The 141,640-nt window shown below is 45.5% G+C and overlaps 3 protein-coding genes across 3 annotated transcripts; 2 read left to right on the forward strand and 1 right to left on the reverse strand.

Annotated features, from left to right (window-relative positions):
• The first annotated feature begins 3,369 nt into the window (after positions 1–3,369).
• Positions 3,370–76,814, forward strand: FARP2 (FERM, ARH/RhoGEF and pleckstrin domain protein 2). The gene is made up of 27 exons (XM_066194053.1): positions 3,370–3,452; positions 8,695–8,918; positions 23,188–23,292; positions 24,719–24,761; positions 28,182–28,260; positions 29,990–30,087; positions 32,085–32,199; positions 39,612–39,759; positions 40,517–40,606; positions 41,727–41,890; positions 42,034–42,102; positions 43,527–43,584; positions 44,230–44,470; positions 55,198–55,376; positions 59,919–60,008; positions 61,205–61,338; positions 62,204–62,285; positions 64,088–64,325; positions 65,135–65,265; positions 66,054–66,122; positions 66,515–66,604; positions 67,255–67,337; positions 69,409–69,527; positions 70,295–70,458; positions 73,026–73,133; positions 73,912–74,063; positions 75,189–76,814. The coding sequence occupies exons 2-27, from the start codon at positions 8,715–8,717 to the stop codon at positions 75,274–75,276; spliced, it is 3,141 nt and encodes a 1,046-aa protein (XP_066050150.1). The 5' UTR covers positions 3,370–3,452; positions 8,695–8,714; the 3' UTR covers positions 75,277–76,814.
• Positions 76,815–78,845: 2,031 nt separating this feature from the next.
• STK25 (serine/threonine kinase 25) lies at positions 78,846–100,690 on the reverse strand. Its single transcript, XM_066194054.1, has 12 exons — positions 100,566–100,690; positions 99,650–99,765; positions 93,286–93,516; positions 92,148–92,204; positions 91,000–91,108; positions 89,581–89,738; positions 89,147–89,332; positions 88,454–88,599; positions 87,473–87,587; positions 87,108–87,179; positions 83,604–83,740; positions 78,846–80,935 (listed from the first exon to the last, which is right to left on the reverse strand). The coding sequence occupies exons 2-12, from the start codon at positions 99,677–99,679 to the stop codon at positions 80,896–80,898; spliced, it is 1,281 nt and encodes a 426-aa protein (XP_066050151.1). The 5' UTR covers positions 99,680–99,765; positions 100,566–100,690; the 3' UTR covers positions 78,846–80,895.
• A 14,284-nt stretch (positions 100,691–114,974) lies between these two features.
• On the forward strand, positions 114,975–135,141 carry BOK (BCL2 family apoptosis regulator BOK). The gene is made up of 5 exons (XM_066194055.1): positions 114,975–115,255; positions 116,135–116,513; positions 120,342–120,470; positions 128,552–128,715; positions 133,985–135,141. Exons 2-5 carry the CDS (start codon positions 116,291–116,293, stop codon positions 134,108–134,110), a joined length of 642 nt encoding a protein of 213 aa, XP_066050152.1. The 5' UTR covers positions 114,975–115,255; positions 116,135–116,290; the 3' UTR covers positions 134,111–135,141.
• The last annotated feature ends 6,499 nt before the right edge of the window (positions 135,142–141,640 follow it).

The raw sequence follows: 141,640 nt of genomic DNA on the forward strand, positions 1-141,640 counted from the left end.
GCTGCAAAGTACTTGGCTGAACTTGTCAGGGCTGAAACCGTTCCAGATCAGAAACATGGCCAAGGTGGTCACTAATTGTCATGACATTTCATCTAACATGTGAACGCAGTCGTGGAAAAGCGAGTTTTTCCCCTACTGGACCTCTGAGGTGCTCTGCAGGTGGTGCAGTGTCACCAGGTCCTCAAGAGCGATGGAGGAAAGAGTGATCATCTTGTGGAGAAAGCTCTCAGCCCTTCCAGTTAGTCCTAAGGGGCACTGTGCTTAGGCTTAGGTTAATGATGCCTACAGCAAATTGTTGAATATCTCCAGGTAGAGTAACAGATGAAAGAATTGTCATACAATGCTCTGCCTTGAACCAAAGTAGGACAATGACAGTGAACTGTGGCAGTCCAAGGTCTGTGAACGGCCCCAAAAGGGATTCTGGTGCTTTCAGTGACCCACCTGCAACGAAACCCATACCAATCCATCTTCCTTTTTTCATCCTTGGCATGTCCATGTGTATTGTCACTGTGGAGTCCTAGTACAACACACTAGAGAAGTGAACTGGGCACGTGTGGTGTAGTTTGGTGTACACCCAAACCAGTTAGTTTGGTGTACACGGTATAAAATGCTGGCTTAAATGGTTGTAAATATTTTTGCTTTCAGCTATTTCTACTTGCTGTTGTAGACAGAAGGGAAGACTGTAAGCATTTGAAACTGCTTGCCTTGTTGTTATGAGATAGAGACCTCTGAGAGACAGAGCTTTGTAGTGTGTATTTGGAAAATATGTGCTGACAAAATCATCAATAGGTGTAATTTTTCAGTCTGCAGAGTTTCTCTTTGTCATGGTGAAGGATCTGAATAAAAAGAAGTTTTTCCAGCTGTTGTCTGGGTTGGATAAGAAGTCTGCTTTGAAGGACTTCCTCAACCCTCATCCAGAGAGTGATTAAAGATGATATTATAACGTAGTGAAAGGGTAATTCTAATTGTCCTTCTCAGGCCAAGAGGAGAACGTGGTGCTGATTATCTCTTATATTACTTGAGTGAGAGAGTTACACCTTGTTATCAGTTTTTATCTCAAAAGGAGAAAGTTGTACTTTGTCCTGACACTGCATCCTTCCAACAGTAACAGCTGGCTTTCATGTGTAATGACATTCTTCTTTTAGTTTTGGTCTCTAAACTTCCTCCTCCTCCTCTAAAGGCTTCAAACACTGCCTAGATGGCTGAAAAGTTTGATTTAATGGGTGTTACAGAAACTCAGAAGTCTTTGTGGATAGCTGTGAAGAGCATACTGCTGAGTCTGGTAGAGATAACATCCACTCCCTCTTTTAGTTTTCAAAATTGCCAAACACCACATCTCAAGCATGTTTTTTGTTATAGTTGCTGAGGGTTTATTAAATGATTGAGTGTATAGAACAAAGGTTCAACCTGATATGGCCCTTGCTAATTGTACCCTGTGGCTTCTCCATCCCTGGAAGTGTCCAAGGTCAGGCTGGATGGGGCTTGGAGCAACCTGGGATTTTGGAAGGTGGTCCCTGCCCAGGGCAGAGGAGTTGAACCTAGATGGTCTTTAAGGTCCTTTCCATACCAAACTGTTCTGGAATTCTGTGATATGATGGAAAAGATTTTTTTTTTGTTTGTGTGGGTAGACAGGTCAGAAACGAGCTGTGTGTGCTCGGGATGAGGACAGTTAAACACACGGGACCTTTGTGCCTTTTCCTTACTGCGTTGTTTCAGTTCAGTAAATTACTTATGTTTTGGGTAAGCAATAAAGTCAGGACTCTTGAGTGAAGCATAAAGAACAGCAGCAAGGTGTTGATGTTTCTAAAGACTCTGCCACATCTGTAATTTTGCCTCCTCTCCTGAGTGTGGTGGTATGTGGCTTTAAAGTGATCACATCAGATTTGTTCTCTGACTTAGTGGCAGCTGCTTGTTTGCACAAGAAAACTTTAGTGCTCTTTTCAGATGTTAAAGAAAGTCATTGAAATGAAGATGACTCTGAAGTGTCTGCACTTTGAAGGATGTGACACTGTATTAACACTTAATTTGCAGATAAAAAACCATGCAAATAGGATACTGAAACAGCCTGTCAGCAATGAAAGCACTTCACCTGAATGAAATCACAATTGATCTTATGACTGGAATTGTCTAAAATGTTGGGTGCGCTTTTGCAACTTTCCTATTTGTGGGGTTTTTTCTGTATCCATGAGATTCTTCAGCTCCACATCACTTTTTAAGGAGAAAAAATTATGGGACATGTTTTTTAAAACCTTGTGTCTTTTGTTCTTTTGAAGAGATGAGAATGCTGCTAGTCAGGAATTACTCATTAAATTTGCAAGTTGCCTTTTAGTGAGTGAGAGTTATGAAGCTGCTTCTGTTTGAAAGGGCTGTTCTGCATAATTTATGTGTTTTTTATTACCAAAAGTCATATGCTAGGCTAACATTTTGTTTTTCATATTGCCATGAAAAGGTCAAGCTCTCAGAAACAAGATGGCTCCTTGCTTTTCTCATGCTACCGGCCAACAATCCATATCTAGAGAAATGCAAGGATTTCTCTCATTCCTGTTGCTTCTTGTCTTGAAGAGCAGATTGTAGTGAGCTATGGGTGACTCAGGGGTTGTGAAAGGTGGCCCTTTTCAGGAAGAGCTCTTTTCCTGGCTATCCTGTTATCTGCCAGCCTTGGCCTCGGCTTTGAGGCTGATGAAATCCAGACGGTGCAAAGATCTGTTTGTCCTGTGCTGAATTTCCTCCAGTGTTTTGTTCTTGTCTGTGTCAGTGAGGGATGGGCTTGCTGGTTGGGGAGGGAGGAGGAGGAGGAGGATGCTGCTTTTGTGGTCTTCAGCTCCTTTGGCCAGCAACACGCCCCGATACCTCTGTGCAGCACCCACGTTTTCCTCTGTTCTGTAGCTCTTAGTCTGTTTCTATCCCCACTTAAAATTTATATGTGAAAAACTTAACTAAGTGAAGACCTAAAACGTTCACTGCTTGGCCGGGGGGCTGGTTACTCCCATGGTGTCGTTCCCCAGGGCAGTATTTCCCTGAGCAAATGAGATCTGTGGGGTGTTTGCGATGGATGTCTGGGGTGCGCATTGGGGGATTTCACGTGCCTCTTTTTGGGGTGCAGCAGCAGCCTGTGAGCTGGCTGCCCTTCGGCTTCGGACGGAAATATCCCTTTAAAGCCTTCCTCGTGCTGGAAAACCACACTTTGCGTTTCGCTTTGTTATAAAACAATCCTCTAAGCTCGGCGGGAGCGGCCGGGCGGTGGGGCGGCAGGAGGTACCGCTCCGTGTCTCCCCGCGGTACAGCTCCGTGCGCGGCGCCCCGCGGGCCTGCCCCGGGCCCCGTTACCCGCCCGCAGGGTGGGGCCGGCCCGGCCCGGCCCCGCTGCCCACAGGCGGGCGGGGCGGGGCGAGGCGGGGCCGGCTCGGGGCCGGTGTGAGCGCGGGCGGCGGCGGAGTGGGCCCGGCCTGGAGGTGAGCGCGGGGCGGTGGCTGCGGGCCGCGAACCGGGCCGGGGCCGAACCGGCGGCCGGAGCGCGGGGAGCGGGCGCGGGGCGGGAGCCGAGGGGGCTGGAGCGCAGGGGGCTGGAGCGCAGGGGGCTGGAGCGGCGCCCCAGGCCGGTGGCTCGGCCCGCCCCGCCTGCGCGGCCGCGCTTCCGCCGCTGCCGGGCGCTGCGGCCCCGGCCCGGGGCGCTCCTGTGGGAGCCGGGCCGGGCAAGCGAGCGGGGTCTGCGGCCCGCGCTCTGCCAGCCCCGGGACGAGGACTGCGGCTCGCCGAAGCGTCCCGGGGGCTGCCGGGGCCCGGGGAGCGGCTTCGTTGGGGACTGCCGCAGATCTGGCCCGGGCGGCTTCGCAGCTGCTCTCCCGGGCTGGGAGTGTGCGAGCAGCCGCGCCCCGGCACGCCCCGTCCCCTGCAGCCGCCTCCGTGCGGGGCCCGGGCTGGCGGGGGTCCTGCGGCGCTCCTGCAGCCCCGCTCACCTGGCGGGGACCGGCTGCGGACATTCCCCGCTATCCCCGCCCATCCAGCTCCTTCCGAGCCGGCGTGTGGCCGTGCCGCTGTGCGGGGGAGAGCCATGAAGCCCTTCGAGGCCGTGAGGAGGGACGGGGCCGTAGGGGAGTGTGAGGTCCGGGTCGCAGGGAGACACGTCGCTCCTCTCACACCTGGACACTGGGAATCTTCATCTCTCTTCGTTGCTGCTGCATCATTCGGTGTCAGCTCAGTGCAGCGATGCTAACGGGTGGCGGTGGCTTAGTGAGAAAGTTAAAAGAGGAAAGTTTGCTTTTTTGTACTTCCTTGCGGCTCCGTATGTAGCGATCCCTTCCCACGGAAGGCAGGGACCACCCTGCAAACACTCGGCAACTGGGAAACTGCCCTTAGTTCAGATCTGCCTTCTGCTTGGGTGAGGGATGGAACACGGATCCTGCCACTGTCCAAAGGACACCGTGCTCAGAGGAGTTCCTTTGAAAGCCGTTGGTATCATCCAAGTATGCAAAGCCAGATTGAATGGGGCTTGGAGTAAATTGGTCTAGTGGAAGGTGTCCCTGCCTATGGCAGGGAGTTGGAACAAAGTGGGGTTTAAGGCCCCTTCAAACCCAAACCATTCTATGTTTCTATGATCTTGCATATCCTCAGGTATAAGCTGCCTTTCCAGATTTGCTGGTAGCTGAAAACACTGTCTTGCTTCTGAAAAATAAGTTTATTCCGTCCAAGTAGAAGATGAAACTCATGGTGACTACAGAGCTATTTCAAAAAGTACCTGGTACAAAAAGTTAAAAAAAAAAATTTGTATACAACTACCTAAATTTTATAAATTTTGTTTTGTTTGCTCCTTCATTTAGGGCTGAGAGCAACACTCATTCAGTCACTGTGCTTCAGGGAGCAGATTAAGCTTTGGTGCCTGGACCCAGTTTGTAGGAAATTATCAGGATAAGCACTGGGTGCAAACAAGTTCAGGGAGAGGCAATGCAGGGAAGATTTTTTTTATCCCAGAACACCGATGTTGTGGTAATATTGCATTTTAGTTTTGCATTGTTGGGATCTTGTTGTGGCTTGCCCACAGCTGGAGACTCCTGGTGCTGTGGGATGCTCTGCCTGTAGAAATTTTATATTCTCTGAGCTTGCAGCCTGTCTCAGGCTTCACTAGTTCATTTTCCTCCTCCTTTACTGTAGTCAGCCCCTTGAACTGAAGTGTTTCCTGAACCATGGCACTATGGTTTTTGTCCAGAAATGTCAGATGTAGTTAGAGTACATAAAACATGATCTGTGACTCTGGTGGTGAAACTGGAAATAGTGCTCGGCTTGGTTTGCGCTCCTCACACATTGGGTGTAGAGGGCAGTGGGAGCAGGGCGGGCTGTTTGGGGGTTGTTAATAGTTGTGATGGCCTTACTGGGGTGCCTTGGGAGGGGACAGGATGTGGCATGGGGAAGATGCTCCCAGCTGGCACAGCAGGCCACTGCTCCTGAGAGCATCATGCTTGCTTCCGCACATCGTGTGTTCTGCCTAGTGCTTCTTTGGGCTTTAAAATCTGAATATTGGCTGGTGTAAAATCTGAATGTTGGCCGGTGTAAATATTTTTCGGAATATGTCATTAGGAGGACACGAGGTCAAGCCCCACTGAGTTCACTTTTCCTGTTACCACCTGTGGGGAAGGACTTTTGACACGTGCAATTTCTGTTTGATATGGCTTTGTTCTCTCCTGGCTGGTGCCCAAAGCTAGAGAGTACCCAGGAGCTCCTCCTGAGTCCGGCCTTGGGTGGCCTGCCTGCCTTGCCTTGGGGAAGCAGCTGGCTCCAGCTGGAGGGGAGGCTCTGAGGTCTCTGCTGCAGGGCTGTTCCTTGTGCTGCCCTGGCTGTTGCTGCTTGCATTTTTTTCCTTTTGAGTAACTGCAGTGTGTGTCTCTTCCAGGAGCTGTTTATTCAGAAGGGAATGAACGCTCCTGGAGCACTGATTTTCAGAGCGGGTGGCTAATAAAGAGCCTCGTGAGGAGTATGACCCACTCTGGGCAGCTCCTGAATGCCAATTGCAAAAATTTACCTGATAAGGGACACAATATCAAGGGCATATAGATGACCAGATCAAGCTCTGGTTTCTTTTCAGATTAGCAGTTAAAGGTGTAACCTGGGTGTCTCTTTCTGCTGAATTCTGTTGTTAGGGTGGTTTTAAAATTTATGACTTAAACGTTTTTCTCCTTGGCTGTGTGGTCACACAAACCAAGAAGTTGAGCCACAAAATACGCACCAAACACCCCAAGAAAGAAACTTTCTGATTATTTTTGTCACCCAAAGGTTGGGAGGTTGGGCATTGGGCAGTGTGTGTCCTCTTTGAAGGTTAAGTTCATCCTTCATCCTGGGTTTGGTTTTGGGTCCCTGGTGCATGTCCAGGGAAGGGTAGTGGAGCTGGGGAAGGGTCTGGAGAACAAGTCAGATGAGGCACAGCTTGGGGGGCTCAGCCTGGAGAACAGGAGGCTCAGGGGGAACCTTCTTCCTCTCTGTAACTCCCTGAGAGGAGGGTGCAGCCAAGTGGGGGTCAGGCTCTGTCCCCAGGGGACAAGGGGCAGGACAAGAGGAAATGACCTCAAGCTGTGTCAGAGGATATTTAGATTCGGTATCAGGGAAAAAATCCTTCACTGAAAGGTTTGTCAGGCATTGGAATAGGCTTCCTAGGGCAGTGGTGGAGTCCCCATCCCTGGAAGGGTTCAAACGTGTGGATGGGGCACTTGGGGACATGGTTTAGTGGTGGTGTTGGCAGTGCTGGGTTAGGGGTTGGACTTGATGATGTCAGAGACTTTTTCCAGTTGAAATGATTCTGTGATTGTCACACTTTCTTGTTGCATGTTGTCAGCTGGGAGCTGGCAGTGCCTCTGGGTGGTCTCAGCTGTGCTGCTTGGACAGGGCTCTGCAGGGGCTCAGAGGCCACACAAGTCTTGTGGTGGGTGTGGTTGGGTGGGGGGGCATGTCTGCCCTTCTGGGATAAGTTTATCTCTACAGGATCTACAAGAATAAAAATTAAACCCCCCAAAATGTTAAAATGCACTGGGCTGCAAGCCAGGAAGACATTTAACCAGTCTCGATGTGTGTGAGAATTGAAACGTAAACCACCCCCAACTAATTTGTAAGGACATGTAAGGCTGGCTTCATTCAAATCCGTGGAGCAGGCTGCCTACCTACTCTGAGCAGAGAGACAAAGGAGTGTTTCCACAGGCTGCCTCTCTTCTTTCCTGACAAAACACCTTTGTCACAAAAGAATAACCTATCACTCCTTTGGATGTGAAGCCATGTGAAGGCTGTCCCACCACATACTCTGGAGTGTTGAGACACAGGGTGGTGTTTGGGTAATTCACCCAAAAGGCCCAAGGAGCCTCCCTGTGTGTTTAAAAGAGTGATTTATTGCTCTTATCTTCTACAGTCTCATGGAAGGTGAGGATGTCTTCACATTATTTGTCAGAGGTCACAAGATCTCTAGCTACAATGCCTTTTAAAGATTTATTAGCCAATAAACTACTGCCACGAAGTTTGTTAGTGTCTTCACACCAGTTGCTAATTATTTTGTTTTACATGTTTTGCTGCAGTGTGGATTTTCTTAACCAATTGTATAGTGACACACAAACCTACAGTACAACACCTTAAAACTTTTTACTATCTTTGTAACAAATTCTCTGGTCAAACTTTCCTACTCTAAAGCTTTCTATTACCTAGCTTAACATGTTTCTGCTTAAACTACAAATACACATTCTTGCTTCTGGTCTCTAAATGTGGAAGCCTTTCCCAAGGTCCCAAATCGAGCCCTGTATTCATCTCTGTCTGGACCTGTATGCACAAGGTTTTGAGAGCTTTCTGTGCCTTGATTTCCCACACCTCACCTTCATGTAGACCCCACTGTGATTCCCCACTGCTCTGGTAGCACGGGAGAGCTGCGGAGAGCTGCATGGGACTCTCTCCCCATGTCAAATTAAACATTTGCTCTGCACAACTGCCCCCAAGCCGTGACAGCAAGGCTCATGCTGTAGGAGTCAGCCTGTGTTCACTAGTGCATGTCTCTGTAACAGATTTTTGCCCACCGATTTAATCTGGGCATAGCACAAACTTGCTAGTGAGGTGAAGAACTGTTACCTTGTCGCAGTGCCTGATGAAAGCTCTGAGCTGTCAGCAGTTAAGGGTTTGCATGAGTCCTTTTGGGGATGCAGGAAGTTAATAGTTCTCATTGTCTCGGTGTGCAGTCAATGGGATGGCTGTGTACCAGTGAGAGGTACCTGCCTTACCCTTCACTGTCCCCCAGTGCTCACTCTGCTGGTGGTTAGGGGGCTCATCAGCAGGAAAACTTGTCTGAAACTAAAATGTTCATGTTGGGAGGGCAGAAGGCACAGGTTTAGCTATCCCATTTCTTAACCTTGCTTCAGAATGGTTAGGGTTTTTTCCTACTTTTTCTTTCCAGCTGTTGGATTTTAGTCATTATAGAATGGTTTGGGTTGGAAGGGACCCTAAAGCTCATTGTGTTGCAACCTCTCCATGGGCAGGGACACCTTCCTCTAGACCAGGTTGCTCCAAGCTCTGTCCAGAGTTTCATTAACCTTATTACTGATTTTGCTAGTGGGGTAAAGAGTGTTAAATAAGAATTTTGTGGTAGTGCTTTAGTGGGTAGCATTTTCATACAGGATGTCAATGGAAAGTCCTTCAGGCTCTAACCCTGACCCTCTACTTTATTCCATGTTTCCACAGACTGTGCTTGCAGTTAGAAGATGGGAGAGATAGAAGGAACATACAGGATTCTGCAGACGCCGGGCTCTCGTTTGGGTGCCCAGAAGACCTCAGGAGTGAGTACCCTTGAGCCAGGGCAGAACCTCCTGACTGCCATGGCATCATCGCCGGCCAAAGCGCACGAGCGTGACCTCCCCGTCAAAATAAAGATGTTGGACAACACAGTGGAAGTACTTGACATTGAGGTAAGACATATTTAAACCTGATTTCAAGTACACTGAGCCTCTGATAAATTAAACTTCATGAGGATGTGCCTCTGTAGAGAGCTGGGACATTTTGAGGCAATATTTGAACAAAGACTCCTGTTGGGATTTTACCTGCTTACAAGTATTGATATCAGTTGCATGGCTTGTTTTTTAAAATCTTTCAAGTGTAACAGATGTTTTGTGTTTTTAATAGACTTTCAATACAAGCACATACTGTAAGGAGAGTCTTTATTTGTTGTTTGCTTTGGGGGAACACCAAACGTCTCCTGCCAAAATGTTCTTGCTTCCTGAGCCACATGCGACTTTGTCAATTTGGAAGCTGGGAGAGCAGAAGAGCTTTGCCTTAGTTACTGATTTATATTAATTATTGTAACGGTTTGTATCCTCTCCAAGTAAACTTGCTCCTATTTGAAAGTCATTGCTTGCCAGCACACTTTAGGAGGGATGTACCAAAAGCAGTGTCAGTTCAGTGTTTCTGGAAATGTTTATTTAAAAGTATGCTTGGGGAAATCTGCCATAAGACATAGAAGCCATGCACAAATTAGGGAGATTCTGCTTTTAAACAATTTTATTTTTTCTTCCAGTTCTTGTTATGTTTTCAGCATTAACCTCAGAGTTTAATTCTAGTTCACCTGAGATCTGTTGTTAGAAAACCACCGTGCTCTAGTGAAGATACTCAGCTATCAGATATTCTATATTAGTATCAAACTGTAATCAGTGATTTATAATTAGCACTTGGAGCCTTATTTTGTTGCATAGACTCAAAAAGGGTTTTTCAAATAGAGTGAAAAAGATGTCTGTGGGACTCTGAAGAAATAGTGGATTTGGGGATGTCTTCTACAGATTCTGTCCAGCTGTGCAAGTGTCAGACATGAAATCTGTTTGATTTTGGTTTTTTTTAAGAGTGAGGCTGTGCCTGTATCCTTCCACTTGAGCACACAGTGTCTGGTACTGCAAACCCACCCATCCCTCATGTACCACACAGAGCACAAAAGCCTCTTTTTTCCCTTTACATTATGTTAGAATATTTTTTAGAAAATCCGCTGACTTGGGTTCTTTTGAAGGATAATTTTATTTATTTTTTCCAAGTTGATGTAGATGGTGCTTTTGTGTTTTGATTCAAAAAAGGAAAAAAAACCCCAGCAACACCCTCAGCTCTGTAATTTTGAAAGTCAGTGCAAGGCCAGGTTTATGGGGCTTTCAGGTGGTTGTGTTGTATGTTTTTCCCATAATTAGGATCTATCTAAGTTTGGGTTTGTTTTTTTTTTAACCTGGAGACCTTTCTCTGATTATGGCACCCACAGAAACACCTGAATTCAGGCACTAGTGTGCTGAGGCCATAATTAATATTGTGCTGCTTTTCTTTATGAGAAAAGCATTTTTCTTATGCCCAGGGTTCCAACATGAGATCAGTTGGAACTGAAAAACTTAAAAGCCTCATGGCTGACGCTGTGAGTGATGAGGAAAAGGGGTCAGCCTTGGGTCAGCTTCAGAGCATTGAGCACAAAAACGCCCCGAGTCAGCAGCTGGGGCATTACAGTCCAGCTAACACTGCCTCCATTGCCTTTCAGTTTTGGCTAAATAAGGTAGCAAATGATAAAAACCAGGCAGGAGGTATTAAACTGTGTCCCTCTGTCTGATTTCTTTGGTGAGTTGTTGAGATAGCGGGAACTGCTCACTGCTGTTTGTCCTGGAAAATGGGAATTTTTCACTTGGGATTAAGGGCAGGAATTAGGAAAAGGCAGTGACGTTGCTGAATAGGTGGTGCATGCTAGCACAGATATTTTTCAAAAAGCAGTTAGAGAAACTAGTGGCCAAGCAGCTCTCCTAGAGGAGCAGAGGTTCAGATTGCCGTGCCACTTACCCATTCCTCTTTGCTTTTGTAATTTTTGTCACTAGATGCGAAAACAAGATGTGATGTTGTGGGGTTTGTGTTTGATTCAGGTCAGCAATAGTTTGTCAGTGCAGTGGGACACAGGCCTTTCCCCTGGGGTTTTGGCACTGCCTGCTTGGGGAGATGTAGGTGGTGGCAAAAGGTGGTTTGGGGGTTTTTTTCCCCCTATTCAAATTATTTTCTCTTCTGTCTGTAAGAACTATAGCAAGTGACTTTTTACTGGGAAAAATGGTGTGTCAATGGAAGGACAGACTGAGTATAGGATCAGCTCCTGGAGAGACCCTTCCCTGTGCAGTGTGGTGGGGAACCTGGTGCAGTAGCTCTGTTTATTGCCTCCCTGCCTAAAATGAGCCACAGAAGCATTCTTAACCATATGGATAAACAGAGTAGCCACAGTAACAACTTAATCCCTGCAACTTTACCTTGTCATCCCTTCCTTTCTCCAAGATGTGTTTAAAACAGTTGCTTCTCTCCTGGTAGGAGTTGGTGTTTGCCCTCCTTGGTACTTTTTAACTTGCCAAAGAGCAAGAGAAGAGACTGACAGAGTGATGCAACACTCAGATGGACAGATGGAGAGAGAACAAAATGGGAGAAAACAGTCTTTTCTTTGTGTTATCGGCGTACCTGGAACAGTTTGCTAGAAGTTCCACACAGCTACATTCTACCACCTTTTAAGTGCACTGTCTCTGTCCATTTCCCCCATCTGTTTCATAAGGTTTGATTTCTAAGCAGGAATTTTATTAATTACTATGGGGGAATTATTCTTTAAAGTATGTTGAGCAGAGCCTTTCTCCAGTGAATCTGATTTGAATGTCAGGGGGTGGAGAAATACTCAATGTTTTCTAGACTTTGAAAAAACTGAAAATGGGCTATTTATGGCTTCTCCTTTCCCTTCCAAAACAGAGGAGAGAATGAAACATATCCATTCAAAGCTAGTCTGCAATATTCATTATTTTCATGAGTTGGGTTTTTTTTTCCTTTTTACAGCCAGCTTGTTTAGTCAGCTCAAATCTTGCATGTACCATTTCATGGGGTACCTGGCCTTTCTCTCCAAAAGAAGTCTGTCCAAAGGGTGGTTTTGCAGACTACAAGATGAATGATTGGCAAATTCAATTTTGTTCAGACTGTGGGCACAGTTCAAAGTAGTCAGGGTTTTACAGTAGAAGTTCTGTCAGCTTTCCAGATTTTCTGAAGAGATTAAACTTGGAGGCTTTTGATCAGCACAAAAATGTGGCAGATTCTTTAAGTAGAAGGGTCTGGGCTGGGTTGAATTCATCAAAATGACATTTAATGGAATTTCTGCCATCACATGATGTTTAATATTTGGTCTGTGTGCTGTTCCTTATGTAGGAAATACGTGTCATTTGGGGAATTCTTTTACATGAATTATGCTCTATGCTATGAGGAAGTGCCCCAGAAAAAATAGTTTATATTATTACACTTCAAGCTTACTGAATTGTTTGAGGAGAACTTGGTGCTTCTTCAGTGGCATGTACTTCCTCTTCTCCTTCTGCTTGGAGGTCAGATGAAATTTGGGAGTCAAAAAATATTTATACATTTTATTATAGGCTCTGCCTGCCTGGTCCACTGTGAGGGAAAATTTAAACTGAGTTTTTTTCTTATGTGATAATCTTTGTTGGGCTGTTCTGAGAACAGAAGACTTTTCTTTTTATTTATTTATTTTTTTAAATATAATGAAGTAACGATGTTCTGCATCCCTGCCACGCTGTCTGAGGTGTTCCTCTCCCTCTGACACCAGTGGACCCCTAGCAGGGAGATGCTCCACTCCACTGTCATTCTTGAGATCAGGCTAGTTAGATAAGATTACACTGTAATTCCCCCCTTTATTTTCTTATTGATTAATGTCCTCTCACTGCTCTTGTCTGCTTTGGTGTTCATTGATGTACCCTGCAAAACTATTACTCTACCAGAAAACCAAAGTGGCTTATTCTATACTAAGCTGAAAATGTGTACTTGATTACTCTGATAGTGATACTGTCTTTGCTGGACACTTCCTTGGCTTACTGAAATTTATAAATTGCATTCATGAAAGTGCAGAGCTACTCTCCATCCTTATGTTTAGAATGGAATAGAATAACTCTGGTTATTCTGGTTTCTGTGCAGTTTGCAGTTATCTGTGATTGAGAAGGTGCCATGAAAGTGGCTTCCCCTTGGATGCCCATTGTTTTCAACCAGCCATTGGAGGCCCTGAAATCAGGAGCTGGGCTGGGGCTTCAGCAGGTTTTTGGGATGGCAGAGGAAGCAATCTGACTGCAATATCCTTCCTGTTGTTTGGAGAGAGTGTTTCCCACTCGTGCACAGGGCAAAATGCTGCTCTCAGTGGCAGCGTTTTGGTAGCATTAGTGCCCCCCAAAGACTTCCATGGGCATGATGTAGAAATGATGTAGCTTTTAAGTGCTGTCACTGAGCAGTTTTAACTGAGGAACATGTGTATGTTACAAACTGGGATAATGTTGTGGGCACTGAAAAGCTCTTGCTGTGTGCTGTGAGGAGCCCCAGGAGTGCTGCTGTGGGACAGGCAGAGCTCTGGGCTCTGGCACTGGTCTCCTCCTGCCTCTGCCTTGCTCTCCCTGTGCCTACTCAGACCTTCCTTTCATGAAAGCTTTTCCCCTCTCTGCTGTGAAAGTATTAACAGCTTAAATATGTGAGGAGTCAAGGGATAGTCTGCTGCTGAATCCTATTAAGTGCTGTGCTGGAGGAATCGAGGTGCTGTTGGTCAGCTCAGTGTTTTTCTTCCCTAGCCAGGAAGAAATAGTCAAAATTCCAGAAAGAATCATAGCCAGATGTTTGTCATTGCTTCGGTTTGAGTCTCCTAAATATGGCAAATAAGCTGCCTTACGACTTATTTTTATCTGACCTCAGAAGAGAAAGTTAGTAATTCACTATTTTAAATTTGCAATTATTATAGGGTGTAAAAAGAAGGTAACTAAAGCTTTGCATTTTGTGTACCGTTTGATTCCACTGTATATTTTTTAGGCCTGTTATTTTGTGTTTGGAAGCTTGACTTTTTTGATGCTATGTAGGAATGTGGTATTGGGTGGGGAAAGGTGAAACCACAGACATTTTATTGACAGACATTTAGAGTGTGTTTTGTTCGTTCGAGTGTTTTTTGGATTTGGGTTTTTTTGTTGTTTTTTTTTTTTTTAGGAAAAATGTGAACTCAAATTGTATAAGCCAAAATTATTATTTTACAATTCTCTTGACCTTAGATGTCATATGATATGTAAAGAAAATTGAGTTGTACTGCAGTAAAGAAAAAACAGTCTGAATATCCCTGTACAAAAAGTTGATTATGTGTACACGTCTTAATACACAGAAACCACTTAGGAAATTGGTGATCAAGTGTTATTACAGTCCTTGAAATATTGATGTAGTGGATTGAGTTCATAACAGTTTGTCTGGCTAGGCAGGTGTTCATTGCTGTTTTCATAGTCTAGTGATGTAGGACAGTGAAAATCAGCTGAAATCAGTCTTGTGTCATTTAACCAAAATGGCTGTAGGAAATGCTGTATTCCACAAAAAAAACCACCCCAAAATAAGAAGTCCACTGGAAACCTTTTAAACCTTTTTTAGGCGTGGGTGACATTCAAGGTTGGGCCCACAGATGGGTAATTCTATAAAATATATAGAGCCTGAAAGGGAAGAAAACCCAAAAGCAAACCAAGAATAACCCACGGGCAGCTAAAGACAGCTACAGAAGTTCGGTGTGCTAAGAGGCAGACCAGAGAAATTTTAGGTTTGTGCCTACTGAAAAAAGGGACTTGGAGCTGAGCAAGGATGGTGTGTCCTGGTGCTCTCAGGGTTTGGAGCAGCACAGACTTGGGGACGTGCATTTAGCTAAAGAGGGTTGCAAAAGCACACTGTGTGTCAGTCCTTTCTCCTTGCAACCAAATTCATGTTTGGAAAGGGCAGCACTGCCTACTTGGGTAAGAGAGATACCATATACACTGAATATTTAAAAAGCTGTGCTATGCTGGCAATGCCTAGTGTGAGAGATTTACTGTTCAAGGCTGGAGTGGTGGATATGGGAGGAGGGTAGGCCCCTCTCTCTGACAGAGCAGTCATTCATTAATAAAAACAAGAATTAGAAAAAGGAAAACCCCCAAAGCTTTGTAGAGACTCTATTAGAGCTGTCTGACATGTCTTCAACTGAAACAATGAAGGAAAAGTGCTGCTGTGCCCTCAGCCACTTCTCAGGCAGCCTGAAGCCAGTGGTGTAGGAAACCCCTGCTGGCAAGGGGGAAGTTAGAAAAGCTTGGCCTTATCTAATCTGGCTTGTAGGTATTTATTAACCCATCACCATGTTATCGAGCCTCTGCTCAAAGTACAGTGGAGAGTGATGTTAGAACAGCTGGTGCAATTTCAGTTTTGCACAAAACAAAACGGAGTTTTTGCCTTTTCTGTAAAAATACCCAATTTGTATTTTTCTTTTGTGCGAAGAGTCTGTCATAGCTGTCTTCTAGATGTTTTAAACTACTTCCTTTGGGCAAGTTTCCTCAAAGCAGTCTGTCAGCCTGGAGTAGCCTAACGCCTTGTAGGGAGGGGAAGTGCAGTACCTGGGTGCTGTAACACCTCTTCTAGGAGAGAAGGCTGGCAGAATTGGGATTGGGCAGTCTGAAGAAGGAAGATCTCTGGGGAGACCTTACTGAGGTCTTTGAGCATCTGAAGGTGCTCCAAGAGAGCTGGAGAAGCACTTGGGACAAAGTTCTGGAGGGACAGGACAAGGGGAAATGGCTGCACAATGCCAGAGGGCAGGGTTAGATGGGATATTGGGGAGAAATTCTTCCCTATGAGGGTGATGAGGTCCTGGCACAGGCTGCCCAGAGAAGCTATGGCTGCCCCATCCCTGGAAGGGTCCAAGGTGAGGCTGGACAGGGCTTGGAACAACCTGGGATAGTGGAAGGTGTCCCTGCCCAAGGCAGGAGTTGGAATGAGATGGGCTTTCCAGTCCGTTCCAACCTAAACCATTCTGTAATTCTGTGAAAGCCCAGATCACATCTGGTGAACGTGGACATGGATGCTGGTTTTAAGGCAAAAGCATAATTAATGGAGAAAGAATTGTAATTTTAGTGAGGTAGGGGTTTTTTTTGTTTTTGTTTTTTTTTCTTTTTTTTTAATGAGCAGAGGAAAACAAAGTATTTTCTGTGTTTAAAATGATTTTAAAATATAGAGTTTTATTTATATGCATATACCTGCATATGAAATGCAGCACCTACAGTCTGAGTGTGTGGAGTGGCCAGGCCTGTCCGAGGGAATGGCTGTAGAAAAGTCCAGGGATTTGTGCAGGTAACAAACTTCAAAGGGAAAAAGCTGAGATCAGTCTCCTGATTTCTGTTTCCTTCTCATTATTAGCTTGTGTGTACAAAGGGGGTGCTTAGACTTTCTGTTTTGAACCTGAGCTTGGGATCAGCTACCCCAAAGCAGCTCCTCTCTGTGATGCTGTCACTGTTGTCACCTGGATGTTCAATTATTAACAAGCAGGAACTCAGGTGCCAAATCATCCAGCAGTACCTGTGAAACTCTGTCCAAGGATGTGGCCCACAGAGTTAATTTATGGGACTTCCTTCTTCCCCAAGTAGTCTACAGCAGTTTTATTCCAAGTAGTCCAGGTTATTTCAGCACAGCACCATTTCTAAAAGCTTAGGACCATTTTTTGTCCCTACATGCTCTCTACCTAACTATACATTTTCCAGTCTCATTCACGTCATTCCCTCCCTTTTGGGAATGTTTTCCCATGTCAACCAATTGTTGTTTTTCTACTTTCAGGCATCCAGCAAGTCTAACCACTCTGGAAAAGCTTGTTTGTTGGGTAGAGCTGGTTCATTTGGCAGTGATGTGCTTTGACATTGCCTTAAATGATCCTTTAAATGATCATAATTTAAAGCTAGCCCTAATTAAATGAGCCAGAGGCTTCCATTTCTAGAATAATTTGTCTGGCTGTGGATTCTGCTTAAAAAAACCCCCATACAAACCCACATCAAAACCAACCACTGAAATCTTAGGACAAAAAAAAATCATGGGGAGGGAGTCTTAGAACTTTATTTTTTCTCTAAACAAAAAATGCCCAGTATGGAGTGTAATAATGGAACTTAAAATAGCTCTGAGATTTTATTTGGATTTACAGCTTCCATGGTTGAGTAAATAGTATTTCAATGCTATGTGGAAATACTGTAACACAATAATTCTTCTTTCTGTAACATAATAACTTATTCTTTTTAATAAAGAAGAACTTTCAAGATGAAAGTGCACTCTATCTCATTTTGTGATAATGAAACTGCATCCTGTGCTCTGTAAGCTGTTAAAATGCTCTGCAGACTATTCTTGGTGTGGTCTTAGTAAAGTGACCTGTCAGTCTAGAAGGGTAGATAAAAGAAATGTATTTAAAATACTGTTTTCTTCACAAAGAGCTAAAAGAAAAATTGAAAGAATTGAAGCTTAAAGTTATTGCTAAATGTTCAGGTGATCAAAATAAAATAGTATTTAAGCAATTTGGCTGAGCACATGAAAACAGTGTTTGACAGAGTTGTTACCTGTTGCTTGTTTTTGTGGGGAATCAGGAAAGATTTTCATTGGAGTTACTAGTTGCAATCAAAATGGAGAAAACTAAGAAAGCACTGAAAAAGAAGGCAGTTGTTTCTTGCTCTTGCAGTCTGCAGATTGAATAGTAGATATGGAGCTTTAAGGGTCATTTTGTTTCAGCCATGAAAGTACAAAGTTAATGACTGGTATTCCTTGCCATCTGAGATTATTTCCTTCTTTCTATTAAAGATCCCAATGTCCACCCTGGATTCAGAAATGCAGTTTTGTTTATACGTGGCATTAATGATGATTATTAACAGGGAGTTTTGAGAGTGTTTTTTCTGTCTCACGCTTCATTTGGACAGAGATCTAACAGATTACAGAAGGGTTGGAGATAAACAGAACTATAAACTCATCAAAATGTTTGGATATTTCTGATTAAGAAAGGAAATAACAAGTCTATGTTTAGTTGCAAATTGTCTATTTTTTTTTAATTTGCCAAAGGATGAAAAATCACTTTTTCATTAGGAAGACTTGTAAAGTGCCTGAAGAAGAAAAACCATTAAAAATCCACATTGAAGTGGCCTTTATTTAAATCAGTTTAGTTTGTCTTGGCCATTCACAGGGTGCTCCATGTTGGCTCTGTGTTGGCTGCTTGTGAGTGATGATGTCAAATCTAAACTTCTGCTTCTCATGCACATCCGCTGTTAACTGGAGGGTTTGGTCTCCTGGCGGATTCAGATTTCTGTGACACAAAAATCCAAGGTGTTTGCTGGTGCTTATTTGGTCCAGTGGCTCTGGCTACACAAGAGTTTCCATTCTGTACCTCAGCTTTATAACTCTTCTTTTTCCACACTATTGACTTTTGGGCTGATTTTCCCTTCCAGCTTGTCTGCTGCCAAAAGTGGATTTCTTTTTTGGAAAGTTGGCGCAAGGGCAGCTTGCCGATTTTGAAAGATGGGAATACTACTCCTTATGAAAATACTGGGGGTTTTGGTTTTTAAATTAAAATATGCGAAAGCAGAAAGTTAAGATGTTCTGGAAGACAAGTTTGGGAGGTAGAGAGGAAGCATTGATATTGATAATATTGAGCTGTAGTCTACTGAAAATCCTAAGCTATGAGTTTGTTTTTCTCTCTTCCTAAGCTCAGACATTATGACAGAGGGGGGATCTGCCACATAGGGAGTGATATTTGAGAAAATAGCAAATAACACTTGGCTTGATTCTCCTGCTCTGCTCTGCTCTGCTCTGCTCTGCTCTGCTCTGCTCCGGTGAGAGGGATCTGGTGGATCTGCTGGAGCGAGTCTGGAGGAGGCCATAGAGATGCCCCAAGGGCTGGAGCCCCTCTGCTCTGGAGCCAGGCTGGGAGAGCTGGGGGTGTTCACCAGGAGAAGAGAAAGCTCTGGTGAGACCTCAGAGCCCCTTTCAGGGCCTAAAGGAGCTCCAAGAGAGCTGGAGAGGGACTTGGGACAAGAGATGGAGCGACAGGACAAGGGGGAATGGCTGCACACTGCCAGAGGGCAGGGTCAGATGGGATTCTGGGAAGAAATTGTTCCCTGTGACGGAGTTGAGGCCCTGGGACATGTTGACCAGAGAAGCTGTGGCTGCCCCATCCGTGGAAGTGTTCCAGGCCAGGCTGGATGGGACTTGAAGCAACCTGGGATAGTGGAAGGTGTCCCTGCCCATGGCAGGAGTTGGAAGGAGATGAACTTTAAGGTCCCTTCCCACCCAACCCATCCTGTGATTATATGGTTCTATAAAACAAAAACACATGCTGTTATTACTTTTAAAAAAATTATTTCTTTTTTATTCCTCTGTCCTAAGCATTCCTAATATGAAATGTGTTTATTCTTCTGATAAAGGACAAAGTACAGAATGTCTCCTTGGGACAAGAAACTTCAGGTGGGAAAGGTTGTTCCTGTTTGTAGCTGTCTTAGCACGGAGCAGGGTCTGAAGGTGTAGCTTCTGTTGCCACACAGGGCTCTCTGTGCCATTACTGCCTGTCAGGGTACCCTGCAGCCACTTACACAGCTCTGAGGGAACTTTTCAAGCTTTATCTCACCACAGAAATCAATTTGAAACAAAAGTATTCTACTGAACAGTCTTCTAATGATGACTTGTTGAAATTATCTACAGTACAGTTAGAGCTGCATCACTGAGGAAAGCTGTTGTTAGCTGCCTGTTTAGTTTTTTTTTCCCCTGTTTCTTCTTCTTTCTTTCTTTTTATGTGAAATAATTCAGTAGTATCAGTAGTCATTGTCTTGACAGAAAATAAAGAGTAATTGAGAAGTTTGGAATGGAAAGTATGCCATGCTGTGAATTTGTATTGAAAGCAGGACCTTTATGAAATGCATTCATGCAGCTACTTGCCCGGATGTCAGAATTACAGTAATTAAGAAATTACTTCAAGTATTTTGCTTTGTGCTGCTTTTATGCAAATTAAACAATGACATGGAGCTGCCCACTATATTACTTTCATTTCTGCCTACTTCAAAATGTTCAGCTCTTTGGAAATGATGGTTATAAATGTAATAAACAACTGAGGAACCAAATAGTTCTAGGAGGAGTTTTCCAAAGAATTTGAGGCATAATAATCAAAGACTGTGTTCTGTCTCAAGCTTTTGAACCCCATTTTTATTTTAAAATAAAATTAATACTGTTCTTTCAAAATGTGACGTTTATCATTTGAAGGATGCAGAATGATACTGAGCTTAAATTGAGGTTTTTCTTAGCTTTTCATTGTAAATGACACCCAAAATTACAGCCCAAACAAAATTATTTTACACTTTTAACATTTGGATGGCACCTTTATAATTTAATCAGTTGTCAAGTGCTTCCAGCTCCAATCATCTAAATTTCTTCATCTCCAGTTTCTCTTGAAGGAGCATGGACTTGAGCATGGAAGGAGAGAAGTGCCAGGGATCTGTGCCATGCAGCCTCTTTTTTTTTGGGAGGGATGAAGGCAGTTAGATTGTCTTCAGGCACGGAACTTGATGGTGCCAAGAGACGTGGCTCAGTTTAAATGGAAGAAAGCTGTGTATTAGAATCCAGTTGGGATAATTTAATCCAGCCCTGCACACAGATTGGCTGTAAAACTTGTCTGATTGTTAACAGTCATCTTTCATGTGTTAGTCCAAGTGTATCAGTTCTAACAGAAGGTGGTTGGAACCAGAGTCGCATCTTGTTTCACAAATGTGAAATCAGGGATCTGGGTCACAGGATACGTCCTGTTCAGAGGCTTCAAAAGGTTTGTAGATCTGTCCATGAAAAGGCAAGGTGTATGTCCCATCTTCTGCACATGACATCGGTCAGGGTCTTGCTGCCTCCCCACAAACATTGCTGGCTGAAAAGTGTTCCCTTCTTGCATCTGTGAGGCCTGGGAAAAGGGGGTGTACAGTAACAGATGTGTGGGTATGGACCTTAGAAAACAAGGGTCCTACTATATTTGAGGATATTTTCTTCTGTTACTATTTGAAAATTTATGCACAAGTCCATAGCAAGAAATGTGTTTGAATTGGAATTAAAAAACTTAATTTCCAAAATGCATTTCTCCAGGCATATGTGTCTCCTGTGGAAGAGTCTGTAACCTGCATGGGAAACATGCAGGAGACAGCAGAGAGAATGTTATTTACTGGAAATGTGGCTTGCCATTACCTGTATAATTTCCTTATTTCATTGCCACCATTTAAAAACCAAAACCCATACACACAGAGTTTTCTGCAAGCACAGATTTTGGCTAAAACATTCGACTGTATTCTTACCAAGAAAATGCCTTTTTAGGCATCACAGAACTTGTTCAGAAAAAGAGATGAGTGCTCATGTTCATGTGCCATATCAGCACCCAGCCTGGCATCTCTGTACCATCTGCAGTCACTGAGAACTGGATCATTTCTCCTGACTTGCAGTTTTATTTGGGGACTTCAGCATCAGTGGCCTGAGCCAGTGTGATGCCAAGAAGCTTTTTGAATGACTTGTGTTTGCAGCAGATGAATTCACCTGACTGAAGCTGTGGTTGCTCTTGTAGGTACCATGGCTGGTGAAAGCCTGAGTGAGAGGTACAAACCCACCTTGTGTCATTCTCTGTCCTGCTTTTGTGCTTTTCTCTGAGGGTACAGGGTTGGATTCAGTCACTTTGCTCACACCACTGTGGAGACAAAGCTATTTCAGCTTGGCAGCACTGCAGGGCTGTCAGACTTTTTCTCTATGAAATTTTGGGGTTTTTTTAAAGTATTATAGAGGCATTTGCACAATTCTAAAAACATTGACAATTTATATGTTTTTCCTGTAAGAGGCAATTACTTTCGAAATTTTATGCACCTCTGTCATGTGAAACTATTTTCCCAATGTTCACTTTGTTTTTTATCTTTTAAGCCTAGAATAGCACATTCTTGCTCTCAGGTATTTTAATTTGCATTGTATTAAATTATTCTAATTCTATCACTAATTTGGCTTTAAAATGAAGAAGGGTAGATTTAGATTAAATGTTGGGAAGAAATTCTTCCCTCTGAGGCTGGTGAGGCTGCAGGCTGCCCAGAGAAGCTGTGGCTGCCCCTGGATCCCTGGAAGTGTTCAAGGTCAGGCTGGACAGGGCTTGGAGCAACCTGGGCTAGTGGAAGGTGTCCCTGCCCATGGCAGGGAGTGAAACAAGATGAGTTTTAAGGTCCCTTCCTACCCAGCCCATCCTGTGATTCTGTAATAATTTATTATAATGCCTAATACTTTTAAAGGAGGTACTATTCTGAGCGTGTAGAGTCGTCACAGAACTCTGTGCCTGCTTTGATGGGAAAGTCAGAGAGTCTTCCATCACTGGACTTTTCCAAGCAAACAAAGCCCTGGTGGCATCACTGCTGGCAGTGTGTTCTGCTGGGTAACCTGGCCTGCCACACCCTGTCACCACAGCCGTGGAGCTGCTTCATGGCCCAAGGTGGAGCTTGGTGGCCGTGCCACCTCCTGCTGCGCCCTGCTAGGTTTTGTGTGTTGCTGGAATGGGCTGTGGCAGCCTTTTGGATTCTTTCCTGAGTGCTGCAGATGCAGATGTGTGGGTTCATAAACGCTGGTTTTGTCCTGGCACCTGCTGCAGTCACACGGTGAGAGATGCTGAGAGGAAGCTGGGTGATTGAAGCAGCAGCCCCAGGTGTCGCTGGTTTGGGTGTGCTGTGGAAGTTTCCTCTTCTCTCCTGTGTTGCTGTAGCTGCTTTCTGCTGATGTCGGTGACTTTGCCCCTAACTTGGCTCTCAGAAAGGGTCAGTGAGTGAGTTTCTTGAGGGAGAGATTCATTGAAAGGATTCCCCAGCAAGCGTGGTGTGAGAGGGGGTTTGGTTGGGCTCCCGCTGTCCGCAGGCATTTCCAGCCTGGTTACTGCAAAGGCTGTGTGTGGCCCTGGGGTTCCTGGTGTGAGAAGGAGTGAGGGGTCTGTGTGGAGCAGGGATTTGGCAGCTCCTGCTCCATGTGCTGCAGCTGAGGCAGGCCACAGCACTCAGCTACACAAACAAACGTGTGGGTTTATCGAGGGAGCCGCAAATAGCCTGCAGCTGGTCTGCTCAGCTCTCTGCTGACCCTGCTGTGAGCAGGAGGCTGCGTGTAGGTGACCTCCAGTGGCCCCTTCCACTTCAGTTCCTCTGGTTCTGCGAAGGATTTTTGTATGGAGTTGTGCCTGTGTATTAGATGTTTGTGTGTTACTGTGGCAAGAACAATGTGAAAAACCTCTGTGATATTTTTCTCCAGTTTACAAATATGTCATTTGTTTTTGCTGTAAACTTATTCTTGTTTATTCTTCTTAGTCTCACTGTAACTTTTTCTTTATTCCTTCCTTAGTCAAAATGTTATGGCCAGACGCTCTTGACGGAAGTTTACAAGCATCTGAATTTGATTGAATCGGACTACTTTGGAATTGAGTTCCAGAATATCCAGTCATATTGGGTGCGTACAGTTCCCTGACAAATCTGGTACAATAAAAAGGTTTGGTGAATGTAGTTCCTTGAGTGACAAAAATTTCTCAGCCTGCTGTAGTTTCCTGTAGTCTCCTGTGGGATTATCTTTTGGATTCTTGTAAATCTGTTTCACTCACCAGAATGATGAGAGCTAGTTAAGCAGAGGGGAGGAATCAGATCCTGCTTCTTGTTAAATCTCAGAAATTGTGTAAAGCAGTTAAATAGCTGCTGTTGTTCCCACTTGCAGAGGGACAGAAATAAAATCATCCTTTCCTCTGAAAGGAGAAACATGAACTCAAAGTGTACTCTGCAGAGCACTTATAAAATCAAATTATGCTGTGTAATTTTAGTTGTGTTCATATTTATCCTCAGTTAATTCAGTCTTCAATTAATTTTCCTGAAGAGCCATTACAAACCTCTTTCTAATCAACACAAACCTCAGCAAGCACACAGACCTGCAAGCTTTTTAAATCATTGATCTTGATCAATGCTGACACCTTTAAGCCTCCTAGTCACTTATCCTGTACCTTGCAAAGAGGACACTGTGGTTTCTAAATTAGAAAATGTTACCCAAACTTTCCTTTCATTTTGTTTTGTTTTTTTCAACTTTTTTTAAAATTACTTTTTTAGTTTTAGGACCAACATGCAGAGAATATGACTGAGAGCACAGGGAATGCTAATGGCACTAATCCATGCTGCTCTCGAGCTGAGGAAATACACTAAAGCTTGTTTAGGTTCTGTTTCTTGTGCATGGTGTCCAAACTGTTTCTGCAGCTAATAAGGTTCTTAAAATCCTCAGCTGTCTCACAAACAGAGCAGGAACTAGTAAGGATAAACATAATTGTCTTGTAACAATTTTTTTGTTTGGAAGTGTGGGGAAAATAAAAGGTTGAGCTTCCAGAATATTTTGCATTACCTTGGTGGATGCTCGTTTTACTAGAACAATAGTCTTTCTTTTAAAATGTGTTTGATAAAAGAAGAAAAAATGGTGGAACAATAATATTGAGTAAAACCCCTTAACTAGGCAGGTAAGTGTGACAGAAATAGCATGGAAGGGAAAAAAACATTGGACCTTTTCATGTTCTGCAGACTTTCTGTAATTCTGCAGCTTGGCTCCTGTCAGACTGTGGGTTTTGGCATGACTCCTGCCCTCTTGGCACTGAGGCTCTACTTTTGCTGACCTGGCTCTTCTTCTGTCCAGATGAGCTTTAAGCACAGATCAGTGGCTTTTCTATTGATGCATGAGAAATGTCAGTTCAAATAGATAAGTACACTTTTTTCTGAAGCAAAGGACTTACTGCATTGAGGAAGAAATGCTACTCACAAATTACTGCTTAATTTGAATTTAGTTTTGATGTTTTTGTATTATATAAAATATGAGTGTAAGTTGTAATTTTTTTTCTCTTCCATTTCAGATTTGGCTGGAACCTATGAAACCTGTTATTAAACAAGTACGGAGTAAGTAGTTTTAAAAAAGGAAGTTTTCCTTAATTTGCATCTTCTTTATGTGGGTTGCTTTCACAATTACTACTTGATTTACTGGTTATGCTTCCCTGTAAAATACACATGGCAGGGGTGATGGTGGTTCCTGCTGGGGCATGCTAACCTGACATTTTAATAGGTAGTATGGGGTGAGTGGAATGGAAACTTCCTGTGGGTAGGGTTCTTTTTCTGATAAAAATCTGGGTAGGTTGGGTCAGCTGGTGTTCTATTGAAGTGAAATATAACACTTGCTGTGTTAGCTTTTGGAAGTTGTGTTGTCATACTGTGGGAAGAAAAAGGAACATTTTGGCTGATTCCCATGTCAGCTCTTTCCACACACTCGAGAGCAGCTTCCCTGGAGGAGCAGAGGTGGAGATCTCCCACCTGGCTGCTGACTCAGTGAAGTATGGTTGTGCTGCCTGGCCAGGAGGATCCTGCAATAGTGAAGCTGTCTTGTCTTTATACCACCTAAAAAGCGTTAATGTGACAGACACTTTAAAGGTCCCAAATAGTTGAAGAATGCAGGATGCTGGTCGGTTCTTCAGATGTTGAAAGATTAGATCCAACTTTTTGTTTTTTTCTCTGTAGAACACAGTTAAGCAATTTGTTTGTTTTGTGGTTCTGATTGTAGAGGCTTTGTAGAAGAACCAGATCAGGAGGGTGTGGTGGATTCCTACTCCTTTCCAGATCTTAGTTGAAATATGTTGAAAAGGAATACTGGGAAGTAGCTTTTAGCTACTCTTCTGTCTAAAATTAATTGCCAGAAAATATGAAGTCATCAATTCTAGCTAATTTTCTAGCTTTAAGGTCATGATTCTTGACTTTTGTCTACATTGTTTTCTAAGCAGAAGAGCCAAATCATATATAAAATAAGGCTCCCTTAGGAGACTACAGAATATTTTCACTCTATTTTCACTGCCAAAAAGATGTTGGGAGTGCTGTCTTTTTATGTGCTCCTGGCTAGAAGGAATTATGTCCCAGTCAAAAGATCTGGTGGATCATAGGTCTGCAGTGCTGCTTGGTTACTCCTTCTGTATCCTCTCCTAAACTATATGAAGTGTGGAAACTTGACCTTAGACCACAGACAGTGTTCCCTGATGATACAAATATTGTTCTAAAATGGTCTAAAAATCATGGGGATGGACTAAGGTTTATGGCTGCTTTACAGTGTACCACCCCTGTTGCGTTGCCAGTGAAACTGAAAGATTTATTTAGTTTTTTTGTTAATATTAGTCTGTAAGAGATACCAGGCAGTTGTCTGGCAAATGTTCATGTTCTGAAATCAATTTTAAATTGACCGAAACATCCTATTTTCTATATATTGGGGGTTTTGTTTGGCTGGTTTTTTGGGGTTTTTTGGGGTTTTTTTTCCTCTGTAGAATGTAATGATTTTGAAGTTAAACTTCTTGGTTGATGTTGCTGGTGATTGCTGTGTACCTGCAGGCAGGCATTTCTGAGTGTTTGACATCCTCTCTAAAAACAAAAGCTCTTGGTTTATTCCCAGTTAGTTTTGGCTTTGTGATATCCATTGAACTTCATCTTGTGTGATAAGGTTTGGAGGTTTTTTATTAATTTCAAACGAATGCAATCAGTTTTACTACTGAACCACTCTAGATGAGAAAGAGTTTGGATCCAAATTTTCAGCCTCCTAACAGACACACAGTGTCAGGGTGACATTTGGATACCTTCCCTGAGGTGCTGCCACTTCATATAATACACTGTTGTATTCAACATTCCTGCCTGGGTAATTTTTCCTCACATCCTTTTTGTTTCTTGCTTTTGCCCAGACTTGGCTTCTTATAATAAATTCTGTGTCTTGGTTAAGATTGGGCAAGTGTTTCTTTTCCTGATTTGAGTGGAACTTATTCATAGAGGAAAGGCAAGACTGGCTAAACAAATAGAGGAGGGTTGTGCTACAGAAGCAAATATGCAGTATTATGTTTTAATTTTTTATAGTTATTATCATTTGATGTTAGTCATGTTTGAAAAACTTCCAAAATTGCTCCCACATTAATACTTCCACTTGAGTGGCATCAGTAATGTGCGGGACTGTTCTTAACCTTGTGAAAGTCTTGCAGAGGCTCACAGTATTTTCAGAAATTTGATGAAAGTTTTTGTCTTCTAACTGGAATCACTAAAACTATTTCTTTTCCCCACTTGGTCTGTCTCTAGGACTGTAGAATCCCTAGTCTCTGCCAAGTGTGGGCTTTCTGTGTCATTATAGGGTGTTGTTTCCAGCCTCCTTTCATTTCTAGATCCTACACTGTAATTAGGATGTGGATTTTAGGGTTTTTTTTTTGTTGTTCACCAAAGCTTTGGTAATTCTGGAATTGGAGACTGGGAGCTGCTCTTGTCACAGCTGTGATAGTCTGTGAGTTCTCCCAGCTACTTGTCAAAAACCAAAGTTCGTTATTCTCTCATCAGCTAACGAGAGGATGAGTGAAGGAATGTTTGGCCTGTGGGAATCAGGTATTCCAGACAGAAGGAATCAGTCTACTTTGGGGCTGATGGGGTTAAACTGGACTTTGTTAAGCTTTAAGAGATCTTGGTGCTTAAAATAAATTAAAGCAGGCTGCTTGTGCTCCGACAAGTTTGATTTATTTTTAATTTGGCTAAGTTTACTTTGAAACAGCAGTGGCAGGGGGAGTCCTGGAGGCACTGCCTGGCTCTGGTGCAGAGGGTGCCTGTGGACATCAGGTGGATGCTCAGCAGGCTCCTGTAAGCACAGCCTGGCCAGGGCTTTGCCTGCCTCTGGGATACTTGGCCTCCTTTGCTTTCAGGCAGGAAAAAAACAATGGGAAAAGAGTGGTGCCCAGTCCTGGCATGGTGAGAGACTCTTGTACCCTGTAGTAATTCCTTCAGCAATCCAGGTGAAACAAGGAATTGTGGTTCCACAGGCTGAGTTGTGATGCTGGAACTGTTCATTTAGAGCATTGTGGACTGTTCCAAATAGTGACCAAGGGTTCTCTTTAATTTTGAAAATTAAATTGGTTTTTTTGCCTGTTGTTGAGATGTATAAAAATAGTGTTGAAAATGGGAGGAAATGGGTATTGCCAGGCATGCTGGGAGCAGGCTGTAAAAACACCCTTTTATCTCCATGGGGAGCCAGCCACATCTGCTGGCATCAGTCCTTATGGTGGACGTGGGTGTTGGGAGCCTGTGGGATGTGTGTCCCTTCTGCTCCCCTTCCCTGGCTCACCTCTGATGGTTTTTTATGCAGCCAAGTAGCTGCTTTGGGGTGTTACAGATTTCGTGTTGCGTGAAACTCTTTTCCAGCATTCAGCCTGCAGACTCACCTTGTCAGTGGTATCCAAGTTCCTCTGCACAACAGCTGCTTTATCTCACTTGACATGAACAACCTACATTTTTTCGTGAAATGACCAACTTTTCTTCTAGGACCAAAGACTACAATGCTACGTCTGGCTGTAAAGTTTTTCCCTCCAGACCCGGGTCAGCTGCAAGAGGAATATACTAGGTAAAGTCTTTTTAGAACTATTGGACTTGCTTTATGTACTGAATTGATAGGTTAGGAAGGCAGCACAGCTGCTTCCCAGCAAAACTGAGGTGGAAGGTGAGTGAAAGAGCACTTACAGTGAATGTTACAGTTTCAGCAGACATGTGTTGGCAGATGAATGTTATCAGAAAAAAATACTTTTCAAAACAGAAAACAGCACAGGTTGGAGCTTTCCAGCATCATGGTGTTGAGGGAGTCAGAGTATGCAGAAAATACTAATGTTTGTAAACAGCGTCTATAAAAAATAAATATAAAATAATCAGTACATATTTTAATAAGCGATTTAAACTTCCAAACACACTTTGCTCTTGCAAACGCACTTTACTGTTCACGATTTTAACCATGCTCACCATGGGTTATTTTTGCAGGTTGCTAATTGATCTGTGGTCACTTAAGAAGCCCTATCCACCTGTTATCACCTGGGGACCTAGTTTGAAGTCTGTGCCTCTAACAAGGACATTACCCAGATGGTGGTGTTTAAAGAGCTCATTTAGTGCTTTTTTCACTACTTTTAATTGGAATTCCTCTTTAAGAGGTTCCTTATTATCCTCCAGATACATTTAGGAGCAAACCAGCATGACAGTTGTTGTCATTGTCTCTTGTAAGGAGAAATACTATCTAAATATTTCCTTTGCACCAAGTTTTCTTGTATTAACTGCTGTTTCATATAGGAAATTCATTAGGAATGCAGCTTTTTAGAGCAGGAACTGTATTTTGCCTGTTTATTGGAGTATTTATGGTCTGCACTTAGAGCATCTGGGTAGTTAATGATGCTGTTAATGGTATTGTATTCTTTATTGTGAGTGTACTGAAGAAACTGAGCTCATCAGACATGCAGAAAGCAGAGCATACTTTTGGAGAAGCCTTTAATACACACTTGCAGTACTTAAAAATTAAAAAACCCTCTGTCATTCAAAATGTATAACTTTTAGTATCTTTTACTTCAGGAATAAAGTTTTAAAATAAATTCTTCTTTAAAAAAATCTTATTGCTATCTCTCAGAGTGTAATTCAGTAAAGAAAAAGGATCAGTGTGCCAGTTTGAAGGTTTAAGTGAGTTGTTGCCTGTTTACTGGAGTCCTTACTGTATCTTCTTCCAAGTAGAAGGAACAGCATACAAAACTGTTCAACAGAAATGATTCCTCTTTAACAACTGAATGGGAAATATTTTAGTTGAACTAATATAGCAGTATAAGAAAAGTAAATTGAACTTCTTACTGTCTTTGTGGGCTGCTAATACAGTTCTGGAAAATACAACTGCTGAGTAGATTAGTTGAGTGCTAACAGAAATGCTTATCAGTTTTCCTAACAAAATACTGGAATCAGTGCTGTTCTTCCATCTTTTTTTTCTAATAGATAAGATCACTTGAAGTGTTCTTTAAGTTTCTTTCCAGCTAAAAAGGATAAAAGGATGGCTGCTGTTATTGCACAGATGAAGCCTGCTTAAAACACAGTTTTCCATCTGCTTCCTTGTTCCTGTGAGTCTTTTTGTGCAGATAAATTGCACTGGAGCAGTCACAGGTTATTTTGGTTTGGTGTGACACCCCTTGGAAGCCAGGCTGTTGTGTTATTCTTTGGAGAGCAGGAGAATCAGGAGATGCTGCTTTCACAACCTCCTGCTCTGTTGTTCTGTTGTTCTCTCATGTGTCAGGATGGTCTGTGTAACTTCAGCCCTTGTCCCTCTCCTCCAGGTACCTGTTTGCATTGCAAATCAAGAGGGACCTGGCAGAGGAGAGACTGACCTGCAGTGACAACACGGCTGCTCTGCTGGTCTCCCACCTTCTGCAGTGTGAGTATCCCAGCTGGGCTGACACTGCTCATGGTGCCAGTGCTAACTCACATTAAATCACAGAGAAGCTTTTGGTAACTAAAAGAAGTCTCTGCCTTGCAGTATTTCCTTCTCCACACACTGTAAATATGTTGGTTTTCAACCTTGGGATGGTCATCAGGGCTGGTGTGGGGAGGAACAGCTGGTGCTTATGTGTGAGGTAAATTTGACTTCAGGGGAGTAGTACAAAACCAGCCCCTTGCTGTCTGTTTCCCTGGCTCTGAAAGCTCTGTTGCCAGCACTCCACATCTTCCAGACAGCTGTTCCCACCTGTCTAGGTGCTCCCTTGGCTTCACTTCTCCCTTTCCCTGTGCCTGGGAGGACATGGCTGTGCAGGAACTGGGCTGAAATCCAGCTGAGAACCATGCTGGAGCAGGTTCTGCAGTGGGGCTGTCAGCAGCTTTCCTCCTCGTTGGGACTGATAATGGAAACGGGAAACAATTTATTTGGAAGCACTCCATGCTGCTGCTGGCTCAGCCTGTACATGCTTAAAGACCTAAAATGTGGCCTTTGAGGTGAGGTTGGAAACCTTGAGTGAGTTCAGACACCAAATTGCTGGAGCAGCAGCTGAAGTGTTCTCAGGTCTGCACCCCGACCTGCAGACAGGGCCTTTGGTGGCTCTTTGCTGGCTGGAAGCAAAAGCTGATCAATGATGTTTCTTCACATGTGCACTGGTAAGTAGTTGTTGGTTGTCTAATGTCTGAAGTGCAAAATCATAATACAGTTATAATAGTATTGCTTCTGCTAAATTTTTTGGAAGTGCGTATCTATCTTGTGTGTGTGCCAGCAGTGAGTGACACCATTAAACGCTGCTCATGGTTTTCCAGCACTGTGGAGCTGACGAGGGAGTCTCACTGTCAGGCCTTGCTTAGCCTGATTCTGCTCTTCTGGAAAATGGGCTATGAGGAGGAACAGGTTTATTTTCAACAACAATTGCTTTACAAAAGCGCCTTTCAGTGTTTTTGACTCATTCTTTCATGTGCTGGCTAGATTTTAAACAGGGTTTGCTGTGTTCTTGTCAAGAACAAGCCCATTCCTTTCTCTGACAGTAGTTGATAGCGGATGCACTCAGACACACAGCGGGCATGTTGCTGCATCCATCCCATAATCACTGCACACAGCATCACAGACTGACTCTGCATCTGTGTTTGGTTGCCCTTGTATTTGTCTAATTATTCAATTTGCTTATATTTTTTGGCATCCTTCCACAGAAATGAGCTTCACAGCTTAGTGTTTCGGGAAGTTTTTATGACAACTTATGTACTTTTATCTTTTAAAACCTTTTGGTTTTGAATTTAATATTGCAGCTCTGTGGTTTTTTATCAGAAAAAGTAAATGACTTCTTAAAATTTGTTTACTCAGCTTGTAATTTTTATATACATTTGCCACATGTTCTGCCTGCCTTGTGCTTTTGTATTCCAAGCCAAAGACTTCTGATCATTTCGTGTTGTATCAGGTGGAAGCTGTTCTGCACTTTACAATAATGCTTTTTTCTTCTGTAAGTCTTCCTAAATTCACAGCATTGCATCTGAAAGACATGCATATGTGAAGAGGAGAGCAAAACTCCAGATGTAATTTGCCATTTTCCTGAGTAGCCTTGTCTGTTACTGTTTTACATATATATAGTGAAAAATAAATTGAAATACGCTATTTGGTATAAGGTATCTGTAAGGAAGAAATGTTCAAACCACCTCACAGGTCTTCTGCAAATCTCACATCTTGCACCCTTAAGAAGTCTAAATTTTCCAGACAATGTTCATATACTGCTGTAATCCCCTGGAATCCTCAGCTTGGGACAAATATGAGTTTGGTAAAATGAAGCTGAATACAAAGCATCATGCACAAATTTGAAGCATTTAAAGGCTCTTGTGGTGCCTCTAATTCCTTCCCAAGTATTTTCTGTTGTTCTTTTTCCATTGTTTCTTCTTACTCTAACATTGTTTTGTTTTCTGTCGTAGCTGAAATAGGGGATTTTGATGAATCAGAAGATCGAGAACACCTTAAAACAAACCAGTATTTGCCAAACCAGGAAAAACTTGAAGGAAAGATCCTGGAGTTCCACAGGAAGCATGTGTAAGTGAGGATTAATGTAAACCACTGAGGTAACCCCTGGGTGGCAGATGGGCTTGCCTGTGGGAGGCTGAGCAGCAGTGTGACAGGATGATGTTAAGAGTGTGTAAATTAAACACCATTTACCTTGAGCAAGAAAAGTTTGGTGTAGTCAGGATGGAGTTGTTGGGCAGTAGTTTTTCTCAAGTGATTTTTGCAGTGTGCCATTAATAAGATGCCAAAGAAAGGTTACATGTAATAATGTGTTTAGGCAAAATAATTCTTCAGAATTTCCATTCTACGAAGATTAAGCTCAGTTTTGCCAGCATATGCAGAGCTCTTGCTTTTGTCTAAATGATTAAAAATCAATTGCATAGTATTCTTTTGCTACACATTAAGCATAAGGGGGATGGAGAAGGATGGAGGGAGTAGGGAAGAAATAACCTCCATCAGAATTCATGCAATACCTCATCTTACAGCTGGATATTTTTGAAAAAAGGGACGATTATTGGTGACAAAGAAACTCTGCCACAAATGTAAAATTAGTTCCAACATGGAGTCAGGAACTGCAGGAAGTTAGTTTTCTGTAATTTTCGAGACCCTGCATGTTAGGATTTAGCAATTTGAAGTGCTTTTGTAAATTGTGAATGTCCACACAGGCATTTTATTGTGCATGGTTCTGTGTTTTAATCCAAACTTAGATTTTTCCTTTGCTCTCTGTGGGTGAACTTGTGGACTGTTGCTGACTGATTTTCTTTTAAGACAGAACAAAGGTTTTTCAGGGCAGCATCTGTGTTGAAAGACACATCCTGTAGTGCTGGAAAATTAGTTCCTGAGAAATTTGGTAATTAACTATTTGCTGTTTATCATCAGTCATTTTAACTTGTTCTGTAATTATTGAACTTTTGAGGTGCATGTGGAAATGATGAAGAAACAAAAGAAATGTTTTTAAGTAATTTAAAGCAATTCTGAAGTAATTTAAAATATATGCTAGGATTCTTCACCTTGGGAGAAGGTAGCTGGAGGAGGGAAATTATTCATTTAATTATTTTTCTCTTGTCTGATGAGAAGTGCTGAAATAATCAGTAATTTCAAAGCAAATTAAAAGGGGGAACATCCTTTTCACAGAACTTTTGGTGACATTGTGATGCTGCTGCAGGGTGCTGTGGAGTCTGAAGCCACAAATGGGTCATGCAAGGTTTTGATGACACCATGGAGGGTGGGCTGATGGCTCTCAAATTTGAGGTGAAATGTGGGATTTTTAGATCTGAGTACCCCCAGAGCATGGACAGAACAGCCCAGTGTTAGTCACATACCAGGGTTCTGTTGAGTTGCTTCTGCTTGTGGGGAATTTTCCTGGTTTGCTTCTCTTGATGGAAAGGTTGTGACTGTCTTCTGAGTCAGGGACTGGTAGTTTTGTTAAATAGATTTGAGCTTTTTTTTTCAAACAGGTTACTTCTATTCATTACAGTAAGAAAAGTTTGTATTTTTGCCTGTCAGGAAGGAGCCAGGGAAAAGTTAAGAGGTAAAGATTCCTTGCTTCATAAATATACTTTTGAAAATTAGTTTAATGAGAATTGCATTTAATACAGCCGTATTATTAAAATGATTGTCGATCTTATATTTTATGAGAGTGTTTTAGAAGTGTACATGCAAGCCATGTTCAGAGGCACGACATTAGAAAAGGTTACATTTGAATATTAGCAATACCTGAGTACCTTGAGGGCACATTTCAAATTTCCCCTGCGCCTTTGGAAACATTTTTGTTAGAGAGATGCCATTTTTCAAGCAGAGCAGTCTTAAAATCAGCTGTGGCTTCCATGGTTTAACCCCAGCTCAGCCCCATGCTGCTGCTAGCCCCCCCTTGGTGGGCTGGGGGAGAGGTGTGGAAGGGTGAAAGTGGGAAAATTCTCACCTTGAGGTATAGACAGTTAAAAAAGGTGAAGCAAAATCCACACATGCATGCAAAGCAAGACCAGGAGTTCTTTCCTTACTTCCCACTGGCAGGCAGGTGTTCAGCCATCCTCAGGAGAGCAGGATCCCATCACAGGTAACAGTGACGTGGCAAAACAAGCACCATCACTCCAAATGCCCTCCCTTCCTCCTCCTTCCCCCAGCTTTATATGCTGAGCACGAGGCCATATGGAATGGAATATCCTTGGGGTCAGTTGGGATCAGCTGTCCTGGCTGTGCCCCCTCCCAGCCCCTCCCTGGTGGAGCAGAGGAGGCCTTGGCTCTGGGTGAGCTTTGCTGGGCAATAAGGAAAACACCCCTGGGTTATCAACATGTTCCCAGCTCAAATAGAAATCTCAGCCCAGTACCAGCTACTCTGAAGAAAATTAACCCCAGCCCAAACCGGCACACACATCCCTTCCCTCTTCCCTTGCTCGGGGAATATTGACCTCCCTTTCCCATCTTCAGCAGTTGAGAAAACTACACTGAGTTATTCAGTGTAGACACATTTTTCCTCATTTCTGTTCCAAGGAGCAGGGACCTGGGCCTTTGGCTTTTTCCTGGTGATGCACAGTGCAGTTGGACAGACAAAAATGCTTCTCTCTCTTATTATTCTGGTGTGTCATATTCTTGCTTTCTTCATTGATTTTAATTTTTATTTCCTTTAATTTACCTTATTATTCCCCCACTTACCTTTAGCAGTCTAATATTTTTGAGGCCAGGTTGGATGGAGTTGGAGCAGCCTGGGTTAGTGGAAGGTGTCCTTGCCCACGGCAGGTGGGTGGGACTGGATGATCTTTAAGGTCCCTTCTCACCCAAACCATCCTGGGATTCTGTGATTCTTCCACTGATGATTGCTCCTGACAGAGATTTCTTGTACAAACCAAGAAGAGAAACCCATTTCTGGCAGGATGGCTCAGCTCCTCTAGATTGTTTCTGTAGCACTTTCTTTCTGCCTGTTTTCCTTTTTTTTTTTTCCTCTTTTCAATTGCTTCACTGTAGCTATTGGAAGTGGTAGAACATCATCATCCTCAAAACAGAAAAGACAGAACCTGCCTATCCAATCCATTCTATAAATGGAGAATGTTGTAATTGGAAATATGGCAATTGAATGCTTATTTTCTATTCAACATATTTGTTTCTTTTACATTTGCAAATACTTCCTTTTACTTTCAAAAATAATAGGAATATGGTTTCTATACTTTTCAAATATAATAATGGTAAACAAGATGAGTTATTTTTTTGGTGTAGCACATTAGTTATAGCTTCAGCAAGAGCCTGAATTAATTTACTTTACTTCTATAATTTGTTAAAAATAAAAGATATATATTTTGTAGATGGTGTATTGATGCTGGTGCAGTTAATTCCTGACACCCAGACACTCAAAATACAATGTTTTCTGCCTTCCTATGAGTAGTAGAATACTTGCTGGGAGGTGAGTTCAGGATTCAACATGACACATTTTGCCTGTGTTCACATGTCTGTGGTTTCTTTGTACATACATAAACCAGCAAAGAAGTCGAAGATTTAATAGATTTATATTTACATTTACCATTATCCCTCATGTCCTTTCACGGCTTGTTAGCTTAGTTGTCCATGAATTTAAATTCTTTAAGTGGCATGTAAATTAAAAAAACTCTTAACTTGACACTTCATCTTTAAAGTTCTATATTAATGATTGGGTTTAAATGCTGTGTAAATTACCTAACACTTGACAGCATTTATTTTGAGTCCATTGCCATGGGAATATTGTATCACAACCAATATTTGTCTAGGTGGATGGTTGTAAGGAACCTCTACACTAGCACCTATTGCACTGACAGCGGTTTTTGCTGGAAATACTGATATTAGTGTGTCATCCATTGACCTGGGGAAGATTAAGTAGATTTATCTGCTTAATGGCTGGACAAAATTAGAGCAGATTGTTTTGGGGCTGGGCTGTGCAGCTAAGCCTGCAGGCAGCATCTGAGGGCAATTTCTGTAGCTGCCTCTCTTTGTACCCATCTGTGGTACAGTCAGAGCTGCCTGGCCCTGCTCCCAGCTCCTCCACACCAGGCTCAGCCTTCTCTGGTGGGTACAGCCAGGTTGTGTGCAAGTGAACACTCTTCAAATTGGCTGCTGTCTTTTTTTTTTAAATTTGATTTTCTGAGGTGTTCTGTGCTCTGGATCGTATCTAATGGTACATGAAATAACAGTCAGTGGTTCTACATCAGTTACACCAGACTGTGAGGAATTTTTAGTGCTATAGAGCTCCAATTTTCTAGTTGCCATTTTTTGTTTTTGCCTGCCTTCCCTTCCAACCCTCCTTCCCAATCTCAGCACCCTCTTTAAAAGACAAAGCCCCTCTTTCATTCTTAATGTTGCTGTATTCAGAAGAATTATAGCAGGAATTAGCGTGGGTGGGAGTTACACACAGTGCTCTCAGAGTGTAACTCAGGGAGCCCTGGCCAAAAGTAGGATTTACGATCTACCTCTTTTGTCTTGCATATGTTTAATAAATAGGAACCATGGTGCTCCAGCCTTTTTGACGTAGTTAAGGAATCTGTGGCGGAAATGGAAACAACAGTTAGTTAAAGCCAATATTAAAAGCGCTTACTCCAGTGTTTCTCATTTCAGTGAGGGGAAGGGAAATCTTCTTTGCCAGTTGAAGCTCTTAGACATAACTAGTACATGTAGTTGTAACTCTGGTAGAAATGCAGCTACAAGACTCTCTCTGTAGTTTGGCATTTCTGTTTCCATTTGAAATCAGGTTTTTGTGCCTCTTAGGTTTTTCCCTTTATATTACATAGTCACATAATACTGATGTTTGGATAGGGATGGATTATGGACTGAGCCTGTAAAGTCAGGAATGTCACTGAATCCCTGCCTTCTGCAGCTGGCAAAATAAATTTGTGATTTCCTGCTGTAGTGTTTTAGATTCTTTGTTTTCCCCTCCAGAATGAATAAGGCAACAGAGCACTGCTGAAATGCTGTTGTCAAACTTGTCTGCATTCAGTCTTACTTTCTCAAGGCATTTTGTATACCTGTGTGTTTTACACTAAAGAGAATTTTAGCAAGTGTCAAAGAAGCATTGCTTTTTCTAACAACTTCTATTTTTAAAACCATATCATATGAAATAAGTTTCATAATTGTATTCTGAATTGTAGAAGCAGTTCCTACTTGGAGCTAATAGGTATTGTCATCATCCCTAGTTCTGTTAAATTCAAATGTAATAATCATTCACTTCAATATTCTCTATTTGTATTTTTAAAAACATCCACATGGTGCTAAACAATTGTTCAATCTAACACATGACTCTGGGTAGGTAGAAGGAGGTACTTAAGGAGTATGACTAGAAAAGCCAGTCAAGGGAGCAGGAGAATTTATTTAGTACCGATGTGGTGTCTGGCACTGCGTAGTACACAAAAATGGGTAATGCTAAAAATAGTTTATCATCTGTTTTAATAAAATGAAATGCAGATTTATGGAAGGAAGGCCATTTTCCTCTTGGAAAAAAAGGCTCGAAAAATTTGCTTCATCTGTGTGTGCAGGAATCTAATCTGGTTTCAGCACTGGTTGTTCGTAAATAGAATAATAATTTTTAAGCACCTGTGTCTTCCTTGTGTCATTAATTTATCCCAGTGGACTTGCACATGGAAGTAATTTGGTATTTATTTTTTCTAATCATTGTCAGTAGTGATGTAGGGGTCAGTTTATCCAGCTGTGACTGATGCAGCCTCACGGCTCTCAATGCCCCAGCAGGTCCTGTGCTGCCGGTGTTTCACGGAATTCCGGAGTGATTTGGGATGGAAGGGACATTAAAGTTAATCTCTCTTTGACCTGCTGCCATGGGCAGGGACAGCTTTCACTATCCCAGATTAGTCCAAGCCCTGTCCAGCTTGGCCTTTGACATTTCCAGGGATGGGGCAGCCACAGCTTCTGTGGGCAACCTGTGCCAGGACCTCACCACCCTCACAGGGAAGAATTTGTCCTAATGTAATCTTAATCTCATCTCTTCCAGTTTAAAATCATTCCCCCATGTCCTACCACCTTCTATCCATATAAAAAGTCCCTCTCCCTCTTTTTAAAAGTCCTTGTTAAGAACTGAAAGGCCACTGAAAGGTCTCCAGAGCCTTCTCTTCTCCAGATGAACACCCCCAGCTCTCCCAGCCCGTCTCCAGAGCAGAGGGGCTCCAGCCCTTGGAGCATCTCTGTGCTCTCCTCTGGTCTTGCTTCATTGTATGGAGTGTCCACTTACGCTGGGGACCCCAGACCTGGAGGCAGCTCTGCACTGGGGTTTCCTTGGGGTTATCATAGGAGAAGGTTCTCTTGCTTTTCCTGGTTCTCCTGGACCATATTATGCCTAAAACTGGGTAGTAGTGTTTTCTTGCAGGGTGTTTGTGGTTCAGAGGACTACTTGGGTGACATGCTTGTGTTTATGATAAAGACTTTTTTGCTTTGTAGTGTAACTGGGGCATGATCAGTAGCAATAGTTGGACTTGATCATCTTCAATGTCTTTTTCAGCCTTAATGATTTTATGATTCTATGATTCTAAGAACTCCTTCATTTCCACAGCACCATTTGCTTGTTCTTGGAGGATCTTTAACTCCTTGCCAGGACCCATGGACTTATAGAGTGTTTTTATTTAGAGGGAAAAGCTCTTGTCAACACAAATACCCACTGAAAATGCACTACAATCTAATACACTCCCTCTCATGGAAAAAAACAAGAGGGATTGAGGAAAAAAAAAAAGGGACTATTTTCATACAGGAGAGCAAAATGTTAGTGGGTTGATATCAACTGACCTGGGGAGCAGTCAGTGAGGGCTGGAACTGTGACAGGTGTGTGACAGGTGTGTGCCAGAGTCATGAACAGTCTCTGTGTTGCTGTTTTGGACCTTGTGCACTCTTACAGAGCAGTGGCTCCTGTCTGTGTACAGCTTCCTCTTGTTTTTAGAGTAATTTTGACAGCAGATGAGGTTTCATTTTAAAGATCCTTCTCTGGATTCCTTGGCAGGGAGGGAATTATCCAGCCAAAGGCTGGGCAGGAGTGTGTTGCACCTGGTAGTAATAGAGTAATAATTTTGTAGTTCCAAAACCTCAAAAGGGTCATTCTGTTGCAATGTTAGTTTTGCTGGCTGTGCAACTCTACCAGCTCTCACTTCTTATGTTAGTTAATGCTAGTGTGTACACAGGCAAGCAGGAGGAGGAGAACTGTGGACGAAATTTGGATTTGTTCAACTTTATAGTTTCTCGACTGAAAAAAACTCAGAGCTAATTAATATCTCTCTCAGCATCTGTCTTGGCATGCACTTGACATTGGCCATTAGCTGTGTCATTACAGAACTTCCAGTGTAACGCATGACTTGGAGTGAAACCACCCAACTAGATGAGACAGAAAATTCTCATTCAGTGCCACAGTTCAGACTTAAGTGTGTTAGCCATGTTGGCAGTGCTGTAGAATCAGATTGTTCTTTAAACTTTATTTTTCTTCCTCATTATAGGGGTCAAACTCCTGCTGAATCTGACTTTCAAGTGCTTGAGATTGCCCGGAAACTGGAGATGTATGGCATCAGATTCCACCTTGCCTCCGACCGTGAGGGCACCAAGATCAATCTGGCTGTTTCACACATGGGTGTGCTGGTGTTCCAGGTATGGCAGACTGTCCTTTAGCATGTCTTGGAGGAAGTCTCTCATTTTAACATCAGGTGTCTCTGATGTCTTCAAAGTGTAACATGTTCTGTAGTAAGGAGGGTCATTTAAGCCCCCAAAATACTGTTTGGTGCAGCTTGTTCTTGTGCAGAGCATCAAAACCAAGTGACAGTAAAGTAGAGGGGCTTTGTTTAAAGTTAGGTGTGTGATCAGAGAAAATGATCAATTCATTTGGAACAGTCCTGGGGACAGGTCTGTCATCCTGGAATTTTCGTTTGGTTTCTCTTCTTTTAATATTCCAGTCGATGTTTGGTGGGATGTTGTTGCTCTTATTGTACAGGACTGCTGATTGATTGGAGTGATTGGACCAATCAGTGTTACTATGTTTGTTGTATTGAAGAAGTGACTCAGTGCTCAGAGTCCTGTTTATGAATGCAATGATGGGGTTTTCCTCTCCCCAAAACACAGAGGCAGCTGATTTACAGAAATATTTCAGTTTGGGTGCTCAGCTGTGTCTTACCTGTTCTTTGGTTACTGTGGGGCAGCTTCTTTTTGAGGTGCATCAGCCACTGCAGTCCTGCAATTCCTCTCAGACTGCTTAGTGACCTCTCTTGTTTAAGGAGATATGGTCACTAGAACTAAAAATCCAGCTAGATGTGTCCACATACACATCCATATATCCCACAACAGAGTTTTGTTTGGTACTCTGCTTTTCTGAAACTTTTGCTAACATTTGATCGTTTTCATTTTAATTCAGGGTAACACGAAGATCAATACCTTCAACTGGTCCAAGGTCCGTAAACTGAGTTTCAAGAGGAAAAGATTCCTTATTAAGCTGCACCCAGAGGTCTGTGTAACTTTTACTGTAATATAGACTGGTCAGTGTTAAATAAAAAATCTATGCTTCATTTTATAATGAATGTTTCTGGAATTTGTGATTTTATAAAACAGCCTCAGCAGGCAGGCTTGGCTGCATCATTCAAGTGTAAATCTTTCCTTTCCCACCTCACAGTTTAGGACCTTTAGGTTTTGTGTTTCAATATCGGCTTGTCCTTGACACAAGCTTACACATGTATAAATGTAAGACAGAAAAAAATTGCTAGACTAAGTATTTGGTGCTCCCTGTCTCAGTACTTCTACCTTGAAAAAGCTGCACCCACTTTCTTGATTCAAATGAGATTTATCTGATACACCTCAGGTAGGAATAGGTGGAACTATATTGTTGTAACTTAATTTTAAGGATGGTGTGATTACTCTTGCTTCATCTTTTCTATACATCTCTTGTAGCACAAGTGTTATTTTTCATAATTAGCTGATTTACAGTAGGTGTTTGTGATTGCAGATGTCATCAAAATTATTGCTTCCATGCTGGATGACTAGATTGCATTTTGTATTTATATTAAAATAGAGGAAAAAACCCCAACTTTGGACATAATATAATTTCATACATCACGGATACCTGAAACAGGGCACACTGTCTGCTCATGTAGCAATGTGTCCCTCAAACAGACCCTCAGAAATTTCATGTGATAACTGTACTCTGACATAGGCAGTATTTTCCAGTTTTGTCTGAATTTCCAGGAGACAAGCATCAGAACTCCTAAAAAAGAAATAGTCTTTTTAAATAACTCCTATTTCACTTTAATATTTAAATTTCTTTGAAATTTCTAAAGAGGGGTTATATTGAGCAGGTTTCTAAAGTCAAGTGCTTTTTAAATACTTTTACAGTTTCGAGGTAAGGAAACATTTTTTACAGCTATTAAATAACTTCTAACTGCATTCAGAATCACTCCCATTTTTTTAAGACAGATGAGACGTGACTTAAAGATGACAGCAAAATCCTGCATCTTGCTGGAGTTCAGCTTTTTTGTTGGCACACATTTGTGCCTTCCTTTTCTCCTTTCATTTCTGAAATGACATTTCTTTGTCATTTCAGGTGCTACTGAACTTCTATGTTTTTTCCCCAGGGCCCGTATCAAGATACATTGGAGTTTCTTTTGGGAAGTAGGGATGAGTGTAAAAACTTCTGGAAAATCTGTGTTGAATATCACACATTCTTTAGGCTCTTTGACCAGCCAAAGCCAAAGGCCAAAGCAGTGTTCTTCACCAGAGGGTCCTCCTTCAGATACAGGTAGGGAGAAACAGAACACATTCATTATGTCTTAGAAAATGAGATCAAAAGGAAGAAGTATTCTAAAGAATAGAATATTCTATTCCATCTCTAAATGCTCATCCCCTGTGTTTGATGACCTTTGTACTTCTGTGGGTTCACAGTGGACGAACACAGAAGCAACTAGTGGATTATATTAAGGACAGTGGGATGAAGAGAACCCCATATGAAAGGTAAGATGAAAAAGCTTTGTAAGGTAAAACATAGCTGAGATGTTCACAGTGTCCTTATTGCCTACTTTTCAGTGTTTTAATGATGCTTGGAGGCAGGCTCATTCTCAGTTACCAAGTTTAAAAACTAAGGTGTAAAAAATGTATAATTCTGTGATGATGTAAGAAGCTTAGGAAAGTTTTGGTACCACGTTTTGATGTCTGTGGACAATGCGTGGCTTAGCTGTCTGAAAGTTCAGCACGTACTGAAGATCCCATGACGTCAGTGAGGACCTCTCTGTGCCACTGTAGCTGTGCAATCAGCCAGTGGCGGAGCACATAATGGATCTTGGGATCTGCAAGTTTGAAACTGTCACCTTAAATACTCAATTGTTTCTAAACATATAAATATATAAATTAAGAATATGCGTTTTCATTATAAAATTGTTTTTTCCTTACTTGACTCTAAAGCTGTCCAGTCTACATGTGGGAAACTCCTCCTACTCCAAATCCTAATCCAAACTATGCGTGGGAAACTCTTACTCCTAATCCAAAAGATTGTAGGGACTTAATAGGAATTTTTAAAAGTTTGCATTAATCTACTATTAATAAATATTGTTAATGTCTCAGACTCTAGTTGAGCTCCTTTGCTATTCGAAAATTTGATTTTCTATTTAATTATTGCCATAGAATGAATCTAACCATGAGTGTAATGCAGGACACTTGGAGTCTAACATACAAAATTTTATATGGTTGACTGAATTCATAAAAATTTGTACAGTTGTTGCAGATTAGCTCGTTCTGGTTCTGAAGCCATTCTTCTGTGTAATAATGACAAAGGATGGAGCTAAACTAAAATGTGCTGTTTAATATTCAGTTAGTATTCAGCCCCAAGTTGTTCTTGAGGTCTCCTTCAGTGGTACCAAGAGATCCCCACCAGCCAGGTGGGGGTCAGTCTCTTCTCCCAGGTAACAAGTGACAGGACAAAAGGAAACAGCTTCAGGTTGTGCCATGAGAAGATTAGGTTGGATACTGGGAAAAATTTCTTCACTGAAAGGTTGGTCAGGCACTGGCACAGGCTGCCCAGGGTTGGAGTCACTACCCCTGGAGGTGTTCAAAAGATGTGGAGATAAAGCACTTGGAGACGTGGGTTACTGTTGGGGGAACAGTTGGGCTTGATGATCTTAGAGGCCATTTCCAATCTTAATGATTCTCTGATTCTGTGAATGATCCGGATCTTACTTTATTCCATTTTTGTGTGTTTCTTACCCTTGCATCATTTAATTTAGAACTCTTTTGACCTTTTAAAACTTGAACTAGTTATTAACAAAACACCGTAGAATAGATCTTGAGATGTTTCTATTGGCTACTGGCCTGGCCATAAGTGATGGGGGAAGGAATGAGGCTGATGCATGTGTTGGATGCTGACAGGCTGCTCTGTTCCACAGGAGGCACAGCAAGGTCAGAGCATCCACTCGCACCTCGAACACAGGCGTGCCAAAGCAGGTCAGTTCTGCAGCACTCTCGGTGTTGTGGGCAGGGGCATGGGCAAACAGCTTTTTGAGGTGATAGTCAAGGAGTCAACTCACCAGAATTGCTGCCACTGTTTGCTCCTTTGTCTGGCTGCGCAGTTCTTTTTGTTGGTGTTACTGATTTGACAGTTGTAGCAAGTTGAGTGTGAAGTGAGTAGTATTTTTACTCCAAGTTCCACTGAAGCGAAAAGGAAGTGTTGGACTTTCTAGTATGTTGTTATTTCAGAGGTTTAGTTTATCTCCAGGTCCACTCTGACTGCTCTCTGGCAGTCTCAAAGCTGTTGTAAGATGCCTTCTGCAGGACACAGCTAGTAACAATCATTTCACTGAATGCAACATGGGAGAGGTTAAGGAAGCATCACGGAATTTCACTGTCATTTTGTTGTTTTTCTTTGTGGGTACTTGTTCAGCTATAAAATATATGCTTTTAACTTTCCATCCAGTTATCAGAATTAAGGAAAAAACCCTTGCCTTTTACAGTATCTGCTGTAAAGTGAGCTCCTGTGAAGCATGTATTCCTTCTGCCTATGGATATAACAGGATGTTACATTTGTTTTTAATGTATTCCAAAAACCTCTTTATGTGTTTTGTGTTTCTGCTTTTTTTTTCCCCCTTTTAGAGTGTCCCATTCACTGAGGGCTTGAGAACTCCAGGGTCTCCTGCCTCAACAGCTGCCCCCTTCCACTCTGCTCACTCCTTGGCCAATCCCGCTTCCATCCTGCCCATGTTTGCTGAACCCAGCCCTTCCTCCTTGGACCCCCGAGCACCGTACACAAGGATTCCAGACAAAACCACTGCAGCACCAGTGGAAGAAGCGGGGAGGAAGCTGATGCAGCGGCCTGGATCTCCTGTGCTCCAAGGTGTTGGGTTTGGTAGTGTTGCAGGAAACTGTGACCCGTCTTGTCCTGTTGTTGAGAGTGGTTGCGGTATAGACGTAGATGTAGAGAGGAGTAGTAAGGAGAGCAGGATTGCTGGTTGTAAAAATGACAATGATGAGGATGACTTTACCACAGGTGTGTTCATTGCTGAAAAAGAGCAGCAGCATGGCAGCCGAGGTGCCCCTCTTTTCACACTGGCAAATTCCCAGTTACAGGTGTCAGAGGAGTTCATTGATGATGACCCAGCAGAAATGTCCTTTTTTGCTGGGGGCTCTGAGGCGTTTTCCTACGTGTACAGTGGCTTAGAATTAAAGGGTTCTGAGTTTTCTAAGTGTCTGTCAGAGTCAGCTGGTTTAACTGCAGATGCCCTCCAGCAGAACACGGTCTCTGCTCAGTCGAGCCCTGACAGGTACTCAACTGAGGCCGTGGATATGAACATGGAAGAGGAGTTTGAATTTGAAGAAGGGAGCGACTTCAACGGCAACGAGAGGCCGTCGGACACCTCGGAGCTGTTTGAGGTGAAGGCCCAAGCCAGCAGAATGCAGAGCCTCCTGAGCCCCTCGGAAACGAGCTCCCTCATCAACAACCGCTCCGAGAGCAGCTCCCTCAACAACCTGCCGCTGAACGGCACCTCCTCCCTGCACACCTACGGCTCTGCCAACCACTCCGAGGCCAGCTCCATGCTCAACTTCCCTGCCTACTCCGTGCGCTCCGAGTCCAGCTCAGCCTTCCAGTTCACGGACATCATCGACCAGCTGGAGCAGCTGAGCTGCCCGCCCACCGCCACGGAAGACTCCAGCAGCACCGACACCGACTCCTGGGACTCGGAGTCAGCTGCACCTCTGGATGTGAACCTTTTCTTTAGTAACCCCTTCGCCCAAACCACGGGGGACAACTATGCCTTTGACTTTCAGAATAATTTAAAAAATCTCACGCAAGAAGACTGGACGGAGAAGTCAAAAATCAATTGATTGTCTTGATTTTTTGTGATGGATTCCTCTATGCTTTCCAGATTTGGAAGCCAATAGAGTGTGATATCAGTCAGTCCGATGGCTGGATTTTAAATCACATAACATAGTTGATTTTTATTTTTTTTTTTTATGTGCCTCTTCAGCGTCCTTCAAAGCATCCAAGTTTTGGTGCTGTGTTCCTGTGCATCACGCTATGTCTAGAATGGGTTATAATAGTCTAAAATGTTGGAAAACACTACATTTAGGAAAAAATACTGATTTCAGAAAATTTTAAGTATCAACTGGCTCATGCAGACGTCACAACTTACAGTATCGTGAAGGATTTCTTCGGCTGTAAACATATCTGTAAGAGTCTCATATAATATGCTGTTCCTCCAAAATCCAAATAAAGCAGTCACTTTTGCACGTGCTTGTTAACCAGCAGCTGCATCCACTAAATTGCCTGTTTTCCAGCGTTGTAGCAAGATCCTCATTTTGGGTTTATTTTTGTTTCCATACTCAAAAAAACCCAAACAGTCTTCAAATCATCTCTGAAGGACAGTTTTAAAAATACCAAACCTATGCAACACGTCTGTGGTATGCTTTGAAGAATAAATAGCCTATACCTGCCTCTGGAAGGTAGTTTGCAGGAGGGAATGTGTGTACAACCAAATGGAAATAAGAGTTTCCAAGCTTCTTGTGAAGACAAGCTTATTTGCTGACTTCCAATGGTGTCTTCAGCAGTCCAGCAACAAATGTTTTGCAGCAGTTTGGAGATAAACAGAGACTATAAAAGCACTTAATCCCCATCACATTTCCCTTCTTTCTCATTATTAATCACTCTGCGTAAAAATACAAATTAATTCAGAAAAAATATTCTGTATCTGTGGAGGACAGCTGGTGGTAAACCTGGTGTTAGCTTTGACTTCTTCTTTAAAATATGGACTGTATTCAGAAAAATACTGTAATTTTTCTGAGAAATGGAGTTGTTAGGAGAGTTAAATAATATAGACAACAGTTAGAGCTTCAGGGCTTTTGTAAATTCTTTTAGACAGGTGACTTTGATGAGAGAGTTGAGCTGTAAGTTTGTAAGTCTAATGGAAAAGACAATTGAATTGTTGCTTAACTGGTCACATTTAATTTAGCAACATTTATTGAGGTGAAACAACAAAAGTTATGAAATGTACTTCCCAACTGCCACGGATTGTGGGGGGGGGAATTCTGAGCTTCAGCTTGTAGGAGCATTTTTTGGACTATATACATGCAGGAATAGGAAATCCATAACACCTGACCCAAATCTTGTGATGGAAAGCATCATCTCATTCAGCCACTTGGTTTTGGGGTTCCCTTCTGCCCAGTTTTCAGAGTCCTCAGTTTGCAGAGAGAGTGCAGTACTAATACAGTTGATGCCTTCAAAATAAGCAACTTTGTTACAAATATAACTTTATCATCAATATTATTGCTACCAGTTCAAATACGGTCTTGATATATCATTAAAGACCTTCATTGTTTACTCAAACATTTAAAGAATACTATTATATCTCAAAATTCTGTTAACTAAAATTTGATGGAACACTTTTCAACATGAGGCAGAACTCAAGGAGGTAAAACCTCTTTTAGTCACCCATTTCTTCCAGGTTAGTTTTACCAAGGTTTAACTATTCTGCACAGAACTTGCTTTTATCTTGTGCTTGAATGGAATGTGTGTTGTCCTGTGAGAAACCTGTCCCCTTTGCCAGCAGCACAGAAAGACAAAGCACATTGAGAACCAAGTATTAGCTCAGACCTCCAGTAATGCACTGGAAAAAACCTTTTTTTTTTTTTTTTTTTTTTTTTTTCGCTATATGTCACTTCTATTTTATTTCTTTCCTGTTGAATGTGTGTCCTGGCTCTTTGTGGGACTTTATTCAGGCCTGTGGAGATGATGATGTGGACTGTGGGTGTGTGGTGTGACTTTTTGAAACAGGACTTGGAGGTCTGCAGTGGTGTAGAGAGCTGGTGCCTTTAAGTACATTTTTAGGTGATTTGTCTGATTTCTTCCCAGAATGAACAACATCATGTAACCTAAGGAAGAAAATCACCAAAAAGACATAATTCTGTCTTCAAACTCTGTAACAGGTGGTAGCATCAGGGACAAGTATATAGATAAAGATATATATAGAGAAAGGCTGTTGGTGTCTTAGATCTTTTAAAATGAGAATCAGAATTCAGCTATTACATATAACTGTGTCTGCCTCTGTTTCATGTCCTGTGCCTCAATCATAAGCATTCCTTTAAATGTGTTAGAGTAGGGAATAAATTCAACTAAATTCTCTTCATTTTTGAAAGATCTTGGGAAAAAGCTGCCTATATTTTCAATGTACAGGATTGCCAATTTGCCTTCTTGCACCATAGTTAGTCTGAAAAGTTGTCTTCAATGTTTTCTTCCTGTATTTTAAACTGTGCAGATCTTTTATTGGCAGTTCTAACTCTCAGGGATTTTTTTTTCAAAGAAACCAGGAAGTTTCTTAATGTGGTGCCCCTTTTGTTTTTCAAAGGAATGGTAGTGACTAGGATTTCAGTCTTCTACCTTAGAGCAAGTTGTGTGGATCCACATGTGAGGAAGAAGTGAGGGGAGCTTTGACCCTGGTACAGACCTGTTTAGGTGAAGGTTTTAGGTACAGAATGAGAGTTCAGAGCTGCTGCTGTTCCCCTGTTAGTTCTATTTGTGCTCTGGCTGGCTGGTAGCATAGAGCTGTCTTCGTTTCCTTCTGTGCTTCACTTGATTTCCAAAGCCATGTGGCTTCTGAGGATATCTTTGCGTGCTTAGCTGTGTTGTTTAGTTCAAGGTTTCCCAGACAGACACGAAAGAGCAGAAAATTTGGTTCATTGTAACACCCCCTGGCTAGAGTTTTTATTATAGCAAGAAAGTTGTGAGCAAAGGTTCTGCATCATTTCCTTCAGAGACTTAAGTTCAGATTCCATTTCTGGTAGAGGTGGAGAGAAAAGCAGTTGCCCTCAAGGTAGTGTGGCAGCTCAGACCTCAGGAAGCTTGAGCACCATGTGTGGGTTATTGCAGTGCAGTGGAGCTGTCCTCTTCCCCCCTGGCTGTCTCCTGAGGTGGTAGGAGAAGGTGAGACAAGGAATGTCTTTCCCTGCTCTGTCCCCTTCATTTACTTTTGTGTAGCATGAGGGGAGTGGTGAGCTGGAGAGCACTGTGTGTGTCCTGAGTGCTGGCAATGCCGCTTAACTTCCAGCATTGTTCCCTGGGGTTTGTTTTATTTTCTTGTTACAGTGTTGATACTAAAACTTAGTACTGATTTCTGTTTATTTCCTGAGAACACAAGCTTTCCTTTCTTGAAGGTGAGTGGTGAGCTGGCAGTGTGAGAGCCAGGAACTTTGCAGACCCTAGGCAGTGACCTCTGCAGTGGGAACCAGTGGAAAACAGGGGAAATGACTTAGGAAAAATGACAAGATCAAGATCTTTATCGAGTATCGCATACAAGAAACCAGCATTTGAGGATCTCTGGTAGGACAGATAAAACCTAGGTGTAAACTTGGTGAGTCTGTGGCTAGCAAGTGGTTGTATTCCCACTCCTCCCAGCACACACCTCTGCAGGTACATCCTTGCACATTTGCTTTGTGCCTCCCACCCCGTGGGGAGCTGGGGACTCACACAGGTATGAACATTTCTAGCCAGTGCACATGTTTTAGTGCTGTGTTTTTCCAGGAGGAAAACCACAGGGGTTTTCCAAGTGTGTTCTGCTCTACACAGTGCACCCAGCAGCTGTTGTAGCTGGCTCAGCAAAGGGAGTGTGCCAGGGCTCCACAGTGAAGCAGGACTTTTTTCCATCCTTCCACATCTCTCTGTTCTGCTTTAGCAAACACAGGCAGCTGTAGGATGCATGCCAGTATTAGTGGCTTTCCCCACTAAGTCAGGCTGCTGGGCTTAGCTCTCTGCAGTGCAACTGAAGGAAAGCAAAATGAGTGTTTTGAGTGAGCAATTTAATCCCCACCTGTACTTCTCTGTGTGTGTTCTTACAACCTTTCTGGTGCTTAAACACATTTATTAAATGTAAAGCGCTACATCAGAACATTTTTCTTCATCATCTATGCAGTTAATGAAACTTAATTTGCACAAAACGTGGGTCATGGAATATTCTCTGACCTCTCTACCACCTGGTTAAGCTTTGTTAAGTTTACTAACCTGTGTAATCTATCGTGCACAGACTTTGTAATTTTGAAGTATTCATTAGTAAAGTAATACATGCTGTATATTCCCAGGGCTTGCCATATGTTATCTTAGGGTGGAATAGGGCCATATATCAATCTACCCTCAACTTTCACTTCAATTTCCAGTAAATTTCAGAGATGCTGAATGATCTGGATAATACCAAGTATTGATCTCCTTTTCCCTGTGCTTATTTGTATTGTGGTCATAGGTGATTTTATTGAAGAGATTTTTTTTTTTTTTTGTGGCTTGGTTATGGTTTGATATTGGGTGGTTTTACTTGGTTTTTTTTTTTTTGTTTTGGTTGGTTTTTTTGTTTGTTTTGTTTTTGTTTTTTTGGTGGTGGTAGATTTTGTCTAGTTGCAAGTCTTGGTAGGAGTAATTTTTTGTGAAGACACTAATAAAAGTTGTTATGATTTTATGCTTTTTTGGTGCAAACCTGTCGGTAAGTCATTCCCATTATTGTCATTTTGCAAAATGTTCTAAGCCATAATTACTCAGTACTGAATGAGTGTAATCACAGGTCTCAATGTAGTCCTTTAGCTGTCATTGCATGTCATTTTTAGGGACTCTTGCACCTCACTTGTCACAAGGGCTGTGTGTATATGTATGGCTGTACATATACATTCTCTGTCTGAAGATGGGGAGACTTCACAGTTCCAAATACAGCATAAAATCCTCTTAATTAATTACCTGCCCATGGGCTCCCATAGGATTACCCCACTGGGTGAGCTGGAGGTTTGGAAGTTCAAATTTGGAACATGATAATTTGAACCTTGCCTGTGGGGACGTTTCCTGTACATTTGCAGAATTCATAATGTTCCACAGTTGCTGGAATCACAAAATTCCTGATTATCGGTACATACAGGGGTACGTGTGCCTTGGTTAGAGGGACACCCCAGTTCCATAGGTGCTACTCTTGCCAGGAAAAGATTACATTCAAACAAAGAGAGCTGGAATTTTTAAAAATTGATCTCTTGAACTTTATCTTTTATATGGTAAATGTTTATTGAATTATATGTTGGGGTTTTGAGTATCTTTGTGTCTGTTCAGATTGCCAATTATGAACCTACAGATTTGTACTAATTCATAATTTTAATTGTTTATGCAATAAAACAAGGAAAACTTTGATATAAATGACAACATGGGCTTTTTAGCTTTATTTTCATTATCCTTACCTTTGAAATAGAATAAATATTTGTTCTCCTAGCCAAGGCATCTTACAGTTTTATTCCCAGCTTTCTCCACACAGTTTTCCGCCTGTAGCACTTTGTTGACAATGGAGCACATTAGGCAAACACTGGTGTGTGGGTTTCAAATTCCTGGCTTGAGCAGATCTTTTGCTTGGGATACAAATGGGACTAGAAGCTCAGATTTCTTTGTAGGAATTATATTTATTGTGGAGACCTTTTCTTTTAAACTAGATATATCCCTTGAACTCTCTTTCCTGTATGTCTGTTTTTACTGGAAGATTGTCCTTTTTTGCAAACATAGCATGTGAAGGTGGAGGCATGTTTTCTACCTGGCAGGTTCTCCTCCAGGTGTCTGTGGCCAGTGTTTAGGTAAATCCTCTTCCCTGCAAATGGGGCTTTTACAAGGTGGAAATGTGGCAAAAGAAGAGTGGTTGTTTGGGGTTGTTTCAGCTGTTTTATGAGCATCACCATAAAACCAGGGCCAACCTTAGGATTCTGGTAGTACCACATGTAGATGTGACCTCACAGGCACACAGCGCTGGGGCACATGCCAAGTGCTGTAAATGTGCTGTAATGTGACCTCTACCTGTTTGAGGGTAAAAAAAGAGATCTTTGAATTTAAGGTCTCTTGCACAGGTTCTTTAGGCTCTTAGATAATTTTCAAGATTTTCTTATCTCCCAAATATTTCTCATCTTTTTAAAGGGAAGATTTGCAGAGGGAAAATCTGCTAGTTGTGATGTTCTGAAAAAAGGGAGATAGGGAAAATATCCAGGATTTTACTTGTGGTACATCAGCTTGCTAATGACTTCACTCTAGAAGTAATGCTGTGTACTTTCACTCTGGAAATAATCATTTGGTCTGTGCATGTGGTGGGTTCAGCAGGGCATTGGGTGGAAGGGAGGCTCAGACCAGGCTCCCATTGTCCTCTGGTCAGCTTCTGCAGGGCTTTAGCCTGAAAATAATCTCAGCTTTAGGAGCACTAGTAATAGCAATGATACAAGAATAAAGTTGTATCTCTAAAAGTTTTCTGTGACATGCAAGAGGCACTCCATTTGATAAGGAGCTGTTGCTGACATTTGACCCTCACGTTGCTTTTGTCCATCCCATAATGCTCAGTATTGTTGGGGTAGTACTATTTTATTTGTCTGTCTTTGAATTATTTTCAGCATCCAGGCATAAAGCTTACAGAATCTGTATTTTTTGGTTTGGCCAGCCTGCACACTAAAATCTGGCTTTCTGTGTAGGATTTGAATTTAGACTGAAGAATGGAAATACCTGCTGAAAAAAATAACTGGGACGTGATGCCAAAAGCTTGTTATCTTATTATTCTGCCTGTTATCTCAGTGAAAATCAAATGGAGCCTGCTTCTACATGACTAATATTACACAGTAGCTGTGGAGGATACCCTCAGCATTTTCACCAGATTCTGTAGCTGTGCTCTTGCATACTGCAGAGCTTTTGCAATGTTTTATTGATTAGGTTTTATTTCTGTTAGGTGTATGCTGGTCTTTATGAAACTGGGTTTGTTTGCTTAAGGATACTTTTCTAACTATGGAGTGTAACTAAGAAGTATTAGTATACTTGAAGATCTTTGAGTATGTAGAATATTACACCGAGCTGATGCATTTTTGGATGTTGCCTTAAGTGCATTTGTGTGTAATGTGGAGGCAGAAATTGTTGTGTACAGGATGCAGCCGTGTCTGACTGTCTGGGCTACAGCGCTGAATTCCCACGTCATTGCATGGAGGCCTGGCTTGTGCTCACAGCATTTACAGACACCAGTTTGGGATGTTTGTGTGACTTAATTGTAGAGAACAAATTTCCACTTCATGCAGAGCATTGAAACACAGGAACATCCCTCTGAAAGAATAATCTCTTTTAATATAACTGGAGGATGCTGCGTGTGGGGAAGGGAAGACCTCGGAGCACCAAGGTTTGATGTCAAAGGGAGTCATTCACATGTTTTGATCTTCACATCAATATTTCTACCTAACTAGGAGTTTTCTACATTGAACAGCAGTTGAAATTCCTTCTCCCTTTACCATCCTTCTCTGTGAGAATGAGGAATTGCTGTCCATCCTACCTGCTTGCCTGGAGTCCTCCTGTGCTGCTCTGGTGGAGAAGACTGGGGTTATGAGAATGAAAATTTCAGTCCTCACTTGTAATATTATCTGTCAAGACACCATCACACTGAGCTTAGATCAAAAATTAAATTAAACAGATGTTGAGCTCTCTGTGACATCTTATAGCCTCTTCTAGGGGAAAAAAAATAGGGAAGTGACAGGACAAAAGAGAATGGCCTTAGGCTGAAGGAGGGAAGTTTTAGATGGAGTAAATTCTTCCTTGTGAGGGTAGTGGGGCCCTGGCACAGGCTGCCCAGAGAAGCTGTGGCTGCTCCATCCCTGGAAGAGTTCAAGGCCAGGTTGGACAGGGTTTGGAGCTACCTGGGGTAGTGGAAGGCGTCCCTGCCCATGGCAGGGAGTGGGACTGGGTGGGCTTTAAGGTCCCTTCCCACCCAAACCATTCTATGATTCTGTGAATGTGCCTCTCATTTCCATCAGGCACTCTGCCTTTGGGGAGGGGTTTTTGCTTTCTGTTTCAATGTTTGCAATTAATTTACTGGCCATCTTCTGTTGGAGGATATAAAAGGTAGAACAACCCGACTGAAAAAGCAGGGTGGTTTATAGGAAGTTAAATCCCATTTGCTCCCACTGTGTCTGAGCTTTCAGGCTGTATGGAAGCAATTCAAGTTACAGATTCTGGAATTTCTTGCTACTTTGTGTTAAATTCCAAGAACTTAAGGAAGCTCCTCACCCCTGCAAACTCGTTTGTTTGCAAGCTGTTTTTTCAGAATTCCTGGCATGTAAAAGCAAACTTGAATCCTGTTCCTGGATAGGTGAAACAAATGCTTTTTTCTGTGTTGCTTTCCTGGGGTGATATTAAAAGCAATGTAAAATGCTCAGGGAGGAGCAAAAATCTGCTCCAGAATTGGTGCTGGACTAGTTTACAAATAGTTAACTCGGCAGCCTGGATGATCTGAATCTCTTCCAGGTGACCGAGTGCAGCTCTGTTTAGCTTCCTGCGTTTGTCCATGTGGAATTACAGGCTGGGGCTGCCTCGCCCTGGGTGTGCTTTCCAAGCCTGAGCAGCTGGGAATCGAAAGCTCCCAACTCCTCCTGCAGTGCCACTGATGGTGTGAGGAGATAACTGGATATCTGTGAGGGCTGATTTTTTTTTAAAAGCCTTTCGTGATGATTTCTAAGTAGTCTGGGAAGTGATGATTTGGCACTTTGGGGTTGGCTGTTGATTTCCCCATTTGTCTTGGGGCGGGTGGTTTAGCGCTTGTGACACGACAAATCCTGCTGGGGAGGCTCGGGAGGGTGTTGAAGTTGTAGCTGCTTAAGTGCTGATACCTGTTTGGTTGCCTGATCTGAGAAAACTCGTTTGTTTGTCACAGGGAAGATTAGAAAAGTAGTATGTGAGGTTAGGAGGAACTCTGTGGGCGTATTGTGTCTGTCACCTTCCTTTGGTCCAAAAGAACTGATCTTGAATGGTCATTTTCACCCCTGAGGGAGGGTCTACATGTGAAAAGGGGAGGCTTAAATTCACTGTGATGTGTCAGAATTCTCTAAAGGGTCCGCAAAATAATAATAACAACTTAAAAAAAAAAGTTTAATAATCTAAAGCAAAGTGGTACCTGTTGCTTCTAGCAGGCTTAACTGTGGATTGTGTCCACTCAGTGCTACAAAATATTCAGTGTTTTCCTTGAGATTATTCTGTTTGTTTACTTAGAAAGGCCAGGAATGATTTTTTTTTCCATGCTCCCTCTTCGTGTAGCAATAGGCTTTCCCTTTGGACTCCAATTAGAGTTTTGGAGATACTCTAATTTCTGAGTGTATTTTTAACATACTTTGTCAGCTGGAGTGGCAAGTGATGGAATAATTTGTCCTAGCTTTTCCCTGTGTTGAAAAGTAACTCTTATACTGAAAAGCAAAAATTAAAAGCTGTATTCCTGTCCCTGCAGTATAACCCTGTGTTGTGACCTGTACTGCTACTCAGCAGCACTTTTTCCTTGACAATAAGCATTTTATCCTTCCCTTTACTGTGGTTGTGTCTGTCCTTACTGCACTGCTCCATAACCTATGGGATGCAGGGAACACTCCCTTTACTTTGAGATACACACCGAAGTCTTTGGATTTGCATGCCTTTTTGCTCTTTTTCTTTTACCTTTTAAAAAATAATACGAGATTGCAATTCCAGTTTGCTGTAACAGTGGATAATCTCCTTATTTGCACTATCTTTGAAATAATTTTCTCTCCTTTTCCACTCCATTTTCTTGTTGTGTTCCCACCCAGGCCTGCCTGTGGACCATCCCCAGCTCTCCTCCATTGTGCTGAAGAGTCCCCTGGGCGTGACCCCAGCCTTTCAGGTGAACTTGAATGCCGTCACTCAGGGCTCGTCCCCTCTGCTCAGCCCTGTCCTCAGCGACGCCGGCGGGGCCAGGATAGAAGAGGATGATGAAATGAAGAGGAAGGTAAGATCCCAGAGCTGGGGAATGCTGGTGCCATGTGGGAGCTGTGCTTGCTGGGTGCTGAATGCTGATTGTGTTGTGTTCTGTGGTGGCCGTGGTAAAACTCCAGTGCTGGAGGTTGGTCAGATGTGTTGTGCTGTTGTGGCAGGAGTCCCCGGTGCACTCCTGACATCTTCTTGGCCACTGGGACCACCTCCCTGTGTTTTAGCAGGAGCAGCATGTCAGGGAGCTGCGTTCAATATCCACCTTTTGTACCTCAGAATGGAAATGAATTCTGGTTGGATATTAGGGAAAGGTTCTTCACCCTGAGGCTGATCCCTGGAACAGGTTCCCTAGGGAAGTGATCACAACACCAAGCCTAACAAAGATCAAGGAATACCTGGATGGTGCCTCTAGCCATATGGTTTATTTTCAGGTGGATCTGCAAGCAGTGGGGAGCTGGACACAATGTTCCTCAGAGATTCTTATTTGTTAAGGTGTAAGGCGTTTGCTTCCTGGGTTTCTTCCTTCCCGTGCAGTCTCATTGGTCCATCTCACCATGTGTTGTTCCTCCAGGTCATGCTTTCTGATCATAACAGGACCTTTAGAGTGGTCCTGAGGTGTTCCCCTTGAACTCTGCAGGACCTGAGCTTAGTGGGAATTCTCTCACATCCATTTCATCATGGGCTTGCTCAGCAGAGCTGGCCATGTTGCTGAATTTGTCCTCTCTGTGGCTGACCCTTCTGTCTGGAGACAGGTTGACTGACAGTTCTCTGGCCTTGCAGAAGCTGGAGTCTCACTTTCTGGAAAGAGGGGGACAAAAAAGCCCTTGACTTTTCCAGGTGCAGTGAGTCTCAAACTAGGAGCAGCTTTGGGTCTTCAAGATGTGCTTATGTCTAAGTACTGCTCCATGCCTGGGCTGCTTTCTTTCTGCCTACCAGTGAGCACTGGTTGCTTTAACCAGGGGCTCCCCCAGGATGTGGGGTTTTCCTCACCCCCATGTAGAGCTCAGGATTTGCTGCATTTCTTCCGGGAGGATAAAGAAGTCCACCTAACAGTAGAGTTCCATGACCATTTTCCTGGAAGACTCTGCTCTCCTTGTCTTGCTCGCAGAGAAGTTTGTTGGCTCTGGTGCTTGAGAAAGATCCAAGATCTTCCATTACAGTGCAAGGAATGCTCCACTGTCCAAACTCAGTTCCATATGGAGTCAGTGGCCACACTGGGATCTGCAGTTTTCCATGCAGCCACAAAGAAGAAACCACTTTGTGTGGTCTTTGCTTCTGCTCTTCTGGTTGTCTTCCCTCTGTCAGGATCAGGATCCTCAGGCAAGAAGGTCACAAGTCTCTGCTCTTTGGTGTCTTTACCACATTCTTGGGCACCTCCAGGCACTTCTGTGATGCTGTTGAGAAACACCCATGGTGTGGACGTGGTGCAAGTGCTTGCCAGAGAGAGGAAGGTTTAACCAGGAACTGGCAGCTGAGCTGCAGACAACCCACCCGACTGGCAGCTTCCCGTCTCATTTAGGCTTTTTGAGGGAGTTTATAGCTTTGGCTGATCACTCTACTATTAGTTTCCATAGTTATTTTAAAATAACTCCTCTCATTTATCCTTATAGCTTGGAAATAATGAGCAAAAGCAGTGTTAGCTGACTTAAATGTGAAGCCCAACCCTTTCTTCCACATTCTGCAAGGTCTGGTGTTTCGGCAGCCTGTGTTCTCCTTTAGGCTGAAACTAATTTATGAAAGTGAGACTCCTCAGAAGGGAACTTCTTTTTATTGTATAGATCTTAAGCTTGATCAACTCCTGAGTATTCCAAGGCTTTGATGTCTATTCAGAGACATCGTTTTAAGTGAAGCAGATGCAGGAGGAGACCAGTGTTAAATTGGTTACATTTCACAGGAGCTTTACAGCTTTGTTGTACAAGGAAAATGTAATCTTACGATATATCTTGACTAGAGCTCTGATTTGAGAGTGGTACTGCTGTAGTTCCACCTGGTTAATCAGGGCATGTTCTCCAACTCTCCAGCCCTCACAATGTGTGCTGTCTGCTCTTTGCTGCCATGATGCTGCTGGTCCAATACTGAGAACTTGATCAGGGGTTTTTTTCTTTTTAAATCACTTTGCTTTTCTTTCATCTTACTGGTAGATTTCTCCCTGTTCCTTTTCTAATGGAGGTTGGTTGTAGCAACCCACTTAAAAAAGGGCATTGCAGCTAGGCTTTTTGGGGGAGTTGCCCCACTCAGAGTTATTTTTAACTCTTCTGAAACCTGGTGTTTGAAGTGAAAAATTAAACATTTTTGGCCATTACAAGTTCAGAGTAGAGCTCTTCACTGCCCACAAGCTGGGGTTGCTGCATCTGGTGAGTGTTGAATGTTTCCAGGTGGGATTGTTTGTACATTATAGGGTGAAACACCAGTTTTTCCAAGTGGAGATATTTGCCTTGATGCCTGCTATGGTTGTAGAAACATTTTCTTTGGACTCTAGAAGGAGACTGCCACCTCAGAGAGTTCTTGTGTTTCCTTTTGAGGCATGAGCTGATTTTATTTCCCCTTGCAGAGCCTGAGGAGGTGTTTGGCAGGGCCCCTGTGCACTGGCAGCCTTTCCACTCCTCTGGTGCAGGGTCTGCCCAGCAGCTGCTGCCAGCACTCAGCACAAGGGATGCACTTAGGGCTGGTGCAAGACTGAAATTAAGCAAGTTAGGGGCACTAAATTCCACCAGGGAGCAAATTGGGAAGAGCAGGAACTTCTGAAAGAAGGATTGATGTGTTGGGGAGGGAGAAAGGAAGGGAAGATGCCTGGGAAAATAAAAGCCCTCTTGTGCCCCAGGTTAGCACTCAGTCAGCTGGAGGATGAAGCAGAAACCTGCAGAAATGTTCAGAGGTGGAGAAAAACATGATCCGTGCAGGCTATGAGAAGTGACAGGTTGTGACCATGGTGTGGCTTTAGTTTTTAAAGAAGTTCCCCCATCACTACCTGCCTGTGTAGAAGTCACGCTCCTGTGTTTTCACACACCTTCATGCTCTGTAAGATTTTAAAGGAGTGCAATAAGATCCTGCACACAGTCCAGAAGGGGATGTACCCAGAGCTGTGTAAAAACATCCCTGACAGCAGAAACTCTCCTCTCATGTGAGGAACTGCTGAGGCTGGGAAGTGAGATGGTAAAACTGCTCACCATAGGCTCCAGGGAGGCCAGAAAAATGATGTTGTTTCCTTTGGGAAGAGGTTGCTTATGAAGGATGCCCACTGAGGTTCTACAGTATCTGAGACTGCAGTCAGGTAAATAGCCCAAGGAAAACAGCCAAGATTAGGCAGGACTTTGCCTGACACTCTGTACTGAGACAGGTGGATTGAAGTTAAGGGGATGGCCATGGAGTGAGTAGGAGTCTGTCCTCTGGTTCCTCCAGGGAGGGGGCTGATGTGGAACTACAGTAACTAGCATAAAATAGCATGAAAAGAGACTAGACAGTGTCTCAAAATCAATTATTTGAGGACACACGCCTCTAGGGATTCTCTGGACTCAACAGAGAGGTTATTGAGCAATTATTGAGAATGTCTCCTCCATGGGCAACATGGAGCTGGAGGATTGGGAAACACTCAGTAGCTGTACTGACAGCACTGGAGGCATCTCGAAGTGACTCTACAAAGAGAATTTTTCATTCACTCAGAACATACAAGGAAACAGAAGAAAGAATTTTCAAAGCAGTGTTTCCCTCAGGAGGGGCAGAGACGGGAGAGACCAAATTTTGACATAACTCCGTGGCATTTAGCACAGAACTACAGCACAGCATAATGAGCTAAGGAGACAAAGCAGTCTCTTACCTTGAAGAGTGACTAATTCCTTAATATTACATGATTTTTAGTAATGTATATTTTCAGGCTAACTCTGATTTTGTGTTACAATTGCACAACACCTCTTACCACCATTTCATTCCTTTGTTCTTCCATATCCACTCTGTCTTCTCTCTAAAGAGCAGCCCAGAGCAATCAAGCAGCTAAAAACTGCTGCTGTTTGATTTTCTTTTTTTCTTAACTAATTCATGTGGTCTTCAAAGGAGTGGCTTGAGAAAAAGCTGTAAGTGGAAATAAACAGTTTTGGAAAAGGACTGTTTGCAGATCTGTTGGGCTGTGTTTGGTTAGAGAAGTGTTTAAAATCTAGGAATCTTGGATTAAGCGCTTCCATATTTTTGTAAATTGTTCCCTTGATTTGATATGGAAGTTCATGTAATGGAAGTGTCCAAGGCCAGGTTGGACAGGGCTTGGAGCACCCTGGTGTAGTGGAAGGTGTCCCTGCCCAGCTTTAAGGTCCCTTTTAACCTATAGCACCTGTGAGTCTATGATAATTGACATATAATTGCCATTATTTTTTAATACTCTTGCCATATAAAGAATATTTTATACGCAAGTCAGTATGTGGGAATGTGATACTGAATAAAGAGATGCCCTGTTAGTAATGAGCTGCTCCATTTGCACAGAGCAAGGGGAGGTGGATGTAAGGTTTGAGCTGATGCCCAGTAGGAAGCAGAGGTTTGTGTTTCAGTGCTCACTGCTGGCTGTGTGTCCTTTCAGCGCTACCCCACTGACAAGGCGTACTTCATAGCAAAGGAGATCCTGGCCACAGAACGCACCTATTTAAAGGACCTGGAGGTTATTACAGTGGTAAGTGGGCTTGGCTTTATTTCTCCTCCCTTTTTTTAACAGATTTGTGATTGTTAGGTTGGAAAAGCTTGGAATTTCTTCTTGTGATGTAGCGTAATCCATGAGCCAGGTAGCTGTCCCCTTCCTTGTTCCATAGCTCCTTCTGTGGGAGAGCAGATACCTTCTCTGGTCTTCCATCATTTGCTCCAGCAGCTACATCCTATGCCATCCTGATGGCTTAGGCAAACTTTTGGTCTTAAAACTGTGAACAAGGAAAGCCTAAAAACATTTTGCATTCAGATTCAGTGATATCTGCCAGCTCTGCTTATAACCTGGCTATCTTCTCCATGGTTTTCCTTGGGATGCTTTTAGCCTTGTGCCTTTGGATCTGTGAGCAGATGACAGTTGCAAAGGGCATCAAACCCATGGGAGTTACAAGAGTTTTTTCTTTTTTTATTGCTTCTGTTTTTTCCTCTCTCTTTCACCCAGAATAGACAAGTGAGTCCTGGTTTGGAGGGCAGCGTGAATTTCTAGTTCATGTGCTTCCAAAAAAGCGTTTTTTGTTTATGAGCTCCGTGTTTGAGCACTGTGACTGTTGCCTTTCTATAAGCTGTTGTTTTAATTTCATCAAAGAAAAGCTTGAGTCCCTTTCCTCTGCGTGGCCTCAGTGGAGGTGTTCTCTGCAAGCTCACTGAGCACCATCTCACTCCAATTCCTCCTACAGGCTTCCCAGCACTTCTCCTAAAAGAAGGGGGAATAACTCAGAAAAATCTCAGAGGATTTTTGTAATATCCCTGTCCCTGCCAGAAGGTGATAAAATGTGGAATGTGACCTGCAACGAGATGTCTTCAGCTGAGTAACTTGCACAGGGCTCCATGTCTGTGAGAGCAGTTTTATCTGCGTGGAAGTGGCAGCAGCTGGGGCAGCCACTGGGTAACTGACTGTCACTCAGCTGTCCCCAACCATCCCATCATTGCATTCAGAAACAAGCTTGTGCCCAGAACCAGCCATGGGCCTCATCTTCCTCATATTTGCCAAGGAAAAAAATCCCATCTTTTCATTTTTCACAAAATTACGTCTTCCCTCAATATTTCTTCTTCCTTCCTGCTGTTTCCCTGTGCATACTTTCTCCTCTCTCATCACTACAGGAGCAGAAATTTTCATACTAGCAATGAATTTCTGAGAGAAACTGATGAGAGTTTCTGGTTTTGTGGCAGTGGTTCCGCAGTGCCGTGATCAAGGAGAATGCCATGCCAGAGGGGCTGATGACTCTGCTCTTCTCCAACATAGACCCCATCTACGAGTTCCATCGAGGCTTTCTGAAGGAGATTGAGCAAAGGCTCTCACTCTGGTAAGTGAGCAGGGGGACCTTTTTCGACATCCTCACGTCAAAACCAGATTACAGTTGGTATTTCCACATCCATAGAAGTAAGGAGAAGTCTTTTATGAAATTAAAGCTACTAAAAAAGTAGAAACTAGGTTGCACAAAGCCCATTTGCCAAGCTTTTCCCTGTATATAATACCCTGTAGCTGTAGGACTTGTGCACCAGATCAAGGGTTTTGTAATCACACCATCATTTAGGTTGGGAAACACCTTTAAGATCATCAATTGTTGATATAATCTGATAGTGGCTCTCAAGCCTTAGAAAAAAGAAGGAACACGAGATGAAAAAGATGAGGTGTGTGCTTTTCCCACACCTTCCAGTTAGTGAATCTCTGGGTGAAAATGTAGGAAACATTTTTGTGATTAAGGTGGGGGTTTGGTTCTTGAAATGGAGTTTATTTCACAGATTGTTCTTAGTCTTTTAAACTTTGCATTGTTTTCTCCTGACCTGACATGTCATATATTACAGTATAGCTACCTTTCAAAAGGAGGTGATCAGCGTAAACAAAGTATGAACCAAAACAAATTCACAAAATCAGGTGGGGTCGTGTTATGATGTTTATGTGGAGGTCTGAAATGTAAAACTCTCGAATAGACTTTCACACAGTTTCCTTTCCAGTCCTTTCTCAGTTTTTTAAGCTTGTCTTTATGTTTGCTGTTTTCTGCTGCATCCATATTTAATGTACCAAATTTTCAATTTGAACAGTGAAATAGGAATGTCAAATGGCTAAAGATAATGTCCTGAATTAGGACAGGGAAGATGGAGGGAGAAAACAGAAATGTCTTGATCCCCCATGTATGTTGCCTCCTTCTTTCCTCCTGTGTGTTCCAGGGAAGGCAGAAGCAATGCTCATGTGAAAGGGGATTACCAGCGCATTGGAGATGTCATGCTCAGGAACATGCGCACGCTGAAGGTAGATACAGGATTCAAGATGTGCAATTTGGTGTTCTGTTCTGTTTTGTCAAGATCAGAGCTCAATATTTTCCTTAATCACAGAATCCCAGGAGGGTTTGGGTTAGAAGTGACCTTAAAGCCCATCTCATCCCACCCCCTGCCATGGGCAGGGACACCAGGGTGCTCCAAGCCCTGTCCAGCCTGGCCTTGGACACTTCCAGGGATCCAGGGGCAGCCACAGCTTCCCTGAGCAACCTGTGCCAGGGCCTCACCACCTGTTGCAGTCTGGTTCTTAAAATTATTAGAAGTGCCTCTGCTTTTATTAAGGTGCAGATGAGACCATATGCCAAAGTCAATAGCATGGGCTTTATTTAATAGTAAATAGCAGAGAGAAGAGGGAAGAGAAAGAAATAGAAAAGAGGTGGAGGGACAGGAAGAGAGGGACAGAGACAGATTAAAGAAAATATCACCACTCTATGCAACCCACCAGCGTCCTGATGATCCATTCCAGCTGCTCTTCTTGGTGGTGAGGGTCCCTCAAACAGCATGGAATCCAATGGATTAATATATGCTCAGGCCAGGTGGAATGCCCAGGTACCTCCCCTGCAGTCGGGGCAAGTTTCACATAGTCCATTGCAGCAGACTGAATCACTCTGCATCGTGTGCAGTCCTGTGGTACAAGACTACAGGAATAAGTCTGGGGAGCACTTTGGGGGGGTCTTTGATGGATTAAGGCCCCCCCCAGCTGCCTCCCACATGCATGTCCCATGGATGTGGCTTTCCTGGGGTTGGGGGGTTTTACAACTGATCCAGTTTGTGTAAGGGGGAGGATGGGTGTTCACTGCCTCTGACCAGAGGTTTCCCCAGCACCCAAAACTCTCCTCCTGCCCCCTTTGTTTGGGGGGTTCTGTGCAAACCTGGCCTCTTGGGCTATTGTCACCCCCACCCAACCCAGCCAGGAATGATTTTCTGCTGGGTCTGGCTTTCTTGGGCGTGCATTCTTTTCCCTCTGCCTTGTTTACTTCTCCCTAGACCCATGATTATTGAATAATACCTTTTCCCTTTATCTTATCAAGGCATCTTAACTCACAGTCCAAAGTTCCAGTCAGGCATCTTCAGGGAGGGCTGCCTACTGTGGTTGCAGCTTCTTTATCGAGTTTTGCCATAACAGGCAAAAGGCTCCTAACCATGTTTAAGCCTGAACTATCAGATCCTAGTATCTGACACCACCCTCACAGGGAAGAATTTCTTTCCAGTATCCCACCCAAACCTATTCTTTTTCAGTCAATCTTGAAGTAACTTGCAAGCAGCTATTGCTGAGAAACAATTTTGAAAGAAAACATAGTAAAATAATGGCAGGAAGGTTTTGTATCACTGTCGCTTATTTAGCCACCTACATTTACCTTGAGAAAAGGTGTTTGTTGGTCATTCAGCAGAAAACAAAGAAAAATTGTTTATTCAGCTCCGCTATTGAGACCTTGATTCACAAGGTTGTTTAATTTAAAAAGATACATATTCTTAAAGGCAGAATAATTTCTTCTGAAACGAAGTCAACTTTATTTGGAGCAGAGTGCCTCTCTGGGGCAGTTACATTAGTGCTGTAGTAGTGCAGTAATTATTTAATTAAAACCAGTGGCTTGAATGGGAGTGCAGGAGTGTGGTACTACTATTTCCACCACCAGCATTCGGTATTCCCAGCAGGCACAGGCACAATACCATACAGCACCTATTTTGACCCTGACTGGGAGCTGCCTGCCACTTCCTTTAGTTGTGAAAGACTTTTTTCCTTTCATCCAAGTCACTTTTCGTGCAATTCCACAGGAGTTCACCAGTTACCTGCAGAAGCACGACGAGGTCCTGACGGAACTGGAGAAAGCAACGAAACGCCTCAAGAAGCTGGAGATGGTTTATAAGGAGTTTGAGCTGCAGAAGGTTTGCTACCTGCCCCTCAACACCTTTCTGCTCAAACCCATCCAGAGACTGATGCACTACAAGCTGATCCTGGGGAGGCTGTGCAAGCACTACACAGCAGAGCACCGGGACTTTGCCGACTGCCGGAGTGAGTGAGCGCCAGCCAGCCCCTTCCCATGGGCATCCTGAGCTCTGCCTGTGCCCTGGGAGGACAAGAATTATAGAATCTCAGAATGCTTTGGGTCGAAAGGGACCTTAAAACTCATCTCATTCCCCTTCCACCATGGACAGGGATACTTTTAGTAGATCAGGTTGCTCAGAGCCCCGTCCAACCTGGCCTTGGACGTTTAGGTTCGCTCATGTTCAATTATGTCCACAAATTCAATGTAAGTGCTTCTTTTTCCTGGCACTCCAGGAAGTGGTTTTCTCATGATGGATCCCAATGCTTCAACCAAAGCTGGAAAATTAGTCCTTTTCTTGTCTCCTAGCAGGGGAAAAAAAAAAAAAAGGGGGGGGGGAAGTTTTTTTCAAACTTTTTGTCATTTAGATGTAAAAATGTGACCAAGAAATGCTTGTTTGTAGCATCAGAAGCATGTGTAGTAAATTCCATTCATGACAAAGTAATCTTTGGCAGGAATAGTTTGGTTAAATTTTTTTCATTTACTTTCAGCCGCATGGTAAATCCTTTTTGTTTAAGCAAAATCTGAGATACACAGTGATCTCCAGAAGCACGGGAAATGCTGTGAAGTCACTTGCTCCACTTACCCTCCTCTAAAATACACTTGAAGAAGCTGGCAGTTGGACTGGGTGATCATTGTAGGTCCCTTCCGTATGAACCATTCTGTTCTAGAATTGGCTCTAAATTTCAGATCTAAATTTCAGACTGAGTTTTCCAGGGGTGAAATGGGTGGCCTGGCTTGCTCTGCTCTGGTCCCATTGGTGCTGCTCTCCACACAGATGCACTGAAGGAAGTCACAGAAATGACCTCACAGCTGCAGAACAGCCTCATCCGCCTGGAAAATTTCCAGAAGCTTACAGAGCTGCAGCACGACCTGATTGGGATAGACAATCTCACAGCACCTGGCAGGGTAAGTGCCTCTGCTTGGTTTTTAGAGCCTTTATTGGTTTTATTTCCAAGGAAGTGCCTTTGAAGCATGGGTTTGCCATCGCTGCCCCTCTGGTCTGTGGGACAACTGTAACGGCTTCACGTGACCGTCTCTTAGTGAATGCCATGGGTGATGGGATCATCACCTTGGTGATACTCTGAGGAATGGATCAGAAACGCTTCTGCTGAAACTCTGGCTGCAGTTTTGTGTGTCCAGTACAGATACTGGGTGCACTGGGGTGCGGTGCTCTGTGCGTGAGTGGGAACTGGTGTGTTGTACTGGAAATCCACTCCCAGCTCTGCCTGTGTCTGCCTGGTGCAAACTCAGAGGATGGAGGGATGGCAAGAGCCACAGCACTGGGCTAAACTGGTGTGGGTGCCTCTGTATTACAGGAGTTTGTGCAGTTCCTGCCTGGTGTTTTGTTTCTTTGTTTTTGATAGATGTACTGGGCATAAATACAGGAGCATCGCATGTGCTTGGGGATGCTATGGCAGTCACTGCAGTGGGATGTAAGTGTGATAGGTGAACTGCTGGTGTCCAACAGGAATTCTGCTCCTTTCCCTTCTCCTCCTTCACTGATTTAAATGCTGGCTGCAGCAAGGAGCTGATTCATGTCACAAAAAGGGAAGAAAAGTGTCGTCGGGCCTCTAAGAAATCTGTTAGTGATCATTGCTGGGCACCAATCAACATCTGTGTACTCTGGGATGGAAATACAATTCCTGGAGTCAGGAAAGTTCAAACATTATCTGACTTTTTCTTTTCCACTGCAGGAGTTTATCCGGGAAGGTTGCTTGTACAAGCTCACTAAGAAGGGCTTACAGCAGCGGATGTTCTTTCTGGTGAGTGTTGCTTCTGACACTTATAAACCCAAAGTCTTCAATATGAAGTTGTTGGGGAAGTGTGTTTTCATGTGCTTGTGTTGAAAATCAGCACCTGAGACTGAAAGCTCACTCTAAGCAATGTTTTTAGAGGGTGTGACTGTGGCACAACTCTCTGGTCAACTCGGTTCCTTAATGGCCCAGTTTCAACCGAATTCAAAAATTTAATTTCCTCTCTTATAAGTAAACAAAAGAGAGGTTTGAAGGGTAGTTGGCCAAACTGACTGGGAAATGACATTTTTCATGCATCTACAGTGGCCTTTAAGCAACAGATTTTTAAAGGAGATGTTAAAAAACCCTTGTCCCTGTCTGCTGCTTTCAGAACACTGATTGTTCTCTTCCTGCCTTTCCAGTTCTCAGATATGTTACTGTACACAAGCAAAGGGGTCACGGGGACAAATCAGTTCAAAATCCACGGACACCTCTCTCTGCATGGCATGTTGGTAAGTGGTTCCATGTTGCATCACAGGGTTAAGGAAACAGCTTTGCCTAAGGCAGGTTGAGGAATTCCTTCAGGGCACAAGGACTAAAGCCACAAACTGCTCCCAGGCTGGTCTCAGCAGCAATTGGTCAAACAGAGCTTTCTTTATCTGCAGGTGATGAGTCTGTTCCTTCCACATTAGCAAAACAGCTGAAGCACACCCTGTTGCCTGTTCATTTTCACACTGCTGTGAGAGGCTGATCTGGAAATAGGGATTTATTTATCCTGGTGTTTTGTCCCCCAGCACACACCTTGGCATGCAATCAATCCTCCTGCCTCCCCACACCTTTTCTAACAGGATTGTTCTTTCTGTCTTTGGTTTGCAGCTGATAGTGCTGGACCCTCCGGTAAGTAAGGAGCCAAATCTGCTCCAACCCCTTCCTTTCCTTGCCCCGTTGGAAGTGGTGTTGTGCCCCTGCAGTAGAAACACATCATAGGTTTTTGTATAGAGCCAAAATAGTCTTGAAAGTAGGTGGTATTCATCAAAGAGTTGCTGTTCTGCACTTCCTGCAGCCAGATTGGAATCCTGTTTGACTCCTGTCCCAGCCAGCACAAGACAGTTTTAGTGTTTATTGGTGACTGAGCACTGATGAGAAAAATCTTTTCCTGCAGGTGGAGGAGAGTGAGAATGAATGGTCTGTCCCACACTGCTTCACAATCTATTCTGCACAGAAAACCATAGTGGTGGCAGCCAGGTAATCCTAGTTTTCCTGTGACTTTGATGGATTCCTTCTGCAGAAAGTTAATGCTCAAGTGGTGCAGAGCCAGAGGGGTGTTTCATGCATCCTCTGGACTTCAAAATGAGCCCAGGGCTCTTCACAACTCCTTTTTCAGTGTTGAATTTGGGGAAGGAGTAGTTTATCCTGGGCTGATCCCCAGCGTGGGCAGCAGGGAAGGGATTGGGATTCTGCCCCACTCAGGTGAGACCCCACCTGCAGAGCTGCCCCAGCCCTGGGGCCCAGCACAGGGAGGATGTGGAGCTGCTGGGGAGAGTCCAGAGGAGGCACCAGGGTGATCAGAGGGATGGAGCAGCTCTGCTATGAGGAAGGGCTGGGAGAGCTGGGATTGTTCAGCCTGGAGAAGAGAAACTCTGGGGTGACCAAATTGTGCCCTTCCAGTACCTGAAGGAGCCAACAAGGAAGATGGAAAAAGACTTTGGACAGGGGCCTGTAGGGGGCAGGACAAGGGGGAATGGTTTCTACTGGCAGAGGACAGGGTTAGGTGGAATATTGGGAAGGAATCCTTACCTGTGAGGGTGGTGAGGCCCTTGCACAGGTTGTCCACAGAAGCTGTGGCTGCCCCATGTCTGGAAATGTCCAAGGTCAGGTTGGACAGGGCTTGGAGCAACCTGGGACAGTGGAAGGTGTCCCTGCCCTCATGGGGTGAGGTCCCTTCCCACCCAACCCATGCTGTGATTCTATGTTTCTATCTGACCCAAAACACAAACAGCAGCAATAAGGTTGCCATTGGGTTTGTTTTTTTGGGAGTTGCCAGTGTCATCCTTCAAATCACTTCAGGAGACAAAATCTAAACATATAAATATTTTAGCGACTCAAAAGAATTAAAATTCAGAACATGGAAATTGCTGTGAGGAGGAGATAGTTCCTGCAGAATCTCATGGAGGAAGGTGGGGAGAGGAAAAATTAAAGGCTGACTTGGAAATGAAAACAATCCCTTTTCAGCCTAAATTATCCCCGTGCAGTGAGTTTGGTGCCTTTTTGTAATTAGGATGTCTCCTACACCTGGGGTCAGGATCAGCTTTAGGAGTTTTTGTCTTTCTGCAAGTCTGCTATGAAAAGGCAGCTGGAATCAGGAATGCCAACGATGCAGGCTGGGAGCACTAAATCTCAGCCTTAAATCATAGGGGTTTTACTGCTTGATGACCTGTTCTTGGAAAATAACCACCACAGTATATTTACAAAGCAGGTGTGTAATGGCACAGGAGCCAACACTTTTGGTATGCAGATGTATTTTTTTGGATTCCAACCTAACACCTGAGAATGTAGGTTTTTTTAAGATCAACCATTCCTCAGTGGCTGTGAGTCATAAGGTGCTTGGATGATTCTTAAATTTGGAAAAACAAATAGAATTTTAACCTTTTCATGACTTTAAAATAGCTCAAAGGTTACCTGACAAAACCAAAAATTGCTGCTAGGCTTAGACCATGTGTGGAATGTCTAGTCTAAATTAAAAACTTTCAGAAAGAAGAGATGGTTACCAAAACAAAGAAATGTTGTGGCTGTATCTAAAGCCAAACCTGCCACTGTTGCATCCCTGTGAATACAGATACACCTTGAAGGGCTGGGAAGGTCTCACCTTTAGTGGATCCTGGGAAGGGGGAAGGAAGTTTCCTCTTCCTGCCCTCTGGGTTTGTCTTGCTTGAGATGTCAGGTACATCCCAGATGCCCTTGAAAAGATGGGCTGTGCCTCAGGCTGCCATTTATCCCTCAGAAATATCATGGCTCATATCCTCCATCTCCAGAATTCCTTCCCTGACCCCTGCCAGCCGTCTGTTCATTTTATTTGCTGTAAAGTCCAAGGGTTTAATTGTTAGTTTAGTCTTGTTTCAAGGCTTGAATATAGAGGTGGAGGCTGTATGAGGTCACTTTCCTCTCTGGAAATCTCCTGCTTTGGAGGGATTCTAATTTTGGTTTTATATATCTAATGGAAGGACGCTGTCCCTTGCTTTGGGCAGTGACCTGTGCCTTCAGCACACAGGCAAGGCTCTTGGCTGGCACATCCCCATTCCCACTGCTTCCTTTGCAGTACCCGCCTGGAGATGGGCAAGTGGATGGAAGATCTAAACGTGGCAATTGAAATGGCCAAGAAATCTACTGAGAAATCCGAGATGCTTCTGGAAAACTCCGTGTGCAACCGCTCCAACAGTAAGTGGTGGTCCCTGCCTCCTAGGAAAGCAGCAGTTGTCCTGTTCTTTCTGCTGTTCCTTTTGTGAGTTTGATGACATAAATGACATACTTTTATAACTCATATGATAATGGAGAATTAATTTGGCTTTGGTTTTAATCAAAAGAAATACACACTTGTCTTCCTAGACTGATGTTCAAGGTAGCTTTAAATGCAGCAGAAATGCTCCTACTGCAGAGTTGTTAATTTTATAAGGCCCTTAGTCACCCTTTGCGTAGATTTTTCTCAATTTAACCACGTGGTGAGTTTTTTTGTCCGAAATGTAGTTGTCTCTGGAGGTCAGCTTTTACAGCCCAGTATTCCTGTGCCTGTCTGGTGGTGTTATGGCTGTGCTGAAACATGGTGCATTTTTTCTTGTAGACCTCTGTTCTGTTCCTCGACTCAAGATGAACTGTGGTCATTGTTGTTTGAAACAGGACTCTTTGATTTTATTCTAGTGGAAGGTGTCCCTGCCTATGGCAGGGGGTTGGAACCAGATGAGCTTTAAGGTCCTTTCCAACCCAAACCATCCTTTGATCCTGTGAATCAGCTGCCTCAGGCAGAACTGAGTAATGAAACCCAGACTGATGTGCTTAGAGTGGTCGTAGGAGCCGTGTAACCAGTTCAGCTTGACACACTTAAAACTGGACCACGGCAAGAGAAAACCGCCTCGCTCAGGAATCCCAGCTCCTCTTGCTTTTTGTATTGCACGGTTTTCTTAAACCACTACCCAATTCTCCTCCCCCAGGATCCTCTGATGAGGTCTCTGTAGAACAGGAGTCCGAAGATGACATTCACTCCTCTCGTAGCTCCTTGGACAGGCAGAGCCACCACCGTGCCAACACAACCATGCACGTGTGCTGGTACCGCAACACCAGCGTCTCCATGACCGACCACAGTGTGGCCGTCGAGGTACCCAGGGCTGCGCTGGCCCCGCTCTGTCCATCCTGCCCTGGCCTCCATCTCCCACGTGGCCTTGGCAGCAGTTCCGTGTGCAGGGAGAGCCTGGGCCCTCCAGCACCACTGCATGCTGTCCCCTCTGTGCCTGTCTGTGTGTCCGTGCTCACGCTCCGCTCTCCGGCCAGCAGGGCTTTGCTTCGGCAGTGGCACCAAAGCAGGGAAGGTTTAAAGGAGACCCAGGATATCCTGGGGCTGGTTCCCTCCTTTGGGTTTCATCCTGCTTGCTGGAGGACTGAGCATCCCCTGTGCTGGGCACTGCTCAAATGCCTCTCAAATGCCGGTGTCAGTTTTGGGCCCCCCATGACAAGAAGGATGTTGGGGAGCTGGAGCGTGTCCAGAGGATGACAGTGGAGCTAGGGGAGGGTTTGGAGCACCAGGAACAGCTGAAGGGACTCAGCCTGGAGAAAAGGAGGCTCAGGGGGAACCTTCTGGCTCTGTACAACTCCCTGACAGCAGGATGCAGTCAGGTGGAGGTCATGCCCTGCTCCCAGGAGCAAGGGGCAGGACAAGAGGGAACGACCTCAAGCTGCACAGTGGAGGTTCAGGTTGGGAATCAGGAAGAATTTCTTCACAGAAAGAGTGGTTAAGCATTGGAACAGGCTGCCCAGGGCAGTGGTGAGGTCACTGTCCCCAGAAATGTTCAAAGAATGTGTGGATGTGGCACTTTGCCCAGTTGTTGAGTGGGATTTGGTCAAAGGTTGGATTTGATGATCTTGGAGGTGTTTTCCAACCTTAGTGGTTTTATGAGTTCCCTGTGTTTTCCTTTAGAGATTGACTGTGCTATACTGAGCTCTGGTTAGCTGCTGTACTGCATCCAGAATTAAGAAGAGGGAAATCAGTTGGAATTCTCTGCCCTTCCCTCGCTGGCAGGACTGAGCAGCCAACTGTCTTTTCATGGCAGCATCATTTCATGCTGAGCAGAGATGTTTATTCTGTGTCCAAGGCCAGGTTGGATGGGAGTCTGAGCACCCTGGTCTAGTGGAAGGTGTCCCTGCCCATGGCAGGGGTTGGAACCAGATGAGCTCTAAGGTCCCTTCCAACCCAAACCTTTCAGGGATTCTATGAGCCGCTGGTACCTGTGGTCTTGCTGTTACTCACAGTGCAAGGCAGCACTGGTGGCACACTGAATCCTGCAGATTTTGAGACTGATCAGCTCAGCACTCTTTATACTGCTTGCACCAACTCTGTGGTTTTACTTTAGCCAGTAGTTTGGCAGGGTAGGAAGGACACCTTCCTGAAGGTGCTTGGAAGACTTCCAGAAGTGGGAAGCACCCTAAATAACATGGAGAGAAGAAGGAGGTCACTAACCTGACAAAAGCCATGGGGCAGAGGGCTGCAGCATGTGTCTGTGCCTGCCTGTCCTGCTCTGCTCTTGAGGAACTTGTTTAACTGGAGTAAAAGTTTGGTCACTGCAGCTCCTGCGTTTTTCTGATAGAGACCAGGTGGATCAGCTTGGTAAGGGAAGTGCTATAGATGTGACCTGGGCTTGAGGTACAGACATTGGGCACTTGAGCTGGCTTCTGTTGCTGTTTCTGTTGGAGGGGACAGGCCTTTCTCTGCTGACACCTTGGGAAAGACACCAGTTCACAGTTCTGTGCATGGATAACAAGCCCACCCTGCTACAGGTTCTGGGATTGAATGTGTGAGTTCTTGCACTCCCTCTCACTCTGATCTGTTCCATGTTCTAACACCGTCATTGTTTTCACAATCCATTTTCCTTTGACAGCCACCTTTCTTGCATCACTCCTCTCACCCTAACATTCTCTTTTTCTCTTTCTCTCCCCCTTTCTCTGCTCAGTTTTCTGCTCTCTTGCTGTTTCTCCAGAGCTTCCTCCTCGCTATTTGCTGGGCCAGGCCCAAAGGCCCAACACAATCACCCATGTTTGTTGGTACCGGAACCAGAGCCTATCCCTGTCTGATTACTTGTGCATGATCCAGGTAAAGATGCCTCTCACATTTTGTGCTGGTGGGGAGGAGCCATGGGATGCCCAGGAAAATGTCCTGCTTCCTAACTGCCCACGTGAGGATCCTGGTCCTCAGAGGCAGACGTGCACCATTGCCTTATTAAGACAGGATTTCCTCCTGTTTGGGCCTCAAAAAATGGTTCTCTCTGTAAATCTGCCATGTATCCTGTCTTTTTCTCAAATTACAAAATTCCTGTGCTGTCATTGCATGCCATAGGTTTCCCTATGCTGCTGGCTCCCTCCTGCTGTTCCCTCCCTGCAGCCCCTTTCCACGCCGGCTTTGCTGCGTGTAGCTGCCACGTGTTGTTTGTCTCCCAGCTCTGCAGTCCCCTGTTTCCTCTCCTGCTTTATTCCCCTTCTCACACAGTGTGTTCCCTGTGGGTTTTCTGCTTGTAAGAAAGGGTGGCTGAAAGGGATGGACCCTGGTGGCTGTCACCATGTCACCTGGAGGCCTGTGACACCAGGGAGCAAGTGCAGGAGCAGCGTTGGGCTGTTCATCTGCAGCAGGATGGCAGCCTGTGATTTCATGGGAGTCCTCTTTTCCTTCTGTGCCAGAACCAACTCTCTGGGTATCTGCTGAGGAAGTTCAAGAACAGCAATGGCTGGCAGAAACTGTGGGTCGTCTTCACCAACTTCTGCTTGTTCTTCTACAAGACACACCAGGTGGGCACGTGTAGGGGAGGGGAAGATGGTCAGGGTGGTTGGGGGGACCTGGGGATCCTTGACTTTCAGCTCCAGAGGCAAATCACTGCTGTTTGAAGGAGAGTGACAAGGGGAAGAAGAGGTATTTCATAAGGAAGCTGGTCTCTGAAAGGCTGCGGGCACTTCTTGTGGAACTTAACCAGAATTTCCAGTTCTGATGGCACTGATGACCTGTGGATGAGGGGAAAACGTCTCCTTATGCAGTGACTAGAGGATGTGAGGGACACAGCAGCCTTTGGACCTTCTTTGCCCTCTTCTCTCTGTGCTGGGTTTTTCAGCTCAGCCTAATGGGCTCCAGGATTTTTCTGCCCATGGTGCATTCAGCATCTCCTTGATAATGAACCATGGTGCCGCAGAATCTTTTCATCTTATTAACCAAATAAACTGCGTTTATTAACCCAGTAATTGGGTTATTCTGGGTTCTTGCCTTGAGGGCACGTTTCTTTTGTGAGGGTCACTTTACCTTTTTTGTCAGGTCCGTGTTTTGAGTTCCATAGAAAGGGTGCAGAGAAGGAGGAGGGAGCCCAGGAGGCAGTGCTGGGCAGAGGAGCAGAAGCAAATAACTATATATAAAAAAAAAAAAGAAGTTGGGGGAAGGTTTAATTATAAGCTGTTGGTGGCCTTGCAGAAGCGTTCTCCTGTCGTCTCCTGAACAAGAGTGCGCAGCCCTCACCTGTGGTACACGGGCTGCATGGCAGGGGTGCCTTGCACTCAGGGCTGGGCTCTTGGGCTCTTGCAGGATGATTATCCCCTGGCCAGCCTCCCCCTGCTTGGATACACGGTCAGCTGCCCTGTGGAGGCAGATGGGATTCAGAAGGATTACGTCTTCAAGCTGCAGTTCAAGTCCCACGTGTATTTCTTCAGGGCTGAGAGCAAATACACCTTTGAGAGGTAATTTCCTATTTTCTCTGTCTTGATTTGTAACCTTAACTCAGTAGCTGGTCATCTCATCTTCTCTTTCCTCCTAGTCTGAGTGATCTTCCAGCACATTCTCAGGAATAACATTCCCTTCTTCTCCCCACTGATGATATTTGGAGATCCCTCCCCTGACCGAACACTCCTCTGTGTGTGGAAGAGCTGGGGATATACCTAGAGCTGTGAGCTGAGCTTTGTGCCAGGAGCCTGGGGCTTCCTTGGAGCCAGGGAGGAATGTGGGAGGGGAAGGGCTGTGGGGTGCTCAGCTCCACCAGCTCTTTGGGAGTCAGATTTCCAGGTTCTGTAAAGAGTGTTTTGGTTTTTATCTTCCATCCCTGGGAGCAGAAGTTATAACACGAGGCTGAGAGCAACAAGTACAGGGCCCCTTTCACTTGTCTGGTTTCTCTGTAATTACATTTTATTATTGTCCTCTATAATTACAATTAGTTGCTCCTAGGGGCTTCCACAGAGGGTCCAAACTGTGTGAAATGCACCACATACAAAACTTTGCTGCTGTCTTGAGAACACTTGCACGGGGTCCTGCCGTGCAGGGTGGTATTGGTTGTTTTGGAATGTGGTTTTACTGAGGTGTCGCATGTCCCCCCTCCTTGGGAGAGTGCCACACACTTGTGAACTGCTGAGGTATCAGCTACCCGAGCCCTAAGTTGTGCTCTTTAATGCACTGGGCTCATGTAGGCATTTCAAAGGAAAAATGTCCAATGCACAGTGGATTTGTCTTGCTTTTTTCACTGTTGCTTTGCTTTCTTCCACATGAGCAGGGCTGTTACCTATTTCCTAATTTACTGTTAAGAAAAGCAACAATTACTGTCAGCTTGTCATCCTTGATAACACTGAGGAGTGAACACAGTGAGAGAACAGAGTCTCAGAGCACTGTAGACTTTTTACGTGGACAGGCAACCACGTTCTGCAGGGTATTTACCACATCTCAAACAGTCTCTTTGAAGAGTTGATTTTCCAGAAGATGTGTAAAAGAAATAAAATGGCTGTTCTGGGAGGTTTGGGAAAGGAGTACAGCTCCTAACAAAGGACAAGATTACCTGTGAGTGAGGGTTAAGCGTTTCTCATGTCTTTTCTTGGCAGGTGGATGGAAGTGATCAAAAGAGCCACCAGCTCTCCAGCCAGGTCGAGCCTGCTGCTCCCCAAGGAGAAGGACACTCACACAGACTGATGTGGGGCAGAGCTGGATCTCTGCTGGCAACACCAACAAAAGAAGCAGGTGGGAACAGGAGTCTGGAGTTGACAAAGCAAAGACCCAGGAGGCTCATTCCCCCCAGTATGGAAAGTGGGAGTGAGGGGGCTGCAGACAGGGATCACATCCATTCCTGATGGTGTGGAAGAGGGTCAAGTCTGTTCCAGCTGAACCTACCTAGAGAGAACCCAACAACAGCAGTGCTGCAGTGCGCACACCGGGGAAGGGTTCTTGTTCCATGGCACCTGTACAGTGACACCTTCACCTGCCCTGAAGGCAGGCACCACCTTCTTTTTGACTGGATGATCAGCACACATGGAAGAAAGCCAGCAGCTTCCAGTGGTGCAGCTGGCTGGCAGCAGTGGGTGCCAGGGCTCCCAGACTCCCCTGTCCCAGGTGCTCCCTGGGGCTGGCAGCACAACCTGTCCTGCTGCTGTAACCATCAGCCTGCTGGCACAGCTGCCTCAGACAAACAGGAATACACAGAGCTCCTTCTGAACAGACACTGCAGCTCTGCTCCTCAGAAGCTGCCAAGGCAGCACTTTTCCAGGGAAGCAGGAAGACTGAGGCTCTGCTGAGCTGTCGAGGTGTTGGTGTGTTGTGGATCGGTGCAGGGGGGTGCATGGTTTGTCCTCTGAACTCAATCACTATTCTCATATCACAGTTCCAGTTTCTTTATCCTGTAGTAGGAGTTAAGTAAGGCACGGGATGGCAAACACTCTCCACTCTGGTGTGGGTGATGTTTTCAAGGCATTTAAGCACTGTAGGAGAACAAGCCTCGGAAAGTCACTGTTGCTTGTGCTTTTGTCATGCAAAGACTTCTGAAAATCCCTAATCTTCTATTTCAGTTCGGGGTGGGAGCCATCTTCTGTTTCTCATGAAGGTGTAAAAGTCACTGGATTCCAGATGGAGCATTAGTGTCTGTGGACTCTATTAAATTTCTGTATTAAATCTGAAATGTTTGCAGCTTGTTCTCTTTTGTAAAGCTGTCACCTTTGGGTGCCTCCACGGAAGGACTGACATATGCTAAGTGCCACAGGATGCTGTTGGACGTGGCTTTGATGGGCTGTGGGCACTCTGATTTATATTAGATAGAAAAATGTTTGTGTACTAACAGAAGGAACAGTGCGGTGAAGCAGTGAAAGCAAAAGGAAAGTGTTGCATGCTGTGAGGATGGAGGAATGTGGAGATCCCACGGGACAATGGGAAGGACAGAGGCCAGCACGAGTGTTCAGTTATGGTCTCAAGCAGATGTGGGATGAGGGCTGAAGGGAGGGGAATCCAGAGGGATTTTCTTGCTTGGCATTTGCATCCTAGAGGAGTGACTGCAGATCCAGCCTTTGCACCACTGTCACCAAGACCATTGTCCCATCTAAGTTAAATGTACTTAATTTATTAGCGTCTTCATTTATTATTTTTTTAATTACCTGTTGTAGGTGTATCTATGTGGATTGATTAGACATGTTATACCGTGGCTGAATATGACTGTTCAAAGTAAATAGCATCTTGGTATAAAACTCTCTCAGCCTCTTATTCCTGAGCTCCCCATCCCCATTCCTGGGCCCACCATGCCAGGTTCAAGTTACTCAGCAGTTTTCCACGACTGGATCTCAGCTCACCCTGTACCAAGTGCTCTCCATCCAGAGTGGGGATGGTGTGGAGGAGGTGGCAGAGCTGCCTTTGTGCCCCACAGCGAGCAAGAGTCTTCCCTTAAGGTTTCTGGGCTGGTGAGTGAATGATCTTCAGTTGTTTCTGTGCTGAACCCACAGCTCAGCATCTCTCTTGGGGATGCAACTGCTGAGGTGGGAGCAGGAGCCTCTGGAAGGACAGCAGGTAGAAAAAGTCCCTTCTTGGTTTGAGAATGCTGAGCTCAAATGTCTGTGCATTTAAAGTGCAGGAGCTCAGGCTAGAAAAGCCAAAACCATTGCTATTCCTAGGAAAACTGCAGGTGCCTTACCTCAGTGAACTTTAAAACTGGTGAGGATTTCAGCGGTCTATCAGTTCTGTGAAATATTTTATTTTTCCAGAACTCTCCAGTAGTACTTTTGTCTTAACTAAAGGCATGAGAAGTTTGCTTAACAGGAACATTAGGCAAGAACACAATTAACCCAGGTCCATTAATTTCTTGCCATGGTGCTAAGGTGTATGAAGGGGGAGATGCAGCTGGGACTGCACAGCTTGAGAGCCACGATCTCACTATTTCAAAGATCATCCAGTTCCGCCCCCTCCCCTCCCCTTCCCACCACAAGCAGGGACACCTTCCACTGTCCCTGGTTGCTCCAAGCCCTGTCCAGCCTGGCCTTGGACGCTTCCAGGGATGGGGCAGCCACAGCTTCTGTGGGCAACCTGTGCCAGGGCCTCCCACCCTCAAAAGGAAGAATTTCTAACCCTGCCCTATCAGTGTGAAGCCATTCTCCCCTTGTTACCACGGAGCCTTCTCTTCTCCAGGCTGAACAACCCCTACACTGTGAGTTTTACCTCTTCATGCTTGACCTTCATCCAGGGTACCACAGTCCGGCTTCACTGCTTAAGAAAACAGATTTTGTGCAGTAAATCCTGATTCCTGTTGCATTTAATGCCTTGTCCCTGGTCAGAGAAACGATTCTGTTACACCAGTGAACTCTCTCATGCTGGCCCCACCTCAGCTGTGCCAGTGGACAAGGGCTGGCGTGCCAGGAGCCAAGTCCTCTGCTGGGCAGGGTTAGTGCCCGACTGGGAACTGCCAGAGTGGCATTTGTGTAAGGCATCAGGCACCACTGCACCCACCCAGCTCTGCATTCTCACCTGGGCACTGCACCTGTGCTTTGCACTCCAGCTGCAGGTGAGGCCAGCTCACCACCACTGTCCTGGCAGCAGACTGCTGAGCTGAGCACGTGGCATTTAGCAGAATTCCCCCCAAAAAGCAAAGTCAGAAGTACCTTAATCAGTTCTGCTTCTTGGCTCCAAGGGAAAAACGGATAAGGAACATTGCAGAACTGGTTACAGCCTCAGCTGTGCCCTTCACCTCTGTTCCTGCCCAGGGAAGGACAGTCACAAGGGTTTAAAGACAAAGTGGCATCTCCAAAGTGCTCATCCTGTCCCTTGGGTCACACAGGCTGAGGATTGCCTGGTTCAGGCCCTGCTCATGCAGGGCCACATCCGTGCAGGGGATTGTCACCAAAGGGAGACTCCACCACCTCCCTGGGCAGCCCCTGCCCCACTTGAGCCCCCTCCCAGCTGCAAAGTGAGACAGAGGAAGGCAGAGATGCCCTGGTGCCAGCCAAGCCGGAGACTGAAGACTGCAGATAATGACCAAACTCCAGCAGAAAAGGCAGTGCAGTGTGCTCCAGTGCACAGCTCTACCTTTGCCCATAGTGTGGGCTTCCTGGAGTGCCAGCAGGAAAGATTGACGCGCCTGCAGCTGTTATCCTTGCACACACAGTACTTGGTTCTGTCTCTGGGGTCTCTGTCCTCTGCATGAGGAAGATTTGGGGAAGACCAAGAAGAATGCAGAGAAAAGCAGCTGGAACCAATCCTTTCCCCCTAATAACACAGTTACACCAGCCTCATTTGTTTTGTTACTTTATTGAAAGTGGCAGATCCCTTTCAATGTTTTTGAAAACTAAACCCATTGTTGCTTTGAATACTGGACGAAGGGTGTGGGGATTGTTTCCTTTAAAAAGTTTCCTCGTTACACTGCAGAGCATGCGAGTAACGACACAGGTACCTTATCAACACTGTTTGCTACTGCCGTGAACAGCACCTTTAAAAGCAGCAGGGGCCCTTGTGCTGCCTGCAGCCTCTGCCTTCCCCCTCTCCAATCATCCTGTCTATACATTAACTTCTTCTCCTGAGGGAAAAGTGGGTTTGTTCTGGTCTTCCTAACTGCAAGCTCTGAGCTGGCTCTCACCACAGAACACTGCTCTGCATCAGAGAGCCAACAGCAGCACCTCTTCTCTACTGTGCAAGTTCATAGTGTTGCTGAGCTTGGATTTATCCATCAGGATAAATAAAGGATAGTCATAAGGTAAAGTGAACCATACACCAGGATCAGGGAACATGTGGTCCCACGGAGCTACTTGCAGCCCAGCACTTCAAATCTGCAGGTCTGAATCTAAGTACCAAAAATCAAGCCTTGTTTCTAACCAAGTGGCCTGTCCTTAAAAAAAAATGCTGAACAGCTCCAGCCTTTGTTCTCAGTGGCTCTGGGGTGAGCCATATCATCCACATACAAACACCCAGACAGAAAGATCTGGGTAACTGAGTTCTTGCTGACTTCATGGGAATCTCTTTTCAGTTGGAGAGCAGCTCTCTAAACTATCAGGGGTTATTTTCCTAAGCCTCTTTTTCTAGACCTTTAAAATGTAGATTTAAGATCCGTGTGCTTACCTGAATTAAAGATTTGCTGTATAAACTAGTATAATACAGAAAGCAAAGCTCCTGGGGATAGCTCTGCTGGAATATCTTAGGCAGCCAACACAGCAGTAGATACTTTACTTTCTCTGCTACCAAACACCACCCCAGCTTGTCAACTGGAGCAGAGCCCTGGCTGCAGCAAGTCTGGATCCCAGGCTGAAGGAGGAGCCAGAAAGGGAAGGCTGAGAAAGAGAGGGAGGCCTGGAGCAGCTTTTGGGAATCCCCAGCCCTTCCACACTGCTGTGAGCCATCCAGTTTATGTCTTCCTGTAGAGCACAGGTTTTTGCATCAAAAACTGCTATGTAGTGTCCCTCTGCCTTGTGAGCAGCTGTTGTGTCCCCCCCATTCCCCTTTTTAACCCTCCTGCCCCACGTGGGCCTGCACAGCTCAGACCAGCACTGCCCAGCCTGCCTGTCCAGCTGCCAGGAGCACCAAGCACAGGAACTCCACCACTCCCACAAGCAAACACACCCACTTTGCCTTCTGCTCCCTGGAGACCCAAGGCAACTTCTGCTGTTGCCTGAAGTAGATAAACTAAGGCCTAATACAAAATGATGTCCCAGAGCCAAGAAAAGAACAATCAGCAAACCCATCCTCCTATGAAATGACAGGCTGGGAAAGAGCAACCATGTATCAGCTGCAGCACTGGAAAGCCTTGTTACTTGTGTGTGAAGGGCTTGAAGTGTTCCTTCAGAACAACTGGAGAGCTGGTCTCACTCTCCCAGAGGCCTTAAATGCCTGGAGAGCTTCCCAACATCCCTGCACTCACATTACTGCTCACAAACACTTCTTTAGGAAGGGCAGGAGACTAAACCCATCAGACTTGCCTGTGAAACATATTTCAATGGAAGAGAACCTCCCTTTTTCCAGCAGCCAGGCATTTACCAGAAACAAGCTGTGAATCAAACCAAGCCAAAATGGACACATCCATTGTAGGAAAACAATTAAAAACTGCATTGATTACATTGTAAAAACAATTAGACCGCCCATCTCGGGTTCTGCAAAAGGTCTGAATTGTACTTGCATTGCAAACCCCACCCTGGGTTATCATGGAAACACGGCTAACATGAAGGCTCTGAAATGTCCTGGGGTCCATCACAATGTCACATCCAACGGCAGATGGTGGTCTGGATTAGAGATGTAGTTCTTATGAAGCTGGAAAAAATCCTTCCCCCCTGACAACAGCAGCAGGGAACGCGAGTGTCAGCGGGCAGAGGTCAGGTGGTTCCGACTGTGTGAAAACCTGCAGGGAACAATGAACAAGGGAGAACTGCTCAGTGCTGCCTGTTTGAAGTTCTCACCTGGAATGGCACCAGCAGGTCTGTGGGGGAAGGCCTCAGGCTGCCTGGCTCTGTTCCCACTCCCATTGCCAGTTTTTGCTTGATGAAGTCCCGACAGACAAAACCAGCACTTTTAACAAAAAGCCAAGGTGGTTTGACACTTCTTCAGACTTTCAACATTCAGTTTTAACCTAATCAGAAGTTTTCAGCACTAGTGTTTTATGGCAAGAAAGCAACCAGGTCTTTGAGGTTTTGCAAGCCCCTCAAAAACCAAGCATCTTGTGCTTCTGCCCTGTCCAGCAGTGTCGTTTCTAGGCTGACAGGAGTGAATGATGCCGAAATAACCCCCTGTCTGCAATCATCCACACACACGTGTGCACCTCCTGCTCAGTCAGAGGCTCAGGTATCACAGGACACCTTCTGTGACCTCCATGGGTCAGCCACAAGAATGAGTGTTCTCTTCCTGGCCTTAAGTGATTATTAGATGAGGGCTCTACACAGTCCCATGGTATATTTGCTTGGAAGCTCCAGTGATGTAGAAAGAGAAGCCCTCTAGGATGGCAAATATAACTGGTCCTTAATATCTACAGCTCTTCTTTGCTTGACAGCAGAATGTAGAAGACAACCAGTGGGTGAGGCCCAGACAGCACAAGTTTAGGAAAGGTGGGTCCTGCATGACCAATCTGATCTCCTGTAGCAGGTGACCTGATCAGTGGATGAGGGAAAGGCTCTGCAAACAGTCCCCTATCCCAGACAGCATTCTCCTGGAGAGGCTGCAGTCCACACCTTGGACAGGTACACACTTTGCTGGCTTAAAAACTGGCTGGATTGGCTGAGTCCAGAGACTGCTGGGGAATGAAGTTACATCCAGCTGGGACTGATCACCATTAGGGCTCCCCAGGGCTCAGTGTTGGGATTAGTCCAGTGTAACGTCTCTATCCATGATGTGCACAAGGATATTGAGGGTCCCCTTGAGTACATTCACAGATGTCACCGAGTTGGGTGGGCATGAAGGCTCTGCAGAGGGATCTGGACAGGCTGGGCCAAGACTAATGGTGTGAGGTTCAACAAGGCCAAGTGCAGGTCCTGCACTGCAGCCACAACGATTCCCTGCAGTGCTACAAGTTTGGGGCAAAGCAGCTGGAAAGTTGCCTAGCAGGAAAGGACTTTGGGATGCTGCTCAACAGCAGCTGAACATGAGCTGGCATGTGTGCAGGTGGCCTGGAAGGCCAGCCATTGGCCTCGTGTCAGCAACAGTGACCATCCCCCTGTGCTGGGCACTGTGAGGCCCCTCGAGTGCTGTGCCCAGGGAAGGGCACAGAGCTGGGGATGGAGCACCAGGAGTGGCTGAAGGAGCTGGGAAAGGAGCTCAGCCTGGAGAAAAGGAGGCTCAGGGGGAACCTTCTGGCTCTGCACATCTCCTTGACAGGAGGGGACAGCCAGGTGAGGGTTGGGCTTTGCTCCCAGGGAACAGGGACAGGACAAAAGGGAACAACCTCAAGCTGCACCAGTGGAGGGTGAGGTTGGGAATCAGGAAGAATTTCTTCACGGAAAGGGTTGTAAAGTATTGGAACAGGCTGTCCAGGACATGGTGGAGACATCAGCCCTCAAGACGTTCAAGAAACAGCTGGATGTGGCACTCAGTGCTCCGGTCTAGTAGACACAGTGGTGATCAGTCAAAGGCTGGATTCAATCCTGGACATGTTTTCCAACCTTAATGATTCTCTTCTACTTAATAAGCACTTGAGTTACAAGGGACAAACTTTAACCCACCAGAAAGAAATGCTTAGAAAGCCTAAGTTCAAGGGTGTAAAGACTGTATAGTTTGGGTGTTTATAGGGGCAGCCAGAGCACAGAACAGCTTCTCTTGGTATGGTAAAACACTTCCAGCCTGCTAACCAGGGAGGAGCCAAATATTAAGTGTCTCTCTTGGTAAGGAAAGGGTGAGATTCAGAATAGCCTGTTGTGAAAGGGAGAAAAGCCAAATTCAGGTTAAATAAAGCCTGATAAATCTGTGACCAGGTTACCTGTGTTGGAACCTGCAACACATGGATGTGACTGGACTTGGTGCCAGCAGTGGAGGCAGGTTTGACCCAGCAAAGAACTAAATTCTACCAGACTACATTCCTTCACTGGTTTAATAAATAATTCTTGTCAGGCAAATTTACTTTTGTGTATACCTAAAGGTGGGCAAGCAGTGACAAGCTGCACGTAGCTGTGCTTTAAAGCACATTCCTTGCAATAAAACAGGTATTTATTAACAGAAACTTTCTATCCCAGAAATGATGCCAATAAGATTTTGCATAGTCCTTGCTGCCTGGGTAATGGGACCAGCAGGACATCCTACGTATATAGATATATGTGCAAAATGGAGATGAACAGCAGCATCTTCCTGTGCCCCACAACATCCATCTACACTACAGAAACCTGTGAGTGTGAGGAAAGGCTTCTGAGGCAAAAGAACTGCTTCCATTAAATGAAAGCAGTTCAAAGAAGTGCCATTGGAACTATTAAGGCAGCTGCCATCAATATTGACTTCTGTCTGTCTTGGCTGCTCAGCACTGACCTTTGCTCAGCCCTGGAGCACAGGAGTTTAGCTCCACCCAGCTCACACTCAGGACTCTCACTCACCTTTGGACCCGCTCCACCATGTGTGCTATCAGTTTGTCAGAGATGCCTGGGCAGGACTCCTCAGCCAAGCTAAAGGCATTCTCCAGCTCCTCCATGGCTCCCACGTTGCCTCCAGTCTGCTTGTGCTTATCTTTGAGCTGTAACCCAGAAACAGGGCATTAGGTCCTCATTTTGTTGCAGAAATCGCTGGTCAAGAAGCACGGCATGGACATTAAGGCCCTTTCCCTCTTATTATGATTCCACCAGGATGCAGGAGGGCACCCACATTCCACTTAAATGAACCAAAAAAAGCGTTGATTTGTAGGTCAGGAAGGTAGAAGTCCAAAGTCTGGGGTTTGAATTTGCCTCCAGGTACTAATGGCAATCAAAGCCCTTACCTAGCAGGATGTACTCTTAAACAAACTAAATGTCATAAGGAATGAACCAACAGCCCTGAAAACTCGTAAGTAGTAACAGCACAAAGAACTCCAGGTGTATCTGAAGCAGTACAATCACCTTTGCTGCTAATGACAGCCCAGCACCCAGACACACACACACGCTCACAGGCAGGTGGGGCAGAACATATCCAACACCAGGAGTTAGTCACCACCACTTTCAATAACCACAAAAGAGTCTTGAGTTGCTTCGAGTGACTGGGAGGCCAAGGAAGACAACTGCCACACCAGGGATCCTGAGCCCCTTGGCCTCCAACACTCCTCTTTAAGAGAGCTTTAGCCAGGGGGGCAGGGGAAGCAAGTCCACAACACACCAAGACCTCCACACACAGCACCCACCGCAGTTCACATCCCTCAGGGTCAGTGCACTCTGACTAAGCCTCTACTTGCACATGTTTCCAGTTTTTAATTTGAAATAGCTACAGTTCTGTTGAGAAGGAATGCCTGATGGGTCACTGGTGCTGACCTGAAGGAGTCTGTTGTTGAAAATCCTACATTTCCACTCCCAGAAGCAGTTCCCTACCTTCTTCTTCCAAAATATGGGGCTGCTGATATGACAGCCCCTTCCCCAGGGCACCATCACACAAGGGGCTGAACAACAATCAAGTATCCTGTTGAACCAGCAACATCTGCCAGCTTACCACTGTCCAGTTCAATAAGCTCTCATTAGGCCCTGCTGATTAAAGGGCTTTACATAAGCCTCGCGGTTCTTTGTCTCAATTGTAGGATCAGCTTTTCCTGTTGTTGGAGCTCACCTTTTCTTGGAAAGCAAAACAATATGAATGCTAATCCCCAGCTGCAGCCATTCCTGTGCGCCAAGTCCCCTGCTGGGAACAAACAGTTTTGGCCCAGCCAAAAAGGGCCATTGCCTCCCCAGTGGGGCACCGGGTCCCTTCCACAACTCTGTGGGAACAACCCACACACACCTCTGCTCAGTCAGAAGTGGTAGGGGTGTGGAGGGCAACTCAGTTACACATCAAGGATACAGATTTCTTAGGACTAAAATAGTTGTGATGCTAAAGCCAAGGATTTGATGTGTACCTACCAAAGGCTGCCCACCTCAGAATAAGCACAGGGTCTGGCCTGGAGGTAAGGTGTCAGTTTATCATCAGCCTTTGATGCCAAGCCCCTGAACTTCAGCTGGCCCAAGAGCCTGTGATGGCAGCAGTGTGTGCTGGGCTGTCTCTTCCCACTGCAGAACAGTTCTCTAGAGGCTCGCAGGAGTTAGAGCATTGCACTGACCTCAACCTCACCGGGCCCAAACATCATTTTATCTCCCCGCTCCACAATGTTTCCAGATTTGCAGTTGTCCACACCTGTTAACAACTCCTCATGGGCTGTATTCAACATTAACATCCAATAACACACACGCAGGGAAGGGAGATGAAAGACTATAAAGAACATCTTAGTCAGATTTCCATTCACAAAGCCCAGCTTCAGCCCCTTTAGGAAACAGGGGATCAAGCCTAGCTGGTTTAAGATGCAATCATACAATAGTGAGGACGACAAAGCTTTCAGCTCTAGTTTCCTACCAATAGCAAAGAATAACACATCCAACCAGCAGAAAAGCAGATTTCACCTGGAGAAGTCTTTCAAGTCCCCTCTACTGCACACAAAAGCCAGGTTATTTCAGAGCCTGCCCAGAAACCCTCCTGCTCCCACTTCCCTTCAGTGAGATCTGCAGAGCCAGCAAAAGTCTAATCAGAGGAAAGGGGGATCAACAAACTGGGGCAAGGGAGTCAAACTAGCAGAAATGAAATGTTCCAGAAGCCACTTCCTGCCTGGAACTGGTGCAGCAAGGTGAGTAAGGAATAGCACAAAAATGCACTTACAGTCACAGCCCTGAGCACTCTGCCCCAGGAGGCTCCTAAACTGAACAGAGACCCAGACATCAGTGACTGCGCTGCACAAACAAACTGCATCGCAAACCAACATGGTTTTAATGTGGTTTCATCTCATAGCCCTAGGCCTACAAGACCCAGGTCACTGGTCTATGCTCTGACCTCTGAGAGTCAAGCCCCGTGGAGCACAGAAGAGGCCAGTGAGATAAACTCCCAGTTTCCAAAGTGGAGCGGTCTCAAGAGCCTGCTTTTCAGAATGCTCTCTGGATCCTGCCATGCAGCAAACCCTCTTTCCACACAGCAGCAGACCCGAGAAAAGAGTTAAGTCCCTGGAGAAAGCATAACTCTCTGCTGGGCCATGCCATCAGGATCCAGAAGAGTAACTCCTCAGGACCAGAGCAAGGGTTGTCAGTCACCAGCATCTCAAGAACAGAACCCTGACAGGCAGCATCTAACTGATTTCTTCCAAAGCCCCTCTGCTGGAAAGAGCAACCAGAGCTCATAGCCACCAGCCCCCTTATGATTATCCTCCTCTTCCCTGACAACATTACTCAGCTGGAAAGGTGAGCTGTCACCCCTCTGCTGATACAGACACCATCCCATCATTAATGGCAGCTCTTACTTCAACTCCACAGCCCCATCCAGACCACAAGGCAGGGGAACTTGGTGAACACATTTTCTCTGCCTGCCTTCCAGAAGCTAGGTGGCAGGGAACTCCCTAGTCTTGGCATTCTACCAACCAATAACAGTCTGTACAGATGAAGAAATGGCCTAGTAACCAGCAAAGCCAATTCCTGCTCCAACCCACCTACCTTCCCCTCAGTAATTCTGCCGTGGACATGCAAAGTGACAGGCTCAAGCACCTAACTGCTCTAACAGGAGCTGCACTTCAGCCATGGACATCAGAGTCTGGAGCTGCCCAGGCACCAAGCCTAAGATGCAGGTAAGAGACAGATACTTTTCTATCAGATCCTCACCAGAACCCAGATTACCAGAAGGGAAATGCCTTTCTTCCAAACACAAGTGTTTTCAGGAGGACATGCTAGGGACACACTCACTTTCCCCACATATGGTGTAGCCCTCTAGACTGGTAAAAATGCTTCAGAGTCCCTTAACCCTACTAGATACCTCACCACAACCTCCCTTCTCCAAATCCTTCCCATTTACTTATCACTGTCAGGTATCTCTTCATCTCCAACTAGCAGAGACACCAAGAAGGTTCTACTCACCTCCCCAAAAACTGGGTGAACAAGTGTGGAGAGACACTGTGACCGTGGTTGCCTCTTGATGGGCTCAGTAGGCTGGAAAGCAACAAGAAAAGAAGTTACAAGCACCAGCAAAAGCTTCCAGGGCACATGAAGTATTGAGCCTTTGGTGAATTCCCAGCACCTCCATAGCAATCCCATCACCAGATCGTGGGAAAACCAAGTCACAGTACCCTGATGATGTGGAAGAGGCAACTCTGGAGCACCAACCCTTGCTGCCAGACTGAAGTAAATTTCAGACAGAAGATGAATGCGTGGTGGCTTCCCCAAGACACCCAAAAGCTCACGTTTGTTCAGACCACTTCAGAAAGACCAGACAGCACACAGACCTTCTGGGAACCATGAAGAGCCATTCCTTTGTGCAGCTTGCTCAAGGAATTGGGGCGAATGGTTGGTGGGAATGTCCAGATTGGACCCTGGTCTCCATCCTCTGCATCTCCATCACTGCAAATGGAAAGGGAAAAGTCAAGACAGAGCCTCACCTCCATACATCGGAGGTTTGCCCATACTTTCCCAGAATCACGTGTTCCCCCCACCTGACTGCCATATTGCTGCAGTCCTTCAGGCTTTTCCTTATCCCAGAAAAACTTCTGAAGAGAAACCACTTCAGTCTAAACAGCACACATACAGCACCAAGGAGATCTGAGCAAAGTACTACATCATGTTTCCAAATCACCAGATTCACCTCTCTGATCCAGCCAGCTTGAAGAAGTTTCTAGTGCTAGTTAAATTTAGGAGAATTTCAAGACAATCCAAGCTCACAATGTGAGGGGCCAGACTTAGATGTTATAAGCCAATCTCCCTGAGTCCTTGGCCATTCGAGTCGCTGCCACTAGAGGTGAAGAGCAGCTCTGTGACTCCATTCTGGCAAGGAAATGCCCTTCCCACACCCAAGGCCCACAACTTGACTGTCCTGCTCAGCAGTGCAAAGATTCACCTGAGTACACACGCACACCAACACAGCTCTTGCACAGTTACTAAAGCCTGGAGCTCTGTAGTTAATGAAAGGTGCATGAAATACAGGCAACAAGAGCCCAGTTCTACTGGTTACACGCAGACTAAATATTTTGTATCAGTACTCTGATTCCTTACACTCAGCAAAGAGGCTCCACAGGGTAAGACCAGAACAGAGAACTGAGTCCTACTGAACAGGAGGTAACAGCCTGGCCCTTCAGGTAGCATTCACTCCCACAACCAAAAGCTCAAAGGTAAGATCTCAGGTGGAAAAAGCACCCAAGCTGTTTGCAGCAGGCTACCCTGAGGCAAGCAGGGGCAGCAGGGATATCCCTCCATGGAAAACATGTACGTACATATCGGAATCACCAGAACTGGAATCCTCTCCATGGCCCTCTGACTTCCAGCGCTTGAATCGGTCGATCAGCTCCATTAGGAATGAGGTTTTCTTGGTGTAGCGTGTGATGAACTTGTGCTTTAGCAATTCTTTAGCTGTTGGCCTCTGGAGCAGATAAGGAGAGCATGTCACATCTAACCATCTCTGCACACTGAACACACAACTCACTGACTTCAACTGCAATCACAGAATATCCTGAGCTGGAATGGATGCACAATGATCATCAAATCCAACTCCTGGCCCTGCACAGGACAGCCCCCAACAATGCTGCCAATCCCCAACAAAGTGTCTGAGAGTGTCATACAAATATTCCTTGAACTCTTGGCAGCCTAGGGGCCATGACCACTGCCCTTAGGAGCTTGTTCCAGTGCCTGACCACCCTCTGGGGAAAAAGCCTTTTCCTAATATCCAACCTAAACCTCCCCGATACATCCTCATGCCGTTCCCTTAGGTCCCATTGCTGGTCATCAGAGAGAAGTGATCAGTGCTGATCCCTCCACATTCCCTCATGAGGAAGGTCCTGCCAGGCTCACGTATCCATCCTGTAAGCTCAGCAATTCTCTCTCTTTGTGATTCTGGAACCTTCTTGTTGAAGGAATTTTTGACCTCTGCTGACCTTTACCCCAACTCACAGGTGGGCAGCAATACTCACAAATCTAGGATCCTTATTGAGGCAGGCTTCCACAAACTCCTTGAAGGGCTTGCTGTGGTGACCCTCAAGTGTTGGAGGGTTGTTTTTGGGGATCAAGAAGAGAACCCTCATAGGATGCAAGTCAGAATTTGGAGGCTCTCCCTTTGCGAGTTCAATGGCTGTAATCCCAAGGGACCAGATGTCTGCCTGGAAAAGTGAGGAACACAGAACAGCAAGGAGCAATTCTACAACATGAAAGCACAGTTTTAGGACAGCTAATCACATAAATCATATGGGGCATTTCATGTCTAATACACAAACTTCTCCAGCAGACTCTGCATCACAACAGAAAAGAGTAATTCCTGCAGTAAGCAGCACATCCAATCTCCGCCCCTGTCCCAGCACCACCTCATGTATAGTAGCCCCAAGCAGCAATCCTCCTGCCCCCAGCTCACCTTGAAGTCATAAGCAGACTGTTTGATGACCTCTGGTGCCATCCAGAATGGGGTCCCCACAAAGGTGTTTCTCTTGATCTGGGTGTCTGTCAACTGTCCAGCCACCCCAAAGTCAGCCAGTTTCACATCTCCTTGTTCTGAGAGCAGCACGTTGGCAGCTGTACACACAAATCAGAAATTAAGTTCACTGGCCTAAGAATCACCTCCAGCCCACACAGAACTGAATACTGAGCTGAGCCCTCCTGTGCCATCCTCCTTCACCCAGTGATAACCCTCAGGCTGGATTTCCAGCCTCAGGCCCATTCTCATGCTTTGAACTCCACTGGGTAACAGGGAACAAGCTCATGCACTTTTCTCGATCAGAAGGGGAACATTGCTAGGGTAGGAGCAGGGAATAGATGTGAAGGGCCACACCATCAATTAGATGTGACTCCTGTCCACACAAAGAAGGGAGGGCAACACAGTCTCTAATGCTCTTGATTTTTTTCCCAGAATAGCATTCATCACAGGTTAAATAGCAGACCCTTGTAAAGAGCTCAAGTTCCACTCTTGTACTAGTTCCCACTCACTCATAAGACTGTAACACTGTGCAGGTGTGGGAATGGGGGTTTTCTGTAGGACTCTTCATTCTGAAACCCTACCTAACAACTTTCAGCATTTCCACACCACTGGCAGCTAACACTCCTGCACATCTTGCAGTGCTAGAAATGTGCAGTCTCACACAAAAATCTTTTTTCCCCATCTCCCTGTATGAGGTTTCTGTGCCCTGCCTGCTCATCCTGTGCCCTGCCTGCTCACACCCCCTCCTGCAGTGGGTCAGAGCAGAGAGCATCCAGCACTGGCCCAGCCCCACAGCACCATCCCTCCATCCTCCTGCAGTACTTTGATGCTCTGGGCCTGCTGGGACACTGCTCTTTGAGAGGCAGAGGCCAGCTCTCTCTACCCTGCACGTGGCCAGTGACTATAAAAAACAGCAGGAGGATAAGCTGACACAAGCTGCCCTGATTTTCTAGGGCTGTGAACCCTACACGAGGACAGCTCACTTCTGCTGTGAGCCACAACCACAACAACCAGCACACACACCCCTGGGGTCCAGCAGCAAAGCAAATGCCCAGACACAGGTCAGCCAATATCTAAGCATGCCTTTCATTGACTCCTTTGCTTTAGCTCCCTGACTGTCCAAACTCCAAGTGCCAGAGGAGAGCTACAGATCCTTACTGTTACTCTAAACCCTAAAGACAGGAAAAGCACGAGTTGTCATACAGTGACAAGCATCATTGAGAAAACAGCAACCCAAAAAGAAAAGCAGAACTGAGAAACAGTCTTTGAAGCTTTGCAGATTATGGTGAATATAATACCTCTGAGTATTATGTTACTAACATGCCTTACCAGAAAGGGAGCTGAGCTCTCCAGTCTTACCTTTGATGTCTCTGTGGATCTTCCTCTCTGAATGTAAATAATCCAAACCCTTTAGGATTTCTCTCAGGATAGTAGCTATGTAAGTCTCCTCCAGTGGTCCTGGCTTCAGCTGATAAAAGGCAGAAAGATGACTTAAAAGAGGGTGACTGATGCCTTGGGTCTTCCAGGCTCTCAGTTTGTTACTTGGAAATCTTGGCCAAGCAGGTTGTACTCAGCAGAAGGCACCTTCTTGCATACCTGATGCATGTGCTACAAGCAGAATGCCGGTGTTTGCACCTGGCAGCATTCAATGGAAAAACTTTAGGGGATTTTCGCAAGTCTATCTATCTTAAAGGCTTCCCAAACAAACAGCAGTTCATCTCTCTCTTTGGCCTGGAAATACGTTGGCCAACAGAACGTTTTAACAGTCTGTCTTGTTCAGGTATCTCTGGTAGTAGGCAAGTACTGAATTTCAGCCTCTGAGACACGAACTCTCAGGCTGTGGAGCACTGTATCAAAGCTCTTCTTCTTTCCATCAGTTCTCCTTTAACCAAGTCCTGCCTTCCCAGTGCAGTAACTGAGCTTCTGACACTCAGATAACTTCTGCTGATGACAGACCCCCACTACACCCTCCTCCAAGTCACTGCAGGCTCAGCAATTTCCCCTACATCGTTAGTTGCTGTTCTGGAAAAACAGGGGTTATTGCCCTAAGGAGAAGAGAAAAATGCTGTGACAGAATACAGGGCAGCAGACCTTTGCCTATAGGTAAATTCTGCATTTGTATTCTCTCAAAATTTGGGGTAACTTAATCACAGACCATGTCTTTACTGAGCTATGAGAGTACTGAGCAATACCATGACTCTGACTAGAAGTACAGATTTGCACTGCTCAAAAAAAGTGAGCACTGGCTGTGCTCACTTTTCAGTTCACTGGCTCTTTCCATCATACAGCATGCTGGACAACAGTGCTGGGACAGGTGAGCTCCATGAAAACATTCCCTCTGTCCTGGGATAAGCATAACCAACACGTCTGTCCTGCACTGCTTATCCCTCGGGCACAGGGCTGCCAAAAAGACAGTATGTACCAAGTGAGTGTCTGCCTTATGGGCGTTTCACAAACCAAGTCTTCAGTCAGTATATTTCACAGTCCAGAACTTGCCACTTACTCACCAAATCCAGGGCTGAACCTCCTCCCAGGTACTCCATGATTATCCACAGCTTAGTGCCCTGCAAGCAAAAGCACAAATCAAGAGCAAAGACAGGAATAAAAGCAGACAGAAAAGTCAAACACTCATGAGGCAGCAAGACACAAGAGTAGCCCTGCACACAATCCAAGAGATGCTGCACACTGCAGTTCTCAGGGGCTTAAGGAAGGAGCCCCAAGCTCCCTCTCTTCTGCTGACACAGCATTACAGAGGTGGACCTGCCTTCAGCACACTTCTAACTCTCAGTCTGCAGTTTTACCTGGGCAAATGCCCCTACAGGCACCAGACTGCCCAGCCCACAGATAAGCTTATTCCCAGGTTGGAGCCCTTTAGCATCTCTCCAACACCTCATCCAGCACAAGTCCTTCTTGGCAATGGCAGGGAAGCAGCCTTTGATCCCATTAACAGGGCTGCCAGCTTGAAGGCAATTGGCAAGACACTCCTACTCCTCAGAGAAGAGATTCCATGCTGAGGTTCACAGGGTCCCAACAGAAGATAAGCAGCAGGTCCATGAAACTATAGCAGAAGGCTGAGAAAAGGCATTATGCCCTTTGAAAAATAAGGGAGGAATATTCAGGACCCAAAGAGGTCAGGAACTGTTTGCTGCAGTCCCACTGCTACATTCACCTCCAGCACCCAGCATGCCTAGGCCACTTCTGATCAATACTACTTCCATTAGGGATTCCTAAATCTGTTCTCAGTGGAAGCAGTATTAGTAGTCCTGCACAGACTCAGTTCATATTCTTTTTACCATTTCTGACAAAGTAGTTTCAACCTCCTCTTTTTTTCAGAGGCATAAATCCCTCAGTGATATTGCCTTAAGACTGCTATTCTGGAAAAGTATTCCATCAACTTCCTTTCCAGAATTGTCAGACCAGGGAAAGTTCAGTCTTCAACAAATTGCTCTCCAGTGAAGTGCCCTGCTCTTGGTACAACAAAGTACAGGGCACTTCATTTCCATGCGCCCAGCAAGTGCCTTAAAGCCCAGTCTGCTATTAAGTGCACATCAATGCAGTGAGCAGAGCACCATCCACTGCAGCATCCCCAGAGGAGCCCTCCCCATTCCCAAACTGCTGGCAAGCAATCCCCGTGGTTTGTCCTACCTTCAAGTAGGAGCCATAGTACCGGGTAATGTAGGGACTGTCACACTGGCTGAGCACTGTGATCTCCTGCTGAATGTCCTCGATCTCATCCTCAGCCTCCTCCAGGTCAATGATCTTGATGGCCACCACCTCCTTGGTGCGGTTGTCGATCCCTTTGTACACTTCACCAAAGGAGCCTTTCCCGATGCGCTCCAGCTTGGTGAACAGTTCCTCAGGGTCCACCCTGGAGTGCTAAACCACAAAGCAGAGATGGGAAAATTCCATTAAGTTCCATTAAGGCTGCAGAGCACCACACATACCCCTACAGCTCATCTCTGTATCTCTGCACCTACTGTGCTGATAAAGGCACCTGAAACTCACGTATCCTAAACAGTCTTACAAAGTTAGCACAGAACAGATTCAAGATTAGAACTGAAGAAACCTTTTCCACAGGCTTTCCAACCCTGCAGATCACAGTGGAGGAGGAAAAGAAGGGAAGCCCAGCGCAAGAATGTCAGCAAATATTGCTATGGAAAGTGTCAGCTCCATTGGGACAGGGCTGCCCAACTGCAGGCACCAACTGGTGCCAAAGCAGCTCCATGAGCAAGTGTCTGTTCACACTTCAATACAGACCAGCAAGGGGTACCAGAACCAGCTTTTCCTTGGAGATCTGGATGAGAAAATGGGCACAAGCAAGAGGCCATGAAAATGTTTCCCTCATTAGCCTTCCTGCACTCAAAGACTGAAATGATTAGAAAGATCTGCACCCTTCCCTACTTGTCTGGAGGGTGAAATATTACAGTAATATGAATTCACATTTACTGTCCTCTCTGCTGCAGTCTGATTTCCAGGCAGCACTCAGCCCAGCTCTCCTCAGACATTTGCTGACGGAGCCTCACATCTTTTGGAAGATCGGCAGCAAGGAGGAGGCAGGAGAGCAGAATGGACACTCCATCTACCTGACCTGCTTTTCTGTACCAGCCTCTTCTCTGGCTGCCACAACCACGTGCAAAGGCAAATAGCACCTCCTTTGTTAGAAAAGCACATCAACTAGGCAGTTACTAACAGAGAAATACTGACCTTTTAACAGCAGCTGCACAGTTGATTCTTTATTAAGGTGAGTATGGATAAGAAAGGGAACAAATCACAGTGACTTTCTCATGCTATTTAATTCCCACACACCAAGAGGTCCTTCATGCTACTAAAATACTCTTTGTGACTAGTTTTTCTGCCTTTTTTTTTTTTAATAGTTTGAAAAAAACCCCTGGAAAATATGGCCTGACCTTAGGAAGCAGCCAAGCCATTAGAAGGAATTTTCCACACCCAGAACTTCTCAGTCTCACCTCCAGCACGTCACCCAGTGAGAGTGCTCTCTCACAAGGGCCTTGAGTTGGCAGATTTTATCAGAGAACACAGAAGCTGCGTTTTTCCATCTCACACTAGGTTCTAGCCATCACTGAGCAGCCCAAGGTGTTGCTTAATGATTAAGCCAGTCTGTCATCACAGGTTGTTTGCCTTCTGTGCATTGCTGTAAGCCAGGCTCAGGTGAGCTTTACAGGCAGCTCACTCAACAGGATTTCCACACAAACTCCAGTCCAAGATACAGAAGGATAACCAAATATCCTTTTGCATCCATAGCAACCTCCAAACAGGCTGTACTTTGAAAAAATGCACTGTAACAGGCCAGAAGGGATGTTCAGAGATAAAAAGAACTGGAGATACAGAGCAGAGACTGGAAAGAGGGAGGTGGGGGGAAGAGAATTTGAGCTTGAGAAATGTTATGGGACAACATGAAAATGATGACTGCAGGCAGGGAGAAGAGTCTGACTAGTCCAGGCTCACTACAGACTAGGAGCAGTTTCCACCTCTTGACTGACTTGAAGGAAGGGGCAAGAAAGTGCCCCAGACATTACTGTGCACAGTGACCTACTGCACCCTAAAAGTGCCAACACATCAGCCACTCCCACACATCAGGGAGAACAGAGAGAAAGAGGATCATCTCCTAGAAGCACCTGCTCAACTCAGAAAAGAAACATTACCCACATGAATACTGCCGGGAAGCAAATCATCAAGAAAACATTTCCTCCCCTCCCATGTCACTTTTCCATGAGGTAAGAAACAGCAAGGTGGAAGTAACTGCTCTGCCCTCAGCTTGGTAGGGCACATCAGAGAATCAGGACTGATTTCTCCAGATCAAGACATCAAACATAAGAGCACCAGCTGTGGCAGGCAGCTTTTGGGACAACCACCACTTTATGTAGCATGCTCTGTAATTATGGACAGCTTTGTAAACATGCTTCCAGACGTGGATGTTGCTTTATCCTGTTTCCTATAGAACAAAGAAGTTCAGGTAGGTGCTGTGAAGGAGACAAAGCTTCCTGACAAGCAGATAGAAATTCTGCCCAGGGGACTCAGGAAAACAATGTAACTGATGGGCAGGTGAGACAGGCCCACCCCCATTAGGGTGGAAACATTGGGACACTTACCTCCTTTATAGGTAGTGATTTACCTTCCCAGTAGTGACCTGGAAATGTTTTAGAGCTCGCAGGTGGCAGAGGCAGAGTCTGACTCTGTGGAGGGCCCAAGGATGAACAGCCCTTGATGCACTGGCCAAAACTCCAGAAATCAGTAACAGAAAGAACGCAGGGAACCAGCACAGGGCCAAGGGGGGCAGAGTCATTCCAGCCACAGTTACAGTCTCTGGACACTGCTGGAGGAGCACCGTTTGCTGATGAATTTCTTCCCTTTCTGTAAACAGGGAGGAGGAAACAGGCCCATCCCCAATTCAAGCAGGCCAGTGTCTACTCAAGAGAACACCTTGTGAATTATCACTGTGGACACCACAGAAGAAACTGCCAGGTGGCGTTTTCAGCAACTCTGAATTTCCACAACAAACTAAGATGTCCTGCCTGCAGGACATTGATCAAAAGCCCTTGCCCATTATAAAAAATCCAGTTTGAGACACCACATGGTGACCTGTGCTGACAAACAAAAATGTTCAGATCTGTGGGCATAGAAGTCACAGCACCCACCAGAGAGCAGCACAAATGCAGTTCCACCAAGAACAGAGAGCTATGGAACTGCACTGCTCTCTCAGGAGAGAGAAGGATGCACTCCATGAGCCTGACTGTCCCCTTCCCCAGCACACCTGCAAAGCACCATGGTGAGAGGTCTAACAAGCACCATCCCTCCCTCTCCTAAATATGAATTATCTCACTACCAGTCATCTTGTTAGAGAACTACCCTGGCTGGAAATCCATCTTCTGGAATTACACTGCTACAAACACATCTGGAAAACCTCATTAGTAGGAAGCAACAGAATCCAGATGAAATGCTTTACACCTGTTTAAACGAGTATAGATAACCCAAAGCAGCTTATTAGGACCTGTCACCTTTGCAACTGCTCACCAGCTTCTTGGGTTCTCCCCATTTTTCTCCCACATTCACAGAACCCATCAGAGCTGAAAAACGGAGCTTCAGGTCAGCAGCAGCAGCTCCTTGTTCTACCACCACATGCGAAGCCCTTAAGGGATGGTCACTACCATTGCAACTTTTTGCTTGACTGAATGCTTGTTACACAGCAGATCTGAAGCAAAAAGCTTCCTACTGTTCCTGTCCACTGAGAGCAGTCAGTCAGACATAGAGATGGGCCAGGCAGGACTGGACAGGCTTTGGAGGGAGAGCACACAACACACCATCTCAGTTGGAAGTGCAGGAAGGGAATAAAAATGCGAGGGATGATGACAATTTCCTAATAATGTGCTCCACTCCTGCCCTCCGGGATCCAATCTCACAGCACAGGAAAGAAGGATGCTCTGTCCTGACAGGTGTGGGACTGTTTGCCATCCTGACTGATGATACCATGTTCTAAAACAGACCAACTCACTGCAGCCATCAGCAATTAGGAATTGCAGTGTGTTATGAGACAAGCCTGGCAGTAACACCAGCTGCTTCATGGGGAAAGAATGGTTTTGGCAGCTCTGCCACCTCCAGCTGCGGAGACATGATATCCACAGTCTTTGAGAAGATGTGGATAAGTACTAGAGAAGAAGGGTAAGTATCTGCCCTCATTTCAAAGCTACTGCCTGGAAAGATAAGCTGCATATTGGGAACAGAAGCAAACACCATTTAAAGCTGAAGATCTTCTCTCTGGGCCGTGTCCAGCTGGATCTTACTCTCAAAATATTCAAGAGCAAGAATCACGCCTGCATTTGTTGCATAAAACACTGAGGGGAGTTTAAACCCTTTTGGAAATGACAGCTCCTTAATCTGGGGCAGGTTGGAATTGGAATTATTGCTCTACATGGGAGAGGTCTATATCAGAAGATTGCCAAGGCCACAATAGTTTATTTGCTGAAGCTGACCAGGAGCGTGGCAACTACAAAGGGTTTATGTGGAACTACAGCCACATTTAGTGTTATTTCTGATTGGTGCACCTTCCAAACAGCCAAACAAACATAATTTTGCTCTGCCAAACACAGTGGAAGAAGGAAGTTGGTTTTACTAGAACTCATCTGCTCTTTTTCCCTCATTGCTTCCCCTGCTCCCCAACTTCCCACCCAGCATAATGAACACTCTGGGATACCAACAGTCTCTTTGGTGAAACCAGCTTTGTATCTGGAACCATCTGAAAGCTCCCCTGTTATATGAAATGAGTGCACAGCTCTATGCCACTGCCAAAACCTGGGACAGTTTTGAATTTCTGGAGCACAGAGAAGAGGGAAGTTTGTGTTGAACACCTTGAAACACACGTGTTTGTCTGAGACTCTTGGCTCTCTTTATAGACAGTATTCTTTTCCTTCAGGAGGTGAAGCATTACTTAGCCAAAAAAAAAAACCTAAATGGCTTCTCCAAGGTGAGGTAAGGAACAGCAAATCTAGAAACAGAGCTCAGATGAGAGTTTTAAACACAGTAACTAACATAAATACATCGGCTGGCAGATAGAGCTCCACAACAAGACTGGAGGCCTGCAGTGCTGTGTGTTCACAGCACAAGGGAGCCAAGGAAAGAGAGAAGACAAGCAGGTGGGGCAGGGAAATGGGAGCCCAGAGGCAGAGCAGTCTGGGCAGTGGCCTAAGGTAACTCTGCCCATCTGCACCAGAACTGAGAACCAAAGACAAGACAAGCCTCTGATATCTCAATGCAAGTGTCAGTCTCTTGATTTTCACAGCACCTCCCACTGCTCCCTAAATTCCAGTGAAGAAAATTTCAGGCCAGCTCCTACTGCCCTCCCAGCAAGCCTCAGTTACACAGATTGCACCAGGGATTCCTGAAAAGACTGGAGGACTGGACAACACAGATTGGTTTCCTACTCCAAGACCAGAGAGAGAGTCATGGGATGACAGGGTCTGAGAATGCCTTACATTTCCATAATAAATTTACAGCTGAAACCACTAGAATGCTGATAAGCTTCATGAGTGAATGCTCCTCTGCAGCTACAGAACTCAGTTTTCTGCCCTAACCAGACAGTATCCTTCCTCTTCCCTCCCTGTACAGTGACTCAGCCAGGCATTATATTTACATTTAATTCCATACACACTTTGAGGAAACAGTCGATGTGAAAGACAGCATGCAAAGGTGCACTGCAAATCAATTTTAAATCAGTAAAGGTTCAGAGAAAAGCATTAGCTCAAACCACTAAAGCTTTTAGTAATTCTACACCTAGGAGCAGAACAGAATAATGCCCCCAAACTCACAAAACATGGTTTAACAAGACCTGTATTCTGTGTTGACATCTGCCAATAATCAAACACACCCCACAACCAAATTCAGAGGGAAGAAGATGCAAACCAATACTATTAATGTGGTTTAGCTTTTAGTCCCACATCCTGGCATTATCCTTCCACAGTCCTCCCATGAAAATGTCATCACAACAGCAGCATTTAACCACATCCACAGAGGCTGAGATCTCTTAGAAGAGTCGTGACCCAGTATCAAATATCACTGCCTCTTATTCAGCAATGTTACATGGACCATTTTTCTGAGACTAATGCCATGAACACTTTAGGAAGGTATGTCTGGCAGAGCCAGCATACACAGTTTTTCTGTTCCCATTTCTAGACTTCCTCTTCCAAAAATACTCAGAAAGCCAATGACTCCTGTCTCCCGAAAAAGAACACAGTTAATCCCAGAGAAAAGCTCCATAGTGGGTGAACAATTCACTTTCTGCATGGCTGGAAACACAACACTATCAGCCCAACACCAGGCACAGAGTGAGACACAGGTCAGTCAGCTAACAGGAGTAAGCTGAGACCTGTATGAGAGAGATAAAGAGTGGCAAAGAATGATTTTCTGGTTATTTGTTTGAAACCCTTGTATCAAGAGCAAACACCATTATGCAAACCCTTGAAGAGGGTTTTAAAACAAATTTTTAATCACCACTTACCTGGCTAGCAAATTCTCTCAGGTGAGCCATGCCTACAGGATGGGGTTTTTAGCAAAATCAGGGAGGATTAGGATGTTGCAGAACACCACAAAAGCGATGATTTCTCCACTGGTCAACTGTAACAAGCAAGAATACATAGCTCTCAAGTGAGGTTCCTGGAAGCTGGCTCATTCCCCTGAAGAGTTACCTGCATCTTTTTCCACTCCTTGATCTGAAGTGCTCCTTGAACCTGCCAACGCGTTCTAAGTATGCTAGGCCCTCCGTGCACACCGCGTTTCTGAATACTTTACAGAAATGCCTTCCAGATGTGTCAAGGAACCCAACTCTAACGTAATACACTGACCAAGACCCAGGCTCCATTTTGCCTACCATCACCTCAGCACGCTCCCCAGTATCACAGCTAACCCCACAGTTCTACTGCCTCACCACCACTGCCAGCATCGCCCCCAGACACTCCTTTTCTCCAGCTCCTCCTCAGCAATCCCCTCACCGAGAGCACTCCTCGGCTCCCACTGTCCCCGGTGCGGCCACCGGCAAAGCTCAGCTGCTCAGCACACACCTTCCTCTCCAGGGAGCCCCAGCCCCGCACCACCCCGGCCGCTCCCTCTCCGCTGCTCCCCAGCTCTGTTCTCCTCAGCGGCCCTTCCCTCCACCCCAGCAACAGCTGCGCCGCAACGCAGCCCGGCCCGGCCCTCTCCAGGGCCCCGACCCCGGCATCGCCCGTCACGGCCCCACGGCTGCCCTGCACCGCCACTCCCCGCCCGTCCCACCTCACACCCCAGAGATCTCCCCCCCTCACGCGTTTCCCTCGCCATCACGGGCTACTCAGCGCGCCCCCCCTTCCCGCCCCGCCCGGCACCCTCAGAGTCCCCGTGTGGCGCATGGCCGCCCCGCCCGGCCCTGAGCGCTGCCGCACCTAGGGGCAGCGCCGCGCCGCCGTGGGGAGCGCCATGCCGGGCCCTGGCGCACGGAGCCGCCGCCGCCCCGGGCTGCCCCGCGACACCAGGCGCGGCGGGGGAGCGCCGGGCCGGGCGCAACAACACGGCGCGGCGGCGGGGGAGGCCGCGCCGCGCGGCACGCCGGGAGATGTAGTTTTCCACTCCGCGCCAGCAGGCAGTGGGACCGAGTTTCTGGACTGCAATACCCAGAATGCCGCGCGCGCAGCGGCGGGGCGGGGCCGCAGGGCAGGGCGGTGGCGCGGGGGTGGCTGGGGCGGGGAGTCCTGAGGTGCGGGGGGCGGGTGCTGCCCGGCCTGGCGGCCCCTCCAGCCCCGCGCACTGGCGGGGGTGGAGGTGGCGGGACAGTCGCTTCTATCCTCCCAGCCCAGCCTCACGGGGCTAATCCTCTCGCCAGCCCTTACGGGACCGTGCCCGGGAGCTCCCCGGGTGATGCCAGGCAGGCCCGCCCTCAGCTCTTCTCCTTCCCGCTGCTCCTCCTGAGGGCGAGGGGCTGTGCCCTCCCCGCCCGCCCGGGGACTGCCGCTGCCCCCAGCGCCGGGCCCTCGGGAGAGCCCGAGGAGCGGGAGAAGCGAGGGGACCGAAGCTCCCTCACGGCCTCCTTGTCAGCGCTGCATCCGCGGGCTTGGGTTTTCCTTCACGTGCTGTAATGTCAGTGACTGCATCGCGTTTTTCAAAGGAAGAAAACAAACAAAACAATTTTCTCAGCCTCTTGCCGGGCAGCTTTAACGCTGCGTTTCTTCCCTGCGTCGAACAAGCCGGGCACAGATTTTCCCGGGCGCTGACACACAGCGCCTTTGTCAGAACATGCTGCTTCTAATGGTGAGCTGGTGCTGCTCTGAAGCACAGGTGAGCAAGAGGAGCAACCCTAGGAACTGTCGCTGCATGAACAGATGGGTCTGGGCAGCAGCCAGCAGCTCCCCCACATTCCTCTTATTCCCTCCTGCATTGCCTCCCCCATCCATCTCCCTCCCCTCTGTTTCCCTGCCCCTGATCAACTCAACCAGCACTTCGAGGTTCTTGAGTGAAAACATCAAATGGAGTACAGGTATCAAAAACTCCTGCAATGAGATTCTGGTTTTGTATTTAAGTCAACTGTGCCTCACTGGATCCTTGGGTTGCTGGAGCTTTGAGTTTATACCTGCAGCCTTCTAGCCCCACAAAATCAGACCATCTTATCTCATAAACCAGCCTACAGCATGACACCTGTACTTAGGAGATCTACGAACAGACAGAGAAATCAAAGCTTCATGTGGAGCAGGAAAGGAAGGAGAATGAAGTTCTGCTCTGGCTGCACTGTAGCAAGGACCAAGGGGTGAACTGTTCTCTGTCTGAGTCCCTGTGTATGGTAATGATCATTTGACTCCAATGCCTCCGCTCTCCACCTCTTGTCACATGGACGGTCATTAATTTAACCATTGCTGGCAGGAAGGGCAGAAGTCTTAAAAAAAAAAAAAAATCATGTTAATTAATGTGCCAAGTCTGAACATACACACAGGAGCAACAATTAATTTGTTTTGTCACTTCAGGATAAGTTTTTCATAAGGGTGATTGTCATGTGGGGTTAGCGTGGCAATTCCTTCTGAAGTTGCTAAAGCTGGCTCAGGAGTACAGGAGACAGAGGAGTGCAAATGCGGGCTGGTGTTTTTCCTCATCTGCTTTGTAGCCTGTTGCTCCACGGATGGGGCAGGAGAGACTCTGTGTGGAATTTTGGTCTGGCCACCACTTGGAAGAAATGTTTTATGGATCAGTAACTGGTCACTTTGGACACTTAGGTTGGGACAAGCTGGGGGTACAGGGCCTAGAGATCACTGCTGTTGTCAGGCAGCTATTTCTGTTTTGTGGGGGAGAGGATTATTAATGTGCTCAGAAGAATGCAGAAACAGATGCTGACCCTGGGAAAGCAAGTGTCCCTGACTTCTCCAGGGTTGTCCGTGGCATGTTTGTATCCATCATCACCTCCATTTGATTTCCAGAATGTATCAGCTGGAGCCAAGGTCTTGCTCCCTGGTTTTCAGTCAGTGCTATATTCCTAGCAGGCAAGTTCTCTCTCTCTTTTTTTTTTTAAATTTTAATTTTTTTGTGGTGGTGGTGGGGTTTTTTTGTTTGTCTTTATGTTTTTGGGGGTTTTTTTTTGGGGGGGGGGGTTTCGTTTGTTTGTTTGCTTGTTTGGGCTTTTTTTTTGTTTTGTTTTTTGGGTTTTTTTTTTGTGAAGTCCAGAGAAGAGTGTGAATCATTACAAGAAGCTTTGACTGACATGTTCTTAAATGTCCCACTAAAGTCACTCAGCATTTCCTTTTTGCTACTGAGTGTGTAGTGAATCACCAGAGGACTTGTAGCCTTCACTCCTGATGGTCCCTACCCTCTATCTATGCTTTTGAGAACAAGGGACTTTTCAGCAAGAAATCTCAGAGCTGCCTTCCTACTTGAAGGTAAAATGCTGCAGTTGTATTACTGTATTCCCATCTGTTGCACACCTGCTTGGGTTGGACAGAAGCGGGGTGAGGGTGTGGGCAGGTATGAAAATGTGTGGTGAGACACAGAATCATGGAATCCTATCGGCTGGAAAAGCCCTCTCAGACCATCAAGTCCGACTATTCCCCCAGCACCAACCTGTGTCCCCAAGCGCCACAGCCTGACCACTCTTTTGGGAAGAAATTTTTCCTAAATATCCAATCTAAACCTCCCCTGGCACAACTTGAGGCTGTTTCCTCTTGTCCTGTCCCTTGTTCCCTGGGAGCAGAGCCTGGCCCCATCCTCCTGTCAGGCACTTGTAAAGAGGGAGAAGATCCTGCTTGAGCTCCTTGCAGGCTGAGCTCCCACCAGCTCCTTCAGCTGCTCCTCATCAGACTGGTGTTCCAGACCCTTCCCCAGCTCCATTGCCCCCCTTTGTGCTTGTTCCTCTCAGGGAAGGTCAGTCTGGAGCCCCATGTAGTGATAAAAGCAAAGAATGCTGGTCAGTAGACAGTGCCTAGTATCACTGCAGGCTTGCTCCAGCTATTTATGGCCAAAACAAACTATGAGGAAAAGACCTCAAGAGCTAGTGCTCTACATCCTACCTGCTCTGGATTATGAAATCTTCATAGCTGGTTCAAGCACGGATGGATTACTCAAAATACCCGGATTTACACTGTTCTGTCTCTCTTGAGAAACTTTTCATGACGCTGCTGTCGGAGAGGTTGTGCAGGTATCCTTGGGAGAGCTGGGCAGAGCAGTGTGGTATGGCCTGCTGTGAAATGTCCTTGGGGCACGGGGCAGCTGCTTTGTGTTTGAGATGAGGGCATGAGCCTGGTGCTGAGTGCTGGGGCAGCTCAGCCTGCAGCAGCTCAGGCCTTTCTGCCCTGTTCCTCCCGTTCCCCGCATGTGCGGCAGATCTGGAGAGCCCTCCTAGCGCCCTCGCCGTGCTGACCGTGCTGTCAGGGAGCTCTGATGGCTCTGTCGCAGGGAAGAGGTTTTGGAAGCCAACCTGGTTTGCTCTGCGTTGGTGCCAGCAGGTGGCAACAGCGCTTTGCAGCCCAGGCTCCTTGCAGCCCCACTCAGTCCCTTGCAACAAGCGGCTGCGCTGCTCCTGCCAAATCCCCGCTGCTCTGTTACTGCTCATCCCTTTCCTGCGTGGGTCATGCAGCCCTTCGTGCCAGTGCACGAAGCGGTGCTCAAAGCCAGGAACTCAAAGCTGTTCACTCAGCCTTGAAGCAGGCATCTCCTTTCCAAAGGAGGGAGCAGTAGGGTGGGTGGTGGCCTGTGCCTGGAGCTCTGTCCTGGGACTCTGAGCTTTTCTGCTGTGTGACTGGGGCCAAGTCTGGTTCAGTTTCTTCCATCTACCCCGGGTACCACGTTAAAAATTCAGGCGTGGTGAGGGTAAACCAACAGAGAGAGTGGAGTGTATTATGGAGGGTGAAATAACTGTGCAGGGAGATGGGTACAGCCACCAGGTGACTGGGTGATATTAGGTCTGTCCTTAGCTTTGGAGTCACTAAGGAACATGGCAGGAGGGTTGGAACGAGATGACTTTTAAGGTCCCTTCCAACCCAAACCATTCTATGATTCTATGATTGTTTGCAGCAGCAGCTTAGGCACCTTGAGCCTGGAGAGCCCTGAGAAGTGGTAGCACTTTCCTAGCATAAACAGAGCTGTGGAGTAGAGTGGTTAGCCTGAGAGCTGGGTGTTAAGTGCTCTCCCTAAAGGTAGAATTACTTAGCAGGATAGATGGGGGTCAAACTTTTCCTGTAAAATGTGCTGCAAGAACAACTCTCTTGGTGCTGAGGTGCTTGTTTGGAGAGGAGCTATTTCTGGCTCCTTTTGGATACCATGAGGCTGGAGTGGTATTGTGGAGAGTGGTGATGTGGAAGAACACTATTGCTGCATTATGCAGTTAAGCAGTACCACTGTAGGAACAGAAGGCAAGTTATCTTCTTGACAAGAGGATCCTTTTGAATCTGTCATGTTCCCAGGGCATATGGTTTTGCCCAGTGCAAAGCAGAGCTTTCAAGCCCCAGGAAAAAATGCACTTGTACAGAAAGAAGCAAGAGCTGGGCTCATTGGCAGTTTTACTCTTTGCTGTGGTTTATAGTTTTTGTCTGGACTTGGCCCCTGAGCTTCTGTGTAGCAGATGCAACTCAAGCTCACGCCAAAACAGTCTCTGCCTGAGCTTGCAAGCTCCATTCAGAATTTTAAATGGGGATGTTCTTCCTAGTCACCTTACTTTTTGGTGAAGATTTTGAAGTGCAGCAGTACCTTATCTGCTCTATTTTGGTGCATGACAGCTATTGATAAAAGTGATTGCTTTGTTTTCAAAGTAATGTCCTGCTGCAGGCCTTAAACTGTGCTCATTTTAGGAAAGCCAGGGAGAATTCAAAGATACCCCTACAAGATATACCAGTCTGAGCTGATACTGTGGAAATCCACAGGCTCTGATGATGGCTCTTCAGATCTATGCTTGGATGGAGACTATAGCAGACTGTTAAAGTATCCACAGAATCAGTCTCCATCCTGCCTTCAGGCTGTATCACTGCAAATCTTGCAATATTAGCTGCACAGGGCTGATTTTCTGCTGACAGTGTTGCTCTTAAGGCTATCATAAGTGTTGAGCAAAGAAAAGAGCCTTTATCTCTCAGTCTTGCTGGCAGAGTGGAACTGGTGAGAGTGATGCTTGCAGCTGTAAGGCTCAGAGTGAAGCTGACACTCCTGTTGGCTCAGCAGCCCTTTGCTTCCCACAGTGACTAATCCCTAAATTAAACGATGGTTCCTCCAAGCCCAGAGCATGGAATGCTTGTTTTTCTAAGTCGTGTTTCTGGGTAGTGGTAGCAGGCAGTTCCAGAGTGTTGAGCCGAATTCTGGGTTCTTGCAGGCCTCTGTGCTGTGCAGAAGCAGGAATGGATGTGACTCATGTAATTCTGGAGAGACTTTTGCTTTCCTGCTAGTTTCTTCTGGCTGTCCTGGAAGCTGTATGCAGGTGAGTGGGGAGACCCCTGTTTAACAGACCTGTAATAGAGCTGTGGTTGCTGGCATATACTTTATCTGGGTGATGGACCTGGCACCCCCTGAGTACTTCAGGGGTGACTCATGTCTGGTACCATGTAATACCCATGAAAATTGTTGTAAAGGCTCCTTGCAACAGAGGAAAAAATGCTCTGCTGGAACTGATAGGGTGGCATTGTTCTTCAGTGGGTCAGACTTGCTTGTAAACTGGAGCTGCTAAATGTGGTTGACTCACCTCTGAGTTATCCACCCAGAAAAATAAGGAGAAAGATAGTACTGTCCAGAACTGCTGGAGAAAATAAGCTTGTTTTGGTTGCATGCCTATTGCCTGTGCAGATTGGCCAAACACCTACTTTTTCACTCCTGTCCCAGTTAGGAACAGGAATACTCAGCTGTAATTCTGGTAAAACCCCAGTGTGGTCACACATGTGTTTACAAAGATCTCTGCAATTCAAAATGATCACCTAACTCATTCTAAGGTGCTTCTGACCCCTCTGTGTTCCAGCTTTCCCTTGTGAAAATTGCACAGTGTTTTCTGCACTTTTACTGCCTTAACTGCTGCTTTGTGGGGCCAGCACCAAAATGTGTGAGACCTTTGGAGGCTCCTGGAAAAAAACCTCAGAGTTTCTATCGTGTGTAGAGAACCACGGTGAAGTAAACCCAGTGTAGTGTTGCTCCCTGGGTCTGAGTTCAGCATGCAAGGTTTCAGGGACAAAAACCTAGAGAGGACTTGACAGCTGATATTCCCCTTTCTGACAGCATTTTTTTCTTAACAAAACACGGTTTTCAAGCCAATAAACTAAAATATAAAGCTAAATAAAGCAAATTATTCAGATTCATGTACTTCAGAGGAAAGAACTGAACTAAACTGAATTGAGTCCATGCTCCCATTAAATCCCAACACACCTTGTGGAAGGGAAAATTAGAAATTAATGGAAGACTCCTCTTTTATTTCATAGAATAGTTTGAGTTGGACAGGACCTTTTAAAGGTCATTTAGTTCAACCCTCTTGCAAGAGCAGGGACGTCTTCAACCAGCAACATTTCGAAACAGGAAGGTGCAGTTACCTGGTTGAGTTCATAGTTGCTTGAATTAGGATTCTGAAGAGCTTTCTTTCTGTCTTCTTGTAAAGCAAGGAGGTGCAAAGCTACCTGCTCTTTTAGGCCTCTTTGTGTTGAGGGTCTAAATGCCAGCATCAAACTTCTGTTCTTTAATGAACATTTTTTTGGCTTCTGCTGTCTGGACCAAAGCCACCATTAACAGTTTTATCCCCTGAGGTTCTGCAAGGTTCACTCATCATTTATGTAAAAAAAAATACTGCGTGCATGTTAATGCCAGCAAGAAATTGTATCCTGCCTTGGCTTCTATCCAGAGAAACTGGTCTGTGGTTTCCAGGATATGAAGTGGAGTGAAGATGGGTTTGGGGATTGGTGAGAGACACAGACCCTGTGCAGGTCTGCATGAAGCTGGTTTTGTGCTCATAACTTGCAATAACCAGCATCTACTTCTTTTATATCAAGATTGTCTATTAGATTACTCATGCTGTACATCTGCCCTACTTTGAGGCTTCTGCTAAGGGCACCACTTTACCTTAAACAGCAAACATTTGGCAGGAAGTGTACAAGACAGCTCAGTGGCTGCTTGTCTTCCTCACGGAGAAGGAGATGTGCTTGGCTGCTTCTAGGGTCCTGGTGGCAGTGAAAAGCTACCTGGGAGTGTTTCTCTCATTGCTTGCTCCTATCCAATGCAGCAGTCCTTAACTGTGGGATTTGGTTGTGTGTTATTTCTGTTTCTGCCACATGTAATGATGCTGAACAGCCCTGGCTCCCCCCTGAACCATTAACACTTCACTGGCAAATACTGAAGTAACTCCACACTTCAGCTGAGGCTGGTCACTGGAATGAGATGCCTCTCTTCCCCAGAACTGTAGCTTTATGAGTTTCTGCTTCATTCTTTGAAAGCACTTCCCCTATTCTATTTTACTTACTAACCTCCTCCTTGCTGCTGAGAGGCTTCAGATTTAACCTGGCTAGAGTATTGCAGTTTTCTCCACAAAATCACCTGTTCAGTTCAATTCAGGCCAAATGCCAGTTCAGGCAATGAGTTCATTGCTCAGGTGAAATTTATGGAATGCTTAAGGGACCTTTTAGTGCAAATTTTCACTTAGAGTTTATTCATTTAGGTAAGTAAATGTTTCATAGAATCATTTAGGTTGGAAAAGACACTTAGGATCATCTAGTCTAATTTAAGTCCTTTCTTTGCTGTAAAACAAAAATATCAGAGCTATGAGGATTTGTTGAAATTCTGAAGTGATGGAAAGCATGGCATAAAATCTGAGTGACTTTTAAAATATAAACAACCAACCTTGCTTATATTGAGGTGGTTCTTCAGACTTTTTGTGAAAAGTAATTAATCTTGCCTAATATGTAGCAGATTTTTTTTTCCTCTACCTCTCTGGCTCCTCATAGTCAAAGGAAAAACTGAATTAGCCCAGTAAGAAAGACTTCTCTGAGCTTGCAACATCTCAGAAGTCTTGAATTTGTTCCCAGAGGAGGCTTTTGATCTCCAACTGCTTATTCATTTCTACAGTTGACTCAGTTCAGTACCTGTATAAGAACGGTTGTGTTACGGGTTTTTTTGGTCTTGAGTGCTTTTCCTCATTCCAAAACCCTTTTCAACTTCATGTTTGATTGTTTAATTTAGCACTTAAAGACATAATTTTATTTCTATTTTCCTTGCATTTTAAATTGCATTTTTTGAAATGTTCAAGGGTGCATACACTAGGACCAGGAAGTTAAAATAGCATAAGTAGAAAACACCCTGGACACATTTAGATTTCTGATTGGTATCAGCTGTAAAATTGCTTAAACACACATTACTTTTCTCCTTTTTTTGCTGAGAGAGAAACCATAGCAATGAGCTGTGTTCAGATGGAAAGTAAACAGGCAAGTCAGACTTGCCTTCTCTTAGAAACAGATAAAATTAGTGATTTCAAAACAAGATTTCCTGCTTGCTGATTCTTAAATACGATTAAGATTGATTTGAATCACTTTGACTAAAGTGGGTCCACCCTGAGCACCTTTGGCAGTATTTTTTTTAACATCTGGCCAGATGTTTGCTGTTGTCATACCAGTGCAAAGTTGCAAAGTGACACACTGGAGATGTGCAGGGTGGGCAAGAAGCACAGCAGCAAGAGCCTCCTGCCTCTTGCTGAGCTGATGGTCCAAGACCTGTAGCAGTTCTTTTCCAACCAGAATGCACTAGGGAGCCTGAGAAGGGGTTGCTGATGATGGTGAGGTTTTCCTTCTTCCCTGAGCATGAGTGGGCATGTGGGCACTTAGAGCAGCTACTGCACCCAGCTGCCTTTCAGTGGCGTGGAAACACTCCAGCCCAAAGTGGAGTGAAGTAAGGGAGACAATGAAATTCATGGTCAACAAATTCAAGTTTACCCTGCTTTGGACACCACTTGACCAAGCTTGTGTTTCAGCCGTAAGGGGGGAATTGTTTTTGTCCCAGCTATTGTGTATGCCAGATTTGGATACCTTAATGTCAGGTAACAGAATGCTGCCATCTCTTTTTTTTTTAAATTTATTTTTCCTCCCTGCTCCTTCTGGTTAAGGTCTCTTCCATCAGAAGCCACAAAAGCTTTCATCTTACAATTGCAGGAAACCTCAGACATGCTGAGCTCATGGGGAGATCTGTTCATTACCTTCTCTTAGCATTTCTCTGTCTTCTGCAGTGGACTAGGAAGCTCCAGATCACCACAGCTGCATTTTTATGTGGACAGTCAACACTAGTGCAATTGCTTCCTGGGCATTTTTCTTGATGGAAAAGCTGAATTTGTTTCCTTTTGCTTGTAACTATCTTGCTTGTACAAATACATCTCTGCAGATGTGCTCTGAATGGAAGGTTTATGACATCCAGATGAAAAATAACCAACCAGTTCCCTGAACCAGTCCACACTGCCAGCAAATACCTAAATTATCACAATTTGGAAGGAGGATTTAGGAATTGGTACGAGCAGCTGGACATGAATGTTGCTGTAGCTGACCCTGCTGCTGAGGAAAACAGCCCTATACTGCTCCACAGAGTAAGAGGGGTCACTCATTAACCAGTGCAGCCTTGAAGAAAACTTTTGCCAGTGTGGAGTTCCACAAAGTCTGGAGGTGTATCAAGTGTTTAAAAATGTTTTGCTGCACTCCGAGTGGAACTGCATCCTAATGGAGGTGCTGTAAGATATAATGCTGTGTATGAAGCAGCCATGCACTCCGAGTTTGGTCTGTGCAGACTGGAGGCATCAGCCTTACCTCCTTGTCTCAGACCTTGAAAAGGCAGGTTTTTTCAGGGCACAGCTTCTGCCCTGCCCAGCAGAAGAGGTTAAGACTGAAGAGCCTGAAGAGGCTTTCCAAAAGTCACCAAGGGTTTAATTACAAGTAGGGTTACATTCTGAATATGCAATACTTAAGTCTAAATCCCTTGGAGCAGGTTTAGGGCATGAAGATGTGTACAGGGTAGAGTCCTGCCCAGTGTTATCAGATCCAGCAATCCCTTTGCCTATGTAGGACACGTCTGTGTGCCAGCACACGTCTTGCAGCTGCAGATAAATGCGTCAGAGCTCATAAATGCTGCTGAACCAGTGCAGAAGTGCCTGTACCCACTTCAGGCTCTCTGATTTCGGGATCACTGCAGGCAGAGGCACCTGCCTGTCCTTACCTGTCCACATGCATGTGTCCCATATGTGAGTGTGAACTGAGTCCCAAACCTTGTTGGTGGTCAATTGCTAGAATGAGACAAAGGTTTCCCCTCTGCTTTTGTTGGTTAGAGCTTGGAAGAGAAGAGAACTCTGATCTCCTGGGGACAGTGACCTCATTAAGTGTTTTCTGCCTTTTCCCTTTTGGTGGTAAATAATTGTGTTTCAAAACAAAGCTATAGTTGTTGAACAACCAAAAACTTTTTATTTCTTTGTGTCTGGTGGCTTCTTGGCAATGAGATGATTGATCCATTCAGTAAAATGTGTCACTTTAAAGCAAATTAGGAGACAGGAGACAAACAAAACAGTTACATTTACTGAAGTAGGTTTTGAAGCAGATGATGCAGCCTCATCAAAGTCCTAGATGTAGCTAGAACCTGCTGTCTTGCAGTGAGCAGCTGATTAACTGCTACCTGAGTAGCAACAGTTGACTAAATTCTTCTCAGACAGCATTACCAGAATAAGATTCAGGAATATAGGGAGAGATATTCTAGGATTCAACTCCAAAGCTAACGTTAAATTCCTGCTACAGTTTCCCCTTTGCCCAGTTTGTACATCAGTTCTGGAGTACACCGTATCTCTGTTCTGTCTTTGTCAAAATGTATGGATAACAGAGAAGTTGTGTCTGCAATGACAGTGGGTTGAGAGATGAAAGCATTGAGTATCAGTGCTAGTCTACATCAGAAACCAAAGTAATGGATTGGTCGTTAAACTTGATGTGTTTAAGTCACTAGACCTGCATCCTCGTGATGGAGAATTGTCTAAAGGCTGTGGAAAATAAGTTGACTGTGACAGAGCCTCTTTGGTCTGGTATGTGACACTCCAAGGTGATCCTATAAAGCAAGTAATTCAACTCACTGCATGGCTTTGAATCAAGGACTTCAGAAACAAGAAGAAGGTTCAAAAATCCTCCATGTTTTACTTGGGTCCCATTAAGCTGCTGCTTCCATGTATTGTTTTCCTATTGCAGCCGGCAAAATATTTCTATGTAAAAAGAAGTGTTTTGTCCAACCTTCCTGCCCTCTTGTACAGCCTTGCAGCACATGTCCAACCTTCCTGCCTTCCTGTTCAGCTTTGCAGCACAAAGCCTGACATTGTAAGTGTGTTTGCAGAGGTGATAACTTTACAAACACAGACTCCAAGTATTGCTGCAGAAGTCACATAAGATTGTACATTAAAAGTGGGTGAGACAATGCAAAAGGTGGTTCAGGCTTGGTTTGGTAGAAGGAGTTGGTCTGGTTACAGTGCCAGAGTTTTGCCAGAGTGTCTTGTCTCTGAAGGGACACTTCTTAGAGCAGGTAGATGCTGGCAGAGTTGGTTCCCAGACTCCCTGAAGATTAACTGGATGTCTTTGGCAACCTTTGGTCTGCTTCTCAAAGTCCTTACTCTGCAGGTGTTTATAACATGGGATCTCTGTGTGTAGTTTCTGCTGGAACTGTAGGCTGTGTGAAGTGGCTGGGGTAGGCTCTGCAAGGTGAGACACAGCAATAGCTCCAGTCAGAGCCACACTGTGGGAACATAATGTTGAATGACCTCCTTGGCCTTTGGGGCTATTCTCATGCTCTTGCAGGCATCTATGTCATGCAGACCCTCTGCAGTGTGCTCACAATTCACTGGCTATTTTGCTCCAACTACAACTGCTGAAAGGCCTTCCCAGTGACTTCCTTCTCTAGCAGCTGAACTGTTTAATATTGAGCAGAAGCTGTTCACAATTAAACTATCTCTGTGTTCTTGCTGATGTGACTTCTCCAGGGTTTGTTCCCCCTTGACATGCTTATAAAATGTAGTCATATCTTTGTGGTCCCCTGGTTTTACTAAAGGAGTTTTCTAAGCTGTTTTGGTCATCCCACCTGAGACAGGAGCTGTGACGTGGAGCCTGTTCCAGCCAGAACACTGTCATGCCAGGAACAGCTACACTAGAAACAGTGTTTTGTGGTGATAAAAACTGCTTTTGCACTCTTGTCAGTCATTCCTTTGCCACAGGAGTTTTCCCATTATAGATCAAGTCCCTAAGCATAAACATTCTATGCAAAAAAGGGCTCTGGTTACACTGACAGCCCCTTGGATTGTAACACCTTCTCCTTTTCTGGTCAGCTGAGCGCTAAATGCTGTGGTTTCATCTGTTTTTACTTATGGAGGCATCATTCAGTGTGAAACTGTGTTTTTAATACAAATATGTAAATAATATAGGTAGAACAACATGCACTTTTGGGTGGAGGTTTTGTAATAGAAGGTTTGTTTTTTTATTTACAACCCCCTCATGCTTCTAGGTTTTGTGTCTTTGCTGCAGGGTTGAAGTTGAGGGGGTGCTGCATGCTGTGACAGTTGGGCAGGGAACACATGTGGGATGAGATTGGCACTCACGGGGAGCTGGGAAGCACTGTGGCACTTGCATATTTGCCAGATTTCTGGGAAAAATTATCATTAATTAAGCAATGCTGATATTTAAGCATTCCTCTTCATTTCGTAGCCCTACTGAATAGGAACAGTTTAAATAGGGCCCCTGCGTGAAGCTGCCAGCTGCTGCAGGATGCTAAGGCATAATTTTTAATGATTTTTCAGCCATCAATGTGGCAAAGGCAAAAATGCGATTTTCTAAGACATTATCAGGCCCACTCTGCAGGTAACAGGTGGGTTAAAGGCAGGCAGTAGCACAGAACCTCTGGAGTCTTGATTTCAGCTTTTGTGGGACAGGCCTCTGTCTATATTCAAATTTCTGAGGGAATCTTGGAGCAAACATGTGGTGCTGGAGATGCACAGCCACTATTGCCATGTTACCCTGATCACACTGAGCTGAGCTGGGGTCCCAGGTGGGATCACTGCATGCATGTACCTCTCCTTAACCCTGCTCCTTTCCCTGAAAAAGCCAGCTCAGAAAGATCTGTTGCTGGAGAGTAGGAGGTACGTCAGCCCTATTCCAAGACAGCCAAGCAGGCTCCAGCAATCAAGTTAACAGCAGCCAACACTTTGTGTTAATCTGTGCTCGAGTTGTGTGTTGGATGCTGGCCAGAATGTTCAATCCATCACATAATAAGATTTTTTCATGCAGTTTATTTGTTCCTTTTTATCCCTTGATTTGGAGACAAGGACTGGTGCATGTTGTACTGGAGGGATTTATGTGCTCAACACCTTGGAGAGGTGTACTTGCTTCTGTCTTTTCTTGAAGGCAGCAAGATGACAACACTTATTAGGTCTCATTTCTGACCTCCTTTCAGAGAGATTGTGTTTCAAACATACCAAATACCCAGTTGCTAATATACAAACTATTATTGGGGAGCATTTGTGTTTGGTCTAGTAGAATTTCTTGGCTGCAGGAAACTTCTATTATTAAAACTTCTTTTGTTTCAAATCGTAACACAGAAAGCCAACATTTGTATGTGGTTTATTGAGATGAAATGGTATAACACATGCACATGGAAGAAAGCTGAACATTGTGGCATCAATATGATAATGTTGCAACAAGAAGTTGATGTTGAAATTAATTTACAAATATATTGGAATTCATTGAAATGTTTTTCATAACACATTGAGATAAAGTAGGCAAGTTCCTGCAATACACTTCATTCTGGATAAACAATTTCCTATCAACAAAGCCACTTCATTTTTTTAACCAGACTACTCATAGTTTGGGGGGAGTTGTGAGCACTGCTTGCCTTAGCCCCGAGCTGTGGCTCTCTGTGTTAATCGTAAACTCATCATAGAATGACAGAATGGTTTGGGTTGGAAGGGACCTTACAGATGATCTATTTCCAACCCCCTGCATGGGCAGGGACACAGTCCAAAGTGATGGAGGTGATTGGATCGGTAGGACTGACCCACGGCCGAATGTGACAGTGTATAATTCCCCCACTTGGCTACCGTATGAGAATGACTGCCCGACGCCAACTCTGCAAAAGCTGCTGAGGGAATCCAGCGGGAATTATTCCTGTTTCAGCAGTGCGTTCATCACTGTCTGGCACGGGGCGTGACCTGGTGCAGAAATGATGCTCCCACCCTCATCCTGAAGTCGAGCCCTTCAACGAAGCTCGGTGAGGAACAACAGAGAGCCTCCTTAAGAGAGAGGAAAGGGGAGGAGAAAGCGTCTCTCTCTGGGCATAGCAACCCCACCTCCCGGTTATTTCATCTTCCTTACAAGGCTAAAGCCAGAAGCTTTCCTCTTCGCCTGGGTCCCTTAAAAGCAGGAGAGCAAACCCGAAGGCTCCCGGTGGAGTGCAGCCGGCATGTGGGGCTGACAGAGACTGGGAAGGAGGCGCTGGCATGAGCCCCGTGGAAAGCACAGCAGAGGAGGCTGGTGCTCTCCAGAGGAGTATGACAGTAACCTATGAATACTAAACCAGGTGTCCAGTGATGCAGATCTTCTAAAGAAACGTGAAACCAAACCCAAAAAGAAATCACTGAGGGGAAAAAAGTGCAACATGAGAGGTAATTATATTTTTCCTTGGGCAAACTAAAATAACTGGCTGAATTTTGTTTGAAAATCGTCATTGTAAAGTAGGTGTCTGAAACTGCAGACTGAAAAATGCATTTATTAACATCTAAATAAAGACTGGTCTGATTCTGACTTCAAAAGCAGCACTGGGTTAAAAACTCAGATCAGCAGATGAATTCAGGTGCCTCTGAAGAAATTTTGGCATTTCTCTTTAAGCATTCACAGCTTAAACCTTTTCAAAAATCTACTTTTCTCTTTTGCTTTCTCTGCTATTGCTAGATGTTTTCAAGTAGTATGCACGTAGTTTTGGGGGAAAAGCGTGGCACAACCAAAACCTAAACTGAGAATATGTCTCAAAAACCTGTCTCCATCAAGTCATTTCAAATGCTCCCACACCCTTGTTCTTGCAATAGTGCCATTTCTTCAGAAAGATCCATGACCTACTGAGCTGGAATGTCTGTTGACATCTGGTTGAGGTTACTGTAACTGGTATTTGGGGTTCTTCTCTTTTTTTTTTTTTTCTTTTTTTTTTTTTTTCCTTCAGTTTAATTGAAACAAGCTGAGATTGTCTGCACATTCTATGGAGTGTTTCCATGCTTTGACTGTCCAGTCTCTCTGATGGGTAATTCTAGAGCTGCCAAATCTGAATGGGAAAAGAGGAAACACCTCGAGAGTTCAAAACTGCAGCCCTTCTGTGGACCATGCTGCCAGGGATAGTCAGTGGCTGAAAGATGCAAGACTTTGCCCTCTGTCTGTAAGATGGACCGAGACAAATGTTTTGCAAATGCGATACTTCAGCATAACTGTATTCTTGAGCTTCTGATTTACATCTTTGCAATGCTAGAGGACTTACAGATGCTTTTATTTACCAGCTAAAACGAAAAACTGGCCTGTGGAGAAGAGCTGCTGGGAGCTCTGACAGACCTTGAGGACAGAGGATTACTAGACAACTCCTGCAGATTCTCATCGAAGGCTTTGGCTCAGCCTGGCAGTCAGTGCATGCAGAGCTGTGGGCTCAGCAGTCGAGGATGGAGGTGTTACGTCGTTCCTCAGTCTTTGCTGCAGAGGTGATGGAGGTTTTTGACAGGTCTCCCACTGACAAAGAGCTTGTGTCCCAAGCCAAGGCTCTGTGCAGAGACTACATAAACTCCAGGCTGATTCAGGCGGGTGTCAGCTGGAGCAAACCCGAGCACAACGCCCCGGTGCCTGGGGGTAAGCTGGCTGAGGTGTCCACCATACTGCTACGACTTGGTGAGTCCTGCTGGGGTGGGGGGAACTCAGACTGGAGGAGAGATTCAGACCAGACTTCTGGAAGAGGCTTTTCATGTGATGATACAGAGGTTTCTCTTCTTTGCTTTTGGCATTTGTTTTGGTTTTGGGGATCTTCACTAAACAGCTCCTTTGCTTGAGTTTCCTCAGTCTCTTGGAGCGCTGCTTCTCAGCACAGGGTTTCTTCAAAGTTGCCTTTTTCTGAGGACTTGCAACAGCTCAAAATCACAAAGCAGTCTAAGAAAGCCCAGCAGCATATTGGTTCTGTGTGCCCAGGTCTCCAGCTGTGTAACAGTTCTCACAGTACTTGGAGCAGTCTTTCTCATCTGGGCATTTTAGCTGGTCTTGCAGTATTTTCTCCAGGGTGACTTGATTGCCACAATGCATCTGGCATCTTCTAGGGCACTGCTGCTGCTGGACTTGGGCTTCAGCAGTAGCTCACCCAGCTTTAATTTGGCAGTAGTTGCTTAGAAAATGTGTTGTTGGCGATTTTATAAAAGCTGCTTTTTAAAGACACTGTGTTTAGTTTTCCTTTGTCTGTCTTAGTTATTCAGCAAGCCCTGAGTTTTCTTGCTATTTGCTGGAGCAAGGAGTTGATGTTGTGTGGTGTACGCTGCCATTCAGTGCCACCCTCACATCACAGCAACTGTGGGGACTTCAGGGAGAGCAATTTGAAGGTCATAGCTGGAAGCTGTGACATGAAAATAGGCTTTAGAGCTTGTACTAGAAGCACCCTCTAAATTTTAACAGTTGCCTGGCTTTTTGTTTTGGGTTGTGTAGCAACCTGTGTGCTCAAGTCTAGCTGTTTGTCATTTGGGAACCAAACATTTTGATTCTTGGAAGTTGCTTCCAACATCCCTCTTTGCCTGCAGGCTGGTATATTAGTTCACATCTGTCGTGGAAACTACCACCAGCATTTGCATCTGATTTAATTACATCAGAGTTCAAACAGGTCTGGTGAAGTAAGCAAAGTCAGGACCAGGGCTGGTGTCCCCCACTTTCTCCTCTTTCTACCAGTTTGCTATTATCCCAAGTTTCTTTTTAAGGCATAGCTGTGTTTCTTTTACCTGACTTTTATTTTATTTTTTTTTTAATTCATTCTTTTTCATGTTTTCTCTTCTATGCTGATTTTACTTTTGCTTTTGTTTCCAGTGATTGTTTGGTCTTGGGGGGATTTTATTTTTGTTCTTCTGTCAATCTCACTGTCTATTTGTGCTCGCTTTCTTCTCTGCCTGCGTTGGGGTTTGAAATTTTTGTGCTTTCAACCCCATCTTCTGTGGGTGGCCAGGAACGTGTTAAAGGGCAAGCAGGTGGTGCACTGGATCTGAAGGCGTCTCCTGGATTGTCCAGATGGAAAGATTTGGCTGATAGTCCCAGGAACTTGGTGCCTTCTCTGAGCAAATCTGTTAGGAGAGCACCATGTGGCACCCATGCAACCAGAAAGGCAAGCAGTTCTCCTCTTTAAGACAAAGAAGACTTTCTGTCCTGTTTCTTTAGAAACTCCACTTGTCACATGGCCCATCCATTTCTTTTCCTCTTTGTTGCTCTCACCAGCACAAGTCCAGCTGGTATCCAGGCACCTGCCAGGAATGGTAATCCGTAGCCACTTTAAAGCACTGCAACAAGCAAGACCAGTTTTTTCCTTCATGACAGTACTGAGAAGCCTGTGGAGATGGGAAGTTGGAGTATTTCCTAGCCCACTTGCACACAGAGACTCTGATGAACTGCCTGGTGGGCCTGCAGAAGTCCTGGGCGCAGGCAACGCTGCTGGAGGTCCTAGGGAGGGAGACTCCATCAGCTCAGTGAGGCTTAGCAGCTAATTAGGGCAATTAATGAGTCAGACACGGTAAAACCTAATGGTATAGCCAAATGAGGCACCCCAGACCAACCGGCTGTGTCTGTCATAGGCATGGTTTATCTGGACTTGTATTTCCTCTGGCCAAGGCTCAGGCAGGTGCCCTTTGACCACTGCAAGGAGATTCTGCACGTGGAAACTGTTAGTGCTGCCCTGCTAATTCCTCCACAACCACTGGAAGAAGGATGAGAAGTCCCCAAATTGCTCTAAATGTTGCAAAGTTGGACATCAGAGCAAGGACACTGGAGACCAGCACCAGTGTATCATGCCACAGGGGAGGTCCTGGGGCTGCTGGGGCAGGGAGACTCTCCAAGCATGGGAATGCTTTCCTGTGTTTTCCTTCCCCAAATGCTCCTGCCAGCCCGGTGCCTTACTGCAGAACAGGGCATGTGTGCCTCCAACCAAACTCTGATCTCATCTGGGGCCTCCAGGCACTGCTTGTTCGAAGTTGTAGCAGTGGCAGGCTACCAAGTGCTGATCCCAGCCTCCTGTGCCTCCCTCTCAGCTAACCTGGGCTATCCCCATTTCCTTGCATTTACCAGGAGGGCTGTGTGCCGCCTGTGAGGAGAAAACGGCTGCTGAGTAGTCCAAGTCAGGTTTCCTCTTATCAGGGCTGACCATGTGTTGGCATGTTTCCTCTTGCCGTCAGACAGGGACAATCCCATACTCAGAAAGGGCTGGGAGAGCTCAGCTGTGGAATTCTGTAGAGCTGGGTTTTGCCGGTGCTGAGTGCCAGATAAATGAATTAAGGATCAGTAGTTAATGGCTCTATAACAAGATCCTGATTGCAGTGACGTCTTCCTTTTTACCTCTCACATAAATGAAATTTTGGGGAAGATCAGTTGCCCTGTGGCTGGGCCGAGTTGCCTGAGTCCTGCAGTGGGAAATAAAGCTGTTGGGGTAGCTCTTCCTCTTCCCAGGGCACCCTCATGCAGGAGAAGAGCACAGTGTGTCCTAAATCTAAGCCAAAAAGGGCTCTCTGTGCACAAAGGGCCTTGGTCCCATGCTGTGTTTGCAATGTGTCGTGCTCCTACAGCAGCTGTGCAACCTTCATTAAATATCCACGAACCTCTACAGAGACAGAAATCCCTTGGAAACTGGGCTTTATTAATTCTACTACTCAAAAAATGGTTTGTTTTGCTACAAAGGAAAAGCTTTACTGTTGTTTCCCAAGCTCCATAACTCAGTCCTTTGGGAGGAGGTTCTCTGCTTGTCCTTGGTAGTTTTGTCTAGGTTTCAAGCTGGCCTAACACCTCCTGCCATTTCCCAGCTGGGCAGAAAGCACTCTGGAGGTGAACGCACATGTCTGTGTGTCAGATACCCTGCTGCTGAGCAGTCAGCCATGCAAATGAACATCTCTTTAACCATTTGGAAGAGAGAAAGAAATCCAGATTGACTCTTCACTGCCTGTGTGAGCATAAAATAGCTGAGAGTCTCTTTGTTTAATTAATGTTGTGCAGCTCTGGGTGGATCCTTGGCTTTCATCAGCCTTCAGCATTCTTGAGTTGCTCTCTTGCACTTCAGGCGTTTTTGTACAAGCCTGATGGGGTGCTGAGGAAGGGCGTATCTCTCAAAAGCTTACATGGATGGATATGCTTCCTTCTCACTTCTGAAATAAAACGGCATGGCTTTGCTTATCTGAGGCCTGTCTCCTGTGTTGGAGGAAAGGCAGGCAGCCAGCCTGGGAACAGCATTTATATCAGGGATTACTGCAGCCACACCACTGGTTCAGGGTCACTGCCTGCCTCTGCTCCCTTTAGAAGTCCCAGAGTGCCTGTGGTAGGGAATTACATCTAAAGGACCCTAAGCACTCTGCTGCCTGCCTAAACGCAGGAGGAGCTGGGGCTCAGCCACTTTGGCTGAAGGCATCCCTGGAGTGCCCCCAGCTGTAACTCCTCTGTGGTGAGAGCAGGGCTTGGTGCTGTGCGTGCTGAGCCCTGGCTGTTTGCTTGCAGGGGATGAGCTGGAGTACATTCGCCCCAATGTCTACCGGAACATCGCGCGGCAGCTGAACATCTCCCTGCACTCCGAGACCGTGGTGTCCGACGCCTTCCTGGCTGTGGCTGCACAGATCTTCACTGCAGGTACGGGGCCCAGACAGGGCTGGGTGGAAAGGAACAGCATGGAGCCACCTCTCTTGGAGTAGCCATGTTTCTGGGATAGCCTGTTACGTGGGGCCTGGCTTTCTGAAAGGGTTGTGGGCAGTTTGGCAGTGTGCCCTGCTTTAATGATTTAATGACAGCTCCTCTGCTGTCTCCTGGCAGGGAAATGTCCTGGGTTGTAATATCCTCCCAGTAGGTTGTCTCATTCTAGAAGGCAGCTCCTGCCCTTCCTCATTAGGAGGTGGTTGTTAACTCATTGCACAGGGAGGTCACTCATTCCAACCTTACTTGCTCACCATTGGCAACTGCAGAAGATTCATTGCTTGGGAGTCTCCCTTGTTCCAGCTCATGCTGCTGATGCTGGGAACCAGAATCAACTCATCACAAGAGAGCTCCACTCATCCTGGCTTCCTTTCCCACAGCAACACCCAGAATTGCAATGGGACCTGCTGTTTCTCTTTTCTCATGTTGGGGAAGTCTTGGTCCTTAAGGCTGTTCCAGATGAGCAGGTGCTTTGAGCTTTCTCCCTGCTTAGATGTGAGTGTTCTGCTGCTGCTGTTAGACTGGTTCCAGAGATGATGGTCAAAAGCAAAAATATGCCCTATGCTGTGTTCAGCTTTTCCTGGAAACAATCCCTGCCCACAGCTGGAAAAGCAGCCTGTGAGAAGTGAGGGAAGAGAAACCTTTTAGAGGGATTTATGCCAGGCAGGTTCTGACACGGTTATGGGTTTTTTGCAATGTCTTGTTGTGTTGTCTGTGGAAGGGACAGAAGATGTTAAAGATTGCAAACAAAACAATAAAAAGAAAAAATAAAAACAACCCAGAGAAAGCAACTTGCTAGCAGCATAGCAGTATGAAACCACTGGAACCAGTGACAATAGCATGGGAAGTGTCACAGGATGCAGGGACTCTTGTCACTTTGACAATAGCTGCTACAGGATAGAAGTCCAGGTTTCAGTTGTATTTTCAAGTAGGTTACCTTACTCAAAACCTTTTAATCCTCACAGTCAACTTTATCTGTGCTTCTTTATCTGGAACCACTGACATTTTAGAGAGGCCCTGACATGCAGAAGGCCTGAAGAGCAGTGGTGGAGAGCACAGATCCTCCCCAGAATCATAACAAATGGCAAAATAGATCTCTGAAAGGGACTGCCCAAGCAGGGCTTCTGGCAGTTTGAGCAGGACAGATTTTACTTCCTGGGTTAGAGAAATTTATGCCGTGTCATTGGAAGTGGATGGAATTGGACTGTGTGGCTGGTATTGCAGCCCTCAACAGTCTTTCAGAGCATGCCTGGGTTGCAGCTTGCCTTTGCACTGGGCTGGCTTGAGAGGGCTTGTGACTCAGAAAACAAGAGCTGGGAAAGTATGGCAGGAATGTCTCAGTGTGGCTGTGTACAAAGTGCAGGTGGCCTGTCTTGTCACTTAATACTGAGCTTTACTGGTGTCAAGGCAAACAGAAAAACAAGGGTCAGGCTGGCAGGCTCAGGTGCAATTTGCATTGGAGGTGAGTAGGTGATGTTAGATGACTACAGCTGACTGCTTTGGGACTGGCCCACCTCCAGGGCTGAAGTGACACAGAGAGCTAAGCCAGGAATGCTGCAGGTGGAGCAGACTGTGTGCTGTGATGCTGCATAACCATGATGCTGGGGAGAAAGCCTGCTGCCTCCTGGGAATTCTGCTCTCAGTGTATATTGACAAATTCATGGAGAGCTGCATTTTTTTTTTTTGTGTTCTTCAATTTCTCAGCTCAGGAGCCAAGTGTGTGGGTAGTTTAAAGTAGAAGTCATATCTCATAGTTCTAAACCTGGGATTCCAGGGTATTAAGAACAGAATGTGGACTCAGCCCTCTGAAGTTGACAATGTTGGAGACTTTGGACTCAAGCTCTCTTGACAGTGCTGCCCCTCCACTTGGGCCACCCTGCTGCAGAAATGGCTGGTGGTGTGCTGCTTGCACAGGGGCTGATTCAAACCTGCCCAGAGCTCTCTGTGCTCTGTTCTTAATTCTTTCTCATCTCTGCTGGGAGTTGTGTATTTAATTGCTTTTATCAACCTGTTATTGTAATTTCTCCTGGGTAGAAGGTTGCTGAGTGGCAGAGGGGTAGGAGCTTGCTGTTTCTCAGCATTCCTGGATCCCACTGCAGTCTCAAAACTCAGCATTTAACAATAAATCCAGCAAATTGGAGTTGGCTGTAGCAGACAGACATTCATTCTTTTTTTTTTTTTTCATAGTTCAGCGGAAAGAGGCTCTTATTGAGCAAAGGAAACCAGACACTCAAGTTCAGTCTGAGTTTTCATGCCAATTACCCAGTTTATTATGAAAACAGTTACAGTCTGACACTACAGTGCTTAGACAGCTTGGGGAGCCCCACTAGTCACTTACAATGTCTCTCCAGCAAGGAAGCAGGGGATTTTGACCCTTTTTTGCTGGAGAAGTTTTCTCCTTAATCTTTTACATGTCTATCTTCCACATTCTGGTCTAGGTTTGAGTCTTCAGACTGTAGCAACCACCAGGATCAATCCAGGCTGGGGATGAACAGATCAAGAAGAACCCTGGGAGAAGGACTTGGGGGTGCTGGTGGGTGAGAGCTGGACATGCCCCTGCCCTGTGTACTGGGACCCAGAAACCACTCATGTGCTGGGCTAATCCCCCAGCGTGGGCAGCAGGGGAGGGGAGATTCTGCCCCTCTACCCCACTCATATCTGTCTCCAGCCTGAGTCCCACCCCAGGAAGGACATGGAGGTGCTGCAGTGAGTCCAGAGGAGGCACCAGGGTGATCAGAGGGATGGAGCAGCTTTGCTGTGAGGAAGAGCTGGGATGTTGGGATTGCTCAGCCTGGAGAAGTTCCTGGTGGCCTAACTGTGGCCTTCAAGTCCCTGAAGGAGCCAACAAGGAAGTTGGAGAGTAACTATTTATGAGGGCCTGGAATGACAGGGCAAGGGGGAATGGCTTCATACTAACAGGTAGTAGGTTTAGATTAGATATTAGGAAGAATTTTTTTTCCCAGGAAGGTGAGGCCCTGGCACAGGTTGCTCAGAGAAGCTGTGGCTGCCCCCTCCCTGGAAGTGTTCAAGGCCAAGTTGGATGAGGCTTGGAGCAACCTGGGATGGTGGAAGGTGTCCCTGCCTGTCAGAGACTGGAAAAAGTCATCTGTTTTGAGACATCTTAGGATGCTTGGAACATGAGGTGGTGCCCTGCCCCCTGTACGCCCCAACCCTGCAGTGTCTGCCAGCCATGGCACACTGAAGGCGGCCCCCCAGTGTTGCTTGACCCAGTCCCTGAGTGTCCAAGAAACCATAAATCCCACCTTGGGGGAAGGCCCAGGATGGGCCAAAGTTTTAATTGGCCTGACCACAAGGCAAGCACATTGTCATTTAACCCTACCTTCATTTTGGAGTTCTACATCACTGGAACCCGGGAGTTGGTAGCTATATGTGTGTTTTTCTACATCTTTCCTGTCTTTCTGTTTTTCTCCCTTTCTTCTTCTCTCTTCTCACGGAACGTGACATTAAAGGTTTTCTATGTTCAGTGGCCTAAGTCTATGCAATGGTAAGTGATGTTATGTTGTATTTACTCTTTTGCCACTGTTCCTTAATTTCTGTAGTTTACCAGCAAACTTTCATGTGTTTTTTACCTCTTGAGAATATCTGGTTGGGATTTTCTCCTTTGCATCTATCCAGAGCAAAAGAACCTTGGTTTTCACCCTGGAATTAAGTGACTGGGGTGTAACATTGCGCATGACAGGGGATTGGAGTGAGATGAGCTTTGGGTTCCCTTTCAACCCAGATGATTCTGGGCTTCTCTGAAATGCTGTTAGAGATGCATGCTGCTGCTCCCTCATCTTTTAGGTCTTATTACTTGAGCTTCCTGCCTTGTGCACACCCCTCTCAGCTTTTCTCTCCACCAAAGCCTGTTGTGTCTGGCTGTATTCTCCCAGCTGCTGAAATGTAGCAGTGGATTGTGTTTCTTTAAGGTCTGATTTGTGAGCAGGACTTTGATGCTGAGTGGAGCAGAGGGAAGTTTATTTGAATAACCTCAGGTATTGTGGTGCCCTGAGACTGCACAGTCATGTCTCATGGCTTCTTTATCTCTCCCCTGGGGCAGACAAGCTCATATGAGCTGAAACACTTTCAAGAGCATTCCTCTCCTGCTAATTCATTTTACCCTGGGCTCAGCAGTGTTTACATACCATCAGCTCCATGGCTGGAGAGTACAACTTGTATTTCTTATTTTTTATAATGCCTTCTAAGCAGCCCTTCACTTTTTCCATATCCTTTTGTTCCATGTCAGTGAGCAGAGCTTTCTCTCTTTTGACCGTTCCTTTTTGGAGCAGCATTCCATTCCCTGTTGTTGTTAGCTCCTGTGCATGTTAATCCACGCAGTGGGAAGCTGTGAATAGATTGTCTTGCTTGGTGATGAGTGCCTGATTTACCCAGTGTGGATGACAGCCAGGCCTTTTGAGGAATTTGGAGCAAGCCAATGTGTTTTTGCTTTTTGTGTGCACTGGCCAGATGCAATTCCAGCTTATGCTGAGATGCATCACACTGGTGTCACTTTGAACCTGGCCTGGACATCATGGGGAGCAGAGGCACTGCCCTCTCAGTAACTGTCCTCTGCCGAGGGAGTCCTTGAGAGAGAAAAGTTAATGGAGCTGGTGTCCTGGGAAAGTGCGGAGGGGGGCTGCTGGGGCATGTTCCCCTGCCCCTCCTGCCTGGGGCTGGATGATTGCTGGAGCCCTCCTGGGCAGGGGCCCAGCCCCACAAGCATGGCCCAGGTGTTGGAGGTGCCTGCTCTTCCCTTGCTTCCTACAATATCTAGTGAGAAGAAGAGCATAAGCTGTGCCCTGCTGTTGGGAGTGAGAAGCCCATCCTGCTGTCATCATCTTCTGCCTCCAGCAGTGGCAAGAGGACTTCAGACAAACAGGAATCAGGATGGGATTTCCTTCTCTCCTGCCCCCATGGACCAACTCTGCTAGTAACAGGAAAGGCAAACTGAAGGATTGGTTTGACCCTTATGGGCATGCTCTGGAAAGAGGCTGTGACCCCTGAGCCCTCCACATCCATCACCATTATGAGTTAACCAAGAGCTCATCCTCTTTCTGCTGTGAAAGGGAGAGGAGTTCTCTCCATGTGCCAGGGGAGCACTCACCTCGTGCAAGTCCTGCAGCAGGTACCACTATGGAACAATTTTGGCAGGGAAGCTGGAGCTGAAGGGCTTCCTCTCCATCCTCTGCGGGCTGACAGGCCTTATAGCAAACTCCTTTCCTGTGAGCTGGGGAGGTCATGGATCTCTTGAGCCTCTATCTTTCACAGGTTGTGGATACACTTTTCTTCTATTGGAAAGCGAAACTTGGGTTCACAACAAAGATAACCAAGACTGGAGCTGTCTTTCTGTACCAGAGTGACTTCAGTCCTGTCAGTCTTTGTTACTGCCATGTAAATATCTCACAGCTAATGGACTTGCTTCAGATATTTAAAGAGTGCTGTCAGCAAAAGCTTGGGAATAAGCCAGTGAACTCTTCCCTGGAATTTTGGGTAACTTTTGTTATGTAACTCAAGATGCAAGGAATCACATTTCTGCAGGGATGGAGAACTGTAAAACTGACTTATACTAAAGCTGAATATAAGCCAGCTGAGGTTGTGGCCCTGAACACATCATCAACAGGGAGTGTAACCCCTTAAAGCCTCTTTCATTAGGTAGAACTGTATTGACCTGCACTTGGACACCCTCTTCCTTGCAGGGAGAGCCCCTCTGTCTAGTCTTCTGTGGTTTCATAGCCTCTTCCTGGCTCATTCTGCAGGCTGTCATGGTGACACACAGTGTGAGAAAGGCAGATAAATAGTGTGAATGCCAAACAGGCAGTGAACTTCCTGAGTGACAGCACTGGTGTCAGGGACACCACAGGATCTGCTCAGCAAATAAAACTAAAAGAACAATGGTCACTTTAGCTACGTTAATAACTTCCTCAGATCTTGGGGATAGTTCTGAGGGAAGGACAGAATCTCACAAAGGATTTGAGCTATTGCTGTTACTATTGCTGCAGAGCCTCACAAAAGGTTCATCTGTAGATTTTTATCTTACGTGAGTCATGAAAAATGTGGGTTTTTTGTAACACTGAATAGATTTTCTCCAGTCTAACAAGGTATTCCTGTTGCTGACATTTGAAGAGTTCCTCTAAAGTTTAGGGGTTTTTTTAATTTATTTAAGGAAAAGAAAAACAAGCAATTCTTAACACTGTTAGTGTGAATGTCCCTTTTGAAGCACCAAATGTAAGAATTGTGGGAATGCTCTGAAATCTGCATGTTTTCTAAAGAAATATAGGGCATTCTGCTGCAATGAGAACAGCTGTGAGGAGGCTTGAGCTCCATCCCAGAGCTGGTTCAGGCTACCTGGGGCTCTGAGAGTGCAGTGAAGGAAAGAGGGAGACTCTTTACCCCATTTAAATTGTATTTTTCTGGCTGAGCACATCCAGTTTTCTAACAGTGTGTTTAACGCCTCCTGATCCATAGATTTAGTCATTTCACAGCTTTCCATCCTCTCACCTGTTTTCTTTCTTACTGCAACCCTGCAAGAACAGTTCTTTGTGGTTTTTAAATATTAGAACTTCACCAGGCTTCTGACTATGTTTGGGAGAGACTTTGGACAGATTCCACAGAGATCCAACACTGTAAAATACTTCACAGTATGCTTGATAAATATGGCTATTAGAGATAACAAACTACAGGGGGGATGTGCCACTGTGCAGCAGTAGTTCTGCATGGGAGTGAAAGGGTTGTGTTTCCAGGTCACTGGTCCTGAGAAAAGCCTGATGAGGGGCAGCTGACTGCAATGTTTGGGCATGAAGGATTTATGACTGCAGTGTTTGAGCATGAAGGATTTATGCCCAGTGGTGTTGGTAAGGCGCAGGGGAGCCCCCGGGACGTTGGCTGGTACCTAGAGCTGAGCTCCTGTGCTTGTCACTAACACCAACAGGAAGATGACTACTGCTGGGACAACCTCCATGCAGCACAGCCTGGCAGGAAGGCTGTCTTCTGGGAGATTAGATAACTGACTGACTCTCCACCCCTGCACTGTGTTCAGTGGAGTAGCACAGGCAGCGTTAAGTAGTCAGTGGCCAAATCCTTGAAGCCACCTGTTTTTCAGGTGGAGACTGAGGCCTAGTCCTTGCATTGAAGAGGACGCCAGCCCTCATGGGTGCAGGTGGAGGGGTGGGCACTCTGCTGTCTGGTGAGCAGCAACAGGACCCAAGGGAATGGCATGAAGCTGTGTCATGAGGGTTAGATTGGATATTAGGAAAAGATTCTTCCCCAGAGGGTGGTCAGGCACTGAACAGGCACACCTGGGAATGCCACGGCCCCAAGGCTGCCTGAGCACCAGAAGCATTTGGACAACACTCTCAGGCATAGAATGGGATTGTTGGTGTGCAGGGCCAGGAGCTGGTCTCGATGATCCTTGTGGGTCTATCCAGCTCAGGATTCTATGACTCCTCTATTCCACCTATGATTCTGTGAACCGTCTTGGCCCTGTAACTTTGCCTCCTTTTGTTGCTTTTGTGCCATTATAGAACTGAAGATGCTTATCTTGTATGCTTTGTGTCACATTGGAACAGTGATTAGAAAAAACCAGGGATGCTTTTTCTAAGGGTGCTTAAGCTTTATGTTGAAGACAAAAACCCCAGGTTGTTCAAACACTTTGAATTCTATCACCTCCTATGCAGCACACACATGGCTGAGAGCCAGTAGCAATGCAAAACATAGTGGTGCACATCTCCCCCATCCCAATGGTGCCTTTGGGCTGCTTTTTTTCCAAGGCTGTGCAGCCACTGCAGAGAGCCAATCAAACCATACCAAGGTCAGATGATTTCATTCTGCTTCTCTATGTGGAAGTTTTCCCTAATTCTGGTCCTCTACTATTTCTTCTCCCCCATGTGGAGAGCACACAGAACGGTGCCTGCACACAGGCAGCATGGGCACTTGTGATGAAGCAGAGTAATTTCTTTTGATTATTCAAGACTGAACTGAGTGTGTGTGTGTGTAAATATGAGCAGCGTTTTTTCTTTCCACAGGTATAACGTGGGGCAAGGTGGTGTCCCTGTACGCTGTGGCAGCCGGGCTGGCGGTGGACTGCGTGCGGCACGCGCAGCCGGCCATGGTTCACACCATCGTCGACTGCCTCGGCGAGTTTGTCCGCAAGACCTTGGTGACGTGGCTCAAAAGGAGAGGGGGCTGGGTAAGAAATTCTGTCTCATTGAACTTGTTTCTGCCTGTCCAGACCAGAAAATAGCCCAGTCAATGAAAGGAAGAGTGTAGTAATGCACCGCACACCCCCAGCAGGTGTTTCCAAATAGGGAAAGAGTTTCAGTTTATCTTTAGACATTTTAGGAAGTTGAACTAGAAAGTTCTGTGTTTTCCTCATTGTAATTGGCTCAGTGCCAGCACAGGAGCATGGATTGGGCTCCGAGAGTGTAACTCAAAGCCTGTTGTTAATCTCATTGGACCAAGAGCCAAATTGTCCCTCCTAAAACATTCAGTATTTAGGAAGGAGCCCAAAGGAACTAAGAGGCTTTTTGGAGTGTTTCTAGCAGGGTGTCAGAGGTTTTCTCGGACATCTGTGCACAGCTTTTCTTTTGTTTTCTGTAACGTTTGTTATTTTGATATTTTTCACTTATTAAACTTTTTGCTTTACAAAGCACCTCTGAAGAGCAGTTTTGCTAAAATTATTTTAAGCCAATCTGCGAGGGCTGGACCCTCAGAGACTGATACATTTACACGTCGTTGATAAGACTCTGCCACGTGTTAACTTGTATCATAAGAGTGTGCTCTCTGCAGCTTTATGCAGAAAAAAGCTGTGTGAGATTCTCTGTCACAACGCTGTGCCCCCACCTCTGTCCTACCTACACCTGTGTTAGACTTATATAGCTCTGTTACTGCCTCGTGGTCACTTCCTCAAAAACATCAGTTATTCTTGTCCTCTATTCCTGCATAGCTGAGACATCATAATTCAATCCTGACCCACCAGCACCTGTTGTGTTCCTGATCTCCAGAGCTAACAGCCAGTCACAGTGGGACACTGTCGGGGTCACTCCTGTGAGGCCCTGGCACAGGTTGCCCACAGAAGCTGTGGTTGCCCCATCCCTGGAAGTGTTCCAGGCCAAGTTGGATGGGGCTTGGAGCAGGCTGATTTTAGAAGGTGTCTCTGCCCACGGCAGGGGATGGGACTGGGTGATCTTTAAGCTCTCTTCATTCTTTGATTCTGTGATACTCTTGGCCAGCTGTTTTCTAGAAACTGGCAAAAAATGAGGCCTGCCAGCTTAATTCTCATATCACCTCTAAGCACTAGATTTCTTTGGTCTCTCTATACCCAATGTGAGCATTGGTTCCTGTGCAGGATTGTTCATAGTAAGAACTTTATTTTGGTGCTGTGGCATAGATAGATACCTTTCCAGTGTCCTTCCCAGCTGACGGGAGAGACTGGCTGGCTGCGTTAGTGGCTGGCAGCTGGATTATGTCTGTATGTACCAGGTTCCGTGTGCCTGTCTAGCAGGGACACAGACAGCCCTTGGATTCTCTGGTGTGCTGCTGGGCAGATGCTCCTTGGGGCGAAATATTGCCCTATGACCCTACTCAGTTCATAGGACATCTTTTTCCCAAGGCATGCACTCTTTCCAGACTGAGCCAACAGCAGCAAATTCCCTCTTTTCAAAGAGGTGAAATTCATTCCTAAGCTGTCAGGAAATAGTCAGGCTCCTTACCCGTACAAATCTGGAGAGAGGGAGGTGTCTTTTTCCAAACTGAGTATTGCTCCTTTGTGCTGAGACTTCCCAACTGTGTCTGTAGCTGATTCAGTTGCTTGATTTCTTCAGGACCATGAAGAAGAACTGGGAAAGTATCGTTGTTTAGATTTTGGATCCCTTGCACTTATTAAGTACTAATCCTACCTTAAATCATCCCTGCCCTCTCTAAAACTGTGTCACCTTGAGGCCAGCTGACTCAAGGAACTGTCTGGTTGGGCTAAAAGGAACCTTTGATTTGAATGCCCTGATCTGTTTCATTTTGCATTCCAAAAATTAATTGTGCCGAGGCAGGTGAAGAGGATATCCTGGGATTCAGTAACACTGTTCCTGCCTGTGAATGCCAGTCCCTGCCTCAGTATCATTTGAGGCTTACTTTAACTGCATGTCTGCAGAGCTGCTTGAAATGTATTCTCTGGAACATTTTTTTTTCTAAGATCTAGTTTCATTAAAAGAGAAATGTTGCATAGGAATGCATCTCTTTCCGGTTTCCAACTATTTTTTTACTTGTTTTGGTAAAACTTGCATACTCTGATAAGTTAGCATCTTGTTTTAATTTTTGTATTGCTTCATTAGAGTTGAAAACAGAGTGTTAGTTCCAAAAGGGTATTTTTGTAAAATTTGTTGCATGGCAAACAAGCTGCAAAACCCATCTCCGGAGCAGCACTGATTCTGTGCAGCTGGGGAGATAAGTCCACCACTGGCTCCTTCTGCCAGTCATCCCTCTTCAGATGGGCTAAAGCACGTTCCTATTGGAGTTGCTGAATCCATGCTGATTGCTCTTGGGATCTGGCCCTAAGGAAGGAAAGGCAACTTCACTGCCCCCCATCAAGCACAAGACTGTGAATGCTGCTGGGTTGTTTTCATACAGCCCGTTTCCAACACCCTTATCAGCAACCCTGGGCTGTGAAAAGGAAATGCTTTCCCTCCTGAAACGACCCCTTCAGTCTGGGGAAAGGCTGTACATCTTGTACTGTGTCTCCCTGAATGTTCTTCCTCTTTATCTAGGCACTGCAGCAAGGAATTTCCCAGCCTTGTTCACTCACAGGCCAGACCAAGCAGCTCCTTGGTGGAACCCTCTCACCCACTGCCAGGCCTGGCTTGTGTTGGTTTGTCCTGGCCATCCTTGTTCACATGGCCCCCATCTCTTGTGCATCAACCTGGGTTGAGGCTACCAAGAGTCACCCCCATGCCCTGAGCTGGTCCAGGAAAGACACCGTGGAGGCTTTGGAAAGGCATTTGAAATTCTCCTTTCAGCAGCAGGTTCCCATGCTGCTTCCATAGGGTGGAGAAGACTGCAGAACCCAAAGCAAACCTCGCAGGAAGAGCAAGAAAGAGCCTTTGAGACATTATTTCTCCCTGGGAAGAGTTTGCAGCCTCAGTAGTGGCTTTACAGTAGAATAGAAAGATTTAAACTTTTTTAGCAGTTTTTGCTACAAAGCAGTGTATGTGACTTGAATTTGTTTGAATAATTAACATAGGATATCAAACTGCCTTTGCAACAGTTTATCAGTGCTTGACAAGGCAAAAAGCCCTAAGTAGCTTTGAAGTTTTCAATTCCACTGCCTTATCAGGTAGGCTTGATTTGGATAACAACAGCTAAGGCAATTGTTAAACAGCTGAGCAATTTTGCTTGTCTAAGCGAGCCCCATACAAATTTGTAAGTGCTTCTGAGTGCAGTTCCTCTTGGTTAGAGCAGTGAGGTCATTGCCTTTGGGAAAACATAGCTGGGCTTTAAGGAGTTCACCTTTTCTCATCTGGCAGTTAACCCTCTACAGCTGTAATCAACCCAGTGTGTATGGACCTTTTACTGGCTCACATGAGGCACTAAAGCCCATTACAGCATATGTTTCTCTAGGATCAGGTACCCTAACATGTGTGTTCAGACACGTACCTGCATGCCATGACTTCTCTCAGCTGAAGGGACAGTTTGACACAGCTGTGTTTTAAACATGACCCCCCCCCCGTGCAGGTCGCTGGGGTCTGACAGGTTGAATCAGTTCAGACCATTTTCAAATGCAAATAGGGTGAGTGTGCTAAGACATCACAGGAAGTATTCAGGGAGACCCACTTTACTTGCCTCCACAATACAGATCAAGTACCTGTAACCACTTGTACCACATTGCAGCATCTTCTGCTTGCTATGTTGCTTGTATTTTTTTAGCTGTAGGCAGCAGTATTTCCACACCTTGGTGCTGACTCAGCTCTCTGCTGTCATCCTGTTCCTTCCCATCACTGCATGCTCTGTATTCCTTCTGCAGTCTCTGCTTGTCAATTATTCACGGGCTCAGCTTCTCCTGATGCTCCCAGGAGATCAGCAATGTGGTGAGGTGCACTGTGCCAGCCTTCCCGACACGGTGAACAAGGAACTGCTGGAATGTGTGGGAGGCTGCTGGCAGCAGAGCCTTGGTCTGTAGGTGATGAATGATGGGGTTGGTTAGTGTGGCTGTACTCAACTATCCAGACTCTGGGATTTGTCCCTTCGGCCCCCTTTTCCTTTCTTCTAATGGTGACCAAGGTTGGTCAGGCAATGCTCATGCATGTCTTGAGCACAGGCAGAAGGAATAGAGATGATTGGAGCATTCATCATCTCTCGTGTCCGGTTTTGGGGAGGAACACCTCAGGGTTGAGAGTCTCACTTGTCTGTGCTTGGGTCAGTGAGAGACTTATGTCAGAAGGTAAATTTGGAAGACTGCTGAGCTAAGCTTGTAAAGAAAAACCTTTTGGGGCTGTGAACATTTGCCATCTTTGTGACGTGATTATTGTTCCCATTTGCCACCCAAAAGCTGTTTCTGAAAACCACACAGGGTTGATGTGCCAACAGTGCACCCCTTGTTACACAACCACAGTCCACATCTTGTGCTAGGCTGGAGTTTAACCAGAACTCAGTTATATCATAGGCAAAAGCTTTTCATTTTGATTCCTGCACCAGAAAATGCATTCTTCTCTCTACCTCTGTCTTGCTCACTTCACCTTCTTGATATTTTCCATTTTCTGCTTCCCATGCCAGCTGAGAGCCTATTTCTGTCAATTTGACAGGGATTCTTTTTGTCTTTTGATTTTTTTTAAAATCATTGCAGGCCAGTGTCTCTTCTTGTTAATACTTGAAACTGGCTGCCCAAGTGATCTTTAAATCTGGCCCACACATCTGGGAGGCATCTCTGCTGGCATATGTATTTCCACAAACAAAGCTACAAAGCTTGCATTGCTTTAGATTTAAATTGGGGGGTGGCTTGCTTGGATGTCTTCCAAAGAAAGCATTAAGGCAAGAGAAAAGGTACGAGCAACTTGAGCTGATATTAAACAGGACAACCTCTGGGAAGCATCTGGCTTTACAGAAAAGGATGGGAATGCTGATACTGCTAAGGCTTCTTAGACCTTTTGAACAGGGAAGGAAAGTTTTATTTAGCTATCCAAAATGGAAAGTGCTGGATAATCTTCCTGTAACACTTCTTTCCCTGGGGGTGGCTGAATAGGGGGGCACTTTGCCTCATTGGTGGGGAATCAGGAAAGTGTATTTTGCAGTGCTCTTGAGCCTGATTTAGTAACTTTTGAGCCTGATTGAATAACTTCCAGTGTGTGGAAGTGTCCAACACCTGGTGCTGCAGCAGCAGTGGTGTGATGCCATGGGTTGTGGGGCAGGGACAGCCTGCAGGAGTGGCTGACCTGGGCATCTCTCTCTGACCATCTCTCTTCCCTCCTCATTAGGCAGACATCACAAAATGTGTGGTGAATACTGACCCCAGCCTTCGCTCCCACTGGCTCGTGGCTGCTGTTTGCAGTTTTGGTCACTTCCTCAAGGCCATCTTCTTCGTCCTGCTGCCTGAGAGATGAGTCTGAGTTGCCAAGCACAACCCCCTTTGCCCCATCTTCTCTCCCACTCCAGAAGCAACAAGAAGTAACTGGAGAAGTAATTCCAGGCTGGTAATGGCAATCTCTGAAGAGGAGGAAGAGAAGAACTGGGACAAAAAAAAGGCTTGTTCTCCTCTCCCATCAAGTGGGAGCAGATGATCAACCTCAGTCTCCTATTTGCAGCCACACGAGCCTCTCTCACCATTAATCCTTCCAAGAATCTTGTTTCCCTGGGTAACTTGCATGTGTGGCCTGGGTGTAGCTGGTCCCTGGGCAGGCTGATGGCAGCAGTGTGGGACTGTCAGATGGCTGCTCCTTACAGCTGTGTTGCATGCTTATGCTAGCACCAGGCAGAGGGGTGGAGGAAGGGAATATTATTTGAAATGGGATAAGAAAATAGGAGAGGGGGAGAGTCCCTCCTTCACTCCATGTGATTTCCCTTTCAGTCCTCAGACTTGCCTTGTGTTGATTTTTGTTGTTACGTTTGTGCTTAAACTTCATCTCCTCCTTTAACCCTAACTTACTTGCTGGGCTCTGCCCCAGCACAGCATGGTGGGTTTTTAACAAGATAAAACCAAATAGTCTGTCAGCAGATGCTTCTCCCTGGCATGTCTTGGAGATTGGTCTGAGTAGCTGTGTGAGGGGCAGGGCGAGAGGGCAACGTGTGTTTTGTTGACCCCTCTTACTGCACGCCCCCCAGTCAAACAGGAGAGCAAGGGGCAATGCCTTCAAGCAACAATTCAGGATGGAATTTCATCATGAAGAAAAATGCTTTCTCCTCTGAGATTCTGTCAGAGCTAAGCATGTAAGTAGGAAAGGCTGAGGGGCATGGGCAGAAATAGGGAAGCAGCAGGTGAACTGGCTGGCATTGTAAAAGCAGTGAGCTGTGCTGAAAGTAGCTGATGTACGTTTCTCCTTTAATCTCTTTGAAGTACGACTCATAGTCTTCTTTGTGGCAAACAATAAAAGAAAATAAGTGGTATTTCACTACTGCAAAGGCTATTGTATTTGTTTCCAGACCAGAGTTCACAATTCCAAAAAAGGCCAGAACAGTGCAGAGACAAACACTCCAGCCATGCTAAAAATACTTCAGCTTTTCCCCTGGTAGAGCATGTTAACATGTTAAAACTCTGACTTTCCTGGTTCATGGCTGGAATTTAACCCATGTTGCTGCCATGTCAGAAACATGCTGTGTCCACCAACAGATGCTGGGCCTCCCTGATGTCAGCAGGCAAAGGCCATGGAGGCTCTTCTCTGCCAAAGCCTTCTGGAGACTCCTCCTCAGTGCCCTGCTCCCAAAAATGTGGCACAAGGCACAGAAAAAAACCCCATGGATTAAGAACATGTGGCACTGTAGGGAGTTTTGCTGTTTTTTTCCCCTGATTTCCCTCCCAGACATTTAGAGGGGCTTTACTCTTCCTCCAGGAGTTACAAAGGGGTCTGGGAATAAAGCAAAACCTTTACTTTCGGATATTATCTGTGTGCCAGATCTGTACTCACAGTTAGCAGTGCTCTGCTCTGACCAGCAGAAACCCTAGGAGAGGATGTGTAGGGATTGGATCCTTGCACATTCCTGCTTTTCCTGTTCTCACCCTTTGCACTTTGACTGATGCCTTGGCACGTGGGTGCCAGGCCCAGCTTTACCCCCAGTGCTACACCTCCAGTGAAGAGTGCTGTGCCAGCTTGGTCTGTGAGTACATTTTCTGTAGTAAAGCAATTCTTGTAGATCAAAGCCCTTCAAGGGCAACCTCCCCCATTCCCAATCTTTCGACAGAAACACTCACTGAGAAGGAGAGAGCCTCCCATTCCTCATCAGAGCTGTGTGCTGCCTTGGACAGTGGCTGCAGAGACTTGGGGGTGGGTTATACTGATGAAGTTGCCAGTGTGGATGCAGCTGATGGTGCCATGAAGTTGGGGCATTTTTATCTGTGTAAAGCTTGCAGCAGTTCCCCAGATAAAACCAAATTTCCAGAGGAACATTTAATTTTTTAAAAAATTTCCTGACATACTGGCATTAGGGGTTTTGCTGGCATCACTGACAGTTAGGATTTTCTTCTTTAGATTCTTGGTAGATCTGGCTATGGAAATTTAGAGCAGGCACAGAACACATGGGGAGCTACACTAATCACCTTTGAGCAGCAGAGAGAGGATCCTTTCCAGTCTGCAATAGGCACTAAAAGCTTTAGAGTCCATAGCAGGGGGATGTAGAATTATTGTCCTAAAGGAGCTTGTGGAAAAGGAGACTTTGGATTTCTGGAAATACCCTGTCTGTGTGCAGAGTTTGACTTGGACAGCCTCACAGCTCATCAAGTCCAGCATGCCTGGTGTCTCATGGAGTGAATGGGAGTTTCTGGAGCAGCACAATTCGACGCTGGGACTGGCAAGACCTGTCTCAATTTAGGTGCTGTTTTGAAATGTAATACTTAAGGCTATGGGTTGGTTTGTTGTTTTTTTTTCAGTAAACAAGTGATATCAGATTATCTGTGAAGGAGCACGAAGAGTTAAATGCACCAATTAAGTGGATTTAACAAGAAGATAATGACAAGCCAAATAAAGCAGCATTGCTGGAAAGGAATGTGTGTGGGTGGGAAGGGGGTTACAAGAGGCAGACAAAGGCTCAGCCTGGAAACTGCTGATAATGAGGAGATGGTGGAGTTCCCCTCAAATCGGTTTCAGACTTCTCTGGCTTCTGTCTGTGTTCTTGCATTTGCTACTCCCTGCAAAAATCATACCAGAGCTGAACAGTGTGCTGCTCACCTTGTACTTGGTGTTAAAGGAGGGTCCTTCAACACCTCTCACTCCTGTAATAACCACATCACCACCAGCCTCATCACCAAAATAAAGCAAAAAGAATTGCACACACCACGGTGCATTTAGGAACTAACAGTATTGAGCATGATACAGACAAGTGTTCATGTTGTGTTCAGTCCTGTTTAGTCATTTTGGAGTACTTCCAGGGGTCCTTTACAATCTCAGCTGTTCTGGGGCTCTGTGATTTTTCTATTCCGTCTTCTCTTTTCGCCAGTCCTACCTGATGGGAGACATCAGGGTTGGTTGTTTATCATCCTAATAAACATTTTCTTTTTAAATGATGGGTGAAGGTCCTAGGAGTAGATCTAATCCATTTAGTTGTTGAAGAAAACTAAGAAAAAAACAAGTACCAAGGTTAGTACTATTGTGCTCCTCCATACCAAAAACCTGTCTGTTGTTCCTCTTCCAGCATCAAAAACTGAAAACCCCCAAACTAACCACCTCATTCTTTTCCCACAATGTTCCAAATTATCTGCTTGAGCAATCTGCTTGTAGTAAAAACTGCCTTCATTTTTTTTAAGCTGTTTTCCACACATTGAATGTTCTAAGTGAGACACAAGCTGTCTTGGGGGGCTGTTCCCTGTCCATAGTGACCTCTCAGTCCACTGCCCAGTTTCATCTCCTTCTGCTGAAGGGCAGCAGTCACAGTGGCAGGGGACAAATCCTCCTGTCAGCACAGAGGGACTTGGCTACTGCTCACCCCATTAGGCACTTGCACAATCCAGCCAAGCTTTAGCTGTCTCCTGCCTTTCTGTCCCACCAGAAAAACTGGAGGCTCAGGGAAAAGGTGAGGAAAGGTCAGGTGGGAGGTGCTTAGGGAGAAGCAGGAGGAGGAAGGAAGAAGGGGTTGGATGGAGGTGGGAGAACAGCTCCCGAAGTATTTTTGTGGCTGTGGAATGTTTTGCAGAGGAGAGTTTTGCCTGTGGTAACAGCAGAGTAGAGCCTGGAGGAACTTGAGCCTCATCCTGCCTTTGTTCACAGAAGAACTTGCTCCACTGAGGATTACCCGTCCGTCCTACCCCTCCAACACTAACCTCATTCTCTGTTTGTGGTGAACCTACATTCAGCCACCAGAAATATCTTTATCACAAAGGAGGGAAGCAGAAAAGCCCTCTTGGCTTGGGAGTTTCAGTGATAAGCATTTGAGAAGTGCTTATCGTGTCCTAGACATGGCCTTGTCCCCACCACAGCCTGACTTGCACCTCTCCCATATCCAACACCTGCAGCAGGTTCACCTTCTTCAAAGCAACTAGAAAAAGTGATCTCAGTCTTGCAGCAGGTGTCCCCTTTGTTCCTGGACTGCTTTTTCTCCTACAAATGGAAAGAGAACAGTCTGTGAAGCCCATAATTTATCAGACTTGCATCTGTATTATAGACCAAAGTACAGAACAATAGTGACAGGGAGTGAGATTGAGGTTTCTCAGGAAATAGCAGCACCAAACTTCCTCATTTTCAGACTCGTTTTATAGACCTTGAGATAAAGCTCTTTTTTTTTTTTTTAATTTTTTTTATTTCTCCTTTTAATGTGCAAGGTCTGCAAGTGGGTTTGGGTTGGTTGTTTTTTTTTTTTTTTTCTGTGCACAATTAAACTGAATATGTAGCAGATTGCAAGTCCCTTAGATGGGTTTCTGAAAAGATCAGACCCTGAAGGCATTCCAAGGGCTTTGCCAAGAGCCTTCTTGACAAGATTCTCATCAATGTGTGTCCCCTTAAATTTCATCACTTTCTTTTTTTTATAGGCCTACTATTTATAATGTTATAGACATAAATTTGCCACAGATTAATTATTCACTTATGGAAGTGGGAAAACAATGCATGCTACTAGATTAATGACAAGAAAACAGCAATTTAATGTACTGCTGGCTGAGTCTACAAATTTCTTCTATGCAAATAGTTTGACAGCTGGAGTTTAAATACTCTCTCAGAAAAGCCTGTAACCTCTTTAACTCTAAACATTTTTACCCACTGGGATTATGAGCCCCCAGCACAGCTAAAGAGAGCAATCCTCAATTGAACTTTACACTGTCACCAGGACCTGGAAAACGCATTGCATGTTCAGGCAGAGTCTGTGGGAAATGGAGTGCCCCTGGGTCAATCATATGACATGCAGACCATGTCCAGGCAAGGTCAGATGAAAAAAAAAAAAAAGCTTCCCCTCTCACAGAAGGAAGAAAATGAGGAGTTGGGAAGGGAATTTTGAGCTTCCTTACAAGCATATTTATTTCAGAGCTTTAAGTGAGGAGAAATGTCCTCACATAGACCAGCAGACAGCATTGGAATCTTCTCCATCACTGCAGGAAGACTTGCTTGTACTTCTCTACTGGTGTCAAATACAATCCTCTGTTGTTTCAAATTTTCACTTCTGTCCCTATCTCGTGACCTTCTCTCTTGCTTTTGTTCAGCTCTGTGTTTAAGCAAGATAAACTTTTATTCCCCGTTCCCTGCTGGAGCCTGACTCGCACTGGGCTTGCTCTTGAGTCCCTTTCAGCCACCTGAAGGGCAGCTGGTTTGGACTTTGGAGGACAGTGGGCAGCACCAAGGACCTTCAGCATCACTGCTCCGATGGGAACTGAGAGGATGGGTTACCTTGTAGGGCCAGCCCTCACAGTGTCTCACCTAACTCTCCTTAGGCAGGAGCTAGAGATCCTGCACTGGTCCTTGCTGTGAAGATCCATTCTCTCAATGCTCTGTGACACTGTCCAAGGAACATAAAACCACCTGAAAGTTGACCTGGAAGCCCTCTCAACATTATGACGTTGGCATTTTACTCCTTTCTTGGAGGTGTGAGTTGGGGGCTGTGCAGTGGCCACTGGGTACAGTTTGTACCTGTTTCCCACCACAGCTGAGCCAGGATTTTCTGGTAATCTAAGAAGGGGATTTAAAAAAAACCCTCCAAAATAGCCTTTTATTTTGATCTCCTTGTCACTTCAAAAGAACAATTCAATCACCACTAAGCTGCTAGAACATACTTTGCTCTCAGTTCCTCAGCCAGAAGTGGCCAGACTGCCCTTTTTAAGCCTGGCATGTTTCTGCCAGCTAACTCCCTTGCCTTATGCTGTCAGCTTTGCCTCTCAGCTCGCTGGCATTGGTCCTGGGTGAAGGTGTCTGATCCCCATGGCCACCTAACCCAGCAGGTTGTTTCCTGCCCCAGACAAGTCAACCTTGTTCAAACCATCTGGGGGCTGCGGCAGAGCTGGGTGCCCCCCTCAATGGCATTGTGCCCCATTACCTGGTGTGTTCTCCCTTTTGCTAGGACTGGCACATGGTGTTTCTACAGGAAAAAGAAAGAGCAGAACTGGCTTTTGAAAGGGAGCAAACTCCAAGGATTGTGTTCAAAGCCTTTCCTGCTGCCTTCAAGGTTTGGGTACATGCCACTGGTACTCAGTGGCTGGTGCACGCCATGAGCCTGTAATCTGTGGCTAATGGTGGATTACTTGGGAAAAAGTGCTTGGAATATCTGTGCCCTTGGGTTTTATGGCTTAACTGGAGGAGGAGAACAGCACAACTAAAAATACTCAAGTGTTCAAGCTAGTGTTTTGTCTCTGAGGGGGAGTGATGAATTCACAGAGTCAAGCCTAGGCTGTGGATTGTTGCAAGCAATAAACCTACTGGAGGTTGGAACTAGCTTGAGCTAAATTATGAGGCACCCTTCCCAAACCCTGCAGCACATCAGGGGGAAGATTGGAAAAATTGCGCAGCAGCTTTGCTTAAATTTAAACACTTAAATTAAAATAAAAAGTTAGTAGAATGGCTTGTGTTGACATTGGATTCACAGCTTTGAGAGGGTTTCTGTGGGGAAGAAGACTGGATGGAGCAAGAATGTGTGGGGCAGCTAAGTGGGATGTTCTGCCATCAGAGCTGGCAGAAAGGCTTCCCTGTCAGTTTTAGGCTTCAGCTCTGGTTTCAGAATTGGAGCTGGAGGAGAAGGAGCACACAGACATCCAGGGATGGGTGAGGGGACAGCAGCTGGGAAAAGGCAGCCTGGCCCCCACATCAGGACTCTGGCCCTTCAGATCACTGCTGCTTCTCATGACAAAGGACTGTTTCTATTTGCTGTCTCCCACAGCAAACACAGCTCCGGGGCTGAGCAGAAACAAAGCCTTGAGGACACCAGGAGCCTGAACTGTCTACATGCCAAGATTATTGTGCAGTGGCTTAAATCAGCTAATTTAGGAGTTCATAAAATGTAAAGCACTTAAGGGAAGGAGAAAGGAAAGCTGTAAGGAGAGCAGTGTGGTCCAGGAGTATCCCATGGATTCTCAGTGTACTTTCCAAAACCCAGTTATCTTGTGGAGACAGCTTCCTAGCAAGAAGCATTTGTTGACTGCATATATTTCTGTCTGCAGACATAAAAACTTCACTCAGCCCTGCGTTTGAAGGGAAGAAGAGCAGCTGAGAAAACATTTGCCCTTTTTCAAAGGGCTTTATTTACTTTGGGATCAGAGTGATTCAGCATGGAGGCACCAGCCAGGGCTGGAGGCAAAGCTGCATTTCCCTTGAAGAGAGAGTTAAGGATTATATCAAAAGTGGAATTTAATCCTGCTATCTTTCACTTGAAAGATTTAGCAAAGTGCCTACGATTTACTCCAGAAGCTTCTCAAAGTGATGCCCTCGGGCTCTGAGGGACTGAAATACTGGGTGACTTGTCTGAAGGAAGACGTGCATGGCTCTCCCTGCCCTGTTACCATGCATAGAGCTGAA

Source organism: Chamaea fasciata, unplaced genomic scaffold (assembly GCF_029207755.1).
Source record: "Chamaea fasciata isolate MVZ Bird 193981 ecotype frontalis unplaced genomic scaffold, bChaFas1.0.hap1 SCAF_11, whole genome shotgun sequence".
Lineage (NCBI taxonomy): Eukaryota > Metazoa > Chordata > Aves > Passeriformes > Sylviidae > Chamaea > Chamaea fasciata.

Bases quoted from the DNA above. Each gene is read 5' to 3' on its own strand.
- FARP2 (XM_066194053.1), top strand. From the start codon at position 8,715: ATGGGAGAGATAGAAGGAACATACAGGATTCTGCAGACGCCGGGCTCT. The intron at 40,607-41,726 runs GTCTGTGTAACT...TTTTTTCCCCAG, and splicing joins TTATTAAGCTGCACCCAGAG to GGCCCGTATCAAGATACATT. The intron at 55,377-59,918 runs GTAAGATCCCAG...GTGTCCTTTCAG, and splicing joins ATGATGAAATGAAGAGGAAG to CGCTACCCCACTGACAAGGC.
- STK25 (XM_066194054.1), bottom strand. From the start codon at position 99,679: ATGGCTCACCTGAGAGAATTTGCTAGCCAG. The intron at 92,205-93,285 runs GTAGGACAAACC...TTTTGCTTGCAG, and splicing joins ACTATGGCTCCTACTTGAAG to GGCACTAAGCTGTGGATAAT. The intron at 88,600-89,146 runs GTGAGTATTGCT...TATCTGCTCCAG, and splicing joins TCAATAAGGATCCTAGATTT to AGGCCAACAGCTAAAGAATT.
- BOK (XM_066194055.1), top strand. From the start codon at position 116,291: ATGGAGGTGTTACGTCGTTCCTCAGTCTTTGCTGCAGAGGTGATGGAG. The intron at 120,471-128,551 runs GTACGGGGCCCA...TTCTTTCCACAG, and splicing joins TGCACAGATCTTCACTGCAG to GTATAACGTGGGGCAAGGTG. The intron at 128,716-133,984 runs GTAAGAAATTCT...CCTCCTCATTAG, and splicing joins TCAAAAGGAGAGGGGGCTGG to GCAGACATCACAAAATGTGT.